At 39.5% G+C, this 111,636-nt stretch overlaps 1 protein-coding gene across 1 annotated transcript; it reads right to left on the bottom strand.

The window, feature by feature from the left end:
• Positions 1-41,253: 41,253 nt before the first annotated feature.
• Positions 41,254-103,283, bottom strand: trabd2a (TraB domain containing 2A). Its single transcript, XM_082542415.1, has 7 exons — positions 102,560-103,283; positions 100,674-101,234; positions 75,009-75,155; positions 74,356-74,530; positions 46,947-47,037; positions 44,915-45,187; positions 41,254-42,618 (listed from the first exon to the last, which is right to left on the bottom strand). The coding sequence occupies exons 1-7, from the start codon at positions 102,662-102,664 to the stop codon at positions 42,411-42,413; spliced, it is 1,560 nt and encodes a 519-aa protein (XP_082398541.1). The 5' UTR covers positions 102,665-103,283; the 3' UTR covers positions 41,254-42,410.
• Between the last annotated feature and the right edge of the window lie 8,353 nt (positions 103,284-111,636).

Below are 111,636 nucleotides of genomic sequence, written 5' to 3' on the forward strand. Positions count from 1 at the left end.
TCTCCAACCTTGCTGTATTTCTACCATTTAATTAAAAGGCCCTTCAAATTTTACAAGTGTGACCCTAAGCCAAGTTACTCTCACCGTGGAGTGGGAGGGCACTGGTGCCAGACTGGACTTGGACCAGAAAGAAGTGCAGGGACACTTTGATGCAGTATTAATCTGGGATATTTCCAGAGAATAGTGCTTCTTCTTGTTTTTTGCTCTTTTAGATAAATGCATTTTTAAACTCTTTTTAAACACTCACAAGTATTCATGTATTAGCATAAGGTTTTGTACATTCACATGACTGTATTTGGTGGATCTTGACAGAAGAGAACTGAACCAAATTTAAAGACAACTGAACTGGAAATTAAGCTGATCTGTCCATTCATTTCCCCTTTTGTGTAGTTTTTGTTCTGTTGTGTCTGGATTGATGCGCTCAATAGTTTGTATGTATTTGTGTTCATACATTAATGTAATGTAATAGTATTATTAATGACTAAGTTGGGGGCTGTGTGTTATATTAGGCTAAGCCACTGCAGATATTTTGGTACTTCTTGTTCAGTGTTTTTTTTCTGTCTTGCACTCTTTCTGCAGTCCTATGCATTTTAATGTCTTTGCACCAGGATCTTCTGCACAACTTGGGACTGAGCACTGGGAAAGTATGTATACTACAGTAATTACATCTGTGCAGGTTATTTTTTTTCTTTTTACATTTATTTGCATTATTGACTGTAAAAGTGATTTTTACTTTCCAGGATAAATAACCCAAAAGATAACTCTGTGTTCTCTGCCAGATTATTATTTCCTTAAAAACAAAGCAACCTGCTAATGTACTAAAAATATTAGAAGTTTTACATTATGAAACTTCCTACCATTCTTCACCTGCATATGCATGAAAGGGGGGGAGATATGACTTATACCATTAAGTACTCATCAAATAATTTATAATTGACACAATGTGCCCTTTAGAACTCTTCTGTCATTGTAGCAGACAGATACTCATTAATCTCTACTGTATGTACTCGCACAGCAGCAGATTGAGGGCATGGCAATGAAGCATGTCTGCCAAAAGTCAGCAATTTCTGTTTGGATTTGGGGGAAGAGCAGGGGAAACAAAAACAATGTTGGGGTCTTGTCAATTCACCTAACAATGATAAACACGTTTAAAATGACAAGCTGTCCTCCATCACTGCAGCAGATCCAGACAGCCATCTGCGAGGAGTAATGCAGCCTGCCCCACCAGTTACTCTTCTGCTCAGTTATTTATTTATTTATTTCAAAGTTGGGAGGAAAGTGCATTGTCATCCAATATTTGCTCTTTGGAAATATTATCAGTAAGGACAGACTGAAAAAATAACTCCATTGCAACTGTGTTCCAACAACCACATGATGCTGCGTGTTGATGCAATATGTGCAAGTCATGAATTTGTCCACTGGAAGGGAAGTTTCAGATTAGATTTTTTTTTTAATGGAAAAGACCAACAAGTCTATCAGAATAATGACAGAAGTGATACAAAAACAGCACCTAAAATAGACCAAGCATGTAAATAACTGTAAGAATTTAGTTCAAATTGGGTGTACATCGCCTCTGGCCCTGTGGTAGCTGGGATAAGCTACCGTGATCAACCAAGTTACTGATCTAGAGCATAAAGTAAGCACCATTGTATTTGAGAGAGTGCCAGACATGCAGACAAACACATGGAGAATAGAAAAAGTGACTTTCATGAAAGGATTTGCAATACAGAGTTCAGGAAATAGAGTGTGATTACATTCGCCGAGCAGTGAGAACTGGATCCCTGTTGTTACTGCTTATAGCCTACTGTTTCCTGACAAGCAGATGCAGGTGGGAAGTCTGTACCATGAAGAGAGCCAGCCAAGAAAATCAAAGACATCCAAAGAAATAGTTTTTACTGCTGTCAATCTGTCAAATATAAAGTATACATCAAACACCTCAACTGTGACTTTACATGCTGTGGGATTTAGAATTTGTGTAAGCAATTATACAAAGTCAGTCACTATCAGTACCAAGCAAAGAGGTCTTAATTAGAAACACAACAGCTTTAAACATGTTTCCTCCTGCTTGCTGGATGGAATCCATTACCATTATATCCGGCTTTTTAACATAATCAGTATTGCAGCATTATATCCAAAGCTTTATTTTACATTTTTTCACACATCTAATGTCTTCAGGGACAAAGAAAGTTTTCCTTGTTTTACTTTCCAGGTCTGCAAATTATTTCCTGCCAAGACTTTCCTGTACATTGTCCCAGCCATACAATTTCCATAGCAGCCCCAAAAGAGCCAGCGTTACTGTGCTCAAAATTAGGTTGTACAATTTTTAAAAGAGATTTAAGGCTCCTAAAAACACAAATGGAGCTGATTCACTTTGTCTGCAGCATTATTCTTAACTCAATAGAGAAGTGTAGCTCAATTTGGAATAATGACAGCTTAATAACATGTACTAAAAAGGATGGTTTTGACCACTCTGACTGACAATACTTGTAACCATGTCTCAAACTGCAATTATGATATTTGCTTGCCTGCGGTTTTGCTTTGATTGCGGATTATGTTTAGTTTCATTTTGCATTTTTCACATTTCCCTCTCTTGAGGGAAAGAAGAAAGAAAAACCTTTTAAAGAGAAGAAGATAGATTTTTATTATCTTTTTAAGTTTCTTATGAGCAGTGTTCAACAGTAATGTATTAAGCATATTTTATTTACCATGAGTAATCTAAGAAATTACTATTTCTAAAACAGTTATGCTGCAGGTAGTACTGCTGGATTATTGCAGTAGCAGTTTTTATCAGATCTGTTTTTGTTTTTGTTCGTTTTCCTTGCCATCACCACAGGTCATGTCAGCCACACGGCAAAAAGCTAAATGAAGAATGCAAGAAGATGTGAAGGGAGAAAGTTGTACTTTGAACAGCTGGAAGTATTTTCAATATTTTTAGTTTGTCTCGCTCAAAAATGCACAGAATATTGTCAATTCTTTTTGAACTTTGTTTCAGCAGGAGCACCTTTCAACCGTGAAAGCTATCTGATTTGATAGCTCAACAATGTGAAATTTGCTGAAAAATACACTCGCGTTGACAGGAAGGCCTCTACCATCGGTAATGCACACTCATATAAATTGGATTTTAGAGCAGGACACGGAGGTGGAAAGACCTTAAGTGAACAAGATTTGAAAAGGCTCGGCACTTGTCAGGATTCATTGGCTTCAAGATAGCAGTTTGGGTGACTGTTGACTTCTCTAAGATCAATAAATGGAAATGATTCAGGCTTAACATTTTTTTAAAGGAGGATGGTTAATGAAAGCCATATAATAATAATAATAATAATAATAATAATAATAATAATAATAATAATAATATAGGAAAGTATTCTTTTTTAAAGAATTAGGTAACGATAAGTAACATTACAAAGTAATACCTGAGAGCTCGTGGTTTTTAAGCACAGCTTTACATGCGTCTAAGCCATGGCAGCTTATGCTCAAGTGGAGCTTGTTTCGCAGACAAGCTGAAACCGCACATCATAAATCTCATGTTAGTATAAATTTACACATCGAGGCACATGTAGACCGAGGAGTGACTGAATACACACGCCTCGAGGGAAACAAATGGAGAAGAAATGAAGAGAAGATGATCGTGTCATCTGTGGGTGACAACACTTCCAGAGGAAGCACGATGATGATGATGCTACACTCAAAGTATAACATTTGAAGAAGGCTCCGATCTCTCACAGCTCCATTGCCATGGTAACAGCAAAGTGATGCAAAAGCTGGATCTCGCTATAAACTCCTGAAAGTTCTTTAGGGTCAGAATGCTGCAGCGGATTTATATGTACTGTTTTATATCCTACATTTGAATTCTGTTTGCAGTGGATCAAATGATTAATTTTTAGTTTGTGACCTATCGATCTGCATATATGCTTCTTATTTGATGAAGAATAAAAATGCAGTAGAAGACACATCACGGTGGTAGTCATTAGTCATCTAGCTTTTGATATAGGGGCAGTGGAAAGGCAGCAGAGCTCTGATGTGTTTTAGCGATTTCCATATCTCTTAACCACACCCAGCAGCTCTGTTTTAGAAGTAGTACAGAGTCTTAAGGTGCATTTCCACCAGAGAAGTTATTCGAACCAGCACTGCTGTGGATAAGCTAGCTAGTTAGCTTGCACCTGCATTATTGCATACTGTATTATTGTTAGCCTGCCAAAATAAATGGATGATGGATATCAGTGGAACAAAGTTTAACATTTGATGGATTTTTTTTTCTTTCTTCTTTTTAATTTTTATTTTGATTAACTCGATTCAGGCTCGTTTCTCAGAACAAATATCAGGTTAATAGAAACTGTAAAAAGCTTACATATATAGGAAAGCTTAAGTGGTAGAGCTTGTGGTGATATCCAGATTCGACGTATTCATATGCAGTATTTCTAGGTTTTAGTTAAAAATGATTGATTACCACTTGTTTCAGAGCTGTTTTTAATCACTGGCTTTTCATCTCAGAAAACACTCACACAAAACACATTTTGTAAGAGTGTCTTCAGTAGGAAACAATACACATTTCCTACTGAAGCAGGAATGGGTGAAAGTGATTGAATCTTGGCACTATTTCAGCTTTTGCCATAAGCTGGATTTGAAATAATAGTGAGTATTTATAAAAAGAAACTAAAAGGGCCGATAACTGCCTCAGGAGTCAGTGAAGACCAATAAAGAAATGATTTGATAAATAGTAATATATCAGTGTTACTTACTATTAACGATTAAAAGTATATGTGAACTATGCACTAGCTATTCATTCAATGCCTTAAAACCAGTAAAACAAGGTCCAGTGTATTCTTTGTCTGACTAAAAGCAATTTAATGTATTAAATGTAACAATCAGTCATCAATATTCTCATACAATAAACATTTGTATGAAGACTTTTACAGCAACCCACATTGTTCCCTGTCATCTTGGTTTACACCAAATATTTGGAAATATTTGTTTTACATTATTACATTTACATGAGCGATTTATCAGGTAAAATCTGTCAAATTTCCTTGATATTTATACTTTTACAAAGAAATAGTTTTAACTTGTCTTGGTAAACCTGAATCCAATAAATAAAAGTGCACTGAGGTGAGCAGCAGTAATGAAATAGGTTACATAATTGTTAAACTATGCAAAGCGGGGAGTCTGGAATGAAGAATCCACATGAGGTCTCACTTCAAAAAATATACTCTACAGATACTGTTGTTGAACAGACACAGGATTTACTTTGACTGGTGGTAATTAACAAGCACTATTTGATTTAATGCCTCTAAATCAGTTCTACATTTGCACTGGCATATATATATATTTATATAAAAATTCCCCACTCGCCCCTGTGGGCGGTCAATCCTTCAAGCTCGGGTCCTCTACCAGAGGCCTGGGAGCTTGAGGGTCCTGCGTAGTATCTTAGCTGTTCCCAGGACTGCGCTCTTCTGGACAGAGATCTCCGATGTTGTTCCCGGGATCTGCTGGAGCCACTCGCCTAGCTTGGGAGTCACCGCACCTAGTGCTCCGATTACCACGGGGACCACCGTTACCTTCACCCTCCACATCCTCTCGAGCTCTTCTCTGAGCCCTTGGTATTTCTCCAGCTTCTCGTGTTCCTTCTTCCTGATATTGCTGTCATTCGGAACCGCTACATCGATCACTACGGCCGTCTTCTTCTGTTTGTCTACCACCACTATGTCCGGTTGGTTAGCCACCACCATTTTGTCCGTCTGTATCTGGAAGTCCCACAGGATCTTAGCTCAGTCATTCTCCACCACCCTTGGGGGCATCTCCCATTTTGACCTCGGGACTTCCAGGTTATACTCGGCACAGATGTTCCTGTACACTATGCCGGCCACTTGGTTATGGTGTTCCATGTATGCCTTGCCTGCTAGCATCTTGCACCCTGCTGTTATGTGCTGGATTGTCTCTGGGGCATCTTTACACAGCCTGCACCTGGGGTCTTGCCTGGTGTGATAGACCCCAGCCTCTATGGATCTTGTGCTCAGAGCTTGTTCTTGTGCTGCCATGATTAGTGCCTCTGTGCTGTCTTTCAGTCCAGCTTTGTCCAGCCACTGGTAGGATTTCTGGATATCAGCCACCTCCTCTATCTGCCGGTGGTACATACCGTGCAGGGGCCTGTCCTTCCATGATGGTTCCTCGTCTCCCTCCTCTTTCTTGGGTTTCTGCTGCCTGAGGTATTCACTGAGCACTCGGTCAGTTGGGGCCATCTTCCCAATGTATTCTTGGATGTTCGTTGACTCATCCTGGACTGTGGTGCTGACACTCACCAGTCCCCGGCCCCCTTCCTTCCGCTTAGCGTACAGCCTCAGGGTGCTGGACTTGGGGTGAAACCCTCCATGCATGGTAAGGAGCTTTCTTGTCTTTATGTCAGTGGCTTCTATCTCCTCCTTTGGCCAGCCTATTACCCCAGCAGGGTACCTGATCACGGGCAGGGCGTACGTGTTGATGGCCCGGATCTTGTTCTTACCGTTCAGCTGACTCCTCAGGACTTGCCTGACCCTCTGCAGGTACTTGGTGGTTGCAGCTTTCCTAGCGGCCTCTTCATGGTTCCCATTCACCTGCGGGATCCCCAGGTACTTGTAACTGTCCTCTATGTCTGCAATGTTGCCTTCTGGTAGTTCAATCCCCTCTGTTCTGACTACCTTCCCTCTCTTTGTTACCATCCGACTACACTTTTTTACAAAAAAACAAAATTATATATATATATATATATATATATATATATATATATATATATATATATATATGTATATGTATATATATATATATATATATATATATATATATATATATATATATGTATATATATATATATATATGTATATATTATGGCATGCCCTTTAGGAAAATATTATATATATATTCCAACCAAAGTCTGAATATATAGAATGAAACTTGAATATATAGAATGAAGCTTGAATATATAGAATGATCTTTTGAATATATAGAATGAAGCTTGAATATATAGAATGAAACTTGAATATATAGGATGAAACTTGAATATATAGAATGAAACTTGAATATATAGAATGATCTTCTGAATATATAGAATGAAGCTTGAATATATAGAATGAAACTTGAATATATAGAATGAAACTTGAATATATAGGATGAAACTTGAATATATAGAATGAAGCTTGAATATATAGAATGAAACTTGAATATATAGAATGATCTTTTGAATATATAGAATGAAACTTGAATATATAGAATGAAACTTGAATATATAGGATGAAACTTGAATATATAGAATGAAACTTGAATATATAGAATGATCTTTTGAATATATAGAATGAAGCTTGAATATATAGAATGAAACTTGAATATATAGAATGAAACTTGAATATATAGGATGAAACTTGAATATATATAGAATGATCTTTTGAATATATAGAATGAAGCTTGAATATATAAAATGATCTTCTGAATATATAGAATGAAACTTGACGTCACGGAGGCGCTTGCGCCATCTAGTGTTTTCCTTGTTTGTACCTGCGAGGAATGGCACTATGAGCCAGTCCGCACGGAATTTTGTGGCTCAAATTCTAAGTAATGAGGAGCTAATTAACACCCTGGCAAATGCATGTTCTGGGCAACCTAATATTTGTACTAGTGTACCGCATCGTACTACTGATGAAGAAATTTATTCACTTTTTCGTCGTGGAAGACCAAATGCAGTGAACCTCTCCGGTCAGATAACCCCTGGTTATCCAGCTAACGTTACTGCGGTCAAGTGAGCCCTCACTTACGAAGTCGCAGTCAAGCTAGCCGCCCCGCCAGCCGCACCTAAAATGTTGTTGCACTACTCTTACGCATATTACGGTATAGGTGCCGACTGGCTTAGAAACGCAGTGTTTTCTGTCCGGACACTATTTTACTTCACAATCCACTCCCAGTTTTGGTTAATCTCCACTTTCACCCCTGTGATCCACAGCCCAAATTACTGTATGATTCAGAGAAAATTAACAATAAAATTTACCCAATTTACTCAACTATACTTTTAATGTCCTCATCTTTGAGCTCAGATTACAGGAAAACTGAAAGAGGTGACGCAGATATCTCACTGGATTCTGACTCTGGGTGACCCCCACTCTGCATGCTGTGATCCACAGCCAAAATTACTGTACAGTTTTTGAGAAAATTGATAGTAAAATCTTCCCATTTTGCTTTACTGTACTCTACATATTGACATCTTTGATCTCAGATTACAGGAAAACTGTAAGAGGTGACGCAGATATTTCACTGGATTATGAATCTAGGCTGTCGCCACTCTTCACCCTGTGATCCACAGCCAAAATTACTGTACGGATTTTGAGAAAATTGATAGTAAACTTTGCACAATTTACTCTACTGTACTCTATATATTCTCATCTTTGAGCTTAGATTACAGGAAAACTGTAAGAGGTGACGCAGATATCTCACTGGATTATGACTCTGGGTGACCCCCACTCTGCACCCTGTGATCCACAGCCAAAATTACTGTACGGATTTCTGATAAAATTAAATCCTATTCCATTACCAAACAAAATGAGTTCATTGAAGTATTTGCTTAGCTACAAGAAATGTCTTTCCACACACAATTTAAATTTTTCAAAATGTCATTCACACACCACCTCAAGTATCAACTTCAGTTTTAGACATTATTTATTCAGTGCTTAATCACAACAATAGTCAACTTAAGGCACTTACATAATAAGTTAAACCTTACAATAATACATACAGAGAAAAACCCAACAATCATATGACCCCCTATGAGCAACAGTGGGAAGGAAAAACTCCCTTTTAACAGGAAGAAACCTCCGGCAGAACCAGGCTCAGGGAGGGGCGGCCATCTGCCTCAACCGGTCAGGGTGAGAAATTACATTTCTCAGATTACTGATTTCTCATATTACTACTACACAGTTTAGATACACTCAACAAAAATATAAACGCAACACCTTTGTTACTGCTCCCATTCCCCATGGGATGGACGTAGAGACCGAAAATTCATTCCAGATACACAATATAACCATCCCTCCCAAACAGTGGTCACAAATCAGTCCAAATGTGTGGTAGTGGGCACATCTGCCATATTGAGATAATCCATCCCACCTCACAGGTGTGCCACATCAGGATGCTGATCTGACATCATGAGTAGTGCACAGGTGTACCTCAGACTGCCCACAACAAAAGGCCACCCTGGAATGTGCAGTTTTGTCTCACAGCAAAATGCCACAGATGCCACAAGCAATGAGGGAGCGTGCAATTGGCATGCTGACAGCAGGAATGTCAACCAGATCTGTCGCCCGTGCATTGAATGTTCATTTCTCAACCATAAGCCGTCTCCACAGGCGTTTCAGAGAATATGGCAGCACATCCAACCGGCCTCACAACCGCAGACCTCGTGTAACCACACCAGCCCAGGACCTCCACATCCAGCAGGTTCACCTCCAAGATCGTCTGAGACCAGCCACCCAGACAGCTGCTGGAACAATTGGTTTGCACAACCAAACAATTTCTGCACAAACTGTCAGAAACCGTCTCAGGGACGCTCAACTGCATGCCCGTCGTCCTCATCGGGGTCTTGACCTGACTCCAGCTCGTCGCCGTAACAGACTTGTGTGGGAAAATGCTCACATTCGATGGCGTCTGGCTCGTTGGAGAGGTGTGCGCTTCACGGATGAATCATGGTTCACATTGTTCAGGGCAGATGGCAGCTGAGAATGTCCCAGTTCTTGCATGGCCAGCATACTCACCGGACATGTCACCCATTGAGCATGTTCGGGATGTGCTTGACCGGCGTATACGACAGCGTGTACCAGTTCCCACGAATATCCAACAACCTCGCACAGCCATTGAAGTGGAGTGGACCAACATTCCAAAGGCCACAATTGACAATCTGATAGACTCCATGCGACGATGTGTTGCACTGCATGAGGCAAATGGTGGTCACACCAGATACTGACCGGTTCTGGGTCCCCAGACCCCCAATAGCGCAAAAAACTGCACATTCCAGGGTGGCCTTTTGTTGTGGGCAGTCTGAGGTACACCTGTGCACTACTCATGTTGTCAGATCAGCATCCTGATGTGGCACACCTGTGAGGTGGGATGGATTATCTCAATATGGCAGATGTGCCCACTACCACACATTTGGACTGATTTGTGACCACTGTTTGGGAGGGATGGTTATATTGTGTATCTGGAATGAATTTTCGGTCTCTACGTCCATCCCATGGGGAATGGGAGCAGTAACAAAGGTGTTGCGTTTATATTTTTGTTGAGTGTATCTAAACTGTGTAGTAGTAATATGAGAAATCAGTAATCTGAGAAATGTAATTTCTCACCCTGACCGGTTGAGGCAGATGGCCGCCCCTCCCTGAGCCTGGTTCTGCCGGAGGTTTCTTCCTGTTAAAAGGGAGTTTTTCCTTCCCACTGTTGCTCATAGGGGGTCATATGATTGTTGGGTTTTTCTCTGTATGTATTATTGTAAGGTTTAACTTATTATGTAAGTGCCTTAAGTTGACTATTGTTGTGATTAAGCACTGAATAAATAATGTCTAAAACTGAAGTTGATACTTGAGGTGGTGTGTGAATGACATTTTGAAAAATTTAAATTGTGTGTGGAAAGACATTTCTTGTAGCTAAGCAAATACTTCAATGAACTCATTTTGTTTGGTAATGGAATAGGATTTAATTTTATCAGAAATCCGTACAGTAATTTTGGCTGTGGATCACAGGGTGCAGAGTGGGGGTCACCCAGAGTCATAATCCAGTGAGATATCTGCGTCACCTCTTACAGTTTTCCTGTAATCTAAGCTCAAAGATGAGAATATATAGAGTACAGTAGAGTAAATTGTGCAAAGTTTACTATCAATTTTCTCAAAATCCGTACAGTAATTTTGGCTGTGGATCACAGGGTGAAGAGTGGAGATGGCCTAGATTCATAATCCAGTGAAATATCTGCGTCACCTCTTACAGTTTTCCTGTAATCGGAGATCAAAGATGTCAATATGTAGAGTACAGTAAAGCAAAATGGGAAGATTTTACCATGAATTTTCTCAAAATCCGTACAGTAATTTTGGCTGTGGATGACAGGGTGAAGAGTGGCGACAGCCTAGATTCAGAAACCAGTGAAATATCTGCGTCACCTCTTATAGTTTTCCTGTAATCTGAGCTCAAAGATGTCAATATGTAGAGTACAGTAAAGCAAAATGGGAAGATTTTACTATCAATTTTCTCAAAAACTGTACAGTAATTTTGGCTGTGGATCACAGGGTGCAGAGTGGGGGTCACCCAGAGTCATAATCCAGTGAGATATCTGCGTCACCTCTTACAGTTTTCCTGTAATCTAAGCTCAAAGATGAGAATATATAGAGTACAGTAGAGTAAATTGTGCAAAGTTTACTATCAATTTTCTCAAAATCCGTACAGTAATTTTGGCTGTGGATCACAGGGTGAAGAGTGGCGACAGCCTAGATTCATAATCCAGTGAAATATCTGCGTCACCTCTTACAGTTTTCCTGTAATCTGAGATCAAAGATGTCAATATGTAGAGTACAGTAAAGCAAAATGGGAAGATTTTACTATCAATTTTCTCAAAAACTGTACAGTAATTTTGGCTGTGGATCACAGCATGCAGAGTGGGGGTCACCCAGAGTCAGAATCCAGTGAGATATCTGCGTCACCTCTTTCAGTTTTCCTGTAATCTGAGCTCAAAGATGAGGACATTAAAAGTATAGTTGAGTAAATTGGGTAAATTTTATTGTTAATTTTCTCTGAATCATACAGTAATTTGGGCTGTGGATCACAGGGGTGAAAGTGGAGATTAACCAAAACTGGGAGTGGATTGTGAAGTAAAATAGTGTCCGGACAGAAAACACTGCGTTTCTAAGCCAGTCGGCACCTATACCGTAATATGCGTAAGAGTAGTGCAACAACATTTTAGGTGCGGCTGGCGGGGCGGCTAGCTTGACTGCGACTTCGTAAGTGAGGGCTCACTTGACCGCAGTAACGTTAGCTGGATAACCAGGGGTTATCTGACCGGAGAGGTTCACTGCATTTGGTCTTCCACGACGAAAAAGTGAATAAATTTCTTCATCAGTAGTACGATGCGGTACACTAGTACAAATATTAGGTTGCCCAGAACATGCATTTGCCAGGGTGTTAATTAGCTCCTCATTACTTAGAATTTGAGCCACAAAATTCCGTGCGGACTGGCTCATAGTGCCATTCCTCGCAGGTACAAACAAGGAAAACACTAGATGGCGCAAGCGCCTCCGTGACGTCAAGTTTCATTCTATATATTCAGAAGATCATTTTATATATTCAAGCTTCATTCTATATATTCAAAAGATCATTCTATATATATTCAAGTTTCATCCTATATATTCAAGCTTCATTCTATATATTCAAGCTTCATTCTATATATTCAAAAGATCATTCTATATATATTCAAGTTTCATTCTATATATTCAAGCTTCATTCTATATATTCAAGCTTCATTCTATATATTCAAGTTTCATTCTATATATTCAAAAGATCATTCTATATATTCAAGTTTCATTCTATATATTCAAGTTTCATTCTATATATTCAAAAGATCATTCTATATATTCAAGTTTCATTCTATATATTCAAGTTTCATCCTATATATTCAAGTTTCATTCTATATATTCAAGCTTCATTCTATATATTCAAGCTTCATTCTATATATTCAAAAGATCATTTTATATATTCAAGCTTCATTCTATATATTCAAGCTTCATTCTATATATTCAAAAGATCATTTTATATATTCAAGCTTCATTCTATATATTCAAAAGATCATTCTATATATTCAAGTTTCATCCTATATATTCAAGTTTCATCCTATATATTCAAGTTTCATTCTATATATTCAAAAGATCATTCTATATATTCAAGTTTCATCCTATATATTCAAGTTTCATTCTATATATTCAAGCTTCATTCTATATATTCAAGTTTCATCCTATATATTCAAGTTTCATTCTATATATTCAAAAGATCATTCTATATATTCAAGTTTCATCCTATATATTCAAGTTTCATCCTATATATTCAAGTTTCATTCTATATATTCAAAAGATCATTCTATATATTCAAGCTTCATTCTATATATTCAAGTTTCATCCTATATATTCAAGTTTCATTCTATATATTCAAAAGATCATTCTATATATTCAAGCTTCATTCTATATATTCAAGTTTCATCCTATATATTCAAGTTTCATTCTATATATTCAAGCTTCATTCTATATATTCAAGTTTCATTCTATATATTCAGACTTTGGTTGGAATATATATATAATATTTTCCTAAAGGGCATGCCATAATATATATATATATATATATATATATATACACATTTTGTTTTACTTTTTTTGTATCAAACATAACTGAAGAGGCTGAGTTGTTCAGGAATGTCTTGAAATATATACAACCGTATTGTACACTTATTGTGCATATTTCAGCTACTCCATGCTCATTTATTCTCTCTTTTACAGTTACAATTAAATGCTTGTCAGTCCTGAGTTGGTTGATTCCTTTATTACCTACTTAATGCAATTATCTGCACACACGCAGCCCCTTTTTTTAATCGTTCATGTCATCGTATCTGAAAGACTCCCTGGGCCTAACAGATTGAACAGTGTCTATCTGCATATCAATTAAAACTGTTGAATTGTCACAGTTGCATAACATTGTATTAATAACATTTTCCAAATCATTAAAACCATTACAATCCCCTCGCTAGCTCAGCAGTCATTATCTTGTCATTTCCTGTCACAGTCTCATGGTGTTTGCTGTTTGTAAAGCATTGTTTGAGTCTCTCCTTCCAGACAATCCTCTGCAGACTTTGGTTTCAAGATAAATGTGCTTCATGCCATTCAGTCAGAGAGAGACTCTCTAGTGAAATAAATACCAAAGCACATGTCTATTCATACCTCATTAAAGCTAATGTAATACTTACAATAACAGCATGGGCCAGCAAGAGCTTGACAACACAATTTTGAATGTTCATTAGAAGAATGCAATCAAAACACTCAGCTAATTGGCTTGACTAGTGTAATAGCATCAGATTTATGTGGAGAATCAGCTCTTCTTGTGGTCACTAATAACACTGGGGGGAAAAGAAATGAATGACGGTGTGCGCATTTGTGCACTGATCCCTGTGATCCAAAAGGTAAAACAGTGTTGCTGTATATGGGCTTATTTTTCTGCTAGCTCATTTAAATATCCAAGTTGAGTACTTGTATCTGAAAGACAAAAGCCAGAGCTAGCCTCCTTTGAAGTGTGATTTACTGTTGTGCTGGTTTTTAAGCCTCGCCTTTAGGTGCCTTTCAAAACACAAAGCACAAAACCGCAGCTCGAAATGTACAGAATAAAAAAACAATGATAATAAATTGAACATCAATAAATGCAAAGTAACTCTATTTTTCATTTTCGCAGCAAAGTTTCTCGGGTGATGGAAGTATTGTTGATTAGCAGGTGGTCACCAGCCAAGCAATTTGCATTCAAATTGTGTTTGTTTACCAGCTTAATCCTGGAAGAAGAACAAGATGCTTTATTAATTCTGCTTTGCTCGTCAGTTAGTAAACAGCTTTAGGCTATTAAACAAGACGGTAATGGCAGTTTGTTTTATGTAGCCCTCAACTATTGCCTTTGCTAATGACTTTTAATATTAGCTCTGTCTGTCTTCTTAGGAGAAACCCTGTGATGCCATGTGTGTTCCAAATATGAGCTTTCATATATTGTTATAAACAACATTATACTGTTTCAACAATTTTTAAGTCACATAGAAGTCAGATATGTTTAATTTTATATGTTGTTATTCAAAACACCCAAATGTGATTCAAATGCAGACTTTCAACTTTAATACAAAGGCTTGAACAAATTCAGGTTGCTATAACTAAAAAAATAGTTATATACACTATTTTCACACAATCAAAAGTAACTGGACAGACTAAAATGGATTTTTTTTTTTAAGAATAAAAGAAATGAGTGCCTGTAGTCTAGAACAGATGGGCATGAGCAAATGATGTGGTCCCTCCCTTGAGATGTCTTTCCCTAGAACTTTACTGCAGTCACCTTATTTGCTGCTTATTTGGGGTCTTTCAGCTTTTAGTATTGTCTTCAGTAATTGAAATTTCTGTTTTCTTGGTTTGCAAATTGCAATTAAGTAACTGACTTGACCATTTCTTTGCCTTTAGGAACTCTGGGGTTGCTTTTGAAGTATGCTTTGGGTCAGTTGCGCTGTCAAGCATAAGAGAGTACAGCCCTGAACCCTAAACAATGGTTAACTTGCTCCATTGACAGCCATATGTGCCCATTCCATAACATTACCTCCACCATGTTTGACAGATAATGTTCTATGCTTTGGATCGGGAGCTGTTTCCGTGCTTCTCCATACTTTTGGCTTCCCATTATTCTGGTACAAGCTAATCTTGGTTTCATCTGTCCAAAGACTTTTTTCAGAATAAGGCACCTCTTGATTGTAGAATCTAACAATTCTACGGCTAGCTCATGAAGAGTGTTGTTAACAATATTGTAAAGGGTTTTTTTCTTTTTCTTTTTTTCTTTTAAATTCTACTTTAGTAATCTTTCGGGGTATTTCAGATCTTTTGCTCAGCACAGCGCATTCCTTCATTTCCAAAATGTAACCAATTATAGGTTTGGCCACTTTTCAAGTTTTTGCTATCTCTGATAGATTTATTTTGGTTTCTGAACCTCATGTTGAGAGTTCCACAGTAAAGCTACCAAATACAAAGTTCTATCCCTCCCTTTAATCGCTCAAATTAATGTTGAAAGTCTACAACTCAATCAGAACAAACCATCAGTAGTGGCTGTTTGATATAAAATCAACTGTGGTGGTGTACAGAGGGTAAATTACAAAAACTGGGTCATTTTCCAATCTCTCATGGGCCTGATTGCAGTCCCATTTGTTGGTGTTCCTGGTGTTTGATAGTTTATAGACCTGAAACCTCACAGTGTGTAACATTAAAGATCGAACACAAAAAATGTTGTTGTTTTTTTTTTAGCTACGATAGTCTCTATACCATTGTCTACTCATCAGATGTCTGATCAGTCCACCATTGTGGTCCTGATTAATCACATTCATAATTCTGAATCATGAAGTTTGTCGGCTGCTCCCAGCAGTTATTCTGTACGTACTTTCCTTTGTTGTTTTCTCAGATTAGACACTAAAACCACTTGGGTATGGTTAGAAAAAGCTTAAGAGTTAAAATTTACCCTTCAACAATGTTAACACTCAAGTTAATAATTGAACTAAAGGGTACCCCATGCATTAAAATTTCATGTTACCCATGCATTTGTATGTGAGGTCTGGGTAGAGAGATTAGCTATCCATTAATGATGCTGTATTGATTTGGAGTCAGAGAATCAAACAGCAGCTTCACACTGTAAACTTTTGAACTGGTAGAGCCCATTAAAATCATTTGATGGGCAACCATAAAGGACAGGATTAAGTGGGAAGTATAAGTGCTTTCATGAAATTAACCATTTCAGATAAGTCAATAAAATCCTGATTGTTATAAAAGGTAAAGTACAGCAGTATGATGCTGATTTTCACAGCCAAGACAGTTTGCAAAATAGAAAGGCAAACATGCTGAGAGAAAGCAGCAGACATACTGTATGATATGTTTGTTTGTTTTTAACATTTCTTCAGCACATGTACCTGGATGGAGTGAACCATTCAACACTATGAATCTGTCCTTATCACTATAGACTCACTGCAGACCTACGGGGTGAGAGGCCCACCAGGAAAATGTCTATCCAGATTGTCAGTCCACCACACAGTGTGAAAAATGGAAAGGATATATTTAAGGACTGTCTGGTGTGATGGTTAGGAAATTTAATATATGGATTATCAATAATGATTTGAATGAAATAATGACAAAAACAAAACAAAAATAATCAATATATTACCTTGGATTTGTTTTCTTTTTAATCATTGCTTTTTTGTGTGTGTCTGCGCTGGAGTGGCAGCTTCAGCTCATGAATTGTGATTCACTAGCATAGAATAAATATATTTTCCAAACCCCCAAATCAAATTCAGTTTAAAGCCACCATTCGGTGTTGGGCTTTACTGCTCTGTCCCTATCATTTATCAGACACGTGTGTGGCAAGGGTTCACCAAAGTACAGCTTCTCACAGAGCTGGAAGCATCAACACTGCCACCAACAGGTCTTAAGCAGTACTCTAAATGTCAGTTTCTACCCCCAAAACCCCAATCATCTATGTGCAAGTGATTTAAACTCACATATATTCTGCCTTTGTCCACCTGTTTTTTTCTTTTTCTTTAAAGACAGAAAAAAGGGGGAACACACTGAAAAAAATTCCTTCTGTTTGTCTGATGTGTGCACTGAGCATCTGGTTTAAAAAAAGAAGAAGCTAAAAAACAAAACAAAAATGAGCACAGGTCGAAAAAGTAGACAAAATAAGAACAGTTTCAAAAATAAAATCCGACTGATTGTTACTCCTACTGCATCTGGTTTTAGGCTTTCTCACTGCCCCAAGGCTTATTTGAGATTCTCTTATGAAAATCAGAATTGCTGCTGGAGTTAATAACTGGAGGTTTGGACATACCACCTACACAGCTTCCTTTTTTCCCCAGGAAATTAAATCTAAATATGTGCTGAGAGAAGAGTTTAAGGACATAAGGAGAACTTTCATAAATAAATAAATAAACAGATGCAAAGTGCATAAAATGGAAGGTAAAAAGAAGGCAAGAGAAGTATATTGAAAAAACGCCAATGAAGAATGACAGTGATTTCCCTTTAGAAGATCTTGTTCACTACTGAATGCAATCTTTGTACTAAAAGATTGAAATCAGAATCATGAGATGTATTTTAATCACGTCACATCAATCTATTCTTCTTCAGTTTTAATTTGCTGTCTGTACTGATATTGAACAAACATAAATGAAAACTCATATCTGAGGTTGCTTATTGGCTCAGGGACAAATTCTTTGTGAACAAAGTTATTTCCGTGACGCCTTAAATCTTGCAGTATTTTTAATTGTAAGCAATTTTCCTTCTTATTAAATATATACACACATGAGTGCTGATAGAAAAAGGCAAATCAAATTTTTGTTGTGTTCCTCACGCACTGGGGTCCCTCCAGGTTTCTGGGCTGATGTGCCATTAGAGTTTACATTATCAAATCTCTTGTAGTTTACAATGAGGGTAGATTAAACGTTCTGCTGTTTTCATGCTGTTTTCCATTCACAGGTCTCAGCTGAGTGCAAAGACCTCTAACTGTGATCCGGGAACCATTCTACTCTCTGTTTTAGTCGCTTGCTTGTCATTTTTTTTGTACTCTGTTTTCAGCTGCACCTGTTTTCTTACATTTTCAGTGCGGGACTATGGGTAGTCGCTTGAACTTTGTAAGCTGGAATGTCAAAGGTTTAAACCACCCTGTTAAAAGAAGGAAGGTGCTCTCACACATAAAGCAGTTTAAAGCAGCTGTTGTCTTTCTTCAAGAAACACATCTCCGTGATTCGGATAACTCTCGTCTTATGTCCCGATGGGCAGGGCAGCACTTTCATTCCACCTTTCAGGCTAAGGCCAGAGGCGTTTCTATTCTAATTGACCAAAATATTCCTTTTGAGGAACATAATGTAATTTCTGATACGAGTGGCCGGTACGTTTTTGTTTTGGGTAAACTCTGTAATACGAAAGTTGTGTTGGCCAACATATATGCCCCTAATATTGATAATGTAGCTTTCTTCCAGCGTGCTTTCTCGTTGTTGCCTGATCTGAGCTCATATTCTCTTATACTTGGTGGTGACCTCAACTGTTGGCTGGACCCTGTGTTAGACCGATCCTCCCCGAATCCCTGCACTGTCAGTAAATCTGCTCTTTTCATCCAATCCTTTTTATCTAACTGTGGTGTCTCTGATGTTTGGCGCTGCTTACACCCCCACGGAAGAGAGTATTCTTTTTTCTCACAGGTACACCACACTTATTCTAGGATCGATTATTTTCTTATTCATAAGCAGCTGACTCCATGGGTCCGATCCTGTGAATACCAGACCATAGTGATATCAGACCATTCCCCTGTTGTGCTATCAATGAGTTTCCCAGACATCCCTCAATCCAGACGACACTGGCGTTTTAATTCGACTCTCCTGGCAGATGTAAACTTCCTGGAATTCATGAAAGAACAAATAAACTTGTTTCTTAAAACGAATACCGTAGGAGAAACTTCTAGCTTAATAATTTGGGATACGCTAAAAGCCTTTCTTAGGGGACAGGTTATTTCCTATACTGCTAATATGAAGAAGAAGGCCTGTATAGAACGACTCGATTTAGTCAACCGAATCAAAGAAATAGATCTGCTCTATGCTAAGGTAAAAAGCCCAGACCTATACAATAAGCGCGTGGAGCTTCAGACTAAATTTGAGCTCCTCTCAACGCACTCAATTGAACGTCAGCTCCTGAAGAGTAAGAGTTTGTTTTATATTCATAGCGATAAATCGGGTAAGATGCTTGCCAGCCAGTTAAGGGGCTTCCAGGCAAAACAACATATCACGAAGATTAGAATGGCTAATGGTAATATCACTTCGGACCCTTCCAAAATTAATGATACGTTTAGGGCTTTTTACTCCCAACTTTACACCTCCGAATTCCCGCAGGAAAACACTTTAATGGATAACTTTCTAAAGACTTTGAATGTACCTATGCTTTCCTCTGATAGTAAAAACAGATTGGATGAACCCATCACGCCAGAGGAGCTGAGCGCAGCCATCTCCTCATTGCAGCCTGGGAAATCCCCTGGCCCTGACGGCTTTCCTGTAGAATTTTTCAAAGCATTCTCACCCTTGCTTTTACCTCAACTACATTTAACCCTTTCCGACTCATGGAAGTGTGGTAGACTTCCGCCATCCTTTTACGAGGCAAGTATTGCTCTTGTCCCAAAGAAAGGTAAGGATCCTGTGGAATGCTCATCCTTTAGGCCAATCTCTCTATTAAATGTTGATGCTAAAATTTTGGCCAAGGTTTTGGCGCGTAGGCTGGAAAATATCTTGCCCTCAGTTATATCCGAAGATCAAACAGGCTTCATTAAGAATCGTTACTCTTATTCCAATATCCGCCGACTATTGGATGTATTATACACCCCTTCCAATCAGGGTCCTGAGTGCATTCTCTCCCTAGATGCGGAGAAGGCATTTGATCGGGTAGAGTGGAAATATTTATTCACGATCCTAGATAAATTCAATTTTGGATCGAAATTTATTTCATGGATAAGGTTATTATATATGTGCCCTAACGCTTCAGTTTTTACTAATTCCATACAGTCGCGGCCTTTCCACCTCCAACGAGGAACCCGTCAGGGATGCCCCTTAAGTCCTCTTCTTTTCAATCTGGCTATAGAACCACTCGCCATTGCACTCCGCAGCTGTGGGGAGATCAATGGGATCCGGAGGAAAGGTGCTGAACATAAAGTATCCTTGTATGCCGATGATCTTTTAATTTTTATTTCAAACCCCAAAATATCTGTACCTGCAATGTTATCCATACTTCGCCAATTTGGCCAGTTTTCAGGATACAAGCTCAACCTACGTAAAAGTGAGTTGTTTCCTGTGGATGGAGGGGCACCAGTGTTTGACTATACTACCCTCCCCTTTAGAATAGCAGGGAATCAATTTACATATCTAGGTGTAATTATTACAAGGACACATAAATGTCTCTTCAAAGCGAACTTCCTTCCTCTGTTAAATAATGCAAAAAAACATCTGGCACAGTGGTCCCCTCTCTCCACCTCTTTGGTGGGAAGAATCAACTCAATCAAAATGAATATACTTCCTAAATTTTTGTATCTCTTCCAATTGTTACCAGTATTTATCCCCAAATCCTTCTTTGATTCCTTGGACTCAATTATCTCATCTTATATATGGAGGGGTAAACGCCCTCGATTGAACAAGGCTCAACTCCAAAAACCCAAGAGTCGTGGAGGCCTGGCACTGCCTAACCTTCGATATTACTATTGGTCAGCAAACATGCGCTACATTATATCTTGGCTTTACTTCCACAACAAGGGTAATTGCCCATCCTGGGTGCTCATGGAGTTGAACTCGCCCACAGGCTCTTCTGTCCTGGCCCTGATTGGATCTTCACTCCCCCTTCCCCCAAACAAGACAATCGATAACCCAGTTGTCTGGCACACGGTGAGGGTGTGGGCTCAGATGAGGAAGCATTTTGGATTAACAGGTTTCTCCCTTCTAAGTCCAATTCTTTCTAACCCCCTTTTTCAGCCATCACTATCTGATCCTATATTTCGAGATTGGCATGATAAGGGCATTACATGTTTCAATGATCTATTTTTTGACAATACTTTTGCATCTTTTGCCCAGCTTTCTGAAAAATTTAATCTCCCACGTACACATTTTTTCAGATATTTGCAGACCAGACATTTCCTCCAATCTCAGATTCCAAACTTTCCGGTAGCACCAGCTGCAAGCCCAGGGGATATGCTCCTCACCCTAATCCCAACACGTAAAGGGTTTATCTCTCTTATTTATGACAGGCTGGTGAGCATGAACGGTTCTTCGATAGATCGGATTAAAACGGCCTGGGAACAAGATTTAAATCAGTCCCTGTCTATGGATACATGGGACTTAATACTCAAATTAGTTAATTCCACGTCCCTATGTGCCCGCCACTGTCTTTTACAATTTAAGGTTGTGCATAGGTTCCATCTCTCCAAAGTCAAACTATCCCGTATGTATCCGAACGTTGACCCTACCTGGGATAAGTGTGGGAGTGCGGAGGCTTCCCTTATTCATATGTTCTGGAAGTGCCCTAGCCTCGAAGGATTCTGGAGAGATATATTTCAGACCTTATCCCTACTTGTTGGACACCATATGGATCCTGACCCTTTAGTTGCGCTTTTTGGCACCACTGGAGAGGCTGATGCACGGTTGACCTCGTCACAGCGTTGCATGCTCTCCTTCGCCTCCCTTGTAGCTAGACGTACAATCCTCCTCCGATGGAGGGGTGCCCCTTTGCCCACCCAGGCTCAGTGGCTGAGGGACCTTATGTACTATCTGAGCCTTGAAAAGATCCGGTATGCGATTAGCAACAACAGCGGTAAGTTTTACAAGGTGTGGGGGCAATTCCTGAAATACTTTTCCAGCCTCCAGGCTACAAACCCGACTTCCAGCATTGCTCAGTAAATCCTCCCCCCTTCTTCTTCTTTTTATTTATTTACTTATTTATTTATTTATTTATTGTTAGTCGTTTGTGTGTTTTTCTTATTTTGTTTTTGATTTATCTGTGATGTTGTTTTTATTTGTTTGCTTCTTTTTTCTTGCTTTGTTTGTTTGGTTTTTTCCTTCCTGGTCTGAGGGATAGGGGTTCTAAGTGTTGTGGGTAGGGGATAAACTGCTGGAAGCAATTATAAGACATGTGAGTGTGTCATTAATCTGTATTCTGATATTTCAGTTTTAACAGTCGCTGTGAAACTTGCTTGTTTGGTGTTTGTCAATTCTGCGTGTATTTGCTTTTCTTTGTTGCTTCAACTCAATAAAAATATCTTTGAGAAAAAAAGACCTCTAACTGTGCAGCTTGTTATTATTATTAATATTATTTTTCTGAAGGGTCTGTTGAATAAATGTGCCAGCGGTTTAGAGAGGGAACAATGAATATGTTTTGAATTCAGTTCTGGTTTTAGCCACTTTTATATGGTCACTGTGTTCTCAAAACCTTCCCTAAGGACAGCTCTAAAGCTGGTTTGCGAATGGAAAAATGTGCAGTTATATCAACCTCTAGTTCAAACCCTTTGTTTAGTTTGTGTCTATTTGATTGATTGACTGATTGCAGTTCTGTTTAAAAATATTTCAGACAAAAGACAAACCATGCCACTTTATTATCGTAGTATATTTAGCTTAGTTTAGTTATCAAACTGACAGGGGACGGACACTTGGGACCAGGAGAATCATGTGGTCACTGGAGATTTAAGAAAAATGTGATGAAGCTGGGACTCTTAGTCTACTGTGTGCACTGAATGTAATGAAAACTTCAGGAAATAGCAACAGGGTATATACACAAAGCACAGAGGTGCTGTGGATGGATCACAGTGGAGCTGTGGAGTAGACATTTACCCTAGCCTGCCTGATAAGTTGACTTGGCCATGGTCACTGCTTGCTGCTGGGTATGAGGCTGAAATGGAGCATCAGATAAATACCAAGTTAGTCATCTGCTAATAAATACAGAGTCTGCCAGGTGAGTGCTCATTCCCCCCAGAGGGCTGTAAATGTCACAAGACTCTTTCCTACGCACATGGCCAAAAAGGTAAAGAAAAAAAATGTCTCTGTATGATATGCCAAAAACACTGTGCACACAAACAGACCTACAGCGCACGTTTCTCTCTGTGGATTGCGTAGTAAAAACTCAATAAAAGCAAAAGCTGTGAACCTGTGAAATTAATCTTTTTTTTTTTTAACCTTTAGATAGTTTTTTGTTTGTTTCATCTTTTTTTTTAGAAACAGTGTTTGATTTAAAATAAACAAGGCGTGGCAAAAACATAAAAGTCAAAAGACTTTTCTGCCGTGATGCTCATCTACCTACACAAACACACACGCTAATAGAAGTGGGTTTTAATATCTACGAGATCATGAAATCACGAGGCTTAGGATAATCAAAATCTTCTCTTCAATCTGCATCACTAAACAACAACAGTTACAGCGTATCTGTTGGTAAATAAATTTATGCTTTGCAGCAAGGCATCCACAAAACAATAGTGTTCTGTGTCAAACTGCCATCTAGTGTTCAAACATTTCAACGTGGTAGCAAGTTCCCATAGCTGGTCCTCCTTTGCCCCCTTGGTAAAATGAAACCGCCTCATCTTTTTATGTTATGGATCACTGCAGTCTTCCACAGCCTTCTATCATCTTCATCAGCTCTACACAGAGGTAGTCTTACCTGCTTTGGGAGCATTTTACGTATCAGCACTGACATGCACTTTCACACCTCCAGTCTTCTGGTCTGTCTTCCTCCTCTCTCTCCAGCACTGTCGGGGTTGTGATCGGCGATGCCTCCAGGAGTCGATGAGGTTCATCTACTCCAGCTTTGCCTTGTCAGTGTCAGTTATCTCAGCCTCACTCTTGAATACTAGAGGAGCCTTGGGCTGTTGCATAAGGCTCAATCATCTGCCTCACCGTGCGAGCAAGATCAGCTCTAATAAAAGATCAATTCTGCCATACCGTTAAGCCTAGATGGATATGCGGCAAATGATTAAGCTATTAAAAATGATTCCTTTTGATTGATTGGATTATCCTTGACTCTTTCTATTTTTTTTTTTCGTGAGATTTTTCATGTCTGGATAAAAGTACCGATTTTTCTTCTTTTCTCTTATTATCCCAAAGCAATCTTAATTTTAAGTCAGACTGTCAACGTAAGAGCAACAGGCCAAGGTCCTAACATTGTAGGGTAAAGACAAGAGAAGGTTTGATACATAAAAATTACAAGATCATTTTGTTCAGTCTTTCAATAATGTACTATGTTTACTGGTAATTAGATTACTCTCACATGCTAAAGATTAAGGTCAGTCTTTCACAGAAAAACAGAGAAAGCACACTTCCTCTGAAGAGGCTAAAAAAGGTATTTTGCTTTATAATATATTTTCTCTGGTTTCTTTTTTTTAAGTGCAGTTGTCATCTAGGCTTCTTTTGGCAGCTTGTTGTCAGCCAGGAATAAATTGCCACACCGCATTTGGATGAAAATTTCCCTAATTTCCCTCATGGATATGTGGATATGTGGATATCCATGACAAAACATGATGAGAATGGTTTTGGATCTGTGGGACCTGATGGACAAAAGAACTGTGCTTGGAGAGTGTTTCTTTCCTGTCCCTGTGAAACCAAATGAAACGGAGAAAAGTGTTTTTTCCTGCCAGGTGAACGTACAACAACACAGCAATCAAGACTGTGCCACTTTTTTTATAAAAAAAGAAGAAGCTTTTACTTGAATGCAGAATGAAGAAAGACTGCGAAAGTTGAATGTCAGTACAAAAACATGCTTTTTAAATCACAACAAACTGAACTATAGAAGCCTTAAGTGTTACAGTCACCTTTTCGGAGCTGAAAAAAGCTTCAGAATGACAAATAGCTGCATGCATTCCCCTCAAAAAGGCGAAGGTAACTTTTCATTTCATGCAGAATGCCTTTCTATCTATGTAATCTTATACTCAAATGCCAAGCAGAGAGACTGCGGCAGAAATTAGAGTGGTACGAAAGGCAGGGTCAAAACACCCTTTGTTTTAATTGCAGTCTCAACAGGGCAATGTCTGACAGCCAGGCAAACATAGACTATTAATTTGCCCTCTTGTGCTGTTTTGGAGGCTCGAGCCATCTTCACATTTCACTGCGATGCGTTTGTTTACACAGTATCTCAGGGTATAGTTGACCACGAGCACAACATTTATTTTATTTTCAAACAACTTAGAGATAGAGATCTTACATAGCTTATCTAGCAGAGGGTACGTGATGATTAGACCTTCATCCGCAATGGTTGAATTCTCCCTAAATTCAGTAACAAGCTCCCAGTAAATAAGACTTTTCAAGAGGAACCTCCATATTTATGGGTGTTTTGTGAGGGGCCGGGTGCTATTTCAGTTTCATTTCACAGAGCTTTCAGCTACTTTTTTACAGCTTCTGACTGGAAATTGATCTTGGTAGAGAGGGGGCCTGGTCCTAGGTAATTGTATATTTAATAATGTTATCTCCAGTTGCTTGGCAAGAACCTAAGGTGAGGAGACAGGGAAGCTGGAAAGACTTCACACTCACATTTGGAAGGTGGGAAAAAGAAATGGTCAGGAATTTCAGAGGGGCTGGTAGCACTGCCATCCGTCTTTCAAAAAAAAGTAATGGATTCAGCCTAAAGTAAAAAGCTAAAAAAGTCTTGAGAGGGGTTATACTGCAAACTCTTTTTTTTAGCCTCGACTCTTATCTGACAGGTAGTATTCATTGCCATTCTGTGCATCCTACTCTGCAATCAAAGCCACACATCAATCAGTTTGCTGCATGGCAGACAATTTAAAGAACATTGTTGTGTTTAGTTGAATAACAGGGTAAATGTAAAAACGATTAACTTCAGGCAAGTACATCTTGTAACGTAACCCTTTCAAATCATAATGCCCTTAGCAGCATGTAGCATGCTTAATGATCATATCTCTAAAGTGTTGCAAGTATGCCGCAAACTGTATTTAATGCACCTTTTTTTATTCTGTCTATATTCATTGAAAGTGGTGAGGTGATGGATATTAAGGTTATTTCTCACTTAAAAACAGAAAACTGTCTGTAATGTATATGAATTTAAATAAAAACAAAAATACAGCTTTATCCTGTATCTTTTGATACACTTTTACTCTGATGTTTATTTCCTCCGCCAAGGAGGTTGTGTTTTTTGCAGTCATTGCATGCACATGTGCCATTCTTGCTGTCTGTAAACACGATTGGTTGAAAAGTTTTGATTGAATACAGATGACACTTTGTAGGGGTGCCTTACATCCACCAGCTTAATGATTTATATGTCAAAAATGGACAAAACAAACTCTAGAAACTAGTAAGTGTGTTGTGTATTGTCAACATATAAAAAGAATCATATAAAAATTACAAATTTAAAATACCCCCATTTGTATTTTTATTTAAATTTTTTATTTAATTTAAAATTCCCTAATTTGACCTCTGACATCACTTTTACATCTCACATCCTTCTTTCTTTCAAAACACTCAGAATAAACATCTGTCATGCTTCCCTTGTCTAACTTTTACTGCTCTACAAACTTCCAAAGTAGGTATGAAAAGAACAAAAAAAACCCAAAACAGCCTTGATATATACCAGATACAATATTGTACTGTCAAAAGTAAACACCGCCCAGAAAGTGTGATGCCTTGGCGGAGGTTGGTGTTTTGAAGTGCTTCTTGTTAGTCTAGCAGATGGATGACGGATGACTTCAGGTGAATCCCACTGAACATCCAGAATGAACTTGGATACGGAACAAGAAGAGGATCATTAAGCAATGGCTGTGGAAAAGCACAAAAAAAGATTCATGTATGTCGATGTGAGAAAAGAACAATGCAAATTCTATTAAACATCGCAGTTACAGTGTCACTTTGACTGGTGTATAAAGAGCTGTGGAATTTGACTGTTTGGCTTTGATGTTTGCTAAATTTTTGCACCACTTCTGTATTATTTATTGCAGGTTTTCCAAATTCATTTGATGCAATTTTTTCTCAAAACAGAGCCTCTCGAGAAGAAATTGCAGTTGAATCCGTGGAAGAATATTAGACACGAAGAGCTGTGATAAATTTATGGTCACCTACTGCTTCACATGCATATTTAATGGCAGCATTTTTGGACTCCGTAGGCTACAAGATCAGTGCTGTTTTAAAAACTTGTTCCAATTCTCCAATTCACACCAAAAATACACTCTTTTAAGTTTGTACCTCTTTATTCTTGTTAAAGTCAACATAATATTGAATGCAGTTTATCCCAAATAATACTGCAGGGTTTTGTTGTCGTTTCAGCAATGGGGTTTTTTTTTTTGGGCTTTCTGTGTTCTGTTTATGTGAGATTTAAGCGTAAGAAAGTTTCTCTGCAGGAATCCGTAAAGGTCATTACTTGAAGTGTTAAGTCCCTTTGCACCCACATGTATGAGTAGGAGCAGAGTTAATCTTATCAGCTGAGACAATATTTAGATGAGCAGGGATTTCATCTTTGCACTTGCCTCTGTGCTGCAGGGTCGTAAATAACTGCAGGATTAATGAGGTGTTTCGCATGTAGGGGCTTACATTTACTTCCCAATAAACCTGTGCCACGGACAACATCCCTCCCTTTATCTAATAATGGCATTTTAATAGGTACTCATTTCAAAACACCACTGCACCATTAACACAAGGGATGGTAGCAGGTGCGGGGGATGTGGAAGTAAGAAGGGCATTTACCTTTGTATGGCTTCTTCTATGCCAGTTAAGTAATAATGGGGGGAGGATTATAAAATGAGAGACACCACAGGAGACGAACATAATGCACTTTAAATTGTTAAATACTAAGTTCACAGGAGGCAGACCTACAGGCATGTATTTGAAATCTAATGGATTTACTTAAATGCGATACGTAGGGTGCAGAGGAGGCTACCCCCCCCCCCCCTCTGTCCCCTTCTGGCTGCCTCTGCCTCAATTTTATCCCACAACTTAGACATTCACATTACTCACACTCTCATTACACATACATATAGGATCTTGGGGGTGGGCACGATACACGGAATCCAAAGTACCATCGGGGTGTACAACCTCACCCCTGGCGTCGTTGCCCACCTCTCAATTTTAAATACACGTAGACATTGAGGGCTAGCAGGAGGGACCATGCGCTTACCTGCTGCTCTCTGGCAGGTAGCTCCATGCCCTCCTGGGTTTTAAATGCACCTTAGAACACACATGCATCAACACTACAATGAGCGGGTGGAGGGAGGTTTGGAGTCTTCTCTCACCCCCGTTCTCTGTGGCCTGCTGGAGCGGGGGGGCTAGGAGGAGGAGTTGGCCGTCCGACTGCGGTCTGGAGTGTGGGGCCTCCCTGCTGCTGCGGAGTCGGGGCGGTCTGCTTCTCCCCACCGCAGGGAAAAGGGTAACACAACCTGGGTCTGGGTGCAGTTCCCCCCTCCAGGGGCAAGGGTACCTAGACCCGGTTCGTAGAGTATGGGTGTTGGACTTCCTCACTGGCAGAACTCAGGTGGTGAGGGTGGGCAGGTGCTTCTCCAACAGCATCACCATCAACACAGGAGCACCTCAGGGATGTGTCCTCTCGCCACTGCTCTACTCCCTCTACACTTCAGACTGTGTGGCCACCCATGGCTCCAACACCATTGTGAAGTTTGCTGACGACACAGTGGTGTTGGGTGCCATCTCCAACAACAATGAGGCGGCCTACATGGATGAAGTGAAGAATCTGGCATCGTGGTGCCAGGACAACCACCTCCAGCTGAACGTCAGCAAGACCAAGGAGCTGGTGGTGGACTTCAGAAGGGGTCAGCACAGAGACTACAAGCCCATTATCATCAATGGAGCTCCAGTGGAGAGGGTGCAGTCCTTCAAGTATCTTGGTGTCCACATCTCCTCAGACCTGACATGGGCTGCCCACATTCAGGTCCAGACCAAAAAGGCTAGGCAGCGCCTGTATCACCTACGACAACTGAGGAAGTTCAGGGTCTCTCCAAAGATCCTCAGGATTTTCTATACAGGCGCTGTGGAGAGCATCCTCACACAGAACATGACATCGTGGTTTGGGAACAGCTGTGTGAAGGACCAAAAAGCTCTCCAAAGAGTGATCCGTACAGCAGAACGCTGCTGCAGGATTGCTCTCCCCCCGCTTCAGGACACCTACACCAGGAGATGCCGGACTAGAGCAGCGCAGATACTGAAGGACCCGTCCCATCCTGGCAACAAACTGTTCCAACTTCTGCAATCTGGTAGAAGCTTCCGCATCTTCCGGGCAAGGACAGAGAGACTCAAGAGGAGCTTCTATCCCCAAGCCATCCGTGCCCTAAACACACACACCCGCCCTCTTACAGGGCTCTAGACTAACTTTTTGCCATGGTTGCACTGGTGCGCCTAAAAATAAAATTTAGGCGCACCAGCACAAAATTTAGGCGTACAAGCACAAAAGTTAGGCGTACCCAAATTTTTAAACTGCATTACTTAACACCGCAGTTTTACATGTTCACGTTTTTTTTGATTTGTAAATGATTAACTAACAACCTTTCAAAATGATTAACTTGACACCCCCTTTGCTGCCCAAATTAACAGCAGCTCCATCAGCCCCCATAGCAATGATTTTATCCAACCAGTTACTGCACTGGTCCCCAAGAGCAGCAAATGCTTTCTTTGAGGCAGCATAAATTCCTAAACAAATTTAAAAAAAATACCATTTACTTATCAGATCAAGAGTTTACAATGCAGTCTTTTTCAGTTTGAGTTTCTATATTCATGTATTATTGCTATGTTTAATTTTCAATGATAAGAACATGCTAGATATGGTTAATTCAGTAACACGACGTAATATTATTAATCATATACATAGGCTACGTGACATGACATGGCTTACCTTGGGCATGGGCATGCTGGACCTCAATGTGTCCAATCAGTATATTCGCTGGTCTTCCTTTTTGCAAGATACGAGCGTACACAATGACACATTCTTTTGTGGCGATGTCTGTGTCTCCATCGATCAGGAAGGCCATGTATGTACTGTTCGCAATTTCCACTGACGTCTTTTTTTTCAGTGTGTCAGCGATTACGCCTATAAACTGGGCGCACGCAACATCATTGCTGTATGTGGGGTTTATGTCCAAGCCATTTTTCCTGTGAAGAGTTATTTCTGACTTGAACTTAGTAAACGGAACTTCTTCTTTTGCAATATTGTAGGCGATGTTAAACTTAATGATCATCTCGGCCTCCTCCGATGACCTGTTTACTCCTGCCTGCATTTTAAGTCGCATTTGCGACCAAATTGGTCGCACTCTAGAGCCCTGTCTTACATCATCTATAATTGACTGAGACAGGACTCTTCCTGACACTAAACCAAGGCACAATGTACATTTCAATTCCTTTAATTTTAAATATGTTTATATTGTCTATCCTGTAAAATAGTCAGATGTCTATTCATATTAATGTACAGAATTCACCTGCTTGCTGCTACTACTGCACATTCACCCAATGTATATACTATATGTGTATATATATATATATATATATATATATATATATATATATATATATATATATAATGTTTTTCCTCTACACCCCCCCCCCCCCCCCCCCAATTTTTTTGCACATGTCGAGGAGCGTGTCAGGCTACATTTCACTGTGTGTTATACTTGTATAACTATGCATGTGACAAATAAAGAATCTTAACCTTAACTTTAACGCTTGGGGAGTGTGATCGTGTGTACAGCGTCTCTTTATGTCTGTCTCCACGTTGGTTGAGTTTGGAGTAAGTGCATATGAGAGCATGAGGGTGGGAATGGATGTTTGTGTCTGTGTGTGCCTGTATGTCTGTGTCTATATGTCAGGTTGGGTATCAGACGTCACCTCTCTGGGGACATCTCAGGCCCTCCAAGGTTTGGAGGCCTATCTCCCCCCACCACCACTTCCCCTGCCAGTGGCGGACTCCCTCAGACATCGGTGCGTTGGTTCTTTGTGTCTGGGGATGGGCGTCCAGGTACACACCGGCTCACTCAGGCACGGCTGGCTGCCGGCAGAGCTCACGGGCGCGTCACTGCAACTCCCCCTGGCTTCTGCTCCGCGGCTGCTGAGTGAGCCCTCATCTGGGACTCTCCTCAGCTCTTTCCGGGACAGTGGCGCGGCTGCCCCTCTGTTGGTCTTCCTTGGTCTCTTGTGTTCTGGGGGCCTCTGGATGTCTGGAGTTTTGATCTCCTCCATACCTGCTTCATGCCCTGGAGGACGGGGCTGTGGCCCCCCCACACCCTCTAGCAGATCATTACATGAAGGAACCTTTTAAAAAAACAAAAAACAAGCGCGTCCATGCTCACAGGTGTACACACGGGTGATCACACCCACAAACTACACCCTTTTTGGCTCCTACCTCAAAGCACACTGTGTTCTGTTGATCTTATGTGCTGCACAATAATGTTTAATATTTAGTATTTACTGTCATATTCCCATATATCATTGTGATGTTGTTTATTCTATTACTCTTGTTCTCTTCTGCTTGTTTTCTTTTTTCTTTCTCAGCAGGTGATCCAGGTGATTGATATATGCATATTTTTTCTTTTTTTTTTCTGCCCATTCAGTTGGTTTTTGTTTTTTGCCCTTCTCCCCCGTCCCTCTTCTCAGCTGTTTCTCTTTCCCTCTTTCTTTCTCCCCTTCTTTCCCCCAGTCAAGTCTGTCCCGTATTCAGTAAGTGAAAATAAAATAAACAATAAAAGGTGAATCAAATGGACCATTACGGCAAGGCTGGGATGGTCCATTTGGTAAAGTAAATCCGTTGGGCATCTTTCTTTGCCTTTAGACAACAATTCTGATGGCAAAAGAGCCAAACGGGACAGGCAAAAAAAAAAAAAATGCGATACGTAGGATGGCTATTGTTAAATGCAGCCTCTCAAAGTCAAACAAATCAAAAATATTTGGCTTCTTAATTGATTAGGTTTGGGGCAATCAAGCTACTGCACACAAACAAACTTATCTCCTGCATATTAAGCTCATAAATGAATACCATCTCTTGGCAGTGTGTTCAGCTGAATCTATGGGTGAACATAATAAGGCTTTACCTGGGAGTAAAGTTCATTTTCCCTCATTCCATTCAGAGACCAAAAAAACACTGCTGATGTTATTAGGACTGGTGCGTGGGCAATTTACACACATGAATAAAATGTGGTTTGATTTTGATGAAGACAGTATCTCATCAGTCCCCTTGTTAAAACTGTTTTATTATCCCAAGGTTAAAGCAAGGTCCTTAAATTCTGTACATAATTTTCTCAGAACAACTGTACCAAGTAATAGTATTATTTGTGCTGTGTGTGAAACGTTTCTCCAATGCCCTCTTAAAAAGAACATATGAAAAATTAGCGATTCTTGTGGATAAATCCATTGGAATGAAACCAAATATATAAAAGAAATTACTTTATTTCTGTAGACATACTTCACCCAAGTCAGTTTGAAGTGCTTCCTGTTATAAAAGATAAATAAAAGCAAGAATTTATTATAAAACTCACCTAAATCTTTTTTTCTGTTGTTCAAAACTCCCCTATGAACAACTAATTCTTGGACATATTTTAAAATAAATTCAGGTTTGTAACTATAGAATTACTTCAGCATAAACTGCATTAGATATTTATTAAACATGTCCAAAGAAGTACATTTTCCTGCTGGAAAGGAGATCCAGGAGATGGCCAATAAAGATACTCAACACTGAGCCAAATGGGGTAAATTAAATGGTTTATAAAAATTGCTCTGAAGGAGAGAGATGTTGAGGAGAAGCAATGAGGATATAAAAGAGTAAGAGTTAAAGCAAACAAGATTTTATTTACATATTGTCCTCTAGGTTTAACTACAGGGTGACACACCCACCCCGTAACTGAACTTGGGAAATGGATGCACCCTTTTTAAGGATCCTTTGATGAGCCACCATAAACATGCAGGTAGAGTTTGCTGAGGCTCAGTGCCCAAGAGTCTACAGCTTTTATGGAGGACCTGACATTTGTCTCAAAGCTGGTATGAAAGGTTCCACATGTTCCCCTTTGCATTATCAGCATATATTTGATGGTAGATGAGAAGGCGTGGTTCGCAGTCTCCGCTTTAATTTATCCCAAAGGTGTTCTGGTGGGTTGAGGTCAGGACTCTGTGCAGGCCAGTCGAGTTCTTCCACACCAAACTCACTCGTCCATGTCTTTATAGACCTTGCTTTGTGCGTTGATGCGCAGTCATGTTGTAACAGGAAGGAGTCGTTCTCAAACTGTTCCCACAAAGTTGGGAGCATGAAATTGGCCAAAATCTCTTGGTATGCTGAAGCATTAACAGTTCCTTTCACTGGAACTAAGGTGCAGAGCCCAACTCCTAAAAAACTAAACCACACCATAATTCCGCCTCCAATAAACTTTGCACTTGACGTAGCGCAGTCAGACAAGTACTGTTTTCCTCCTCCACTGGATTGGCAGACAGAGACACACACAGACTGAGACTCTACACACTGTTCTTGAGATACTTTGAAGGCCATATGAAGTTTGAAGGTCTGTAGAGATCGACTCTGTAGAAGGTTGGCGACCAGTATCCTCCTCAGCATCCTTTGACTTCGCTCAGTGATTTTTGGCCTAACACTTTGTGGCTGAGTTACAATCGTGCCCAATCACGTTGAAGAATAACATTAACAGCTGACTTTGGAATAGTAGTGAGAATATTTCACACTGGACTTGTTGCACAGGTGGCATCCTTTCACAGTACCATCCTGCAATTCACTGAGCTCCTGAGAGCGACCCATTCTTTCACAAATGTTTGCAGATGCAGTCTGCATGCCTCACCTCTTGATTTTATACACCTGTGGCCGTGGAAGTGATTGAAACACATGTATTAAATACTTTAGATGGGTGAGTGAATACTTCTGGCAATATATCTGAGCATAAATGAAGAATGTAAGTTCACCCATAATAGGAAAGTATTGAAATGCTGAAAGTTCTGCAACTCAAAAGTCTCTGCGGCAGTTATTCATGTCTTCAAAGTATGAAAGGGGAGAACAGTAAAGGTCCTGGCTGTCACTCAGATGTAGCTAAGGCACAAGGTCTACTGGAGATGTCGAGATGTCACTACTTAAAAAAATGAAGGCAAAGAATGAGATTTTGCCAGTCCAGGATGAGTTGGAAGCTTCAGTCATAGAGGAGTCAGTCAGCAGGATGGCTGGAACGTGACAGCAGGGACCCTGAACAAGAGAAGAGCACTTGATGGACTGCAAAGAAAAGAAAAATGGCTTATACACTTCATAATCTTCTAATGATCCCTGTGCCAATTTATATCCTCAACTTTACTTTACTGTACTTTAAGTGTTTAATCTTATTCTGTTGTAGTTATGTACATAGACTCAAATTTATATAGTACTTTTCTAGTCTTAACTCTGAGTACTTTAGATTTTACATCACCCTATAGCTGCATGCTCATACAGTGCTTCATGCAGAATCTACCCAGGTCCATTGAGGATGTACAAAAAGACTTAAACTGACTTAGAGATTCTAACAAGGAACCGTCTTGCTGTCAGATGAGAGTGCCGGACTAGCCTACCAAGGTATAGCTTGTTCAGAACTAGTTGGTGTTAAGGTTTTAGGAAGGCAGACTAAGTTCATCTCAGCTTTTTGTACTGGAGTAAGGTTTATCAACAATATGTAAAGCACAGATAGATTTTTGCTTTTGCATATGTTTACACTGTTATAACGGCATTTGATGTTTATCTGTCCAAAAGCTTGGACACAAAAAGAGAATGAAAAAGAGAATTTATTCATATGAGCCAGACTTGACATCGATCAGTTGTAGTTATGCAGGTGGACATAATAATGTACCTACCCTTGAGTGACATGCATCAACATCCAGTTGCAGGAAACAGTAGGTAAGGTGCTATCAAAAATGTGACTATTCTTTTTATTATTATTTTTTTTCCAGTAAAAAATTATGTTTTATATATCAATGGAGTTGCTTGTCTGCTTGAACAGCAGGCACAGTGGCATAAAAGCCAAAAGTAGTCTTGCTAACACTGTCCCCCCCCCCCAAAAAATAAATAAATAAATAAATAAAATTGAGATTTATTTGTTTATTGTTTTATTTAAACCCATGTCAAAAAATGTAAATATAAGCTTAATTATTTTTACATATATTATTACTGTTTTGCAGTAGTTGCACAGTCACTATGTCAGGAGAATCACAAATTAACTGAAATCCAGTACCTCAGTTCAAAGACAGAGGGCAGCATTGCACGCAAATCCACTGCTGTCATTCCCATTAAAAGAAAGATGCAGCTCAGTCCTTCAGTTCTTTAGTATATAATTGTAAATAACTACATGGCATTGGATGACATTATTCTAAAAATGAGGACAGGGATATTGTGTGTAATGCTTACTAAAAGGGGGGGGGGGGGGGGTGAAATAGCTCATAAATAGGTTATAAAGTAACAGGCTAGTAATGTGGCTTGTTGTTGGGGGGAGAATAGAAACACTGACACATGAAGTAGTCAAAAAATGTTCCTAAGTGGAATGAGGACAGAGTAGAGAGGACCACCTAGTGGTCTTCATACTTCAGCTTGGGGTGCATGTGCGTTTGGCATAACTGGGAAACCTACTAAATGAATGGTTTAAAACGCATGTTGACATATGAGCAACAGGAAGACAGAAAGGCGTCTATGATACTACTTTATATATACCATCAATATTTTGATATCAACCATGAGTGTTTGTGTGCTTTGGTTTTGAGAAGCAGTGTTTCCAAATGCGTGCGTGCCATGACTCCAGGTTACAGCTCCCAGTGTAGGCTTCTTTCTATCCACAACACTCGTCAGGAAAATCACTCCTGTGAATGGGCTCCACTGATCCAAGCTGCAGCTGACTGACACCCTGTGGTGCAGTGCCAGCACAAAAATTTTTAGATTTGTTTATATGCTGACAATCATACTCTGAGCAACCCTGACAGGCAGTGAGACACATAAACAATGTTTTTGCTCTGAATCTCCAAATGAACTGAAATATGGATTTTAGGTGTATTGGGATGACCTGGCTGTTTTGATGATTAGTAGTTATTTCTTATACAATTGAAGTGTATCAAAAACAAAGTAGAAAAATGTTTTATTTTTAATAATTGTTTTTTAATGATTAAAAATAAAGGCCTAAATAATTTGCAGTATTTCTACAGAAATATAAATGCTTGTTATACTTAATACACCACATAGTTTAAAATTGGTGTTTAGTTCCTCTTTAAATGCCCAATACTGGGGGAGTTATCACTCAACTTTTTATTTTATAAAGTAGTCAGTGGTGATGGTAGCTGGTGGTGGAAAATCAAATCAGTTTTTTATGGTCATATGATAATATTATTCACATTTTATGCGAATAAAAATGGGCTGATTTATAAAGCAGTTTAAGAAAACTGTTATGATCACCTCCTTACAAAATACTTGAACTCCTGGGCTTTCATATGTTTTATTCAGTCTGGCCTATTTCTGGGCAATTCCACCCAGTGAAAACTTCCATCTCTAAGCAATTCTTTTGGGCCCCTGGCAAAAATCATGTGTAATGTCACACATGCCCAGTTTGCAAAGGTCGATTTGCGATACATTGCTGCATTTAACAAAAGCAGGTTTTGTTCATCTGTGAAAGTTGATGAATTATGCTGGAACTGGCAAATATAAGAAAAATGTAGAAATGTAAATCAAGAGCAGAGACGAAATATACAAAATTTACTATTTTACTTATAGTTGATCTAAGAATTGACTGTTCTCCAATATTGCATGTTTACAATATGAGTTCCCACTGGTCAAAGCTCTAACCAATACTCATAACACATGTAACCACAGAGAGATTTAGTATGTAAATATATACTGAGGACTCAGGCAAAAAAGCACTTATTTCCATGGGTCGCAGCTAACACAGTGCAAGGACTCTTAGACAGATGCAGCGATAATAGCCAAAGACAGATCCACCTAACATAGGCTCAATTGTGCAAGAGCTACATCAGATAAACAATAGCATTCAGTGCTTGTTTTAACAGTGAGAAAGTGATTTGACCTTGTGTCACAAAGGCACAAATAGACTAGGGTAGATAAAAGCTTTTCTGGGTGATTGGTATTATGGGAGGAACTTAACAGAAATAACAAGCTGAGAATTTCTGATCAATTTGAACCAATACATTTTTAGTGCAGAAAATAGAACTTTTTGCGTCATGTGCAATAACAAATGGAGAAAACTCAAGGTTAGATCTTGTTTTCACAAGGGATTAGATATTTATTCTGCCTGTAAATAACAGGCAACCTCAGATTATTTTTTTTGTAAGCATGTTAATTTAAAAAAAAAAAAAAATTAAGTTGTGGCTGGTTTTACCTTTTAGGTTTCTGCTTTCCAGAAACAGATGGATGCATCGCCATCTGCTTTCAATTCGCATGGGTTTGTCCGATCTGGAAAGCGCACCTCCAGTTCAGTGTAGCGTGTATTTTTTTTAAGACCTGCTTTCTTATTTGATTGTGTTTTCCCAAATCAATGTTTGGCAAGAGGATATTGCTTCATATAGTGATAAATAAGGGTATAATTAGATCAAAAATCCCCCAAACATGCTCAGAATCATATGTTAAAAAGGATCGGAATGAACAAATTCCTCATATTCACGTTGCAGGTAATGCTTTGCATTTGCCACATGTTACATGCATATCTATTGCACTATAATTACCAACTCTAGACGAAATGCTATTCTAATTCAACTCGTCGTGATGTGCAGTATTGAATTCTTGAGTTTGGTATTTGGTTCAGCTGTTATCAAATAGCCTTTGCATGCTTGTATTAATTCTTGGTTAAAGTCTTGAAATGAGAAGGGAACTAAAACATGTAAGAAAAAATTAAACTGAAATGAAAGAAATTGCCACTTGATGTGTGTATAAGCGGATTCTCGTCTTGGTTTAAAGTCTTGAATTGATTTTACCTTGACACTAGTTCACTCATATGGTCCACAGTTTGACTTATGTAATTCACACCATTCATTATACAGTGTTTTTAATAGTAAATGAGCTGTAACATCTGTCAGCAAAAGCACTCAAAGGGAGGCAATTAGCGGAGTGACCCGCACCTATTTGTTTGTTCTTTTATGTAATGACTGAGTGACTTACAAGGTCTGTTGTTTTTAAAGTTTTGTGTTACACGGAGCACAAGACAAATGTCGTTTGGAGTCGCACATCAACATGATGTAAGGTTAATGTTTTCGAGCTTTTGCAGTGGCTCCAGTTATGACTTTAGTTATACAATCAGTCTGCTTTTTCTCTCTACATTTCTCCAAACACGCATCACGCCATGAAAGGTAGCAGTGTTCAGTTCCACATTCTCGCATAAGGTCAGCGGCAAAAGTCTGGGGTTCATTTTCTTTAAGTTTAAAAAAAAAAAAAAGATTAATGACCTGACCTGATCAGCAAAAAAGTCAAAAGTAGGCCTAAATTGTTTATAGAATAAGAATTTAAAAAGCCCTCAGAGCTAAATATTATATCCCTGCATTCTGTTATTCTTGGCCTTTTGACCTATTTGGACAAACAAAGCAGATAAAGGCTGAACAATGACACGCAGAGAAATGTCTGTTTCAGGCTTTTAGTGAACAGAAGTTGAAGCTGAAGTATAATTCTTCTCTGTGAAAAGGAAGTGCCCTCTTAGCCTCAGAAGTTAACATTAGCTCTTTGAGCTAAAATAGCTCGTTGCAGCCATTTTGCATAATTGCATAGCAGTCTCTGATATAGCCTCTGAAAATGTTCACTACTTTTCCATGTTAAATTCCTTCAGTGCAAGATCTCAAATCCTGCCAACAACATTTCAATGGGATTCAAATCTCAGCTGTGATTACTCTGCTACATGACTTTATTCGTCTTCTAAGCTATTCCTTGGTTGTTTTTTAACTGAGCTTCAGATACCCAAATGGAACAAGTTCAGCCTTTGGACACCTTCATGTTATTTTTTAGCATTTGTTGATCCAATATAAGATTTAGAATTGAATCAGTGATTCAGTGATTTGTCTGTCCCGAAAAAGCCTGCAGTCTCCTTTATGAGAGAGTTTGTACGATCCATGCAAAGAAAATCTGCACGAGCACATAAGAGGAAATTGGAGTGAGGAAAAAAGACAGAAAAGGCAAGAAATGAATAAATCAAAAATCTGCCAGTCAAACAGCTACCTGCTGTGTGCTGCTCTTGTCAGTAAGAGCACATCTGAAAGTAGCTATGTATGCTGTGCTTGTAATGATAATATGTAGTGTAATAATAATTTTGGGAGATCTGTCTGCTGGCCTTGTTTCCTAACTGGAAATTTACATAATAGCTGTTATGATGCTATTACAGCTATTATATATTGCTGCTATACTGTAGTATAGCAGCATAACAGCACTATCACCTCACAGTAACAAGGTCCAAGATTTGAATCCAGCATGCAGGCTATGTGATCTCCTCCAACAGTCCAAAGGCATCCACGTTTTAAGCGATGAGTCTACAATATCTGTAAGTACTGAAAGCGAGTGAGTGAGTGTGTGTCTGTGTGAGACCTGCAAGAGACTGGCAAGTTGTTCAGAGTGTACCCCACCTCTTGCCATGAGACAGGCTCCAGTCCCCAAAACCCTGAATTGGGTAAGTAAAAGAAAATGTAGCGATGGATGGAAATGTTTTATCTTTTAAAAGGTTGTGATGGTGCTGATATTCCTGGTAAGAAGACAAAGTGTGTAAGAGCCATCACATTGTCTCCAGACAGTAAGACAAAAATACACATTATGCACAGACTTATAAGTGACACCCACGGCTGCCTTTCCTGTCACCTGCTGCATCCTGTCATCATCCTGTGATGCTGCTGTAAGTGCCTTCACCTTCTTCTTCCAGGACACCGATGCTGGTGGAGCCAGTCCTGAAAAAAACAGCAGTTTGAATTCAACCCTGTAGCTGATATCACTTACAGAGTGATGATTTACTAAAGTATTTTTAGTGCAAGACATGCACAAATGTGTGAAAAGCTGTAAGGATGTGATTTACTTTTTCCATGCATCTTACTTTTTTGCTTTTTAAATAAAAACAAACATAAATTTGTCTTTAACAATCAGAAAGCATCAGATAAAGTTAGCATATTCCATGGGCTGTACTGTACTTGTTGTTACCCAATATAACACTTAGAATAACTCAGAATCACTGCCCTAATTTTGCTCATGCATGTCAGCACATCAAGCACATAGCCACTCCTAAATAAAAGCACAAACTAACAAGTCACTCAGCGTTTCCTGTTAATGTAACAAATCAATTATCTCTCATTTCCTGTACATCTAAAGAGCCAGTTTGCTCCGGTTTCCTGTTTGTGTCTCGAAGGAAAGATATTTGCCAGCAGAGCAGCTGTCTTGTTTGTGACAGACCACATGCACACGTCAAACAACTTCTAATAGCTGTCTTATCACATTAACATCACATAAACATGCCATGAACCCATCAGGAGGGCAGCATGTGTACGTGTGTGTGCCCACTCCTTTGTTCAGTTGATACTGCTGTACCTAAAGCTGATGGACCTAAAAAACATGTTAGCTAACAGATGGCTATTTATACATCCAGCAGACATAGGGCACACAGCATTAACATTAATATTCATACATCTCTGATGAAAAACAACAACTAGAAACAGATATGCGCAATTTAGCTGCTAAACGCTTGATCACTGAAAACAGCTGCCTGTTGGAACTGAGGGTTATACACATGATAATGGGACTGGAGCGTAAACCTGTTGACCATTAAATAAAAAGATTTTTGAAGGAATCCAAAAGGTTTTAAGTGTTGGGAAGCTGTTCGTTTGTTCGTTGTGATGAGTAACACCTTTAAGGTACATAAAATAATTTGATCTATACTTAATATAACACTGGTTATTTTGCTGTAAAAATTTCTCTCCCCTGACTTTCCACTGATTTGCTTCACAGCGAAGAACGAGCATCGAAGACCAATTTTACATCCAGATAAATATTTTATTGTTGCTATCTCGTGCCATAAATGAAATGTGAAGGTCGTAAAGCACTACGCGGTCTGCTCATGTAGTCAGTTTAATTATTATTGCCATGATATGCATTTGAAATTACACTGAAAGAACATTTGAAAAACAAGTCATTTTGGCATCATGGTGAGATGAAATATATAAAAACAAAAGCCACAGGGAATGTTTCACATGGCTAACAGCAACACTACAGTTTTAAATAAATAAAAAATGAATGAATGCTATGTAAAACACACGCGCGCACACACGCCCAGACACATCCACATAAATTCTTTCAGCAAACATATACATCAAAGCAGTCGATAACACTAATAAAGTACAATACAATCACCTGTCCCTTTCAAAAATGTAATTTCAGTGAGACACATGACATGGGGCTATGGTGGTTAGTTCCTGATTTTGTTTTGAAAATATACTGCATATCTATTTATACTTTTCCATATAAACAACAATGCTTCTGATAATCTTAATTTTTTTAATAATTCTAAAATACTTCTATAATATTCAAAAGGCGTATGTACAATTTTCTCCCCGCAGCAGGTTTTTATGTAATCAAATCAGATTCTTCTAAAATAGAAGAATAAATTAAAGTCTGAGCACTTGTGTTTGCAAGCCCAGTGGGTTTAAGAGCCGATAGACGTTGTTTGTCCCACGCCCACGTACTCTCACAGAGATACTCAAAGGACATGTGGTCCCAGTTGCTGTTGGAGAAAATATTTAAGCTGAAAAATTACTTAAGTGATTTCTCAAATTTTCAGAGCAACTAATAGCTGTCTACTGTAACTGTGTAACCCAGCAAGGCACTGATGAGTTGTGTAATTAGTGATAACACTACCTCAGTTTGAGCTTCTTGTTTTCCCTACTGCATACTCTGTGCTCACTCTGTGTAAATTAAGTGAAACTCAGACCTTTATGTTTCAAGTTATATGAACTCGCATGCACATCAAAGCCCAATCTGTAAAGAGATGAGCCCTACTGCCACACCTTTCCAGTTCACTTCCAACATAGCAAACTTTCTGTGCCCAAACATCCATGGAGTGAACAGCTAGACCAGACTTTTTTTTAAGAGCAGTATATTTGAAACCGCGTACGTGTACCAGTTTTATTTAGAGTCCTTATAACCATTTTACTAGAGGGCCACAGTCCATATCTGTGAGATCACTATAGGTAGTGTGAGGTGAAAGCTCAGTAAAGACAACGAGAAGATCGAAGGCGCTGGTGCTGCTGAAGGAACACGATGATAGTTGTACTGGCTTTGGATTCTGTCAGGCGGCTGCACTGTGATGTAACCATTGATGATGCGAACCATTGGGGGAGGCGGGGACTGCACCACAGAGCTGTAGAGAGAAAAGAGGCAAAAACATGGATTTAATAATGAAGATTTATAATATTTCTCAATTGAATGATGGGTCGTAAATGATGAACACAAAACAGAATGATTTTAATTGGTATAATTAACGAGGATCCTGCATTCATTCTGTATTTGCATTTCTTTCACTGGTTTGTGGGCAAAGGGAATGAGTATTAGTGTGGGTAATACTCCCCCCCCCCCCAGGCGCTCCCCAACTGAAAAAAAAATTGGTTGCACAATGACGCTGCGCATTGCACACTGACACAAATTAACACTCATTAATGCAAAATAATTTAATTTCTGTCAACTACATCATGGTTTAGCCTTTAAAGGGTTAACTGAATGACGGCTTTCACAATGAACCCATCTTCACTGCTGTGACATTAACGTTTGCTTACATTCATTGATTTTTTTCACTCTTTTTATTACAGGAAAAACAAAACAACATCAGATCTTAATTTCAGAGGCTTTAAAACTCTGTATGCTGCAATTAGTAAACTACACCATAATTTTTCTACAGGCACTGGCTCCCATTTTGCAATTTAGAATCACTACAGACTGGGTAGGGTCTTATTAATTCCAGACTTTTACTTTTTTTTTTTTTTTTAAACAAAAAGCATTTTGTTTTGTTTCTGCACTGTACAATTCTTTGGTACTGTAGGGGAAATTGTGGCAGGATCAGCAGGAAAACCAGCCTCTCTCCACATCCACACATTGTCAAAAATTGCCAGAGAAAATATGCAGACTGCAGAAAGTCAACAATGGAAACATTAATGATGATGAAAGCCACAAAGAAAAAGTTCTCTGACAGAATTTCTGGGTGCTCAAATCACTGATCGTCACATGACCAACTGCCAATAAACCTGAAAGCTATTATGCCCTTTGTTACTCTTCCTTCATCCCCAAATTACACAGACTGAAGTGTCTGTGAGGCAATGACTGCTTTGAGGTGGTCAAAACCACACAGACATCATAGCATTTCCATTTTTATTAAAAAGAAACACTCCTAACATAATGCCACTTTGCCCCAAATTTACATTACTCTTCATACTTATTTGCATTCAGCCAAATACTCAAGGGGCATAGTTTTAGAGAAATTAACTTTAGTTTGTGTGAAAAGGCCTTAAGAGGCGCAAAGAAACCAGGTGTGACATACCATGGCCACACAACAAAGAACTGTGAGACTGGGGTTGCTTCTTTTTCTCAAATTGCCTTACTTTCTCTTACTCAGCCACCTTTTTAGACATTAAAATATACAAGAACGTGCATAACATTGTAACGTCCATGCACAAAGAGTCCGTTTCATTTCTGCTCAAAATACAGGATCTTGCGGATTTAGAGAAAACACTTCTGCAGAAATAATGTACACAAATGTTCACAAACCTCCTCTGTTCACATGAAGAAGTGACACTATTTGTTTAGCTTTTTCTTTCCATCACTAATTTGGACTAGTGCATACTGCATATTGAAATAATAAATACTGGTAGCACAAGTTCAGTTTTACAAACTGCTGCCTGCAACAACTTCTTAAGTCCAGATCTACATCTGAATAACGCTAATGTTAGCTGTTCACCCATTCTCTGTTTCAATTAAGATAAAAATTTCTCTGTTTTGTGTCAAGATCACATGTTGTCCTTTTGTCTTTTCTCTTGCAACCCAAATTTGGGCAAGGCCATGGAAAATTTAAATTCCCCAAAGGTGTGACTGAATAGATTAGGACTGTTTATGTGTTGAAGTTCATATTAGCGTTACTGCTTCCAACCCAATGACAAAACTGTGTTTTGCCATTGCAAAAAATGCAGGGATGTTTCCACATGGCAGACCACACCTTGTGCAAAAGATTCTTCTTTGTCTGAAAGGTGATCTTATCGTGTTGTCCTGTGAGTTCCTGCCTGGAGCTACTGTGAGACCAAATCCCGATACTTAGCAGGAATTCCCAGGTCGCTCTTTTCATAACCAAGACACCTACACTAGCTTGGAACTAGTCAGGACTCATATACCACTGCAGGGCACATATGTGTATGTGCTGAAGTTTATGCAAACTGCATGAAGTGCATGGTGATGTGATATGGTGGCTGTTTGAGCCTGCAGCACTGCACCAGGAAGTGTCAGTTTTATTCTATATACAAGTGTGAGTTTCCCTTTACATCCTCTCTGGCTTGTTTCTGAGCTCTTGCTATCATACTCTCATTTCACCTGTGGCCTTTCATCTCTAGTCATTGATAACCCATATATAGAGAAGAAAGACCTTCACCTCTTTACCCCTCTTTCTTTCATCTTACCTCTCCTCTATCCGAACCCAGAGGTCATTAAAATGCCTGTGCCGCTGTTTCTTCTGCTTATTCCTCCTCTTTTTCTTTAGCATTTTTCTCTCAGATTTCTCCAGAACCTCCAGGCTATCTGGTGGCAGAAGCATGTGGGGTAACAGATCCTCCTCCAGAGTATGCCCCTGACCCTCCTCTTTGTGAGGAAGCTCGTGCAAGAAAGGTTCCAGCTGAGGCGACTCATCGTAATGGTCCTCCAGCTCTGGTGAGACGGGTCCAGATGATGATCGCCTAGAGGATGCACATTACAGTAGGGTAAGATGCTTTAGAAAGAAAGAGAAAAGGGGTTCGTTGCATGTCACTTTTATAATAAAATCATCAACTTTAGTCTTTAATCATCTTTAATCCTGCCAACGATGGTGCCAAGCCTGTCTGCAAAAGAAGAAGAGTAGTTACCCTGCCTAGGTGATCAGAAGCAGAAAACTGGGGATACAAGGCAAGGAACCATATGAAGATTATAAGATGATGTTTGCCTGTCCGAAGCAAAAGCAAAAACTTGAAATCTTTATGCTGAAAACACATTTTTGGGGCTGTTTTAATCAAATCACGTGGGACAAAAAGAGATCACTGTTGAAGAACTCATCAAGTGTGGTGAACTATATGAGCGCCAATTAACAATGATCATGGATACGAAGGTGATGCTGGACTATACTGGCGATGAAGCCAGTGTTGGTTTCACACTTCACACTGCAGCCTGCCCACATTTCACCCTGCATATGATTGTCTGGAGGGCTTTGCCATAAATGGAACTTTCATAATGCACCAAAGAAGATGCAGATGAAACAAACTGAGCACATCTTACAGCCTCTGTGCCTTGTCCAAGGATATTGCCATGGACACCAAAGAATGTAAGGACAAGGTCTGTTTTGCTGTTACAGGCAAAATAAATATCACATTTTCCTGTGAGGTCACTGAAACATGGCATTATAGTCTCGTGGGAGAGTCTACAAGTGCAGAGAAAATGCTGAGCAAAAGTAGCAAAGTGCTGAAAGCAGGTTAGAGTGTTTTTATGCAGGCCAGGAGTTTATTCCACCTGACAGTCCTGTTAAAGAGCCTGCCAATAAAATATTAACATGACAGTTTAAAGTGAATATTTGATCATAATAAGTAAATGGCAGTGAAACAAGCAGGAGAAATACACTTTCAAATCACGAGCAGAGCGAAGTCGAGAAAAAAGTATTATTAATTATTAATATTATATATTATTATAAACAGGTCTCCATTCTTTCTCCATTCAGGATGCAATGGAAGGACAAAAAACTAACTACAGTCTAATAGTTAACATAGCTTCTTTTTGTGGAAGAACAAATTACAAGTTGGGAAGCATGACAGAAAAACCTAAACTCTTCTTTTTGATACTATTTGACACTAGTTTTCCTTTCAAGACACGTTAATCACCATGAATAAACCAATACTGGTAACAAAGAGAGTAAATGCACTTAGACCTGAACAACTGTGATGTCAGATATACTAATGAGAAGTCGAATAATAAATTGTTATACATGGATATAATGAAGGCTGTCTGTTCTCTCAAGACAACATCAAGGTAGTCTATGAACAGGCAAGATGTGGGTTCATCTCAGGCTCATAATACCGTATCAAACACGGGGGCTGTGTGTGAGAAAGTAGAATTACCTATTCATTCACTCAGACACAGGAACAAGAACACAGATTTAAAGCGAGATTACCACCCTCAGTGTGCCAAGGTAGACTGCACTACATGCTTCACAGCAGGAGGTGAGAACCCTACTTAAATTGGCCTTTTCAACACCACTTCATTGGTGGCCAGCGGGGAATTTGTGACACTTATCTTCCAGTACAATCTAAGCTGAAACAAGAGAAGACTTGCAAAAAGCACACAGGCGGGGAGATGTTACCGAAAACACCATATAGTATATGAGAAACTGCATCTAAAAGCCATGGATGTCTTACGGTCCAGTCCTGTTAAACAAGCAGCATTATGATGATGATTAGACTGAAGCAAACTCACCGGTTTATGGGTTGCCCAGCAGGTGTGTGCTCCACCTCATATCCCTGGCGACGAAGCACGTCAATAACTGTGTTGTTACCCAGAAAGTGACCTACAACCAATAAGTAGAAAATGATAAATTTGCTGTTCTGAAAGGAGATGATGAGCCATCTCAAACTAAAATAAGCGGAACATTGTCAGGACAGCACCAGCTCTGTTAGTTCTCTTTCTCGTTTAACTTAAGAGTAAAACAAAAAGCAAGCCTGATATCACCAATCAAATTATTACGCATACATTTATATATCTGCTTCTGTCATCATTACAAAACTTATGATTCCTACATAAGTAAGTTCAGTGTTGCTTTTCTCTGCATCTCCTATCCACTTGTCATTGCCTCTCCTTTTCCCATTCCTCTTCCACGTCCTTTACTTCGAGCTTTCTTCCTCCATTCTTAATTAATCTTCTACCTTCCATATTATATCTCTTTTCTTCCCTTTCCATTTTCTTCTCTCTGCTCTCCTTCTTTCTTATGTCCAACTTCCCCTCTTCTCCTTTTTTCCCCTCTCATTCTCGTTGTGACCCTCTCAGCTAGGTGAAGTAGGGGCATTGAGGCTTCAGGTTGCCATGTCAAGAGGTCTCCATTCTTCCTCTCACTCTGACAAAAGGGAGCAGGGGTCCATTGTTTGGGCCTGCTCAGCCGTGGCACCACAGAGCTGTGTAAACAATGAGCCCCAGCACTTTAATCTGGCCTAGAGCCATCGATAGAGAGAGGTTAGCTTAGATGCACTATGGGTGTCGTGATGCTGCCCAGAGACTTGGACTGAATGCTGGTTAAAACAATGTCACATTATGTCCCAGCCATAGAAAAAGGCCAGAGAAGGGACTTCTACAATGTTTGCATATGATCTGCTAGAGTAAAACAGTTAAACGATTTGTGAGTGTGAACTTTGTGAGTTTAGTCTTAGAAGTCTTTTTGATCCCATGAGCCCTATTTTCTTCTAAAGCCTTTTCTTTTTCCTACGCTACAAGCTAACTGTATATTTCTAATGTATAAACAGAAAAAATACCATTAATTATGCTTTCATATCTTATGTTTTCTCTGTCTTAAGGCACATTTACCTAATTCAGGTTTGCTAAAATGTGTAGGAGAAAAAACGCAGTTGCCACATAAAAAGACATTTTTTGTACTTGTCCAGTAATCATTAGCATGGTCGGCTAAATATCCAGAAGCCCTTAAACTCACAATGAGAGCTGAACCAGAACGAAACAGAGACAGAGACACTGTTTTCCAGCTTGCCCAGGTTTAGAAACAACTCAGCGTGATTTATGCAAGTTTAAGTCAGGGGATTAAGGTGGGATAAATGGAGCTGTTGAGCACAATATAGAGCCATAGAGAGATGGGCGGACTTCAGAACTTCAAAGGAGCACAATTCACACACATACGTACACACACGCAAGCGCTAAGGAGGTAAGCCATCAATTCTGTCATGTCCCCAAAGGCCAGTGTGTTCACGGGGAGTGAGAGCATGTTTGACAAGATGAAAAAAAATTAGAGTTCATTTATTCCTGAGTTTAAAAAAGTTTTTTTTTTAATCCTGTGGCACAAGAAAATAAAATAGAAAGTGACATTTGTGTGCTTTAAATAATAAATATTTTTTAATAACAAGCTATCTTATCAACATGTAGCCAATGCTTTAAAGCAGATTTTAGGGCATGCTTAATCAATATAATAGAAAACACAAGTGGTGAGACTTTAAACTTTCACATGCTTGTTTCAGAGGGACATTTTTATTTTAGGCGTTTTTTTGGATGCCATGCAGCAAACCCTTCACACAAAGACCATTTTATAAGTGTTCCATTTAGCATGAAACATGGGAAACTTGCACTCTAATGGTGCGCCCAACTCATGAAATTACAAACAAAAACAAAATGTAGACATCTTTGATTAAAAATGATTGATGCCCCAGGAAAAAGGTATAAAGTGGGAAAAGAAAATTATGTGTTAGGCCTGGATTTTGATGAAATATGGCCTGTGTATGCTGTAACATTTGGCCACTGGCTTTAACCTTATAGGCTGTTTCTTTTGTAGATACTAGTTTCATTTGTGTTATATTAATGTGAATTGTCCAGAGTAACAACATTGCTCATTAATTATATTTATTTTAATTAAGATAAATAAAATCTAAGATTCTTACTTTTGGATACATTTCATTTTAGTACACTCTGTGCCTTTTGATGATAAGATGAAGCAATATTTTCACTAATTTAATGGAAAAGGTTAGCCTACACGAACTTAACAAAACATACACAAGGCCACACCCAGATGTAAGCATATACCATAAAATATGATTCTTCAGTGAAAGCAAATTCTTCTTAGTATGTGTAATTTGTATGGATAAAAAAATTACTAAAGTTACCACTGCCCTGTATAATGTACCCTGCTCTCGCCCTGTGACTCCTGGGATAGGCTCCAGCCCCCCAGTGATCCTGAATTGGATAAGTGGTTAAGAAAATGGAAATGGGTGGATGGACAGAAAAAAGGAAGGCAGTGTTCTACTGCATACGTGAGAGATAATATCTAAAGGTATCAACAAGCAGAGCTCCACTACGGCTGCCTCCAGCACAGTTTAACTCCTGGTTGTCTCAAGCTAAATCAAAACAAACATATCTTTGTACCATAGTTATAAAAGTTGGAAATGTTGGAGTCTACTGACTCACCATGTTTCTCATTACTAATTAAGTTTAGAGTTTTCTAAGTTAAGGTGTTGTTACGTGTTGTTTTGGGTTGGGTACATAAGCAGTAGTTTATATTTATAGGGTCCCATTCAAAACAGAGCTGCAGGCTGCCGCCCAGCATACAGCCCACGCCACAGTTTTAAGAGCACACTTCTAGAATAACATGTGTGACATCTGACATATTTTCACTGATTACTCATTTAGACCAATTTCATACATTTTACATTTATGAAATTGGCTTTTACTTTGTGTCCTATTGCACAATATATTCACTGTATGGTTTATTTTGTACCACTGAGAAGGGGGGGAATGGTACAGATAAAGACCTGTGACCTGAAAGCTTTCATTCACAGCTAACTTCCTTCGTGGAGCTACATGCATACATGAATGGACCTCTGAGTTGGAGTACCATGGACCAGTTCATGTTATGGTTATATAAAAGTGACATCTTTTACAATCATCTACCAGCAGAGTCTAACAATAAACATGAAAACTAAAATCTTTCAAAACACTCTTTAAACATTGTGTCTGAAAGCTGTTACAAGGTAGTCATTTGCATTGTTGCAAAGACTTTTGCTGGAAAGATGGATACATCAGCGGCTAGTCTAGTTCTTACATCCACTTTCCCACACTGTCAAACTCAATGCCGACATCATTGCTCTAGTCCAGTCATTTTCTTGTCTGGTTTCTGTAAGCCAGTTAGCCTCCATTCTGTGTGCTGTAAATATCACTGCTCATTTGTCATTCTGCCATTCAGGCTCTAATTTGTTCAGCCCATCTCCGCCTCACCGTAGTCACTCAAAACTCTATACAAACCTCCATCTTCACCTGCACCACGACTAGCGTCTAAACTCCAAGGGGTCCTGGGCTAAATCCTATCGTAGCCGGGACTCTGTTGTTATAATGGGTCATCTGAGTCTCATCACCACATAGAATAACTGAATTCTGTATCTCAATAAATTATGTTTCTCTTCATTGAACTTTTATTATGATATTGAGATAACATTACTTTCCTGGTTGACACTATAAAACCAGGAAAGTAACTCTATATAGTCCTGTGAAATACTAAGTACACCCTTAAAGCTTCCATAGGAATCAAGGGGGTAAGCAGATGCTGCTAATCAAATGCACACGATTAACCGATCATCAGCAAGTGTGAGCATCTCTGTATAAACAATAGTTTTGGCAGTTTGGTGGTCTGGAGCATGTGTGTTAACATAACAGGTTAACGTGAGGCCACATAATGCCACAGTCTTCCCTGCAAATTCCTCACTAACGTCATAACGTGGAATGCTCAAAGAAGCTGCGAATAAACCGGGAGCTATTTCTCAGCATGCCAAAACAGTTAGAAAAAAACTGAACAGATATGCCTCGTTTGGCATGGTTGCCAGGGGAAAGACTCTTCTCAAAAAAAAGAACATGACAGCTTAGGAATTGCAAAGTTGCAAATGAACAAACAACCAAACTTCTGGTAACGATTTTAGCTTGTTTTGCAACCACAGGGCCCGGAGTCTAGAGCTAAAGGCTAATTGCAAGGCAATCTATCTAACAGCTAAAGAATGGTCAACATTTGGGGATATAGCAGATACCAAGCACACCAGTAAATCTACAGAACAAACACTGGCAAAACAAATCAGGTTTGTTGCAATGACCCAATCAAAGTGAGACTGTGAGTCCTGTGGCAGACAGTGTTGGTCAAGTTACTTGAAAAAAATAATCATTAACTAATTTCTGATTACTTCCCCCAAAAAGTAATCCCGTTACTTTACTGATTACTTATTTTCAAAAGTAATTAATTACTTAGTTACTTTTTAAAAACACGATTTACAACCTGAAGAGGTGATAAAGCGATAGATCTTTCAGCCCAATTCCACTTTTTCTGCATAATCCATCATACAAAATGTAATCAAATGGAAAAGTCTCTTTTTAACTTGTTTTATCAGTTTTAATCTTTTAACTTTACGCATCAAGCAAAAATTTAATTATATGCACCATTCTCTGACTTTAGTTTAACATTTAAGCCTATTTTCTGCACATTCTAGCACATAGGTAAAATAAAATATTTTTTGTGTTTACACTCAGTCTTTCAAATAGATGCAAGTAAAACACAGCAGAAATTAAATAAAGTCAAAGACTAGCAGTCCTGTTGCTCTATTTTCACCTCTAAAGCAGGAGTGGGGTAGGCGGAGGTGTGCTCTGGTGCAGGTGTGCTGCAGCGGTGTGGAAGAATCCGCGAGTTTCTCTGTGAATTTCCCATTATGTCGTTGCGCACTCGGTGCTTGTTTAGGGGTTTTTTTCGCTGTAAAAAGAAGTTTTCTTCCCACGCAGTGATCAGCGGACACTAATGTTTTTGTCACTTTTTATGGAATTAAACTCAAAGTAAGGTCAGTACTTCCACACTTTAAACGCTGCACGCTCATACTCTCTCCTGCACTCGATATATTATCCATTGTTGATCTGCACACAGCTGTTGTCACAAACGTCGCACTCACTTACGTCACTGTCATGAGACATTCTCGCAAGAAATCACAGTTTTAGTAACGCAGTAACGCAGCGTTCCTACGGGAAAGTAACGGTAATCTAATTACCGTTTTTGCGATAGTAATCCCTTACTTTTAGGGTTGCCAACCGTCCCTTAAAATACGGAATCGTCCCGTATTTAGAAACAAAAGTACACGTCCCGTATTGAGCTAATAAGGGACGCACTTTGTCCCGTAATACAGTGAGAATCAAAAGTAGTCTATAAATGTTTATGGAATTAACGCTTTGTTTGAAAACATAATTCCCAGCCCCTCTCCTGCTTTGTGACCAATGAGCTGACAGCACACTTATGACAATTCGAGTATGACAATTCAGATTACCGCTCATCTCATTGGTCGAGGAAAGGTCGCTTACGGAGAAAATACCGGAAGACAACAGATGACCACAACAAGAAGCATGGCCAACAGGGAAACAAACGCTGACACTGCGGTGCAAGTCTCGGACGACAGTACACCTAAAGCTGGGCAGACACTGTGCGATTTTTTCAGTCGCGTTATTCAGCTCCTGCTCAAACTGCACGATTGACTCGCAGGGGTTAGAAGTTGGTAGGTCACGATGCAGGTCTCACACTATACGGCCCGATGCTCTGATGGGACCTGAGTGCTCACACTGTGCGTCCATAAAATGAAGGTTATAACAGAAAATCTGTCGCTCGCTCTCTGTCTCTCACTCACACAGACACGCACACCACCACCATCAACTTTGCTAAATTGCTAATGAAAAACATTGATCAGACAGCTGTGATTTAGCAGCGATGTAGATCCAACTATTTTCACGGTTGTTGTGGTCGTGATAATTTTGTGAGGCCACATCGAAAAGGCTCGGATGAGCTTTTCAAAGTTCTACAAGTTGTGCCTCCATCGCTTGTGTCCAGATCACACGCTGCACAGCTGTGCTGCTCCGTCTTTTTCACGGCGTTTACGTGTTTGCGCGCGAGCAGTGTGAGCGGCTCACGAGCGATTGATGATCGGGAGCTGGTCGTGAGGTGTTAATCACTTCTCGTTACCCCACGTATACTACACGATGAAGGCCAAAATCGGTCCGATCACTCAAAAATCGGCTCAAAATGGGCCTAAAACCGCACAGTGTGAGCCCAGCATTAGAGCAGCAATGTTTGTTCCCCTCAGAGAAAGGGAAGAATGGGAAAAGGAAAACACCTGGCTGGAAAAAGTTAATATGGGCATGTGCAGTGAATATCAGCGCTATGTGGCCAGAAGTGTGATAATATAATTTATTTTGTGTAATAAACGACTGCAAGGATAGATGATTACAACAAATAGATGACTAATACATAAAAGTAATACATAGATGAATAATGATGATGAGTTAAGATGCGTAATCATGGGAACAAGCGGGTTTTCAAACGGGAGCAGCTGATTAGCATTAGAAAAGCTGAAATAATATTTCAACTGAAGCCGATTGTACTAAATGCACTAAATGTGCACTGTTACAAGAATATTTTTCTTTCTATTGTTTTCTATTATTTTAAGTTAAGCAGGACAGAGTTCTTTTAAAGAAAGATTTACTTATATTCTCAAAAGTTAAGCATGACAGGCTTCTGTTTAAGAAAGAGACCTGTTTTACTGTGTTAATGTTGTCATTTTGAGCTAAAAATAAATGGCTAAATGATCATTTGTTTCACATGTGTTCATATCACAAAGAATACACATCTACTTAAATCAAATTCAAGTCAAAGGGTTAAAAAAAATAATTTCACACACAAAAAAAGAGCTAGAAAATTCACCACACTGGGAAGGGTGAAGACAACTGGGTCGCCCGGCCCTGGCCACGAGGTGTCCCTTATTTATTTTTCAGGGAGTTGGCAACCCTACTTACTTTACTCGTTACTTTAAAAAAGTAATCAGATTACAGTAACGCGTTACTGCCCATACTGAATCAACACTGTAAAGAACAGTGGTCAAAATTCTTCCACAACCATGTGAAAGACTTAGAAAGCCATACAAAAAAATTATTACTTCGTTGTTGCTGCTACAGGTGGTGCTACTAGCTAGTTACAAGCTAGGTTCTACATGCTAGACTCTGCAGTCCACAGGACCTTTTCACATGACTTTAAGTGCTAAATGTGAATATTTGTCTGTAACATGAACAAAATACAGTTTTGCTAACTCTAACAGAAAAGGACCACAGCAGTATTTGTCCTTAAACGCTTATCCAGTTTTCAGAATCAGTGTGTCAAATTATTAGAACATATGGTAAGCTTTAAATACTGTTCCTTTTCCATACACATCAATATTTACATTACAACTTGTAACTAAGGCTGAAGCAGCAGTTCTCATAACATTACAGCATGCTGGATAAACAAACTCTACACGTATAGGCACCGCTGAGGACATTCTGCCCTACATAGCCTTTTCTTTCCGTTTATGTACACATGTTCCTTGCTAGTCAGCTGGACCCAGCAGCCCATAATCATGACCACTGAGCACTGAATAAAGCCTTTTACTGAAGACGATGACAATAAGATATCTGATGTGTGGAGCGTTTGGTTTGCTTCTTTCGGGAAGATACTATTATTGGCCAAGACGCAGAGCCACAATCTTTGGCTCAAATGGTCATTTTCAGTTTTTCTATTCTTGTTCAGATATTTGACGCTACAGCGGTTTCCTGAACATCAACTGTGCATAAATTATAGCACAGAGACAAAGAGAGCTATAAAAACAGAGAGATTCAGACTTAAAATAACAAACTGAATTTCATGATCTGACATCTCTAGGACGTCGGAAGTACTAACCTGCCAAAGATTTTACTGGAAAATCAGTTTTGGCTCTTTGAGCTGCTAAAAGTTGAGCAAAACCTCAGTGCCTTCAACTGTCAAGGAGACTTAGCCATCCATGGAGGCAACAGTCATGTCAAAGGCAAATGACAAGAAAATGACTGGTTATCAACTCACATAGAAATCACACAGCCATCCTGGTGTTTTTCAAACAATGCCAGCTCAGTATTAACACACATATCAAGTGTCTGGAAATACGGGCTCTGCTTACACTGCACTTTTTTAATCTCTGGTTAAGTCATAGATTTGCATGTCCTTGATGGACAGTCAATTCCTCCTTGTATTAAACTGAAACCTCATCAATTATCAGTCACATGCAATTTGGTTGAAAAGAACAGGACACCGTTGGAAGTAATATCAAACCACAGGCATGATGATTAAACACTATCAAGCTAGTTAAGAGTAATTACACACAGTGCCTTGTAATACAGTCTATCAATCTTCACTTTATTATTCTATCATAATTTGTAGACGGATAAAACATTTCATTGGATACAGCTGAAAATACTGGATTTCTTTTTTGTGAATGGTTTGTTTCACTGATTTTAAAGCAGGCTTCACGACTTTTTTCTTTCTATTTTAAGGAAAAAATGAACAATTGGCGTACAACAAATGAAATCAAAAAAGCTTTACATAAAAGTGCTGCTTACTTTCAAGAAACTAAAATCTGACTCAAAAGTTTAGATTGGAGCAAAACAAATGAGTATTAAATAATTAATAAATATTGATGCAGTGATTTTTGTTTCTTCTTAAACAAAAAAAAGTTGCAAGGAAAGTTGGTGGCAAATCTACTTAACACTTTGAATAAGATGCATTTCTCATGTGATGCAGGTATTCCATCTTACTTTAACTAAAAAATGTTAGTAGTGACCACAGAAATAAAAGTACAGTACGCTGAGGGTGATGGGAAATAAAATCACTTTGGGTCATAAAACCAAAGTACTGGTCATATAAAAAGTTCTGGCATAATATGACTTGATATATTGTTAACTAAAATAATAGAATAGTATAATTTTATTGAACAAAACAAACTTTCTAGTGGCGTGGTCAGTCACTAGTTTTCATCCAGTTGAGACTCTGAGAATTTTACAATAGCAAATCAAATACCTACCCAGAGAAATGCATAGTTGGTACTAGAGCTACACTGATAACACTGCTGTTGAAGGTGACAGAATGGAAATACATGAAATAACCACTGAGTGTTTAATCTGAATACCACAGTGTGATTGCACAGCAACAGCTGTTGTTCTACATACATGAAACTTTCATAATCTTCCTACAACGCACAAAGTCACAACTCCTCTTATACATTCAAAAGATAAACAACCAAAATATTGCCAAGCAACCGTCTACAGATGATAATTGGTACAAATTTGTACCAATTATGCACATATTATACACATATAAAACCATCAAATCATTTTAATTTCACAACAAGTAGAATGCAATTTATATCCAAGGTACTTTTCGTGATGCATGACTTTAGCATGCAGCTTAGCAACCACCTAGTAATGGGCTAAAACATTTGATTTTTTAAACATGAACTATAAAATGCTAAAGTACTTCACTTTATATATATTCACTTTATAGTTTTTGACATTTAATTTCTATCTACAAAAATGCTATTATGCAAGATATGTTATGATGCCACCATGGTCTAAAATCACAGCCCAAATAATCCTGTATCAGAGGCATACACTAGATTATCTCATGCAGCCAGCTTGTGGCGCTGAAACTCTTAATGTTAACATTATTCATATCCTTGTGGGCACCGTGATTTTTTTTTACCATTGGATGAGTCATGGAAAAAAACTTTTTTTAATGTCATTGCCTGGAATAAATTTAGCATGATGTTACATGCAAATATGTGCTGTCATTTTGATCCAAACCCCCTGCAGGATAAGGGTACTCTTTTCGTGAAAGCATAAGAGAGAATGCCAAAACCAAGACAGCTTTGGTTAAACGGGTGTGCATACAAGCCAGCGGATTTAGTCTCCACCCAAGTCTCAAGCCTTTTATTGGAGTACATCAACTTTCTAACTGTAGATTATATTACATTGTAACTCAGTACAGTTTTATCTCTTGCAGGTCCTTCAAAAACACAACTTACCACAAAGACTTTAAAAATGGTGGACTCTGTAGCATCAGAGCAGTCCAGCACAGAGGACAGCAGTAGAGCTTCATGTGTTGTTTTAGTCAGACTCGACAACATATTACATCATTACAATCAGACCTCATTCATTCAAACTCCTCCAGGATGTGGTTTTGAAAGGGAGATGCCAGTGATAAGAGAAAGCTGTGATAAACGATGGTTGTGATACGGCTGTAAGAATTTGAAAGACTGATCATACACAAGAGAAAGCCACACACCACGTACCTTTATAGAGTTAGGCCAAAGAATGCTAACATCTCCACCAATACCAAAACATTTCTCCTTGTACTTCTCTCAGGCATGTTACTGTGTGACAGACAGTTCACTAATAGGCTTAATTCAGTGAAATAAAACAATTTACAATCAAACTGATAGCAATCAGGATTATGTAAACAGACACAGCTGTTGAAGTAGAGATGACAAAGAAAAAGCGAGACACACAGGGAAGGCAAAACAAAGAAGCTAGACATAAATGCAGACAGAAAACAAGGCAATTCAAGACAGAAGCAGAAACAAAAGAGCAGATTTATCCTTCTTACAAAAGAAAAACAGATTGCAAAGCAATACAGGAATGTCAAGACTTCAGATGCCAGACTGTGATAGCAGAGGACAAGAGCATCCTTTAAGGCCACAGTTTTACAGCTAAAACAAACTATTGAGATTCTGTAGACTGTATCTTGAAGCTGTGCCCACGCAAAGTTGGCTTACTACCACCAACCTGAATAAATGAGTGGGGACAAGACAGTTTGAAGCGCGGTGTTAGCTTGGTGGTGGTTTTCAAACAATTAACCAAATATCTTGAGCTCAAGCTAAACTAGGGAAAACGGAGATTAGGAAATGTGAATTTGAGAAGACATTACAACTAGACGTGAACTCCTCGTTCACATAATTTGGATCAGAAAGGTTTTAGGTGCTTCAGAGGAAATCGATTACATTGCCTTCATCTCATCTGACACTGTTTGTTACCACCAATTTGTTATTTAATGATCACCGTCTCTGTCCCAGACAAGTGTTTCGGAATAATGGTCTCTTTAATGTGGATGTTATTTGGGAGAATGTGAGAGAAAGTACATGGAGTTGCATTGCTTAGTGCAAATTTGCTGCAACTTTGTTCGCACTTACAGAATTGATGAAGACGGATCATTAAATGCGTTTGTCATTTAATTACTTTGTCTTGCTTTGTGCATTTTTTTGTTTTTTTTAAACATGAACCATGCTTATAATTAGTGTGATAACCGCTCAAGGGTCTGCAAGAAGTTTTTAAGGTTGTGCTGAGGAACTGCAGCTTTAAATTTATGCTGAGCCTAAATGAAAAACAGGGCACATAAGAGGTATGTGGTGTGAGGTTGTTTTTTAAATAAACCCTCACTTGAAAATTTGTGGTGGCACACAGCACTTTGGAGCCGTGTTAGGGATTACATCTGTCAGGCTGCAATAGTCTACACTCTCTCGCTCAGCGCAGTCCTCATTTTTAGCTCCTTCTGCCAAGACATTAAGGGACTTGAGTACACACCGGCTCATTGACTGTGAAAAAGTGATCAAAGTTGGAAAATTCTTTACAAGCGAGCAGTTCTGACAAAATAAACCGGAGCAATGCCAATTCTGAAGGTCCCTACCACTGAATGTCTCATTTTACAAATAAAGTTTCAGAGAATATTTAATAGGGGATGGTGCTGGGCCACCTGTCCACCTACAGCCTGGAACTGACTGTAGCATAAAGTGGAAATATCAAAGTAAAGCTCCTAAAAAACTGTACTCGTCACTTTCCAGTGCTTATATCCAGTTCAGCGTCTCAAGCGCCAAGAAGGAGAAAAAAATACCCGTGTGTTTGAATACCCGTGACTGAGAACGCTCTCTTACTGATATACAGTCTTTGGATTTCATGTTAAATTTAATTGTTTCTTCAGCTGCATGGTAGAGACTTTTTGAAACGGTAAAGTGAGACAGATGAAAAATGTATGCACAATGAAGACATTTATATAAAGAAAGAGAAGGCAATTTGATATATGCAGATATATTCTTTTGAGAAAAAGAAACGGGCTTTGTAAAAGATGCCTATTGCAAGTTCAATATTATACAAGCTTACATACTCACCAGGTTCACCTAGCTAGTATTAGGTTAGGCCAACTTTTCTCTTCAGAACTCTCCTAATTCTTCATGGTACAGACTGAACAAGGTGCTGTACACATTCCTCACATATTTGGGTCCATATTGAAATGATATCATCAGAAAGTAGCTGTACAGTCATAATATAAATCTGCTGTTCTACCACACTGCAAAGGTCATATGTTGGATGTAGACCAGGGGTGTCCAACGTCAGGCCTCGAAGGCCGGTGTCCTGCAGGTTTTAGATGTGTCCTTGATCCAACACAGCTGATTTTAATGGCTAAATTTCCTCTTCAACATGTCTTGAAGTTCTCCAGAGGCTGGTAATGAACTAATCATTTGAATCAGGTTTGTTGACCCAGGGTGATATCTAAAACTTGCAGGACACCGGCCCTTGAGGCCTGGAGTTGGACACCCCTGATTTAGACTGATGTCTGTGGAGCCCATTTGAGTACAGTGAACTCTTTGTCATGAGTTGTCACAGTTTGAGATGATTTGAGATGACAAGGCGCATTATCCTGTAGAAAGCAACCAATCAGGAGATGGATACACTGTGGTCCCAAAGGGACGTGCATGGTAGGCATGCACCACACCATTACACCACCACCACTGGCTGGATGGAGCCACTCTTCCACCCTACTGTTGCTGCAGAAATTGAGACTCATCAGGCCAGGCATCAGCTTTCCATTCTTTTGTTATCCAACTTTGGTGAGCCTGTTGAAATTGTGGCCTCACTTTTCTGTTTTTAGCTGAAAGGAGTGGCATCGTCCGTCAAGGTTCGATGTGTTGTGTTCAGAGATACACTTCTGCATAACTTGGTTGCAACAAGGCATACAACAGGCATTTTTGTATTGGCATCAACTGGGCATGTTCTCTTTTTCAGATCATTCTCTGTAAACCCTAGAGATCAGCAGTTTCTAAAATACTCAGACCAGCCTATTTGGCACCAACTATCATTCCATGTTCAAAGTCACTTAAATTCTTCCCAAATTCTGACGCTAAACAATTCTGACGCTGAACTGGCTGAAACCACATGCAAATGTATTTAGGCATGTACATGTTGCAGCCATGTGACTGGCTGATTAGATATTTGATATTTGAGATATTTAATAAGCAGGTAAATGAGTGAGTATGAGTATGTAATTATTATTATCCTTTCTTCTGGGTCTGTTTGACCAGTGGTTCACAATCTCATGGTCAGGACACTGGAAGCTAATAAAAAGGTAGACGAGTGTACTTGTCAGCAAAGACACAAAGCTTTGTTCTGTGTGAGCAACACATACTGCAGACTTTGATTACCGTTATACTGAATCCAGAAAAGCCAGAAAGTTTTAAAGACTGTCAAAAGTTATCAGTTGTTGTTTTTTTACAGCAAAAGAATGAAAAACTGTCCACACAACATGGCCAGTTATGTTACACTCTGCCACCAGAATGTATTCCTGGAGGTTGCATACTGTAGCCTCAAAAACCACTTCCTCTCAAACAAAAACAAGACACGCACACACACAAACCTCTGCGATCCTGCTGTGAGTCTCTGCTCAGGTTTTCAACTGTTTGAGCACAGAAAAAAAATATACCAAGGGGAGTCGGATGCCCTCTCACTTTTTAAAAAGAATTCCAGATCGTCATTTTTCTCAGACGTTTTCTCACAGGACTTCCATCTAAAACATGTGGCTTGGAGTGCAATTTTGTGCCCATTTAGTTTGAGTAATCTGCAAGAGCTGTAGCAGTTGTCCACGAGGCCTGCATATTGTCTTTGCTTTAGGTCTGTGTTATAACTAGAAGCAGATCCACGGGACAGAGTATTTTAAAGTCTCCCCGGACGTTTGTGACTGCCGTGTTGCCTTTACAACACAATCACTTTTCTTTTTCTCCTTTTTTTGACAAATTCAAAAGCACTTTTTTCAGACAGTTTCCTGGTTGTTCTTCCTCTGTCTCTATTCACTCTTGTTTTATCCTTTACTACCTATTTAAAAAGATTGTGACCTGCATTGAACTGTGAGCCTACATCCTCCAGCTTTCTCATTTTAGCTTCATAAGAAAACATTCTGCAGCAGCTAAAACATCCGAAGCAGCTTGGGCAAAACCTAAAAATGATGTTTTTCTGATTAAAACCTCTCATTCACTCCAGATCTTTTTAAATGCCAAACAGAAGTTATGACCCACAAAAGGGTAATTTCAGCACATGTTAATTAAAACCATACCATCTTAAGCTGATTATTTTGTTCTTTCTGCATCTTTAGCAGGAGGACAGCACCTTCATTTCCCTAATGCTTATAATTTAGGACACATGAAACTCAATCATTTATCAAGTCATTCATTTTAGGACTCTAATGAAGCTAACGACTATTTGTACTCTGTTCAACTAAAACGGTAGTTCATTAACTTCCTTGCTTCTTCTTTGCACAAACAGTATTGTGGGAACATTGTAAGACCAAGTTCTCCTCTTGCAGATATAATCTTTGAGAGGACACAGATGTAAAACACAAAATAAAAATGCATTTGTTATGGAAATGACATCAATCAAGTATTTCTACAAAAAAAAGATGAGCACATGTTAGGGCAGGCTAGGTCGTCCAGTTCCGTAGGCTATACTCTCACAGGGAGTTAGAGGACGGCCCCTCGCTTCAGAGTTTGTCTGTGTTTACTCTTCTTTCCAGATAAGGTGATTTCTACTCCCCAGCTTCAGTATGCCTAACCTTCATACTTCTGCAGATGTAAATAGAAGTTGCATAGGCAGAGGTTCCAAGTGTCCAAGTGTCAGGTCCTAATGTTACAGAAAAGAATCCCCTGAGCATAAGGCCTCCCCCAAATAGTAAAAGCTAGAGTGACCTACATTTCTTGAGCAGAAATAATCTTTCAGCAATAAGCGGTCAGAGAAATATCATCAGTTAGACATTTTTTTTACATGTATGTTCATTAACATGCACTGTCCCAAATAAATTGAATTAAATTAGTAAAGTACAGCTCCCTTGTTCAGCCATGAGCAAAGGTAACCTCTCTGAGTGCCTCGTTGATCTACTCTCCTCCTCGCTCGGTTACTCTGTCAGCTCTGGTATGTGTTTGAACTCTTACTTAATCCCACAGACTGCAGATAAAAATTGAGAAAGCCACTGTGACATCACCCATTGGTTAGTTAAGTCCCATTGTGAAGCCTTAAGTTCCCAATCCGCAGACCTAGAAACCAGCTGGCAACTCCTTGGCAACCCCTTGTTTCTAGGGAAAAGTTTGTATTCCCCGACTGGTTGGTGAGTGGTTGCTGGCTGTCTGTGAAACTTAAAACTCCAGTTAGACCTAGAGATCAATCAGTGAACCCTGGTAACATCTGGTTGCTAAGAAAACATCTGTGTTCCCCAGACTGGTTGGAAAGTGGTTGCTGGCAATCTCAAAATGAAATAGGTCACCAAAAGACATATGGTGCTGCATCAAAACCCTGCTGGCAAATGCTTGGTTGCTGGCAGGTTGCTGCTGTCACTGTAGCTTGCATGGAAGATTCTGACTTGTAAAACAATGAATGAAGGAAACAGACACCATTTGCTTTAAAAGTAAAAGGTGCACGTTTTGAAACATCTTGGTTGCAGCTGCAAGGGGACAACTTTTACTTTGAAGGTGAAGATTCTCCATTTCTCGTTTGTGTTGCAGTAGTTTCACTGCAGCTCGGCTAGTAGTTCGCAAGCATCTTTGATTCTAACTGTGAGCAACCATGGCAACATAATCAAAACCATCACAAAGAGGTTTTTGGTGCTACATGCCAGCAATAGCCAGCAACCTCCAGCAAACACTTGCCAACCAGTTGGGTAATACATTTTTTTTCGCTAACAGCCAGAGGTTGCAAGGGTGTCCTCTACCTGTCTCAAGGTCTGTGTGACTGAAGCCTGAGCTGTGAGTTTTTGCCATCTTTCAAAATCAAATTAGACCCAAATTAATACGTCTCCTATGAGTTTTCCTACATCGAAGCCAATGTAGCATTTTCCAAAAGATTACTAAAAAATGGGCAGTGTAGTCCGTGCTGCAGGGAGAATGGACTGCCATACCCGTTATGTGTCTGTGAGCGAGGGAGCAAGAAAGAGAGTCGAAAAGTAAGAGATGTCACCGACCAGAAACAGGAGATGGAAGCATGTAAATATATAATATATATATATATACAAAGTTGACCCAGACAACAAAGTAAAGCTAGTATTCGGCTGCGATCCCGACACGGAACCCGACGTATTAGCCAGAGGTCTCTTTACGGTTTTATGCCGTTAGGGTTCGGAGCCGTGGACCTGTTTTATATACGTGCGGAATAGTTTTCTATACGAGATCGCTGCAAAAAGTGCAGCCTTACCTAATGTCCACCTACTGTTACTCACTTTATATTAAGATTTTAACATCTAGTTGGTATTGGTATGGCGAGTAACCTTCAGTAAAAGTAATAAATCACACAGCAATGTAGATTCATGTAGTTGTAAAAAGCATGATAATATATTAGGTAATCCAAAGTATTCAGAATACGTTACTCTCATTGAGTAACATAGCGGAATACATTACAAAATACTGTTTGGGGCATGTATTCTGTAATCTGTAGTGGAATACATTTTAAAAGTAACCTTCCCAACACTGTGTACAGGACACATAAAGCTAATCTAAGCCAGAAAAGAAGTTACTGAGGTCAAACCTTGCTTTGCTTGTTTGAATGTACAGAGTCACCGTACAGCCAGAGACAGACTCATTCATACAGGAACTGTACATGAGAAATTTCCACTCAAAATCATCAATAGATGCACTGCTGCTGCTAAAGATGTCATTTTTCTTTCCCTCTCCCCTTTTATATAGAAGCGAGTTACCTCTGGTCCAAATGAAACTGAGCCTCTGGGCAGGCATGTAAAAAGCCTTTTTCCAGGTGGATAAGGAAATACTCCTGAGTTTGAATGAGGTCAGTGGGTGAGGAGTTCAACTCTTTTAATAAATCACAGCAAACTGTTGTGACAAGCATTTAGTGCTGCAGCCGAGAGAGAAGCGTGAGCTGTAGGAAATATGTCTTTCAAGTACAGAGGCTGAGGCCTTTGACCAGATGACTTCAACAAAATGTATATATTTAGGAGCGCTTCACTCAGCAGCTTAACAAGCAGTTAGTTACCCAGAGGGGCTGACAGGTTTATCGCTCTTTTATCCTCATGGAAGAAGACATTGCATGTGCTAATGATACATTACAGATCGTGGTATCTTAACATCTGATTGCTAAAATGTTTTGTCTTTTAATCTGGGCTGAGTTTAATATTATACATGCAAACAGAAACTACTCACAGTTTTAAATAATAAGTAAAAGTCTGTCTGGCTGAACTCAAAGCAGCTAGTTGTTCCTCTCTTCTGACACAAAACCTCATCACAGTGTGTTTACCACTCTGGAGGTGGTAAACACACCGTGTCCACCTCTTCAGATTTGTTTTTAAAAAAAAAAACACCTGATAGCTGTTGTTTTATTCAATCAACATGATTAAATATCTTAATAACTGATAATTTCATTTATCATTAAATGTATCATCATAAACTAAACCTTAAAAAAAAGGTTAGGCATAAAGGTGTCATTCAAACTTAAATCCGGGACTTAATGTAGGATTGGCAGATGGTCTGGCCCTAGCTGCCTGTTTCCCTAACCGGTGTGTGGTAGGTCTGGTCTGGATTTTAATGGTGTTGGATGACATGTGTGTTACTTGTGTCAGCGACTACCCCAAACAGTTGTAAACTGGCTGTTTATGAGTGTGAGGTTGCTGTGAAAAAAGCACCATATTTTTTTTGACTTTCACACCATCTGGGCGAGAAAAACCAAAGGGGCAGTGGCAGCGGTGATGCCGTGCATACAGTAAAAACACACAGCAGAGATCTGAGCCATGCATGTGGAAGATTTAACCTGGAGAAATCTCTAGTCAATCCTATGAAGCTACCATTTTATGTATGTAGGGGCAGTAGAGGCTTAGTTTATTTACACAAAAAAGTGTTGTAACAACAGTTATAATGTAATGCTTTTCAAATGAGCTGAATATGGTTTGATTGCAGTGTGTAGCAGGATCATAAACTATAGATTCTGCATCAATTTGTTTTAACTCTTCATCACAACTATATTTACATTGAGGGAAATATTCAAACCTGTGTTTATATGGGGTTGGCACGGTGGTTAGCGCTGTTACCGCTGGGTTCAAACTTACTGACTCCCCAAGGCTCAATGTTATCACTGTGCCAGTGGTTAAGTCCTGCCACAGACTAAAGCATGCTTTGTAAGCTGGTGACTCTAAATTGCCTGTAGGTGTAGATGTGAGTGTCAGTGGTTGCTTCATGCCATATGATTAGCTGACAACCTATCCAGAGTGTACCCCGTCTCCCATATGACTGTCATCGTATCTGCTAAACCTAATCCTAATCCTACTCTGCACTTTGGGAGAGCAGCACCAACCATTGGCAGCAAATAATGCTTTAAAATATTAAACAAAAACAAATACCTGAATCCCAAATATCAATTGAGATTATCTATAACATTAAATGTGATACAGAACATTTTTGCTTCTGCATGTATTATTTCACATAATTGTGAAATAATAACTGTATCATTATCACATCATAAAATAACAAAAAAAAGCTTCTGAGTTATTTACAGTGAGATATGTACGGTTATCTTATTGGCTTCACTCTATTTTTGTGGTACAGCACTTATGTGTCAATAAAAGCCACATAACTTCACTGTTAACATAAAAACTGATATAAAGTAGCAGCTGAAAATGGTTACTGTCACACTACCATCTTAAAATGGTAGTGGGATTTGGATTCACTGTCATGTCCATTGGCTCGAGGGGGCTCCAATTGGAATATGCCAGATATATTCTTATTATTTAAGTTGCTTTTAAATAATTTGGCAAACAAATGCATTATAAATGTGGCTATGTTAGTACCCTTTGCTTATGTTGAAACTAGAGGACTCAGCAGTTCATCAAGGGATTCCAGTACCAAGAGCATCCCACATACTGACTTGTCAAGGTGCTTTGTGTGAGTTATGAGTTCATGTCAACTTCTGTCATGAGTTGCAGCTCATGAGCCAAAACATCCATTTATTACAGGCATACCCACAGTACTAAACAGCTCACTAACCAAGGGGTATTCACTTTAGCAAGGCTGTACCAAGCTAAACAGCAAAAGATCCAAAGTCAAACCTTAATTGTCTGTGAAAAGAGTCAAACATTTCAAAGTACAGTAACCGTTAGAGCCTGTCAACCACACTGGCTATTACACTGCCGCAAATATTTAAATTTGTGGTTTTGGAGCAGATTTTCAGGGGAATCATGGTGTGCTAAGGAGCTTCAGGCTGAAACATGGATGTATTCAAGTTCAGCCTGGAAAAAGAAAAAACATTTGAGAGCAGGCAGAACGTCGCTCTCGGCCTTTAGCGATATGTAAACACACCATTTTATTAAAGTCAAGCGTGCCAGGGTATGGCAGAGATTATAAAGGGAACAAGGGTTCAGATTGTATACATGGATTGGGTTACTGTACCTATGGAGCGGAGCAATAACCACTTCCATATGTCTGTCTGAACATATGGCACGTTTTCAACATCATCATTCACGTTGAGTGATGGGCGTGGTATTTCAGACAAACAAGTGGGGGAAAAGACAAATTTCTAGGAGGTATTTACTTACAGTACAGTAAAGTACAAAGTTGTGACAGGATAGCTGTTTAGCTACGCAAAGTAAAACTGGAAAAACCTTCATAGTTTTACCATTATGGTCAAGACAAGGGCAGAATATATTGAGTCTAAAATCACTGCTCCTTCTAGGACTAAAGAACTGGCAAATATTATATGTACACCATTATGAGTTATGTTGTTAAAAAAACTTTTAAAAAATTTTTAAAAAGGCAAATCGCTGAAAGCTGGCTCAAATCCCAGTATAGTCAAAATCTTTTTATTGACATGTTTTTGTATGAGGATGACAGGAAAGACTGGGGCAATGTCTCTGTTACTCTAATAAGCCTGGTTTTTATGCTTTAGCAGAAAGATGGGGCACTAAGCATGACACAGGGTACTTTGTGCTGCAGGTGTATGAAACTTTTTTCTACCTTAAATTTTCTCATAACAACCAGAACTACTGGGTGGTCACAGAGGTCTGTGCACCATGAATGTGACTCTGTTATAACCGGCTCTTATCACCGCATCTCTTTTCCTTCTTCAAATCTTTACCCACTGCACTCTGTGAACTTGCATTAACAGGCAGTTTGCACAAGGAAAAGAAGAAAGGACTCTAGACAACAAAGTGTGAGGTGGGAGTAAAGAGAGACACAGCCAGTGTAGAGTGAGAGTGTGTGTATGTGTGTGCTCCATTGGGCCTTAAAGTGTAGTGTGAGGTACTGACCAGCGACCGCTACTGTTTGTTTGACTGCTGCCTTCCTGACCACTATTCTGGCCAGACTGCTGAAAAACAAAGTTTATCTAACAGTGAAAGCTGGGATGCAAACCAATCACAGGCCACATTCTGGTGAATTTTTAACATGAGTGTGAAAATGATGACAAGAAATTAAATAACAATTTCTCAGTTGACCAGTCAGTTTAGCCCCTACAGCTCAGTTCAGGTAAAAGACTTTCCACCCACGTGTAACAAAGCAATTCTTTCTTGGTGTATAAATCAGTGTGTATGTGTTCCTGTATGGGAAATTATTTAGGGTGCGAAAGCATTTTACTCTAGTGTGTGACTACGGTCCATTCATGGATTTATTTATTTTTTTCGTACAATGCAAAAACACCTAAATACTCACATAATATGGCTCACACAGTCAAAGATAACAACTGTGGGTCAAATCCAGTGCACGATTGTTCAATTATGACAGAAGGTATACATATCTGCACAAAACCTTTACGGGTTCCTTTGACTATGCGTCTCCTAGTTCGGCTTGTTCACCAGCCAGTTTGAAGTGTAGCCTCAATTTCTTGTTCTTAGCTAACAGGAGAGGCACCCGGTGTAATGTTCTGCTGCTGTAGCCAATCTGCATTAAATGCGTGCATATAGAGGTTCTCTTATGCATACCTTAGTTATAATAAGTAATTATTTAAAGTATCGTTGCCTTGCTATCAACTTGAAGCATTCATAGCATTCTTCTCTGGCATCTGGCATTAACAAGGCAGTTTTATCCAGAGAACTGTTGCTCGCTATTTTCTCTTTGTAAGACAATTTTCTGGAAAACCTTGAGATGGTTGTGTAAGAAAATTCCAGCAAATCAGCAGTTTTTTGAAACGGTCAGACCAGCCCGTCTGGCACCAACAACCATGCCACATTCAAAATCACTTAAATTACCTTTTTCCCCATTCTGACGCTCAGTTTAAACTTTAGCATGTCTATATGCACATATCTGCCTAAAAGCACTGAGTTTGTGTCATGTGACTGGCTGATTAGGCTCAATTTGTGCCATGTACTACCCATCAGTTCCAGAAAAAAAATCAGCTTTTCTGTCTCGTGTTACTTAAAAATTGACTTTGCTTTCTGTATCTGAACTTGTTAAGGTGCTCTGACTACAACGCTTCTAATCTCCTTTGTAGAAGTGCGCTTCAGAACTACTGAAGTATACCTAACAAAGTGGCCAGTGAGTGAATTGTCTTGCTGACAGACAAACAGACAAACTGCGTTGATCATGTAAATAAAAATTAAATATAAAAAAACAGCCATATTTCCTCATCACAGTTAACTTTGTACTATATTAGAATGTTAATGCTGAAGTTATTTTAGGTCATTATTTTATTTCCAGTGTACTTAAGTTGTTGTGGCAATAAAGCTTACTGAAAGCAAAAATGAAAACCCTCAACAATTTTCCACATAGGTCAGTCAGGAATCTGCAGGCCGACCTCTGCAGTCAAATGGGATCATTACCCGGGAAAAGAAATATGTCAAATATGCTACTGCTGTTTCAAAAAGCACAACTCTAATTCCTCTGAATCAAATTTAATCTAAAGTTAACATTATTCATAATCACAGATTACCTAAAGCTTTGAAAATGTGGAACATAAAAAAATCTTTAATCTGTTTAAACATTCTTTAACGAATCAGAGGGACATGATAAGGTCAGTGATAAGACAGATCTCACAGCTGATAGCAACAGGGAAACGAAGTACCCTGACATAATGGGCTCCATTGTAGCCGGTGTGTGTGCGTGAGTGTGCTTGTCCTCTGACCCCACCCGGGATAATTAAGGACACATTTTACCCAGATACCCAGGGGCCTGTGTAATGTGTGTGTGTGTGTGTGTGTGTGTGTGTGTGTGTGTGTGTGTGTGTGTGTGTGTGGACCATCGTGTGCCACATCCCATTCCTTGTACACAACGACCTAACCTGCCCTCCATATGTCTAAGACCAATGCTTCTGGGCTGATTGGCCATATCACTTTCACTCACCAGCTCACATGCAGACACACACATGCACAGTGAACACACATATAAGCACACACCCATACATACAAAAATACACACAGAGGCACACACCTTCAGAGACCAAGCCCTTGTAAAGGCACCTCCTTAGGGGATAGCTCTGAAATGTACTCCTTGTTAGGCACTGGGAGTGGGTTTTGTGTGTGTGTGTGTGTGTGTGTGTGTGTGTGTGTGTGTGTGTGTGTGTGTGTGTGTGTGTGTGTGTGTGTTCATCTGCTTTTCCTCATCTGTTTCCTGCAGCAGACCAATAGTCTGTGAAAGCCTCTCTCTTTCTGCTCAAAGCTCACTGCTGTTCTACTCAAAAATGACCCCCCAAAGGTTTACACAGTAACATTGCTTAAAAGCAAAAAAACACAAAACAAAACAACAAAATTGGATTAAGAAATTAATACAATTTGGTCCACTCTTCTCATACAGCTCTGTATAAGAAGTATGAAATGAACTGAAACTTTATGACATGCCAAATTCAGAATGTAATGGCGCTACTTTTCAATAAGACTCCCCTTATTGATGGCTAATAAATAGTTTATAGATGTGTTATTAATTATCTGTAAACACTTTATGCAAAAATAAGCTGATTGTTGGACATTACATTAGAAAACTGTCCAAAATATAATCAATAGATCAATCAGTGATTTACAACAAAGACAAATTCAAAGGATAGAGAAAATGAATGAATCAATTGATTGTCCATTTTCAAAACAGAATAAAGAAAGTCTGGCTGATGGACTTATGCACACATAAAGTGAACACACACACACACACACACACACACACACACACACACACACACACACACACGCACACACACATAGAAGTATGCTTGATTTCTGTTCTTATCACCGTCCCTGTTTTCATTGGATTCTTTTATTAGATGGGTGATACTTATGAGGTTGCTATGTAGTGTTAAAAGAATTCAAAGTATTATGCTGACATTTCTAAATGACTCAAACACACCACAAGTCTGCTTCTGGTTAACCCTGCATTGATAAAATTATGGTTTATAGAAGATCTCCTTTAAACTAAACTATTTGGACTCAAAGTTGATAAAGACCATCTATCAGTCAGTGAGTGATTCATTCATAGGGCTGATTAGCAGCACCGGTTTCCATAAATCCAATGCAATAACATCCAAAAAAATTGTTTTCTTTATTTAAAGACAACAGTAAGAGACACGAATTCCCACTTATACAGTGGGGCAAAAAAGTATTTAGTCAGCCACCGATTGTGCAAGTTCCCCCACCTAAAATGATGACAGAGGTCAGTAATTTGCACCAGAGGTACACTTCAACTGTGAGAGACAGAATGTGAAAAAAAAATCCATGAATCCACATGGTAGGATTTGTAAAGAATTTATTCGTAAATCAGGGTGGAAAATAAGTATTTGGTCAATAACAAAAATACAACTCAATACTTTGTAACATAACCTTTGTTGGCAATAACAGAGGTCAAACGTTTACTATAGGTCTTTACCAGGTTTGCACACACAGTAGCTGGTATTTTGGCCCATTCCTCCATGCAGATCTTCTCGAGAGCAGTGATGTTTTGGGGCTGTCGCCGAGCAACACGGACTTTCAACTCCCGCCACAGATTTTCTATGGGGTTGAGGTCTGGAGACTGGCTAGGCCACTCCAGGACTTTCAAATGCTTCTTACGGAGCCACTCCTTTGTTGCCCGGGCGGTGTGTTTTGGATCATTGTCATGTTGGAAGACCCAGCCTCGTTTCATCTTCAAAGTTCTCACTGATGGAAGGAGGTTTTGGCTCAAAATCTCACGATACATGGCCCCATTCATTCTGTCCTTAACACGGATCAGTCATCCTGTCCCCTTGGCAGAAAAACAGCCCCATAGCATGATGTTTCCACCCCCATGCTTCACAGTAGGTATGGTGTTCTTGGGATGCAACTCAGTATTCTTCTTCCTCCAAACACGACGAGTTGAGTTTATACCAAAAAGTTCTACTTTGGTTTCATCTGACCACATGACATTCTCCCAATCCTCTGCTGTATCATCCATGTGCTCTCTGGCAAACTTCAGACGGGCCTGGACATGCACTGGCTTCAGCAGCGGAACACGTCTGGCACTGCGGGATTTGATTCCCTGCCGTTGTAGTGTGTTACTGATGGTGACCTTTGTTACTTTGGTCCCAGCTCTCTGCAGGTCATTCACCAGGTCCCCCCGTGTGGTTCTGGGATCTTTGCTCACCGTTCTCATGATCATTTTGACCCCACGGGATGAGATCTTGCGTGGAGCCCCAGATCGAGGGAGATTATCAGTGGTCTTGTATGTCTTCCATTTTCTGATGATTGCTCCCACAGTTGATTTTTTCACACCAAGCTGCTTGCCTATTGTAGATTCACTCTTCCCAGTCTGGTGCAGGTCTACAATACTTTTCCTGGTGTCCTTCGAAAGCTCTTTGGTCTTGGCCATGGCGGAGTTTGGAGTCTGACTGTTTGAGGCTGTGGACAGGTGTCTTTTATACAGATGATGAGTTCAAACAGGTGCCATTCATACAGGTAACGAGTGGGGGACAGAAAAGCTTCGTACAGAAGACGTTACAGGTCTGTGAGAGCCAGAGATTTTCCTTGTTTGAGGTGACCAAATACTTATTTTCCACCCTAATTTACGAATAAATTCTTTACAAATCCTACCATGTGGATTCATGGATTTTTCTTTCACATTCTGTCTCTCACAGTTGAAGTGTACCTCTGGTGCAAATTACTGACCTCTGTCATCATTTTAAGTGGGGGAACTTGCACAATCGGTGGCTGACTAAATACTTTTTTGCCCCACTGTATGTATAAATGTATATATATGTGTGTGTTTCTGGACTCTGCCCTTTCAGTTCTGGGAAGACAAGCTAAATTCAGCTTTTCTGGGGCTTCTGTTCACCTCTTCCTTAACCTCCTAGGACCTGGCGTCCACATATGTGGACATCACATTTTGAGTTGTTTAGACCAAAATACTACATTTTGCTCTACAAGTGTCTGATATCCACTTATGAGGACATTATACTGCTATTGTTCTATCGAAATTGGCTGTGGACAGCTACAGGTACCTTGGTGTTCATCTGAACAACAGACTGGACTGGACTCATAACTCAGACGCCCTCTACAGGAAAGGGCAGAGCAGGCTGTACCTGCTGCGGAGACTCAGGTCGTTTGGGGTGGAGGGCCCACTCCTGAAGACCTTCTATGACTCTGTGGTGGCTTCTGCTATCTTTTATGGTGTGGTCTGCTGGGGCGGCAGCATCTCTGCTGGGGACAGGAAGAGACTGAACAGGGTGATCCGAAGGGCCAGCTCTGTTCTAGGATGCCCTCTGGACCCAGTGGAGGTGGTGAGTGACAGGAGAATGGCGGCTAAGCTGTCATCCCTGTTGGACAACGTCTCCCACCCCATGCAGCAGACTGTGACAGCACTGAGCAGCTCCTTCAGTGGGAGACTGCGGCACCCACGGTGTGGGACGGAGAGATTTCGCAGGTCTTTCCTCCCCACTGCTGTCAGACTCCATAATAAAGACTTTAACTGATCAAACACACACATCCACACATGTGCAATAACACTAAGTGCAATAATCTTTTCTGGCATCGTTGTATTTTTACTCAGTTGTATATAGCATTCGTATTCTATTTTTATCTTATTGTATATTTTTATTCTATTTTATTCTACTGTATATAGTATTTTATTTTATTCTATTCTGTACAGTTGTGTACTGTATTTATTCTTATTGTATTCTAATTTTTGCGTCATAACTTTTGCACTGTCCACTTCCTGCTGTGACAAAACAAATTTCCCACGTATGGGACTAATAAAGGTTATCTTATCTTAAATTTAAAGCGAATGCCCTCATATGTGGATCTCATTTTTCTCAGAAACAAAAATCAGGTAAAAAAAAAATAAAAATCACGTAATTCTTTGTTTTTACATTCATCCGGTCCCAATCAGCCCAAATAGCAAAGAGAAATTAAAAATGCATGCCATGAAAGAGTTCGGGTCTTAGGAGGTTACGATGTCTTTGCTTTCTCTACCTGAGTTTGCTAAGCTGCTCTGACTAAGAAGTCTCTAATCTCCTTTGTAGGAGTGCTCTTCAAACAAAACTGGAATTAAAGTCATTATATTAAATGGATAAAAGTAATTATTATTACCCTGCCACCAAGGGAGCAAGCCAACAACCACACTGGAACATCCAGCCACGCACCCCAGAACAAACAAGCATCCACATCCCAAAGACGGGCAGAAGCATCCAGCCGGGAGCAGGACCATGTCCCACAGGGGTCAAGGCTTAGTGAGCCCCAGGCCCCGCCATGCACACACACACACACACACACACACACACACACACACACACACACACACAGACCATTCACTCATTCAGTCATTTTGAAGGTAATTAAGTAAATTTGTGTCCAGGAGTCTTGGTCTGGACTGAAGGAAAGATCTCATTACCACTTTACAAATACACATACACATAGAAGTATCCACGGGGAGGAACTCGTGGATTTGGGATATTATACGTATATAGCGGCATTTACTGTATCTAATAACACACTAGTAAACCAACAACCCACACTGCATATTATAAAGCTGATACTCCAAACACTGATCACAGAGTTCACTGTTCATTTTTTTCTGTGTGTATTTTGTGTAGATTAGAGAACACCAACCTGCTCCAAAAGCAAAAAAGAAGCTCTTGTCTGGGTGTTCCTCAAGCAGAGCCTTGACCCTCTTGCCCATCCTTTCATTTCTCTTGTAGATGAGTTCCTGTCGGAAGTAGCTGTCTATTTCCTGGGCAGTGGCCTGCTCATTGGGTGGCAGTGTCACATTATTGAAGTTAGGGACCTATAGTTCCCAAGGTAGTTGGCCATGAAAGTAAAACACAGAAGACATGATTGTTTATTTATAGGTTATTTGCAAACCTTTGACTAAGGTTGAATCAATAAAAAATCTGAAATTCTTAAGACATATCGTTCAAGGGTTTTTACTTATTTATTTTCTTTACATGACTGATGGTACAATTGACTTAAAAGCCTTTGGACTGACAAAGATCTCATGAGATTGGCAGGAGAAACATATAGCAATGGTGGCAAAGAAAGAACAGAAGTAGCTAAGTATGGAGAAAGTGCATGTGTGCGCTGGGGGTGTGTGGGGTGGGGGAAGAAGAAGGTGAGGTGGGTCAGTAGGTTAGGGGTGAAAGTAAAAGGTTAAGGGTTGTGCCAGTTGGACAAACCTAAGATCAAAATGAATCTAAGCTTATTAGACAGACTGAAAGTTACAGACAAGACAAGACAAGATAAGATGAGATTGTGGATGATCTGACCTGTGATGTGTCATGATTGAAGATAATGGAGTTGAGATCTCCACAGTTGTAGTGCCTGATGAGGTCTTCAGTGGTATATGGGACCTGTAGGCTTCCTGCCCTTAAAGACTCCTGTTGTAATAAAGTCTGGTTCAGGGCAAAGATCACCTAAAATAAGACAGGGATAACCAATTAATGAAAGATTTATTTCTACCTCCCTCTAAGACCCAGAGGTTTTTCTGGGGTCAAAAATATGAAGATCAAGCAAATTAATGTCAATTATATGTGTAAAATACAACTTCTAACAATCAAACAAGCAGCGAGTCAGCAACCTCACACATACATGTGAGCATTGGTATGTTCTGGTGTAATTACTGGATACCAGCAATAAACAGTGCCCTCTCAACTACAAGCCAAAGCAATCTTTGAACAGTTATTGGCTGTGCAGTGTGCCACTGCTAAAACTGCCATGCAGCTGAAGAATGCTATTAATGATGACAGTTGTATTCAGGAGGCTTCATTCTGTGACTCTGAGGTTTTATTTCAAGGCCTGCCAAACAAAGAGAATCAAATTGAGAGTTAAAGATATTCCCAGATCAGCTGTTGAGCAATGCAACACAAAAAAACAAAAACAACAAAGAAAGAGGATCAAGAGAAATGACAGCACATGTGGCTGTCAATGCAAGACAATGTCAATTATCCGTAAGAGAGAGGAGCTCTGCTGCTAAAAAAAACACAAATGTCTGATAAAAGGTGAGAGGATAGCTCACCTAGAGCGGAAAATCTTGAGAAGCGAGGAATCCACATAAGGAAGATTTTTGCTGTGATGATATGTAGTGGTAACTGCCACAGTGGGGAAATGGAGAGGAGCTATCAGTTTCAACATAGCGCAGCATGCCTAGCCTTTTGGAGTCCAGCCTGGTTTAGAGTTAAAATGATCCATTATCTGAAAACTATTTTATGTACACTCTTTATAGGATTCCATTTAAAAGTTGTTGAGCTATACTAGTCTGACTGACAGACACTGTCAGCAAACAGCAAACATGTTAAATTTTAGGCAAGACTGGGCATAAAATTCTGATTTACGTGTCCTATTGAATTAACCACTTTAAAAAGGACACTTTTTTCTGCCTGGACCCCTTTCAGCTTTGCAGCACAGATTCAGCTTTTGTGTGAGCATGAAATCAGCCAGTGTTTGGTTAGAGAGGCCTGGTGAGATGAAAGACATATGCACACATGCACATGCAAATATAGATATACACAATTGCACATCAGCGCACGCACATGCTCAGAAAGCTGTACAGTCTACACATCAGACTTGAGACAGGGGTTCGTACAGAAAGCACCGCCAGTCACCTCAGTGCATGGTCTCCCTCTGATCTCTCACCGCACACACACAGACACATGCACACAAACGCACACCTTTCACCCTGGAAGCCATTGATCTCAATCCCAGTGACAGAAGAAAGTTTTGTATAGTTTATTTGCTTCTCAAAAGGAACAATGAGTCAAAGTGAATACGTTTTTGGTTAGCAGTGGAACTATGTAAATTTGTCCACAGTATGTCAGCATGTTTTTGCAATTCACCAGTTTGTGTGTGAAGCCTCAGCTCTTGAATTCTGTAACGATATGCGTATCTGTATGCAAGGCGGACCTGAGCGGCTATTTTTTTGTTATGTTTTTGCTTTTTATGTTCTGCTTTCTAAGGTGCTCCGATGACACTTTTCCCCCTCGGCTTCCCCTTTGTGGGAGCCTCCTTATAGCTGAAGAGAGCAGGAGAGGAGAGCAGCGTGGAGCAGATGCCTTCTTGTCAGGGGGACAAAGAACCCCTCCGTCACCCTCTCTTCTCCTCTCCTCTGTGCTCCCTCCAGCTTTCATCGGCCGCGCATCAAAGTGGAGCTCTGCATATGAAAAGGACCCCCGTCTTTATGCCACGCAAATTAGCCTATCGCCGCCCCTCCCCGACTCATTTCACAAAAACACCCTCACATCTGTGCCATCTCCGTGAAGGAAGGCCCTCATCTGCAGGGTCTCCCCTTTTTCACTGCTCTCCCTTCTCCTCTTTCTGTGCTCGCCATGCCTTTCAGCCCCTTAAATTATGGTAGTGAAGGGAGAGGAGGAGGGAGCGGAGGTGTGGGTGAGGGGGAGGATCAGTCATATATAGGCAGCTTAAAGTACAAAAAAAAATGCGGGGAAGGAATAAGACAGACAGAAAGAAAACACTAACCAGAAAGTGAGGAAACAGAAAAAAAGCAGTAAAGTGGAGGACTGAAAGGAAGAAAACCTTAACAAATCATTCCTTTCTTTCTGCTGTAATCGTCCTCTTCTACTACTCCATTGCGGGTCAGCGGGTGCTTTTTCCCCACTCGGCTCCTTTCATCAGATCCCCCTGTTTCTTCTGCTGTCCCCTAACCCGCCCCCTCCTGCACACACAGACAGACACACAGACACACCCCTTGCTGATATCAAAGAAAGCGGAGCCAATGAAAGTCAATAATTGTCCTTTGTCATGGAAATCTCCCCTCTTGTGGAGATGGAGTGGGGTGGGTGTGTGCATCTAGAGCAAACATCATCATGGTCAGATTCCCACATGTGGAGATTTGGAGTGTTCAAAAAACTCTTGCTGCTCTCGCCCTGGAGTTTGGAGTCTTAGTTTAAGGTTTTGAGTTTTGTAGAGTATTGTTAAGGTGTTACACCTCCTCAACTATTTAGTAAAAATTGTCATTTGGTTGCGAGCCAAGTGGAAAGATGCTTTAAATCATGTGAAGGAACATGTACCAGAGCCAAATGTTGATTTTCTCTAAAGCAGAGGTGTCAAACATAAGGCCCGGGGGTCAAAATCGGGCAAGCAAAGATGCCAGTCCGTTTCACTGGAAGGCTTTTTTAATTTTGAACTTTTCAGGATATTTTCATACGTTTTACAGCTTTTTTCTATTAATAAAGATCCCTTGTCATTCATTCTACACCAAAGTTAGATAATGGACAAACAATTAAATGAAAAGTTCCTGCTATAGATATATCTACTGAATCATTTGTCTAGGTGTCTTTCTTTAAAAGAAACACAATACTTTTTAAAAACAAATAATTTTTGCTATCTTGACAAACTAACATTGTCCATTAACAACACAGATGAGCAGGACTGATAATGTTTGCTCTCTAAAGGCCCCAGTATACCCACCAGGTTGCTGGCTTCACGGCCTCATTCATTTATGCTCTCTGTTATGGCAGCAAAGCAGGTAGCCACTACATTATTTTCCTGATCAGAGAACTACATGTGCACTGATGTAGGAGAAGAAGAGATCAAAACAAGGAGAAAAAAACTGCTTTTTCCAGTTTTGTCCACAAAGTATCATCTTTTCAACTGTTCCAACATCTCCCTTTATATAATCTGTGAATGTTTGAGCATTTCTACTGATATACCATTAAAACAGCAGGGGAAAAAAACAACACAGTCATGTCTTCAAGCAGGTTACAAAACTTGATAAGTGCACGACCAAGAAACGGTGGCTAGTGACAGCAGATTTGACGTCAATTCACTGCACTGAATATAAAATATCCCTAAGTCCAAAATTAGCATTAGCATTTTATTGTTAGCCAAAGCCACTAGACCCTATTTTAATGATAGCACGCGGCAGCTCTGTAATTAATCAGGTAACATGTGTCCAGGCTAACATGTATGACAACTGTTGATAAAGAGTGGGCTGTTGGTCTTTTAATAAGCATCACCAAGTTTGTTGCACTACTTTTCATGTGTTCAGCTTCTAGTGAGGGGAAGGGCTGTGAGCCTGTCAGCTTACAGTGGGGCTGTGTAAAGCAGAGCGTCAGCTGGTGGAAGTGAAGAAAGCACTGTTGATTTCAATACTGCTGCAAATGAGTATCTAATGCGATATAATCTGTGCTTTTTCTTTATCAATTAGTATTCGAGTATCAGTGTTTTTTGGTTTGGTGTCAAAAGGTATCGAAACTTTCAGTTCTGGTGACAAACCTATTCAGTACTAATGTGATGGCACCATAAATAAGTCAGCACAATTAATTCCATAACACAGGAATAATATAGGAATAGGAATAGTGTCACAGTTTAGAGAAGGACCTCTTTTGTATCCAGGGAAAGACAGCGGCACAACAGCCAGCAGCATTCAACACTGGTCTGCTTCATGTTACTTTAGGTTCAGTATATTTCGGCCTTAATGCTGCCATCATAATCACCATAATCATAACAAGCAAAGATAAGATGACTTTACGTCTTTAATCTCGCCAACAATGTCATCAACACATTTGGTCTGTATATAAATATATAGACTATGTAAACTATACGAGAGATCATGTCATAATATGAATCTGGCATAATGTGACCAACATGTAAACACAAAGCTATATTCCTTTTATGGCAAAGCCTCCAGCTAATTTATGTTATTCTGATTGTAAGAGCTGGCACTGAGATTTAGAGAGTGTTTGACTAGTTTAATTTTCAGCTGGGCTTTAATGAGACACTAAAGATGAGCATGTGTGCTGGTGCGTGCAAGCGTCTTTGTGGTTTTTTTGTGATTTTTCCAAATATTCTGTTTTTGCGTGCCTAAGTGAGCAGAAAAAGCATATGGAGTAACACACGTTTTATAAAGTAGGCTATCCACACTGCTGACAAACCATGTCCTCAGACAGATGCGTGCACACACACACAGAAAGAGAGAGAGTGAGACAGAGATCTTCCAGGCAATCTCCCAAGTACAAATGAAGACTCCCAACAGCTCCTCGGTTTCCTACTTGCTTGTGATGCTATCACAGTAATACAAGTCTCCTTTTCTCTTTGTCATACATGCACATAAATAAGACAGAAACAGGCACTGAGTATGATTTATACCAGCAACAGTAAGAGAAAGGTTCAGACCAATAATAGAGAAGAAAACAAAGAAAAAAAGGGAGAGAAAAAGAACAGTAGTGAAAAGACTTTCACTACTGTTGTTATCGATGAAACCTCAGGATGAGAGTATAGACGAAGACGAATGCAGGCAGAAGTAGGCAGAGACGGGGATTCTGAATTACTTATGAGTGATGTTATCAGCGAAATGTTAGTCAGAGCAGTCAGCCCTAAAACAAGACCCATCAGGAGCACAGCAGCACTGCTAGGACTTCACAAAACAGTGATTCGGAGACCTTGTGCTGTCCTCAGGTAGTTAACATTTAAACACCAATGCCCTGTGATTTGATTGTGATGGGGTTCAGGAAGTAACGTCTATTTTTATCTGAGTTTCCAGACAAAACAGGCTGAACTTCTAATACCTAAGATGATTAAAAAAATGTGACTGATTTCAAATTGATTGTTTTCTCTTTCATAATAGTCTCATTGTGTATTTTAAACTGAAAGTCTCAATTTGTCCACTCCACAGTTTCAGAGGTTTCAGAGGTTTAAAACCATGAAAAACGAACTTTCGCGTTTCAGTGTAACATCTAACAGTCTTGAGAAAAAAAAATCAACATAACGTGTTTATTTTGTATTTTTCTGCTGCTTTCTGGTCAAATAAATATCCAATATTGGTTTTGAGCCAGGAAAAGGTGTATGAAAATAAAGAGAAAACCTAAATAAACTAAAAAGGTGGTTTAAACCATAACTACAAGCTGAAAAGCGAAAGAAAACATAGCAAGTTTCTTTTTCTATAAGACTGTGGTTAAAAAAAGTGAAGATACTGCCAGTTTTATGATTTTTGTCTTTATGTTTGTAAAGAAACGGCTGTTTAATGGCTATTGCGGCTGCAAAAGTGGAAATAAAGTGTTTTATTCAGCAGACATTCACTGACACTCCCACCGCACAGAAACCCACCGCACACACATAAATCTTTCACCACAGCGCAACCTTTTCACTTTCTTGCTGAAAACCCACCATTTAAACACAGATACGCACACCTGTCAGTTTGACTTATCCGTATTGTTGCTTCTTTCTTTCAATTCCCTCCTTCCAACTCCCCTGAGCATATTTTCTCCGACTTGCCTACACATCTCTCCCTCACACATTTATCCTCCCATCGTTTCATACCTCCCTTCTTCTCCTCTTTCATCCTGCATATTCCTTCACTCCCTCTTTTTCCATCCTTCTCTCCTTTGATCCTATAGATCCCCTCTATCAGATCTTTTTAAGATTTGACCCTTACATTCCTCGGGTCACTAATGACCTCCTCGCTCCGTGTGTATGTTTTCGTGTATGTACGTGTGTATAACCTGTACAAGATTAGGTCTCATCTTAGTGTGTTTATATGTACATGTATGTGTCTGTGCCTATATGTTTGTGTGTGTGTGTGTGTGCTTAAATGCTTCATCATCATGGATTACTGCCCGCTCTGCAGAACTCAGAGCAGACCTTTGAAGAAAGATTTATTAATTTTCCAATGCAACAAAAGAAGGAAAGTATTGGGCAAGGATTTCCTGTACAGGAAAGAAAGAGGAGAAAGTAAAAAAGTCCTCAGGCCCAAAGCTTTGAAAATAATAATGACCAAAAACGTATTCTCTCTCTTTAGGGAAAAAGTATCCTCATATACCATTTATATTTCCTAATCCTTATGATCCTTGTGAGTTAATGCTGACATGAACAACTCCTTTAATAGCCAGGTTAAGCCCACAGTTTCATTTTAAATCACTAAAATACTAAAATCATCAGCAAGCAATTTTTACTTCACAAGTGTGTTTATAAAAGCCAAGTCATCTAAGATGAGCAAGGATTTCACTAATAGCTGTTATCAGTAAAGTAATATGTTTGTTTTGTCTGCTTTTTAAAAATGTTTTCAATGAATAAGTTAATGTGCATGTTTTGTTTCCTCATAGATCTCTTGGGAGGCTGAAGTTTAAACTTAGAGTGTGTCGATACAATTTCTTATTGATTAATTATTTGGAGTAGAGTTATGCCTCCAGACTTCAGCACATAAAAAAATGAGCACATGCTCCATGTACATCACAGAGAAACCAGCGGCCAGCACTCAGACCACATTCATATGAAACCGTGACTACACTTCTCCTTCTCTTCCTCTCTGTGCGTTCTCTCTCTTTCTCTATTTATCTCTGTCCAAAACCTATCTCTCGCCCTCCTCGCTTCCCTTCTGTCTCTCTCTCCCTTTCTCTCGCCCTGTAAAAACATTCTTGCGGGGTGCATTTACCTTGGTGCCCGACACAGCCAAATATTTAGGCTGTCACAGGGAATCAGCCTCAAACCAAATGGCTCGAGGTTTCTACACGCGCATTGTGTGTGTGTGTGTGTGTGTGTGTGTGCACGCGCGCGCAGATCGTGGGGGTTGTGGTGATTGAAATGTCAACTTCTCAAACCCCCGCGCTCTATCCGGCTATACTGCTTCGCTATACCCTGAACAAGCTGTACAGGAGTCCTAACAACACGCCGTTTGCACACAAGGGTCATTCTTAGTCTGTGATCAGCCCCTTGATTTACTGTAATGTCTTCTTATACCTGATTGACTGTCTAAGTAAAAATGCCAAAATGTCAAAGTTCAGTAACTCCAGCTTTTCTAACTTTTTATATAAATTAACATAACAACAGTGGCTTCTCTGTGCAAAGCTAATTTCCTAATCAACATAGAAGCACTGTAAACACACACTTTCCCACACACACATGCTGCCACCTGTCATCACACATTCTGACAGTGACCAAACAGGAGTGTCCACTATTCGCAAAATTTTCCTGCCTCTGTCTTCCTGCCTGTCACTCTTCCTTTCTCTCACACGTACATACAAAACAGGCCCACACAGCAACCAGCGAGCCACTCGGCGACTCGGTCCACCAAGACACAACACAAAGATCTTGAAAACACAGCGAGCCACAAGGAAAACAGCCATCAATCTCGACGACTGTCTGTTGACTGAAAGAACACTATTAATTCAGGACAGCACGAGTCAAGAACAACACTGCCAAGCTGTTTCATGCCGAGATTCAAGCCAAAACAGCTGCGAACACTTACTGCAGACGCACACTGACCATCTGAGAATGTATGTGTGTTATCATGCAAACAGGCAAAGAAAGAAGAGTAGATTAATTCAAGATTTTCCACACTCAAACAGGCAAAAATTAGCCGAAATAAATTGTTTTATCTTCTTTCATCTGGGAAAAAGTTGTAATATTTCGGTACAGCAGGTTGCTTCAATAGCAGAGTGTTGTATGCCATTGTAGACAAATGGCTGGCCATCGACAAACTGGGAATCGCAGCTGGACAAAAAAAAACAGCCAAGCAAGGATACAGGCAAGAAAAAGACTTTCCAGTATTTCCAATATCTGGAAATATCTCAGTGTCGAGTTTATAAAAAACATAGTTTTAGATGCATGAATTGCATTTTAGTCCCACTCAGTGCACTCATTCCACAAACTTTGCCCCCTTGGTGATGGTGGCAGCTATTTCATCCTTAGCCTGTGGCGATAACAATGCATAGATCAAGACTGCTTGATGGTTTCTTGCAAGGCCAGAGGAGTATTTATTAAAAGCTTATCCATTTACATCGCTGCCAAACCACAGTGATTCAAAGAATGGACGTAGTTTGTTATTTTCGAGTTGACAATTCTGTTATATTCTGCAGAACTACTCTCGTATTTGTAGTAAGGTTATTTTAACCAGCTTTTTGTCTTTATCAGTGTATGTACAGAGTAAACACAGACCAATCACATGCATTCTAAGTCATCCACATCATGCTACACAGATAATTGAACCTTTATTCAGCACACATGTGAAAACAGGAAACTGCAAAGAGTCAAGATGCAGAAGTCCAAAGAAATTATGGAAACATATGAAGACAAAAAGAGGCTGAAGGTGAAAAGGTTTACATGGGAAATGTAAATTACGGAAGAAGAGGAAAAGGGAAAACTCAAACTACTACTACTACATGTCCAAAACTTTAATCCAACAGCGTTGACTAAATTGCTTTGTTAAGATGATTATTTTGTACTTTTTTGAATCTGTATATTAATCCTGTAAAAAGTTTGGACATTGAATTGAAATACACCAAATTCCTCACTGCACAGGATGATGGGGGCAAATGATGTTTAAAAAAACAACAACAGACAGCAGGATAAGAAATTGCTCTCCAAGTTCTCCAAGAAATAAAGACACAGCAGGAATTAAAAACCCACATAGTGCTATTTACCACTGGCCTAGACTCAGAACCAAATCACCGCGGGCAAACCAAACTGAAGAAGCCAGGCACATGCACAAGCACACACGCTTATTTACAGTAATATGCATGTGAACACTTTCAGTCAGCTTGCATCACTTCTCTTATTCTAAACAAAAACAGAGACTGGAATCCCAATAAACTCAACATCGACCTTTAACGCCATCAGCAGTATAAACGCTACACCTCCCAATCACCTACAGAATAAGTCTATGCAATGGAAAATGGGCCCTTGCATCCAAACCATCTGAGAAATGAATCTGTTTATTGTTCTGTCAGGCTGATCAGTACAGGAGACAAAGGAAGTAAAGGAGATAAACAGAGGGTGAAAATATTTTTGAGACAAACAGCGGGAGGAAAGAGAGAATCGTGTTTCCACGGAAAGAAAAAGAAATAACGGTTAAAAAAAAGATAGGTAGGCCAAGTGAAAATCAGAGAGTGTGATGGTTGTTGTTGTCTAGACATCTACCACTTCCCACAGCTTCACAACCACAGATTTATGAACAGTCAACAAAATATGAAAAACATCCAAACATCACAAATGTGCTGGGAGTTCAGTTTTCAGAGAAGTGTCCCTCTGCAACTATTGTGAATGGTACAAATATAAGCATCCTGATATGCAAACTGACACCAAAATAGCAACTGTCAAAGCAACACAAATGATGAAATATACTGTAAAAACAGCAAGCGAAGAGGCTTCAACACGTTTTAGATAAGGGGAGGAAACTGTGAAATAAGAAACAGCCAATGAAAGATTCACACAGGGTCAAAGAGTGGTTTGCATACAAGTTTAGATGGTGAGGAATCAAACTTTGCATCATGTCTGTAAAGTTTCTTTATTATTGCAGACTCAGAAACAGTTTCAAAGTGTGTGACTTCAGAAAAACTGCAAATGTGAAAAAAAAATACAGCGTGCTTGTTTTTTTCCCCAACAACAAAGATACTGAGTACAAAATTAAAATAAAAAGCAACAAGTACTCACCTGAGCAGTTTGCATCAGAGTGAGTCTGGTAGGTTTTGCTTTCTAAATTACTTTGAAAATAGATAAACAAAATCGATGTTTGGGGGCAGAAAAAGTATTGCAAGTAACAGACCATGAAAATTAGTTATATCGATGGTATTGAAATACATAGGTTAAAAACCTTACCAAACAGTTTTGTTGAAGTCACAAAACCACCTGAAACTCAAACCTCAAAAGCCAAACCTAAAAACGCTTCAACTTCTGAGTAGAAATTCCACAAATGCTGGAAAAGTATGTGTTCACAAAGGCTTAGGTACACCTTAGCAGGTTTTTTAAACGTTATTTTAGCCTGGTATTTGAATGCAGCAATGTCAATAATGTAAAATATTTGACTATTTTCAAAAAATGATTCAAACACACATATAGCACGTCACGCAGACAAAAATGCACGGCACACAAAAACCACACACCGCATAAGTTTATACAACATATCTGTCTTCATCTACAGATACGAAACAAGTCAAATCACCAGACCATCACATTTGCCGTTGTATTCAGACCAATATGTGTCAGTTATCTTAGCAGCGATTTATCAAAAGGAGTGTTCCTCTGAAAAGATCTTATCGAAATCAACTACGGGCTTCCAGAATTGGAAAAATTGCTTTTACCATTTTTTTTTTCGTTCAGGTAAAGGGAAACTGTGCAGGCCGTGTGACACTCAAACCTCCAATTAGCTCTGTTCTCAGCCAAAAACACATATATATCAATTTTCCAATTGGGTAAGAAAATGAGGCAGGGACAGGTGAGGCAATGTTTAGTAGTTACTTTGACAGTCTAATGCTTTTCTTTTTAGAGTGTGAGCAGCTTAATTCCTTTTAGAAAAATCAGCTAAATAGTGTCCTAACCTGACATGTGCAGAGTGTCTGCAGCACTATTTACTGTCAAATGCTTTCACCATAAGGTGTACTGCTTCACAATGAAAGAAGACCAGGTCTGCATGCAAGGCACCTAACAAAAGCCCAAGGAAAGACAGAAATTTTCCTGCCTCTCCTTTGGACAGCTTGACAATGTCTGTGGTGTGCTGCTGCCTGAGGTAAAGGCTATCTGATTACCTTTGCAGGTCCTGATTAGCTGTGGAGCATGTGTAGCTCGGTGTCTCTTTGCCAGCTCATGTCAGATATTCGTGTAAGTGATCACAACTGTCTAATCAACCATGGTTACCATGCCTAATTCTATAAAGAGTTAAATTAGAGTGTTTAATTATGCCCACACAAAGAAGTAAGTGCCAGATCTGAATCATGTGAAGGCTACCCACATGGCAATTTTTGTCAATACAAAGTTATAAAAGGAGGAGAAAATGTGGGCAAGGTTTTGTGGAGCAATTTTAGTCTGACAGTGGAACACTGATAATAAGCTAAGCTACAGAGTAACTTTTTTGGGCCTCTCCAGCTCATGCTAACCTTAAAAACCAGCACTATGAAGATGATTCTAATTGTCAAAGGCTACCTTAAACGATGACTGGTTCCTTCGTCATACACACATTGTAGCTAATCTTAAATTAATGAATGAATAAAGTTATTACCAGAATTCTCAGCAGAATACAGCAAAAAGATCATTTCAAAAGCATCTTCCTCATTTCGCTGCATTTGCAGCATGTGTAAGGTCCTGGCCTCCACTCCCAACATGACAGCTATTCGTCATTTACAAAACATTTCACTTTTTCAGCTAATTTGGAGAAATTGCCATGCAGCAAAAAATACCTCAGAAGCATCTAATAGTGGGTCGAGCTGTGTTTTCTGAAACTGAACACAGCCTGGCAAGTGACACGTTAGTAATGGCACGTAATGGTCAAAAAGCAGCTTTGCAATGTATTTAAGAAATCATCACCTAGCTGGGGGGGGGGGAGAAATCTAGTGGATGCTCAAGGCAGCTATTCATTACAGACCTGCTGTGAATGAGGTGTGTAACAGCACTGAGACAGTTCAAAACATCTGTGCAGAACTCTCACAAAGTGTGCTGTGTGGCACTCACCTGTGAAACTTCACCGAAACCCCAAAAATGTGGACTGGAGCCAGAAGGACACAAGTGCATTTATGGTCATTTATCTCTTTTAAAAGTTTATTCAAACACATTAAGTATTATCAGAATCATTTACCTGCTTCATTTAATGGTCAATAACATCATTGTATTTTACAGACTGAAGCCGAAGCCAAAAAAAAAAAAATCTTAACTGGAAATACGTGCTACAAATGTTTAATCAACTTTTTTCGAAGTATGAGAAAGCTGACCTCAAAGCAAACATATGAAAATATAATTATCTGACATTCCTTCAAATTAAAAATGATAAATATATTATTTTCCTAATTTTAAAAAATGTCCTTTAGAAAAAAAAACCTTTTGACAAGTTCCAGGTGACACAGAAACTATTAATCCTCTGTGTGGGAGCTTGCGGACAGCTTTGGCCTTGTATCACTCGGCTGAAGTCCAGCCAGGTTTGGCTCACTTCGACAGGCAGTGGAGTAACTGGATTTAATCCAGACCAGCCACAAACCTCAGCAGCACACAGAAAGCATAAACTTACCAGGCAGAATTTATGAGAAATCATGTCATACGGCGAAAGGTTAATTTAAAAAGCATCTCCATGTTTTTTTCAGCATTCAGTGATGATCCAGCTTGATAATACCTCCTTGAAAGGTGTTCCACTGTTTTCTCTAGGTCAGAGACCGCGGACACAACGGAAATTATTTCACAATCTTGTTGTTGAAGACAGAGGCCAGGTCTGTGACCACTTGCATTTAGTTGCCATCTTCAAAGCAGCTTTGGTGCACCAAGATAGCAATTAAGAATTGTTAAGATGGGGCCAGTCTGTTATTAGTCTGCTGTAAGTTTGCGATTGAATGGGTCAGGTTGGCAATAGGGTTTGTTTGTGATGAAACAGCGATTAACTACCAGCAAAAACTGCAAATCTGTTGCACATCTACACACACAGAAATCCACATGAACTACTTGCATTCAGAGGCTACTTAGAACCTCACACATTTGAAACTGAAATCCAGATTTTCCACCACAAATAGTGATGTGATTCAAATTCAGGCGGTCAGCAACCTTGCTTTTATATAGTAAAATAACCAGAATACAACCAATGAAGACTGACTTAGATCAACTGCAGTGTGTTTGCAATATTTCTTTGTTCACGAATTGTCACTTTTCCAAAATTGCTAGCAAATCTTTGCCAATCTGTCTGCAGTCACAGTCGCACCGTGACTGTTTGGAGACACGTTACCTCGCACAATCACCTTGGTTGACTAACGTTTGAGGGAGTTATACCCGCACGCTTGCCTCGGACACTGAGGCACTGATTTTTCCTAGTCGCAAGGCAGTTGTGGACTTTTACTCTAGTGTGACTGAGCCATTAGCGATATTACAGCAATTTAGCTATCAAGTAATCCTGATCAATGGCTTCATCAGTCATGGGAAAACAAACAGGATAAAATTTACCAGAGTCAAGACTGAACCATGAGAAGCAACCTTTTATTTTTTTTTAACAAATCCTTTATCATGACACTTTTACTTCTAAACTGTTTTTACTTAGCTTGTATCTCTTTTGCAACACACAGAAATAAATTACACTAAAACAAGCATGTATGGGATTTCTTACTTTTCATCAGTCACATGCTAATTTAATGCTAATTGGTCACGACTTAGTATAAACAACAAACCCGGGGCCTCAACCACATACAGCCCGCAAAAATGTTAACTTACACTACAATAGAGGGATTGATGGGCACCAAACAAATTGAAATTAGTGTCGTAACGACTCCCGCAGCTCTTACATGTAACCTACATTAGCTTTAGTTAAGCGAAGGCCTTAGTATGTGAGGGTTAAGTTCATTTGCAGATGCTGAGCTTTTCTTACTTAAATGAAGGCGGCGGTTCACTGTGAAACAACAAAATCCATGTTTCTTTGTGAGCTGTTTACTTTCAGTAAGGTTTCATAATCAGATGTTGGAACAGTGGATGGAAAACTGCCTATTAAAATAAGCAGTTTCAGAGATATCTTTCTGTTCATCTGAGTTATTTTTACATGTCCCAATTCAGTTATTATACATTAATCCTTGAAAAAGATCAGGTCAGCGATGAATTATTTCTAATGAAGTGTGTTTAACTTGTGTTACCCTGGATCAGGATTAGTGACTTGCATTTATTTGACATAAGTGGCAGCTATTATGTGCAGTTTTACATGTTTTCTTTAAGAGCTTATGTTTTCTAAAGCTTTGAGTGTAAGTGTTATGTTTTAATTTGGAGCATCCATGTATGAATGCAGTGTAATGTTGTCTGGAACCTGCAGAAACTTTCATGACTTAGCGTTAAGTCAGAAAGACAAGCTATTAAATCCCTAACTGAGCAGCAGAAGCTTGTGTTACACAACCAGGAAAAGCCTGCGGCAGTCTCAAAAAGTCAAACTCCGCTCGGCGGGAGTGTATTACTGTATATACTTTCAGGAATCAAAGCTCTTTTTCTTGGCACGCAGTTGGCACCATCCAGCTGAATCTCATCCACTTTGAAGCAAATATACTCAAAAAATAAAACTATGCAAATGGGTGGACTTACACAGGACAGGAAAATGGAATTTGTAACGTTTTTCTAGCTCGGTATGACGCCGGTTTTCTAATGATTCTTTTAAAAAGGTGTGCAGTGATCACACAAAGAATATCCTGACAACAAGAGAAATAAAAGAAATTCTCTCTAATATCTCCTCAAATATTTGAGACGTTACACGTGTAAACTTTAAAGCGAAGAAGGGAGCGCTGTAATATGAACATGAATATTTGCAATCACCAAAGCGAATGGCACCACATTCAACTCCTCAACCACCAGGAGAAAAACAAAATCTCTGGTGTTTTATTCTTTTCTTTTTTTTTCTTTTTTTGCTGTTAAAATGAAAGCAGCCAATACAAACTACATATCAAGAGTCGATACAGACTGCTGATTTTTGATTTGTATTCTTTTCTGACTTGTTGCCAGGCTTCAGTTTCTATCTGTAAAGTGATTTGGGAGTAACAGTTGCCGCTTCTTTGTCTCTGGTGTCATGTATCGAGACAGATTGACAGATAATGTCTGAGGAAATGCCAGACATCTAATACGGGACTGTTTGGTCAACAGTGGGGAGGAAATCAAGCACCGCCATTTGACATGAAACCGAGGAAAGAAGCTGTAAGGGCATGTTCAAAGTTCAACCATAGAGCTGTATATGCACATAAACATGCACTTACGCATACACACAGATACAAACCATCATTCATATCCAACTCCTGCAAACAAGCACAGAAGTGCACATGTGCATGTAAATATTCACGTGCACATGCAAGCAATAATAAACGGATACAAGCAATTATATGAAAAAATATACACTGGACAAACACGCCCCAAGCTGTAATTAAACATGTGCAGTTTACTCCCTGTGATCAAAGTAGAGTGAAGCAAGATAATAAATTATTTTATAAACAATTTAGAGACGAAATGCTCGAGTTAATGCTGGGCATAAGAATACAAATGACTTTCTGCAATATGAATGAGATCATGCAGCTGCACTGCAACACCTGGGCAACAGGTTGCATGTAAATAAATGTTTTTCACTAGATCGTGTCCTCCTGCGCTCAGTCCATATCTGCTTTGTTGGCTTTTTGAAAATTGCACTGCATGTTTGCCTTTAATATTTCAAACAGTGATGTTTCGTTGCCAAAACCGTTTTAGCAAGTTATTTTAAAAATATGCACGATTCATCATTTCTCCAAAATAACAAATTAATATTCTTTAAGCCAAGACAATTATTTGGCAGAGCATTTAACTTCGACTTCAAGAGTACCGTAATGAGCCTAATAAATTCAAGTGCAGGTTAAAATGTTAAAATGCTGTTCTTTTCCCTTTATTTTGACTGCAGCCATAAGAGCACACACAGACATTTTTCTCGTCACATGCTCACTGCTATGACTTTTCAGTTGGACAAATGAGCTCTAATCAGATTTGCTCCTGTGTATTACTGTGTAATACTGTCATTATGACTCCATATGTTCTCTGTTTCTCAAACGAAAGAATTTTTGTTTTCCCAGCCAAAACCAATACCACTGCCCTGCCCGCAGTGATGATGATTCACTGATTCCGTGACCAACAATTACCTGCAGTGTAGCAATAGTTTTGAATTTTGCATTTTGATAAAGAGCTAAATTATTTTAACTTAATTTATCTAATTAAAAAAAGATTTATCTATAATCTTACCCCACAACATGTTTGAACAAAAACTCATAGGCAGGTCTCGTCCCATAGTAGAAGCTACTAAACAGCCTGGATGCCAGGCTACATAAAAATAGTTAACTTAAGTTGCCAGCCTTAAGCTAATTCTGGTACAATGCATGGTTCCTTTTCAAATAAAACCATTTTAATTTGGTAGCACGGTGGCACGGTGGTTAGCACTGTTGCCGCACAGCAAGAAGGTCCTGAGTTCAATTCCAACATCAGTCCAGGGTCTTTCTGTGTGGAGTTTGCATGTTCTCCCCGTGTTTGCGTGGGTTCCCTCCGGGTACTCCGGCTTCCTCCCACCGTCCAAAGACATGCAGCTTGAGGGGATAGGTTAATTGGATAATCCAAATTGCCACTAGGTGTGAATGTGCGAGTGAATGTGAGTGCGAATGGTTGTCTGTCCCTGTGTGTTGGCCCTGCGACAAACTGGCGACCTGTCCAGGGTGTACCCTGCCTCTCGCCCTATGACAGCTGGGATAGGCTCCAGCACCCCCCGCGACCCTGAAAAGGATAAGCGGAAGCGAATGGATGGATGGAACATTTGAATCATTAGTGGCCTAGAATATGCTAGTCAGTAAATCCCTGAGAAATACATTTCTTTGCTTTCCGGTTGAGAGTTAGACAAACTGTTACGAATGCGCTCATATCTGTGCAGTTAATCTGAACCATGGAGGAAGTGTGGCTTCATGCATAAGTGACAAAGTCTTGTGCAGAGCAGCACACTGAAAGCTGAGAAATTACCAAAACAATTAACATTTATATTGTTTATTGCTTACAATAGATTCGGTTTTGACAGGCAAGCTCCTCCCATGGGCATTAATACTTTTTTTGTTCATGTAGTTGTTCTTTAGTATTATGTTCCTGTAACAGCACACTTCTGTTACCATATCTCCTTTTGATGCTCTTACATAAATGTAGAATTGTATTTAAAGTTCAAACAGTTTTGTAGAGATTTAAAAAAAAAAGAGGATGCAATGGGTACGTTAGTGCAGTAAGAAGCCTTTTTGAATTTGAGGCCAGAAACAGTTGCAATTCATTTTCACACGTGAACCTCAGATATTCTTGGGTGAATCAGGTTGGGACACTGTCTAAAGTTGCACTTTCTCAAATGTAGCACACTGCTGTCAATGGTCTGAAACGGTTACATTCTCACTACAAGACATACTCTGGTTTTTTTTCTTAGGTGAGGGCACAGCCGGGTTAAAGTATGCAGGAGGCAGGACACTTGACACCAACTCGCTCACTGTGAACTCACCTGACAGTGACCTGTGCTATTCTCAAGTGGACTCGATTGAACAGCACAGAAACTTTGTAAGGAGACAGCAGGTTAAAGACGGCCTCATATCCGATCTACATTTGCTTTTCGTGTGCACCTCCACAGGGTGATGGCTCAAAAAGTTCAGGGCTGATGTGCATGTGTGAAAACAGCTTGGATTACAGACATGCAGGAAGATATGATAATTAGGTTAAAATCACTAGTGCTATTGAGCCTTGTCCGTGTTGAATTTCACATCAGGCAGAAGTTGTGTTTGGCTTTCCTTAGTAAAATATCTCTCTAATATCTTATGCTTCTCCTCAGGCAAAAAAGACGAGCCTAAAAAGAGGGAAGAGAGGCGAACTGAAAGTCTAATGAGAACTGAACTGCTCCATCGAAAGAGAAAACAGCTTCATTCTGAGTCTGTGATGTTATAAATGTGGGTTTTGTTCAGATATCATGAGGCCTCGACTTATGAAACCTTGCACATCCAGAGCTCAGTGGCTCGTCAGTTCTTGTGAAAAGAAAATACCACAAATGGAGTTTCAAGGTTGTCAAACAGAGGTAACGTCATGATACCTTTAATGAAGATGGAGTCACGCCTTCCTTCCCTAATGGCTCTTCTACTGATCTCAGTCTGCATCTCAGCTCTCTCTGTTCTCCTGGTCATGAATGAACCAAATGGGCTCAAAAAATTCTTTCTCTGTTCTCCTAGACGTACACTGAGACCCGCATTCATCACCTCTCCATGCACCATTACACCCAATGATGGAAGCAAAGAAACAACACTTTCATTAGCAGGTCCGCTCCACTGAGGTGTGGAATGTCTTGTGGGTATCCAGCATCAGTGACAGAGAAAGCCAGCCTTCATGCAGCTATTGTTGTCCTCAACAAGCTCACTTAGTGTAATGGGCAAGGCTGAGCTCGCTCTTCAAAAGACTAGGGGCACCACGCAAGAATAAGAGCAGTCATGCTTAGCCAGATTAGAGATGCGACAAAAGAAAGCATAATAAGTTGTGGCATGAAAATAATGACCTAAATGTGCTTAATTTATATTGACAAGCAAAAAAAAGCCGCATCTTGTCTTTTTTATGTAAAAAAGTTGCACCGGGTACCAATATTCTAGGGTATCAACAAATTGCCTGCCTTTAAGATCCATGAATCCAGTAATTTTTCTAAATTTCCTAAGCCATCGGTCCAAGAAGCATTCCTGCTGCATGCAGTAGTTCAACATCTAAACTTTTTCAAAATTCATATACTTTAGAACTCAAATTTCCTTGCTTGATGCAATTACTTTATCTCTTTGTGAATGTCTCAAGTACAAAACCACAGAAACCTTTCAGGGAAAGATTTGTTCAAAATGTACAGCATTATCTTTATATGTAAATGACTGCATTATGTCATTTGCATTCCCCTCTGTGAATTTATCTGTTTGGATATATTCAGAGAAGGCAGGAAGCTGGCTCATTAGCTGATTATGGAAAGAGTTGAGATTATGAAAACTAAATGACAGTGAGATGATTGTGTAATTCTTTCCTTCTTTTTCTTTCATTTCTTAGAACAAATACCAAGCCTTCAAAACCCATTAAAAGATGTACTTTGGATGTCCAATTATACATGATTGCAAAACCTATTTGTCTTAAACTTCTTCAAGGTTTTGGTAAAATTCCTGAAGGGCAACCATGATTTTCCAGTGCGAAAGTCAGAAATAAAGCTAGTGGTGCAGTCATCCAATCAGCTGTGGAAAGGTTTTGTGTTGATTTTTCACAAAAGAAGAGAATGTCTACATCAACTGTGGCTTTGAAAATCAATTTTACTTCAAATGCATACTCATCTGAGTTGTTGGAAGTGAACAGGCCTACATGCTGGTTTGTCCTTAACAAAGGCACGAGGAGAGAACTTTTCACTGTTTCAGTACATTAAATATTTTTATTTTCCATGCCAGAGCCAAATAGCCAGTGAAAACATTACAGAGACTATTACAAACCATAAATGTGCTTCTCTATTTGCAGCCTGATTAAACATCTCTGTCAAGACTGGTGGCTGAGGCGGCAGTATTGTTTCACCAAGCGTGTATCTCACTCATCACACTCTATCTGGACATCTTACAGTTGAGTTGAGCTAAAAGGCTTTAAATGGAATTGCCCTTTTCAACTACAAGGCAGAACTGTGAAAAAAGGTATAAAGCAGGCTGCTTTAAGCCAGCGGGGTGAAGGCGTCAGTCGAGCTGCTGGTGATTAGACTGAAACTGAGTGTGGAAATTACGGAGTGCCAAGCTGTGTGTTGTTTTGATAGGATCAGGACAGGGGTTGTTTTCAGGACACTACAATCCATTGTTGAGCCTTCTGGAGGTTTTGTGGACCTAATTAAATGGAAGCTGCGATGATGGAAGGTTTAATCACTTTACAGGTCTGTTGACAAACCCAATTTCAGCCACCCGCAACCTTTCTCTGATATTAATAATGTCTAACAACCATGTCTATACAACAAAATAAGCAAAGTATCAATGTCTTTCATAACAGGCCAACTTTGATTCGGGAAATGAATTAGGAGATATGCCACCTCCCGTAAATGATTCTGGGCATTTAAACTTCTTTGCAAATGTTGGTGATAATGTCAGGTGCATACACCAAATCACCATTTGAGCAGTACAAGCAGTGCAAACTTCAGACAACTAGTTGTTACCAAAATGTCCTTCTGTTTTCTTTATCTTGTGTTAGTTATTTGTTTCATTATTGTGCCAGGGCAACACAGAAATCATCATAGAACATATGAAGTTGTTTAGGTTTTCAGTCCCTTCAAACATTTTATAAAACTGATGTGACGAAACAGATAACAATAGCCGGTTATGCTAGTTATACTCTGACATCAGTCAACAAGACCAACATGGGCCAATACCAGTGGTCATTGGATACAGAGCCTGCCGTAATATCAGTATATCGCCATAACAGAATGCTAGCCTCTGATGGTAATGTAGTACCTAAATAGGGAGCTACTTCAGCAACCTCCAACAAACTAATCCTGCTAAAGGTGGAAAGGGCAAACTTGCTTCACCACTCCCAACACAATCCAACAGTAAATAAAGTAAATGACTCAACTAGCATCCCTGGAACACTTGCTAGTCATGCTCAGTAGACAGAAAAAGGAAATGGTGGATGGAAATTACTGATGCTGTTACATGATGGAAAAGGTGGGATTTAGCCAACTAGTTAAAATGATCAACCCAAGACACAAAATTACAGCAATTCTCTCCGTGATTGATAAATTCAGTACTTTCGCAGGCTACAAGATTAACTGGGGAAAAAGCGAAATACTGCCCATTAAATTAGAGAATAAACAATGGCTTACATCTCTCCCATTTAAAATATCCTATGAAAAAATTACTTACTTGGGCATTACAATACCAAAAAAATACAGCTCCCTAATGAAAGAGAATTTTCTTCCCTTACTGGAGAAACTTAAAAATAACATTCAGTACTGGAGGACACTTCCTATTTCTTTAATAGGGAGAGTGAATTCAATAAGAATGGTATTCCTCCCGCAGTATTTGTATCTGGTTCAAAACATCCCAATTTTCTTGCCCAAATCTTTTTTTAAAAAGATGGATGCCATCATTATGCCATTTATATGGAATTACAAAACACATAGAATAAAAAAAGACCACCTATGCAAACATAGATCCCTTGGTGGACTTACATTACCTAACTTTATGTACTACTACTGGGCATCAAATTTAAGAATAATTTCCCTTCTATTGGATGACACAGCAATACTCCCTAACGGCTTACAGATGGAGCGGGAGGATTGCCTTCCTTACTGTGTTGGTGGAATACTACTCTCTCCTATTCTTTTGACAAACTCATATTACAATTCGAATCCAGTGATTTATAATACCGTACAAATTTGGAGACAAATAATTAAGCACTTCAAATTGAAAAAACTATCAATGTGTACATCTATTACAGCTAACCCCTCTTTCCTTCCATCATGTGTAGACGGAGCTTTCAATATATGGCAGGAATTGGGAATTTGTAAATTAAAAGATTTATACCTAAATGATACTTTTATGTCATTCCAACATTTAAAAGATAGATTTGGATTGCCTCACAGTCATTTTTTTAGATATCTTCAATTAAGAGACTATATCCGTACATACCTGCCACAATTTGAAAACATATCGTCCGATCCTTTGGACAGATGTCTTAGTGATGGAAGGGGGTTTGAACAGAGAATTTCATTATTTTATAATTCAATACAGGAGATGAGTATACCTTCAACTACTTCAATCAAAGAGGAGTGGGAAAAAGATTTTGGGACTCTCCTATCAGAAGATTTCTGGCAGGAGGCCTTACACAACATAAATACGCCTTTTATTAATTCCCGTCACTGTTTAATTCAGTACAAAATTATACATAGACTACACTATTCAAGGGAAAAACTTCACAAAATGTATCCAGAGTGTTCCCCCCTCTGTGAAAAATGCAAGATACACTATGGAAATCTGTTACATTGTTTTGCACTATGTCCAAGGCTTCAGGGTTTTTGGTATGATATTTTTACTTATATGTCTAATATTTTTAAAAGTAAGATTGAACCAAATCCGACAGTAATCATCTTTGGGATTTCCAACGAAACACAAAATTTACAACACTCTCAAAAAAGGTTTATGGCATATGCTTTGATTATTGCAAAGAAATTGATCCTGCAGCTTTGGAAAGGCAATGAGACTCCTGTATTAAAAATGTGGCTTACTGAACTTATAAACACTCTTCACCTTGAAAAAATAAGATATAGTATGAATGACAATGTAAAAGATTTTGAATTAATCTGGCACCCTTTACTTATATACCTTGGGAAAATATAAAACTTTGTTTACTTGTTTCTCTTCCCTTTTGCCGACAGCCGGGGTATTGGGACCCCTTATGGGTGACTGCGGGGTTTTTTGTTTTTTTTTTTGTTTGTTTTTTTTTTGTTTTTTTTTTGTTTGTTGTTGTTGGTGTTGTTTAATTATTTGCCTTGTTAGTTTAGAGAAAAAAAGGAGCATAAGCTATGTTATGTCAATTTGTAAAAACTACAATCATGATACTTGCTCTCAATAAAAAATATTTGAAACAAGACACAAAATTACAGGTTAGAAAATATTTTTGAATTTCTGCTTTATTACTACTTTATTACATAAAAATATTACATAGCTCCTGAAGGGTTTGAAGATTCCGTTATTTTAATTGCTGTTAAACAAAAGTGTTAAGCAGTTATGTTTCTAGTTTTATGCTTACATTTGTTTTATGTTACATCACTTTATATAATGCTTTGTCACAACTGCTACATTATAATGGGCTCAACTTTGTTCTGAATTGGGCTCCTCTCAGTTTTGCTGTTGTTCAAGGTCGTGGTAAGTAGGGGTGCTGCAGCACCCCCTGCCAAGTGCCAAAAAAACCTAGGTAAATGTGTTAAAAACCTTTATAGTGGCAAGAGTGTTCCTGTTATCAGCTGTCTAAGAAATGTGTGATAGGAAGTTGTAATATATTAAAAATGCCAAGTAATGATGTTTTTTTCTTTTCTTTAAACATCACCAGCTATCATGGTCAAATGACTTTACATAGTAGCCACTAATAGTTAAAACATGGTGCATTTTTTTAAATGACAGTAATATCAAAACACTTGTTTTGTTATCAGCTAGCTTATAAAAGAGCACAGCAAAAGACCAGCATATTATAGAGCATCATCCCCCTGATGACTCTCAGAACTGTTCCTGTTGGCCTCACCAGAGTGATTATTCTCCAGTGACGCCATGGTTACTGTTCAATGCATTACAGATGAAAGTCACAGACCTGTTGCTGATGAATGCCTTCAAAGACATTTTGAAAACTTGGGACAATTTCTTCTGTAGAACTCGTGAAGAAATTCATTGCCTAAACCTCGGAGCACCTTTGGAGTATTATATTTGTGCACGCAGATGAAAGTAACCCTTTGGCCTATTATAAGCTGCTGCAGTTTAATATTGTTATTAGGCAGTGATTTTACAGTCCTACATTTGCTGCAGAAGGGCATTTGACCATATTGTATGCTGTGCAAATCTGGCTTTGGGGCGAGTATTATATGCTAAATCTGATAGGTTCTAGTCAGCAGTGTGCAAACAGGCCTGTTGTATGTCCCGACTGCTGTATCTTTAGAGACTAAACAGCTGCAATACCTGAATCCTCTTTAATGTTTTTATAATGGATTGGCTCACCTGTGTTTGTGCCTGATGTGTGCGCCCAGAAGTTTAATTATTGTAGTGCCTGAGTTAAGATATTGTAAATAACTGTGTCTCGTCTATGCGGAACAGTTGAGTTAAGTTTGGCTGTTTATTCTTGCCTGCTGTGTGCAGTGGGAACTATTAGTTGCTACGCTGACAGACTTTTTAGAGTTCAGCTAAAGCTGCTGGGAGCTTGTAGCAGTAGGTTCTCACTTCAAATTACATAGCTTGTAATCAGTGACAACAACGAATTGAAAATGGAAATTTTGGTAGCAGAAATCAATGTCACTGGCTGCAAGCTGCAATAACAAATAAAACATATTTTTTCTAAAGTGTCATAAATATCATTATTGCAGATTTCCTGGAAATATCGAAACTATATTAATATATCCACTGGCCATTGGATATTTTGTCTAATTACGAAAAAAGCATGCTTTCTAGAAAGGGGTTAGCAATTAGCTGATACTCCTGTAGTTCTTATTTATTAGAGGACTCTAATCAAAAACACTCACAGTTATTCAAAGCCATTCTTAAATCAGTCTTAGATGTTTAGAGCACAAGCTAATCATCTTACCTCAGTGAGAGGGAAAAAATGCTTTCACAGTAACTGTCATCTATCACTCACACGCCATGTGTTTATTAAGATGTAAGCACTGCCATGGGGAAAAAAGATTTCTATTAAACTGCCTACACCAACAAGTAAAAAAGCATAATTCATTTTACATATGACTGATTATATGTGCTGTGAGATTATTAAAACCCTTGTTTCCATCTCTAGAGAATGCTTATATAAGTGGTGTTGGGTGGTTTGAGTTGAGACTTATGGTGGCCAACAGGGCGTCCTTTAAAATAACAACAATTTAAGCTTCTGGGTGTTAGGCTAAATGGTGTAATCCCTCTAACTCCCGGCCAGCATTGGCAGAAATTCCACAGTAATATGCGACATGATTTCATAGTGGCTGCTGTCTTTGAGACATGTTTGTAATGCTGAAAGGGTCACCGAGGGGCACAGACAGATAAACAGAAAGGCTGTGAGAGAGGTTTGAGGAACAAGGTTCCCTTTTTTCTGATGATTTCAGACTTGAGTTATTAGAATCCATTTTTTCTTAATAACAAAAGGATGTAAAAAACAAGCGCTTGGATGTTTATACAGCTGATTACTCACACCACACCTTTCTCCACATAAGCTATGGGAAAAGAGGGAAAGGGACAGTCTCAATCATTTATATTACACATACTAGTGTCTTATGCTGATGTATTTTACAATATATGAGAGTGTTGGGGGGGGAGGTTGATGTTTATTGAAACAAGCAAGCCTGATGCATGAAGGCTGAAGCCTGAACCCACCAGCTGCTTCATGTAACATCACATCATTTGGCATCATCAGCATGAGATGGATGTTGTTCAGACTCGAAAAGACATAATCGCGTTCAGATAAAGCACACATCTTAAAATAATGTTTATCTTAAAAGTCCAATCAGTTGATCACTCCTCTGTGGAAGTTATTAGAAACTTATGTGCTGCTACACATTAAATGTTGACTATGGAGATAATTATAGCCCAGCGACCTTTTTATGCTTGTGTAAATTGTAACTGTAGGTTTGGGAAATAGCATTGCTTCAATGTGTCCACCTCACTCTCCTCATCATGTGTAATTTATCTGAAACAGTCTCTGCTGTAGGATTACAGCTGTACCACTGTGTTTCTGTTATTTTTGCAATATTGACACTTTCACACAAGCAAAGATGAGACGGTATGAAGAAGTACATCTCTCTAACTAACCTGGGAGAAGTTGAGCCCATTGAGTGGATGGCACTGTTCCTCCACCTTCTCGACAGCTCCTGTTCTCTTCCTCATCCTCTCCGCCTCTTGGGCCAGATACAGGTCCAGCACCGGCACCCCTCTCGTCTTAATGTCTGCCTCGGTTAACGAGTTCACCATCAGCATCACCCAAACGGGTCGCTTCCTCTCCCAGTTCCCAGCGATGGCATTGAAGAGGTAGTCTGCGTAGAGTCCCTTCCCTCTCTGATCCGGGGTCATCCAAGAAGGCATCATGAGCTTTACATACTCAAGGTGTCTTTTAAGCCTCCTGTAAATGTCTCTGGGTAATACGTCCTGCAGGTTCTCACCTTGAGGAAGCAGCTGACAGCTGGTCAGAGCTGAGATGGTGTAAGGGTCTGTTAGGTCCAACTCAAAGTAGACAATATTGCTCTCCTGGAAGGCCTGCTTGGAATTTTCTGGGATAAAGTCCCAAACACGTGTGTAGGGAACATGGATTGTACCGTAGAAATATGAAGGAGGGTCCCGTTTGATCATCCACAGGAAGGAGTTTAGGTCAGTTTGCTGTGGGTACAAGAAAAAAATATTAGCAAAGCTACAATCAAGATAGACAGACCCGTTCATGGGCCCTCTTCCACTTATCCAATTCAGGGTCACAGAAGGTCTGCAGCCTATCCCTAGTGTGATAGGGCGAGAGGCAAGATAGATCCTGAACACGTCGCTAATCACACACGGAGACAGACAAACATTCACAATTTAGAATCATCAATTAACTAAATCCCATGTATGTGTTTGGAGTGCAGGAGGAGGCCAGTGTAGACAGACATGTGGAGAACACGTAAACTCCACACAGTAACCACAAACAAACATAAACTGAGTGGTTCATAATAACGTGCTAAATATTTTACTTTTTATGTTTGTTCGATAGTCCTAAACCACAATCTCATGAAATATAGAAATCCTTAATGTAGGAGAGTCCTGATTGTCTAATTAATTCTAATTGTGAGTTGCTCAAGTAATCAAATTATCACCCAAGCACGTAGCATCTAAACAATAGCAACTCTAAGAAAAGAAAAAAACATAGGAAAACAAGCGAGAAAGAAACAAAGGGGCAAATTTACAGTCTTTCCATTATGTTTACATTACAGCCTGTCTGACACCAACTGCCTCTTTGTCTGTGAGTGGCTGTTTATTAGACAGACCACTAACATGCTGATAATGACTTATTAACAGGCCACTTAGAGCCCAAGTGTCAAATGAACAATACACATGTCAGTGACTGTCAGACTACAGGCTGTTGCCCTGAATGTTTTCCTTCCTGTTGCTGCTGGATCTGACCTCAAATTGGTCTGAGTTACTCTGGGGTATGATGAACGGTGTTACAAGAAGACTACTCGCAAAGAGACTGAAAGGTTATTTTTATGAATGCACACATCTTTTTGTAGATTAGATAAAGATCTACAAATAACACAATCCCAATACACAAAAGGAGTGTTAAAAGAAATAGTTCATTGATTAGCTGACAGAAAATTGTAGGCAATCCACTTCTTTGTAAGATTGTTAGTTTTCAAGTTAAAGCTACATTAGAGATTTGGAAGCTTTTTTTCAGATTTCAAAGATCAGATCATCAATTTATTAATTAAACAAATAATGACGATAAGTGAGTAGTTGCACAAAAAACAAACTGGGCTGATTTTACAAGTTATAAAACCCTCGGAGGGTTTAAGTAAAAAAAAAAACTAAATCCAAGACAGGTCCAGTCTGAGATCAACTATTTTATCTGTTATGCAAAAAGTGCAAAATTAAAAGCAAATGAAAAGACACAAAAAGCAACACTGTTGCAAACTGAAACAGTGTGATCACTCATACACTCTCTTCATACAACTTACTTTCCTGTTCAGCTCGCAGCTGGCGGAGTCCTTCAGCCTCCACTGGTCTGCTCGGACCAACAGTATGAGGCAGGACTGAATGAATGCGCCCAAAGTGCCCCGCATCGTAGCTGTCTCCAAACCGTGCACGGTGGCCTGTGTTTACTCTACCACAAGGTGTTTGCAGCAACTATACCAAAAAAGCATGGACCAAGTCCTATTTCCACAGCTTGGGCTCCGTGCGGTCACGTAAAATGAGATGACAAGTATCCGATAAACCGCCGGACAGAATCATGTTGACTTCAGCCTCCTGGACTCGACGCTGCCGCTTCACGTGTGTCTGAGAGAGAGAGAGAGGCGGTCATAGGAGTCTACACAGGGTCACATCATCCTCTCACTGCTGGTCATGTTGGATCCCCCTCCAACAGACACACACTCCCCTCTCTGTACTCCCTTCTGGCAAGAAAAACTGCGCGAGTTTATCCAAAAGTTGCCTGCAAAAGTTGAAGCAACAGGTCCACGCCGTGCCAGCACCTGAAGCTAAACATCAGAATAAAACTCGGGATTACGTTTTGACCTCTGTTTTCCTGATGTCTGGTTCGGTGAATGTGAGCGTGGTGCACGAAGCTGCACTTGCCAGATAGATATTTAAAAACCCCAAACTTTTGCGCACACTGCTCCGTCTATCCACGGAGACGTGCACTGTTTGTTTCTGCGTCTCTCTTTCTCTCTCTCTGACGTGTGTGAATGAGCACCTACCACCCCACCCCCTCCCCCAGGTTGTCTGCATAAACCCCACCGCCACCACCCTGCTGCAGTCCACCCTTTCCTTTCTCTCTCTCTCTCTCTCGCTTTCTCTCTCACACTCACATACAGTAATCTGATTAAACGTCACCTCGTCGATCACAATTCATATGTCAATGAATTCAGTGTGCATACCTTTACCAGACTTAAATCAAGAGCAATTTATCACCGATATGTGTGATTAACAAAAGCTACACTGATTACAGCATTTATCCCTGATTTCAATTATCGTTAGACTGATGAGGTCTCTTTTTGTCGCCCTAGAGAAGCAGGCCCCAAAGGCATTGTTTTTTTGGGTGCCGCTCGAGATCCCGTGGATAGATTATCATGTTCTAGTCCTTAATGCCTTACAAACAGGAGGCATTCGCATGAGAAAACCTGCCATAACACTGGCTTACATCTGGGACAGACAAGGAAACCGCAGAGCTTCACCTTTTCATGAAAGGCCAGCAGAGACATGCAGCAGCTGAGAAAAGGTCAGTCACCTCGCCCTGAATAAATAAGGACTACCAATATGACATTTTTACTATTCAGGGTCCACGCAGAAAATGTATTTGTAACCTATTTTTATATATTTATTAGGTCGTATTATCATTAGATCCAACACAGCTTTACATTTTCTAATGTTTTAGCAGTTTTTGACTGAATTTCCTAAGTAAGGCCTTGAGGTTTATATCTGCGTCTCGAGGCCGATCTGTGCGCTCTGGCTCGAAACCCCTGGTTCACACGGGGGCAGTGAACACATGTTGATGTTTTCAGACGTCTGAGTAAATACGAAATGGTTTATTGACGCGAGGAACGACCCCGGGGCCCGATTTCTGTCGCTTGCTGTTTGCATACAAATAGAACCGGCTGGAGAGAGAGAAAAGTGTCTTGCATGATAATTGGTTTCAACAGTGCAAGACATTAAGCTCACGGAGTCAAGCTCACCGAATGTAATTGACAGCGTTGACTCGTGCGATTTAAATCCGTTTAAATCATTTAGCAGTGAATGATGATAATCAGATATGTGGCTGCATGTGCATACATTTCCCCTTGGTACACTAATAATCTGCTGTGTTTTTGCATAGCTGTGTGTAAATAAACCAACTTTACCAATATCGGTTAAAGCGCCTCCTAGTGGATAGAGTCGTTTCTGCAAGTTCCAGAACTGGACTGAAGGAGAAAAAGGAAGCAGAGAGGATGGAAGATAGGATGAAGGGTGAGACAACAAATTCAGTCCAGAAAAGTAAAGACAGAAAAGAAGCAGCGGTGTCAGACAGAGTGTTACGTTGAGAAAGAAGCCGGTCCCTCTGAGTTTATTCTGCCCAAAGATAGTTTGGAGATCATTCTCACCATCTTTTTAGAATCCAGAATTGTAAATATAAATTATAACACATGGTTACTCGTGCTATTTTCGATCCATTTCGACTTCACTCATTTCTGAACATTGCTGCATTTGTCTAATGATGTTAGTGACTAACAGGAAACTGTCAATCATGTACATAAACAATCTACTGGAAATGATCTTTATCTTAAGCTAATTTGTCCAATCTGTTGGCAGGACACATTGAGAGAAGCGAAAACAACTTCGAATGTGTGTGTGTGCGTGTGTGTGTGTGTGTGTGTGTGCGTGCACGCATGTGTGTGTTTGATCATTTGTTCTGTGCATCTGTATGAAGATTAAAAGAACATCATCTGTGTGCGACTAAGCACACACCTGTTTTTTATCTGGCAAAGGCTGTTCGATCATCCTCCCCAGCTCAATGTAGCATCACATATGGCATGCCTGGTGTAAGAGCCCTTAACGTGTGCTTTTTATGGTTTTTTATTGCAGCAGAAGTCACAGTTTTAGTACCTCGCTTGGAGCGAGGATCAGAATGAAGTCTGGGGTTCATGACTCCTCAGAGATTAACTAACACGTTGCTAAAAATGTCACGTCAGTGCAAAATACCTTTGCAACTAAAAACCATATGACACACCAGCATGTGGGGAGATTAAACGCACCTAGTTTTATGTTCTTGTGGGTTGAAAAATGTTTTTTTATTGTAATGATATAAGTTAAACCTTACCAGGTGACTTTAAAGATGATTTGGTTTTATGGTCAGATTTTTTGCACAAGTGAACTAAATGTTAAACCAGTAATCCACAGTTTTATTAGTTAAATTAATTTTGAATACTCCAAAAAACACTGACAATATTTTGTTCAAGTTGAGTGCAGTAAGTCTGTTTGAAATCTGGAATGGATTTCAGTGACCTCCTGTCAATACAGATGCAACATTACATCTGTATATTTCCACTTTAAAGTGGCTTTGTTTATGAAGATCAAACAGAACTGGGGTCTTCTGAGAGATCCTGAGCAAACATCCGATTCAGCCTCTTTAGAAAAATCTTCAAAAGCGTCTCACAGTATGGAAATGACCACATATGTTTCATTTTTACAGATGGGGTGGTGAATGCATTTGATCCTGACAGGTGACTCATACAACACTGTTTGGGGGTTTTTGTTTTCTAATGCAACAATATTGCAAAATGAGAAAAGAATATCATATATATATATATATATATATATATATATATATATATATATATATATATATATATATATATATATATATATATATACACACACAGTGGGGCAAAATAGTATTTAGTCAGCCACCGATTGTGCAAGTTCCCCCACCTAAAATGATGACAGAGGTCAGTAATTTGCACCAGAGGTACACTTCAGCTGTGAGAGACAGAATGTGAAAAAAAAATCCATGAATCCACATGGTAGGATTTGTAAAGAATTTATTCGTAAATCAGGGTGGAAAATAAGTATTTGGTCACCTCAAACAAGGAAAATCTCTGGCTCTCACAGACCTGTAACGTCTTCTGTAAGAAGCTTTTCTGTCCCCCACTCATTACCTGTATGAATGGCACCTGTTTGAACTCATCATCTGTATAAAAGACACCTGTCCACAGCCTCAAACAGTCAGACTCCAAACTCCGCCATGGCCAAGACCAAAGAGCTTTCGAAGGACACCAGGAAAAGTATTGTAGACCTGCACCAGACTGGGAAGAGTGAATCTACAATAGGTAAGTAGCTTGGTGTGAAAAAATCAACTGTGGGAGCAATCATCAGAAAATGGAAGACATACAAGACCACTGATAATCTCCCTCGATCTGGGGCTCCACGCAAGATCTCATCCCGTGGGGTCAAAATGATCATGAGAACGGTGAGCAAAGATCCCAGAACCACACGGGGGGACCTGGTGAATGACCTGCAGAGAGCTGGGACCAAAGTAACAAAGGTCACCATCAGTAACACACTACAACGGCAGGGAATCAAATCCCGCAGTGCCAGACGTGTTCCGCTGCTGAAGCCAGTGCATGTCCAGGCCCGTCTGAAGTTTGCCAGAGAGCACATGGATGATACAGCAGAGGATTGGGAGAATGTCATGTGGTCAGATGAAACCAAAGTAGAACTTTTTGGTATAAACTCAACTCGTCGTGTTTGGAGGAAGAAGAATACTGAGTTGCATCCCAAGAACACCATACCTACTGTGAAGCATGGGGGTGGAAACATCATGCTATGGGGCTGTTTTTCTGCCAAGGGGACAGGACGACTGATCCGTGTTAAGGACAGAATGAATGGGGCCATGTATCGTGAGATTTTGAGCCAAAACCTCCTTCCATCAGTGAGAACTTTGAAGATGAAACGAGGCTGGGTCTTCCAACATGACAATGATCCAAAACACACCGCCCGGGCAACAAAGGAGTGGCTCCGTAAGAAGCATTTGAAAGTCCTGGAGTGGCCTAGCCAGTCTCCAGACCTCAACCCCATAGAAAATCTGTGGCGGGAGTTGAAAGTCCGTGTTGCTCGGCGACAGCCCCAAAACATCACTGCTCTCGAGAAGATCTGCATGGAGGAATGGGCCAAAATACCAGCTACTGTGTGTGCAAACCTGGTAAAGACCTATAGTAAACGTTTGACCTCTGTTATTGCCAACAAAGGTTATGTTACAAAGTATTGAGTTGTATTTTTGTTATTGACCAAATACTTATTTTCCACCCTGATTTACGAATAAATTCTTTACAAATCCTACCATGTGAATTCATGGATTTTTTTTTTCACATTCTGTCTCTCACAGTTGAAGTGTACCTCTGGTGCAAATTACTGACCTCTGTCATCATTTTAGGTGGGGGAACTTGCACAATCGGTGGCTGACTAAATACTTTTTTTCCCCACTGTGTGTGTGTGTGTGTGTGTGTGTGTGTGTGTGTGTGTGTGTGTGTGTGTGTGTGTGTGTGTGTGTGTGTGTAGAAACACCATGAACAAGATATAACAAATAAAAAGAAGAAGAAGAAGTTTATATTGGGTCAAAAGAAGAATGCATAAAAACATAAACAAAACATGTCCTGTTTGGAGATGGGTCTCTCCACTGAAATCCACTAGGGCTCGTTAAACAGCGAAACCTGGGTGTGGAACTTTTCGTCTGTGAGATGGAACCATGCTAACCACTCTGCTGGGGAAGTACCCCGTGCTGGTGTGGAAGGTTGAGTAGTTGAGTTGTCTGGCTTATGCCTCCATTCTCCTGCAGTTCCATTTTCCAGAGTTTGTTGTGGCCTCTGGTGCCCAATGGACACTATACCTGAGTTGTGTGTTTTGTCTCTGGAGAATATTCCTGAATGTTTGTGAGACCTCATGGTTGGGTTCCGGTGCTAGAAACACCTTATTAGCAATCACAGGCTTACTTATTTGCAGCAAAACACTTAAGGTCAAAGTTCAAAGCTTGACTTTCTGATTGTATCATCAGATATGAGGTGCGATTTCTTGGACACTTGGGTGGGTGAACAGCTAACATGTAGTTGTGGCACATTTTTCCTCCACGGGACATTTTTGGATACACTGTGAGGATGTTAGAGACATGGAAGCAAAGAAAGCCACGTTTGGACCCAGTACTGGTGGTTACTTGAATTGTGGTCAGTAGGCTGTCAGCGCCTGTTGGAGCTGCAAACTAAGAATCATCAAGGGGACACCGATGATGAAGGAAGCTGTCAAGCTGAAAAAGAAGACCATTTGGGCTTGGCTGACCTAGAGGCCTCCAGAAGAAGTAGACAAGTACCTGCGGGACAGAAGGACTACAGCTGTGATGTAGGAACAGTTCAGTTAACTTGAACGAGGTTTTGGCAAATCCACAGATGATTCTAGATGGGAAACCAGGGCCTGTCCTGAGCTGTAATCAGTCAGGGAGAAAAATAGCTGACCTAAACTTTGGATATTGGTAGTGGAAAGCACATTTTGATGAAGTGTTGAATCAGGCACGAAAAAAAGAACAGGAAGAGATGAGAATCATATGGACTGCATATGCAGTTCCAGTAATTGTCCGATTACAGATGGTCAGTCATATAAACCACTGTCTTATTGTGTCTAATTGAAAAGACCTGGCTCTAGTATCTGCGGCTTGTGTGCTGGCAGATGCCTGATTGCCTCCATGCTTGCATTGCCTGCCTGTAGACATTTTCACACATGACCTCCAGATAATGTTGGAGGAATCCGGCTGATAAATTATCCAAATATGCCCTTTTTGATATTTAGCACAGTAATCTTTGGAGATGTTCTCACTCCAAAGATTTCTTCGGTTTAGGCACGTAGGGGCCCAGATAAAGCCTGCAGGACCCAGGAGACATGACTCCCACTCGCTAGCTGGGATTTCTCGGGACAGTTACCTGCTTGATATTTTTCACATCAGCCCAATCAGGCATCACATGGACTTTTTACTAGGGAGCTGGCAGATTAAAGACTGTCCCAAGTGTTGTCACGTGTACCTTTGTGTGGTAATGTCTAGACAAGTTCAGAGCGGCAGTTCATGCGTGAAAATGGTCTATGTGGTTTTAGTGGAGGTGGCTGGCTTTTATTTCCAACACACATTATTATACAAAGCAGATTGTGTTCAGTTAAACCTGGAGTGGAGCTTTATGTGCAGATATGAGAGAAGTTTTGATATTCTCATAAAATATTAAGCCACAGGATATATATATAGTACACATTATATTTCGTTTTTAGCCTCAGACATTTTCAAGTTACAGATGAAGACTTTTAGTTTTCAAAGAGTTTTGTGAAGTTTAAAATAATATTTTCATTCGAATTTATTATTTAAAAAAGGGTGATAAATGATTTATTGATTGTCCTCTGAGCTCCTATAGATGATTCAATAACAAATGAGCCAGACCAGAAGTGACCTTCCAATACCATCTCCCTCCTTTAATGGCTGCAGATGCAGATGTTCATGCCAAAGTCTCACTGGATCAATTAAACTTACCACCAGTGTTGGTCAAGTTACTTAAAAAAAGTAATCGGTAACTAATTACCGATTACTTCCCCAAAAAAGTAATCCCGTTACTTTACTGATTACTTATTTTCAAAAGTAATTAATTACTTAGTTACTTTTTAAAAACACGATTTACAACCTGAATAGGTGATAAAGCGATAGATCTTTCTGCCCAATTCTACTTTTTCTGCATAATCCATCATACAAAATGTAATCAAATGGAAAAGTCTCTTTTTAAAACTTGTTTTATTAGTTTTAACCTTTTAACTTTATGCATCAAGCAAACATTTAATTATATGCAACATTCTCTGACTGGAAGAAATTAGTTTAACATTTAAACTTATTTTCTGCACATTCCAGCACATAAAAAATATTTTTTTGTGTTTACACTCAGTCTTTCAAATAGATGCAAGTAAAACACAACAGAAAATAAATAAAGTCAAAGACTCAGCGGTCCTTTTGCTCTAGTTTCACCTGTAAAGCAGGAGTGAGGTAGGCGGAGGTTTACCCTGGTGCAGGTGTGCCGCAGCGGTCAGTGGAAGAATCCGCGAGTTTCTCTGTGAGTTTCCCATTACGTCGTAGCGCACTCGGTGCTTGCTTGGACGTTTAGGGTTTTTTTTTTCCGCTGTAAAAAGAAGTTTTCTTCCCACGCACAATGGACACTAATGTTTTTGTCACTTTTTATGGAATCAAACTCAAAGTAAGGTCAGTACTTCCACGCTTTAAACGCTGCACGCTCATACTCTCTCCTGCACTTAACAGACCTCTCTGCATTGAATCATATCTGTTATTAACCTCTGTCTCTCTTCCACAGCATGTCTTTTATCCTGTCTTCCTTCTCTCACCCCAACCGGTCGCAGCAGATGGCCCCGCCCCTCCCTGAGCCTGGTTCTGCCGGAGGTTTCTTCCTGTTAAAAGGGAGTTTTTCCTTCCCACTGTCGCCAAAGTGCTTGCTCATAGGGGGTCATATGATTGTTGGGTTTTTCCCTGTATCTATGAAGCGCCTTGAGGCGACTTTTGTTGTGATTTGGCGCTATATAAATAAAATTGAATTGAATTTAACTGAATTGAACTCGATATATGATCCATTGTTGATCTGCACACAGCTGTTGCCACGAACGTCGCACTCGCTTACGTCACTGTCATGAGACATTCTCGCAAAAAAAATCACGGTTTTAGTAACGCAGTAACGCAGCGTTCCTACGGGAAAGTAACGGTAATCTAATTACCGTTTTTGCAATAGTAATCCCTTACTTTACTCGTTACCTGAAAAAAGTAATCAGATTACAGTAACGCGTTACACGTAATGCGTTACTGCCCATCTCTGTTTACCACTTTGAACATCAGTCGATCAAGTTAGATCAGAAGTAAGTAATACATAGATGTCAGACAGATCATATACAAAGACAGACTTCATTATGTCTCTCTTACAGAAACTAGACCAAACAGAAGATCCAGAGGCTGAGGGACAGTTTGTGTGCTAACAAGATAGCATAAAATAAAAAACAAGGCTGTGGATGTTAAACTGTTTGTCACAACATGGCTTTTTTTTCCCTCATTGATTGCTTCACTTCATCTGTTTACCTGTTATAGATCTGGTATATTTTTGGTAAACACAGGACTCAGAAGATGCCCAGGAAAGTAACAAAGCCTGTAGTCTGTCTGTGCTATTTAGGGTAAAGGTATTTTAGGTCATTTGGGTATATTCTTACTGAAAGAGACTTCTTAATTTTTTTTACAATCTAGATGGTGACTCATAGTTTTTATTAACTATACAAACCACACAGAGGTACCTTGTGGAATGTCCTCTACAGGCAAATCCTGATCTAGGTTGTGTCCTGTGTTTGAGGTGGTCATATAAAATCGTGATACAATCAGAGTCATTTAGAGTATTTATAAATGAGTCCTGGAGGGTATTTGTCTTCGTCAGGCAGAGAAAATATGACTTTATTGCACAGATATTTGACTTTTATAATGACATCTTTTTGGGTTTTGGAA

This window comes from Aulonocara stuartgranti, assembly GCF_965226115.1.
Source record: "Aulonocara stuartgranti genome assembly, chromosome: 7".
NCBI lineage: Eukaryota > Metazoa > Chordata > Actinopteri > Cichliformes > Cichlidae > Aulonocara > Aulonocara stuartgranti.

Bases quoted from the DNA above. Each gene is read 5' to 3' on its own strand.
- trabd2a (XM_082542415.1), bottom strand. From the start codon at position 102,664: ATGCGGGGCACTTTGGGCGCATTCATTCAGTCCTGCCTCATACTGTTG. The intron at 47,038-74,355 runs GTTGGTGTTCTC...TATTGGTTGTAG, and splicing joins CTTTTTTGCTTTTGGAGCAG to GTCACTTTCTGGGTAACAAC. The intron at 45,188-46,946 runs GTGAGTTTGCTT...TGCATCCTCTAG, and splicing joins GCTGGGCAACCCATAAACCG to GCGATCATCATCTGGACCCG.